This window comes from Apteryx rowi, unplaced genomic scaffold (genome assembly GCF_003343035.1).
Source record: "Apteryx rowi isolate R43461 unplaced genomic scaffold, aptRow1 scaffold_84, whole genome shotgun sequence".
NCBI classification, from domain to species: domain Eukaryota; kingdom Metazoa; phylum Chordata; class Aves; order Apterygiformes; family Apterygidae; genus Apteryx; species Apteryx rowi.
Genome location: NW_020451138.1, coordinates 2686371 through 2830549, shown reverse-complemented (window position 1 = coordinate 2830549; position 144179 = coordinate 2686371). Strand labels below are relative to the sequence as shown.

At 38.8% G+C, this 144179-nt stretch overlaps 1 protein-coding gene across 1 annotated transcript; it reads right to left on the bottom strand.

Moving 5' to 3' along the window:
• Positions 1-48950: 48950 nt before the first annotated feature.
• Positions 48951-136981, bottom strand: CD109 (CD109 molecule). Its single transcript, XM_026089998.1, has 32 exons — positions 136822-136981; positions 116858-116886; positions 112113-112343; positions 111840-111965; positions 100770-100809; positions 99746-99830; positions 97239-97335; positions 96082-96217; positions 95086-95195; positions 93200-93439; positions 92712-92813; positions 92552-92614; positions 90297-90470; positions 87310-87462; positions 86472-86546; positions 85970-86030; positions 85341-85476; positions 84449-84566; positions 81609-81722; positions 80272-80490; positions 77872-78016; positions 76287-76463; positions 72080-72161; positions 70633-70861; positions 69927-70092; positions 68616-68806; positions 64775-64930; positions 64631-64696; positions 56864-57000; positions 52359-52515; positions 51835-51937; positions 48951-49141 (listed from the first exon to the last, which is right to left on the bottom strand). The coding sequence occupies exons 1-32, from the start codon at positions 136964-136966 to the stop codon at positions 48951-48953; spliced, it is 4254 nt and encodes a 1417-aa protein (XP_025945783.1). The 5' UTR covers positions 136967-136981.
• Between the last annotated feature and the right edge of the window lie 7198 nt (positions 136982-144179).

Sequence of the window (144179 nt, the reverse complement as noted above, 5' to 3'; positions counted from 1 at the left end):
AGCAAATTTAACAACCACTTAAAACTTAAATGATAATGGCTTTTAAAGGTATTTTTAAATCATTTTATAGCAGTCACTTTACAGTTCTTCTGTGGGAATGCAACATGAACTTGAAATTTGAATTCTGTGTTCATCAGACACAAGATACCAGCTTCTTTTTGAAATTGCAGTTTCAGACTGTCTGGATGATTATTAACTGTTGATTCTCCCATAAATGCCATTTAGAATCCAATGTTCTCTAGTTTATGATAATCAAAGTATTTGCATTGACTCATTTTTTTATATTTGGCCATATATCTGCATGGTAAATCCACCAGTTTATCAAAGAAATTAAGTAGGGAAAGGCTAATAAATGTTAAGATTCTTTTATGTTTTGCAAAATATGGTGTACTTACTCCTAAATCAAGTCTTGGGAGTATTGCCATTCTTCACAGTGGTAACATGATCAGGTCAACACTGAATATTCTTGAATATCCTATCTTCATGTAGAATATGTAAATTCCAGTACTGATCAAGTTTTTTGTTCTGCAGTTAATAACTTACTAAGATACTGCCAGGCACTGTCTGGATATCAGTTTGAACAAGAATATCAACTAAGCAACGTAACACTAGTAGTCAGCATGAAAAGTCATTGTCCTATAAGGCATGACTTTGGCCATGTGCATAAGACAGTCCAACTGGCTTATCTGTCAATGAAGAGAGAAGGATCTTTTCAGCAGAAATCAAGGTAAGCCAAGTTTCTGAGCCAAATGTCACTGACTTGGCATGACGTGGCAGGTCAGGAGAGTTCCACTTGACAAGGTTTTGTGAATTTCCTTTCAGAGCACCATGCATATCTGAGAAGTGTTTGTGGTGAAATGACAGTTTTGCCATTGACTTCAATATAAGACCACAGCTTATTTCTCAAATGGAGCCCCCATTCATAACCTCATGGATTTGATTGTATGATAGGTGTTATAATGAGCAAATAGTCCTTCTCCAAAGATAGAGGCGTAAAAGCTAGCTGTGTGCATAGCTCCAGTGAAACCAAGCACCAGTGACATAATGTATGTCAGGCACATGTTTCCTTAGAGCAAATCTTGACTTATGTACATTGCTGTCTTACGTACATTACCTACTTCACAGTGATGAGCAGAATGCTTAGTAGCAGTTTCTTCTCTTTAGCAACAGCAGATTTTTTTTATTCCTAATGCTAACAAGCCTCACTCTGCTTTTTGAAAGAGCTCCAAACTTCCATTTAGTAGAATGTGGCAGATATTAAAAGCTGTTTAAACCAAGACTAAGTCAGAAAAACAGCCCACAATTGCTGAAAATTTTTAACTTTCTTCAGTCCATCTATGCATCTTGACATCAGTTGAAAACCTAAAACAGGATTACTAGTCTGTAACTAATGCCAAGTTAGATCAAGTAACTAATCAATTAGCAGACAGGTTTCTAACTGTTGAACCAGGAATACAGAGATATCTAATGTGAATGCATATCATAGTGTAAAGAGCCTCTACACTGAACTTTCTTCAAATTCTTCATACAGCATTGTCCCACTACTAACAAAAGGATTGCCTTCACTTTCTATGCTTTTAAGTCATTCCAACCAAATTCTGCTCAAACAGAAGAGGGAACAGTGAACTGTCTGGTGCAGCTCTGTGATGACATCTGTAGGGCTCCAGCACAAGCAAGGGCTACTACTTTCCATTTTCACAAGTAGCAAAAGAGTTGGCATTGGACATTAGATATGTCATTCTGCAGTCTTTCTGATAGCTAAGTTCCCCTGCACAGGGAGAAATGTTTACCCATAATTCAATTAAAAGATACTTTTTTTGCTGCTTGCTTGTACAAATTACCTTGGGTGGATTTGAGAATTTGGCCTCAATCCTTTAAAGAGCAAGTGACTGGCAGAACTGTGTGGTTATGGTCTTTCCCTTACAAGAGGATCCATTTTCATGTCTTTTGTGTGATGAGGAATAGACCAGCGTTATTTCCTGATAATTTTGTTATCAAGCTTGAAAAAAACAAGACCAGTTTGCTAACGTATCTGAAAGCATTTATGTGCCATCCAAAGGTTTTATGCAACTGGACTGGAAAGTACTTAGCCTTCTCTGTCATACAATTATTCCGTATTTCTGTCCTTATTTGTCAGAATCTTTTTTGGAACTTTGTGGATGGCCAGAGAGCTGAGAATATAGAACTGCCAATGAATTTTTGAATATACTTTTGAAGGAGCTATTTTGGTCATAAAAAGGCTAAAGAATATGTGTCTTTCCATGCAAAGAAAACAATGATATCCTTTTCAAGAATAGGTGTTGAACAAGTTTTTATTGAAGATAGCATTCTGTATTTACTTTCATTCACTTATGTTAATCACAGGTTTGACTGATATGTGGGAGCCCAAGTGCTATATTCAGCAAATCATGAATTTACAAAAGTCAAAAAGTAAGGTAATAGGTAAGAGTGTATGTTTTTAATGGTTGGAGGGAATAGGAAAGGTGTAGAAGATATAAGATACATAATAAATAAAAATTGATGGCCCTAACAATATTCCTTGATCTTCACAGAAATGCTTTTGTTTAAACATGATATCATTTGCAATTGTTACATCTACAAGGATTTCTAATGTATAATATTCCCAGTTCAAGGTCTCATTTCCTGCACCACAGTGGAATTCAGCTCCAGATTCGAACACCTAAATTCAGATGTCAGCATGTATGTATACACATGTGAGCCAGGTGTCTAAGCTTCCCACAGACAACAGCACTCTGGTCAACACAGTCCATTGAGCCTGGTGAGCTGTTCATCTCACCCCAAGCTAAATATCAAGGGCTTGATTCATTTGCCTAAGCTTAGGTATCTACTGCCATTTGGATAGTATCAAGTAGGGTATCCTGCTTCACCTTAATCTGCCACTCCAGAAGAACCCAGGTCTTCCACAGGTCCGTTGTCCTGTGGATGTCCTGTGTGGGTGTCTCATGTACCCTGAGGCACCTCAGAGGACAACAGACACCCTATGTTTAGGCAGTCAAACTGAGCTGGTCTCTCGGCTCCATTGACTTGTTGCCAATGACCATAACAGGAACTCCTAGTACACATGGAGACACCTATATTTACGTAGCTAAATTTAGGTGTGTAAATCTCAAATGAATCCTACCTTGAGGACTTGATCGGTCTTTTATGTACTGCTGGCCAACCTTTTGCTAACATCTTTTCCCTTTTTTACCACATGCTAATAATGGAAGTCAGTAAATTATTAAACACTCTACTGGCAGAATAGATACATCAGTATCATAACAGTATCTTTTATGTATTCAAAGACTAGAAGGAACTGCTGTATTTTGCTAGGAAATGTGATAGTTATTTTGTAATAATGGTATTATAACTCTATCTGAAATATGCTATTTCAGAATATCAGGTCAGAACACTTACAGATAGTCAGACTATAATTATGTTGCAGTTCTACATATGAGAGCAGATGATGAATACATCATGTCTGAGCAGGCAGGCTGTGACTGCATCAGAGAGAAACTTTTGTAATGATTCTACCAGTAACCRTATTATTAAGAATGCTCATAACTAGAGTCCATGTGAAAACAAAAGGTTTTAATCATAAGGAAATTGATAGTGAAGAGATTATAGTGGCTTTTCTACTTCCATTAAGACTCACAAGCACACTCACWTTCCTGCCAGAAATAAACATGAAATACATGGAATTTCTAAATCCATGCAAGACTAATTAATATATCTAATCCAAGAAAAAAAAATCATATTAGTTAAGTTATAAACTCTGAAAAGTTAATGCACTTAGGCAATTGGGTAGGGATCAGCATGCAATACCCACTGGAACTGATATAATGGAACCGTAATCACTGAATCTCCTGACTGTCCAAAACACTGCAGTAAAGGCCTTGAAAGAGCAGCTTTATTACATCAAAGCTCTTGGTCCAAGCACTTAGCCAACATTCCCTCTGCCAATTCCATTACCAAATTAGTCACTCATATCATTCCCCAAAAAAGAAAGTTTGGATAACACTCTCTCAAATTATTCAGCACAGGTTTTAACAAATGATTAAGTGATCTTCTATATGCTTTGCCATGTGTGCCTGTATAAGCCATTCCTTCCCATCTAAGTTAAACAGTCTAACTACTGCTAAAGGCAAAAAAGAATCACTGTGGCCTGTAAACAAAACAGTCTTTAAGCTTTTGACACAACTCATTCCCACGTTTTCTCTAATGCCTCTCACAAATGTATTTAACAACTAACAAAATGCAGATTTTCTCCTGGGATCATAGGCCTGTGAATGCCTTCCTGTCCTACTCCTCAACAGAATATTTTAATGTATTATAAACTGTGTCTCCTTTTGAGGTAATATCTGAAGACCTTTCAAGGAATGGTCCCCTGCTGAGTGGGAGGAAAAAGCTTATGACAACATTAAGAAGTTCACAGAAGCTAACATTATTACTGCTAGTGAGAAGACAGGAAGAATCCAGTCTAGAACAGGGAAATAACAGATTAAAGAGCAGGGATAAAAGTTAAGCATTTCCAGATCACCTTGATTTGATGAAATTCACTCTGATGCCATTTCAAAGCCATCACCTTGGTGGGCTCGTGGAGGACAGGTGAGGTGCAGGAAGGCTGCTAGAGGGCAAACAAACTAGGGGCCTGCCTGTAGAAAGTGAGGGGAACAGGACTCAGAGGATTACAGCTCAGTCAGCCTAATCTCAGTTCAGCACTAGAATAAAAATTCATGCTATTTGTAAACATTTAGAAAATATCAAGGAGATGAGTAACTTTCAATACCGTTCTGTCAAAGCCATCTAATTTCCTCTTACAAAAGGATTTTAGGCCATAGAGACAGGTGTAATGGAGTCAGTGTTGTGTATCTTATCATTCATATGTTTTCTGACACTGTTCTACATCACATTTTTATAAATAACATAGAAATGAATAACTCAAAAATTGTCATAAATAAATACTGCAACTACTATGCTAAACCTATACCCAGACTACACAAATCTACAAGTGAATTAACCTATGCTTAGATCAATTTTGTGACCTTGAAGCCAGCTGGCGCAGAACATCCTATGTCAATGTTGTTTAACTTCCTTCCCCTCCACAACAAGGTGGCCACATCTAAGGTGCCTATTGATTGTCCTGGGTGATCCCTGGTCCATGTCAACCCACTCAGTGCCCAAGCATTGACTGAGAAAGTGTTAACTGGCTTGGACAAAAACCACAACTGTAACTGTTCTAACAGTTTATAAATACCACAAATGATGGAGTCCCAGATCCCAGGCCCATTCCCTGGAACTACTTAATTTATTGACAAATATGTGCTCTGAAAATAATTACCAGTTGTTAATTGCCAAACTGGAAATCTCAAGAGGCATTTCAGAGGAATGTCTTCTGGATCTAGAGCTAGTTCCCTTATGATGTGGATGTCGATGTAGAGAGCACTCCCACCAAAACGGAAGATGACACTGGAGTGGGGAAGAGTTGGGAAGGCATCAGAATGCTCGCAAAGGGGTTGTAATGGGTAGGATGGGAATTCTGAATAATATGCACAAAATGAAGAAACAACCTTAAAAAATAGGATGTAACTCAGTAAGAACACTATTCTGCACTTATCTAAGCATAATCAACTGCACAGAAACTAGGTTAGGCAGCATTTCTACAGAAAAGAAACTGAGGGCTGAAATGACCCACTAATTGTGCATTTTTGTACTCCATGTCATCCCCCCCACCAACTGCAAAAGACTGGGTGAGTCTCACGGAAATTTTACTGAGCCCTGAGCACTCCAACCAGGGCACAGTGCCCCAACATGCCAATGTGGGGGGCCTTGGGGCCAGGTGTCCCRGTGCAAATTGGAGCTCCACAGCCAAGCTGGCTGGGGCACTCACACCAACCTCCCTCTGCTGGGTAAAAATACACAGGGCCACCTTTGTTCTTGACATAGTTCCCTTTTCAGGGCACTTGCCTGCCCACTGCTCTTTTATCCCTGCAATGCCTTTTAGGTGCTTCTGAACCAGTATCTCATGCCCCTTTCCAAGGCCATTCCCATTGTGTAGCAGCTTTGTGGTTCCAGTGGACCCAGCTGGCTCTGAGACATCACAGCATATGAAAGAAAGAGATGGAAACTGGAGCACAGGTACATACAAACTACAGCTGGCCTCCTTTTCTGCAGCATTAACTTCTGGCAGAAGCACCGTTAGCTTCTGGCTTTCCTTCGAATTACATATTTTAGTGACTATACAATATACTCCAACCTGTTTAAGAGGTCTGTCATTAACAACTATTAAATAGCAGCTCAAACAAGAACACAGCTTTATTGATTGATTGGAGCAATGAATTGGGTAGTCTGGGTCCCAATCCTTGTTTATTTAGCCTGCCTCAGTGTCTCACAATCCTGGCCCCCAATCATCCATAGGTCCCTACCAAGCCACCAGTTTACATTTCCTTCCCGTGAAAAGCAAGGCAAAGGAGTGATAGCATTCATGCAGATCTTGTCCTAACACAGTGTTGGAATGGGGGTGGTTTCCTACTGCTGGGAGCTAGGAAGCACCCCGAATGCCACAGTTTAGCCATAACCCCCATGACCCTCATCCAGAAACTGCATATTACTTCCTCCATTTTTGCACATAGGGAATAGGCACATGTCTTGACTCGCTAAGCAGCTTAGGAATGAAATCCAGAGTGTTCAATTCCCAAATCTAGAAAACTCCTTGAATCAGGTGTGAGAGTACCCAGACTCATTCACATACTCCTCAGATCATTAAGTATTAATCAATGCTGGGTTTTTGTGCTATACGACTCTCCAGAAGACGGCAGTGATAACCCAGAAGTTGTTAAAATTATTCTACCAAATAAGTTTTTTACAGTAGAAATTTGCAGAAACTTCCCTGTTATTCATTGGTAGCCACTCAAATTTAGCAAAACCCAACCTAAAAAATGTCATTCGACCATTTTTCAGCAAGCTGCACCCCACCTGGATGCATTGGTTAAATTATATTGAGACATCTCATAGATTCATGCTGTATTTATAATGCAGCAAAAAGATGCCATTTAGCCTAGAAAAAACATAAGATCTATGAATAACCTTATATTCTGAAGTTACTAAAATCATTCATTTCATTATGACATTTGCTGCATGAGCCATATTTAAGAGTTAGGATGGAGAATCCTGTGAATAAAAGGAGTAACTATTGCAAGAATAACCATCTAAATTTTAATGATACCCATTCTACCTGAAATGGCTAACACCCTGACTGTATACTCAAACATGTTAGCTGAAAAACTCCACTTACGTTCCGTTACCTATCCAGTCTTATAAAATTCCCTTTCTTGCAAAGTGTGGTTTTCTATGGAAAGAACTAGCAGGTGGAGGAGGGCATGGAAAATATCTTCAGTGATTGGCATAGACTGTGGCAATATCCTTTGAATCTCTTCTGTATTAAAATCATTTCTGTTTTATGGAATTCAATGTTTGCTGTCTCTTTGTCAGATGGGACTGTATTTTATGTCAAATCAGAAACATATGTTCTTCCTTGTTTTATAAAAAGAATATTTTTCTTATGACTAATAATAATTCATATTCATATAATTCATATAATTTCCAGTAAACATTTTCCTTCAACCCTTGGTCATTCAGAAAAAGTAGCAGAACATTTTACAGATATCTGGGAGATGCCTACTAGGAATGTTTCTCCTCCTTGGAAAATAAATAGCAAGAAAAAAACAGACGAAATAGGAATCAGCATTTGTTCAACTCTTCGATGCAGATGTCTCATTCAGAGTATCAGATGCTTTTATAGTGCTTGAGAAATCTGCTGGAGAGGAATTCACTGATTCAGCAGTTAATTATTTCTTTCCATAGATGGAGCACAAAAACCAAGGGCTCTGACCCGTGTACATTTTGTTTTTGAAAGCCCAGGAACATTTCTAGCTAGATCCATCATTTTGCTTTTTGTTCCTAGAAAAAGGGATAAAACTGCCACAGCCCTTTTGTAGCAGCGGCAGGACAGTCTGTTCTGAGCAAGCCAGGGGGGCCTCCAGGCACTGAGAATGGAAAATACCTCAGTGGCAAATCTGCCAGCAATATTGATCAATGCACTGTGGACTGCAAAAAACTAAGTCTGAGTTCAGGTCAGCCTCACTGGCAGTTCGGTGGCAGGAGCAGCTCAGCTGTGGAGCCCCTGAGCCACAAGAGATTGCATTTGGCTTGAAAGCTGCCCTCTGATCACTTTTGCCTGTAAGATCAAAATTCAACAATTCAAGGTGTCGACAATTCATCAATAGGGTTTTCAATTTTGTTGCTGCATCCTGTTTCCATGACATCCCCATAGAGCTCAGCAGGTCTGAGCATCCTTCAGGATATGAAGGTTTTTCAACAGTTTGAAAATCACATTTGACATTAATTGACTTTCCTTCTTGATATTTCCGCTGCCCACAGCAGATAATAAAACCTTCCAATGACATCTACTTGAGAATCTCACAGCAATATGAATGCAGTGTTCAGTACAGACAGGATCTGCTGCATCACATTCAAATTGCTGTTGAACAAAGTCTGAAAAATCATGCCTAGACAAATGAAACATGAACATACCCAGAATTTAAAGAAAACTGGTGCTGATTCAACTTCCGCAAATTCTAAGGCTGTCTCATTAGTCAGATGACTAGACATAAGAAACAAGTAACATTTAAATCATGACTTTTAAGTATACATTTTACAAAGACAGTGTAGTAGGACACTACCAATAAAAAGACCTCCATACTTAAGTCTGTTTAAAAGTTACCAGCTTCTCACTGTGTTTCCATTAAATACAAAATCATCAGTTGTATAATTTGCTCCTATTTTCTTATAAATACCATTTATTTAGGGCATTTTTTCTGGTATCACAAAGATAGCTTCCTTCGTGACACACCATTAAAACATAAAACATAAAGCGTAAGTATATATCCTTTACAAATATATGTTTAATCCATGGAGCCAACATACCAAAGATAATACCCATCTGAGGAAAAAGGTGCTACAGAAAAATATATATGCTGAAAAATAAAATATGACAGGATTTTCCAGCCTTGCATGCAAGTCTTGACTGTAAGCATTGACTAGATCATTTAATCACTGTAATAATTATTTTAAGTGGTTCAAATCAGCAACACCATGTGGGGATAGTCACAGAGTCAGATCTTCAGCAGCTATAATTTCAGAGGACTGGCTGCCTGGTACCTCCACGGGAGACTGGTGCAAATAGAAGTTTTAGAAACATTGGGGCAGAGTCGACAGCCATTTTTAGCTTTGTTTCAAAATGTGGTTTAGCCCCTTAGATTCCTGTTACAGTTGTGATATACTGCAGAAATCTCTGTACATGGACCTGGCTTACTGTCGGCTCAGATGAAGTACCCTCTGGAAGGGTCTCTCTCTCCAGCAACAATAAAAAGAGTCTGAGCAATTAATTTTGAGTGGATACTTTTTAGATGGCTGGAAGTAGTGAGATGAATCCCACCTCTTGAGTGGATCATTTCTGGCACAGAAGAACTCACAGTAAGGCTAATCTTACTCATTGAATCTATGCAGGAGAGGTCTAGCAGAAATTGCTCAGGAGTGTCAATGGGACCCTGTCCCAAATTCAGGATTCAGCTGAAAGTGATGTGGAAAGGGCAATGGCATACATGAAAGAGAGGGGTGAAACTGGAAGAACAATTAAAAAATATATTCCCTTCTGCCAATTATTTGTTCCAAAGCTGAAATACAACTCAAGAGCATCACCAAGTGACTKCAGATTAAAAGAATATTTTAAACATAACTGCAGTGTATACTCAAAGATTTGCCTTTCTATATTTTCAGACATATCCACCCATTCTCACTCTCTTTCTTATGCTTTGTATTCATACCATTAGTCACTGGTTTCCAAAATGATCTTGCATTGGTTTCATTCCTCAAGCAATATTTTCGGTCTAGATTTAAGACAAAAAATAGAAAATCAGAAGAGTTCTACTGCACATCACAAAATATTTCTCCCTAATAGTGCAAGATATTTTGCATACAACACTAGAGCAGGTGTCAGTTTATCTTGTGTTTAGCTGGGAAAGTGGAAAAAAATCAAGGAGAAACTCATGAATTTGAAGGAAACGCCCAGAGTATTCTCTCATCTTTTAAGTAATTCTTCTTTTCTGTGACATTAAGTTTGGCTGCTTAAAACAAGTAAATGAAAACTTCAGCAAATTCACAGAACATTTAATGGAAAATCTGTGGAAAAACTGCCTTGTACATGTGGGCAGTTCAGTTTCCTCTCTGTTAATGCTACCTGCAGGATTTAGCTAGCTGCTTACTATACTTTGACCTCACTGAATTCTCATGTAGTCATGTGGTAAGAGCCTAAAAATTTAACATTGCTTTTCTTAATAGGAGTGGCTTGTACTATGTTTGTTAATGAATATGCAAAAACTAATGAGATCAGAGAACTATATAACTTAATTACATATCTAACAGCAAAACCAACAAATTTCAGTTTTGCAAAACGTACATTTTACTATCTCAGATAATGCAGTCTAATGCATTCTTCATACCTTCCTCATTTCATTTCTGATACAATAAGATTCACTAAATAATGTCACTGTGAAAATGTTGGCACCTGACAAGGAGAAGACTAATTCTGGTTGTGTTTCCAGTCTGTTACAATACACATATTTTCAAAAAGCCAGAGCAAATTTAAGTTTTTTAGATTCAAACCCTGTTATCCTGGTACAAAGCAAACAGCTCAGCCTTTCTTGGTTTTGTTAATAGCCTGTTAATAGCCTGATCACCTTTCATCAGTTCCTAGAGGGAAAAACGTCCTTGCTACAAAAAACATTAGCACAGTTATTTTCAGACTTAACTGGAAGCAGAAAAGAGGACTGCATGGAGGTGAAAACTGGGTTATCCTCCTCTCTGTGCAAAAGAAAAACCTTTGAAACGTCCTGATGAGGAAACTAGAGCTATTTTGTCTTGAGTCATATTTCATAACCATTTCACAGCTCTATCATATGTATATAGCCCTGTTGCAAACTCCCATTGTCTTTGTATTGTAACTCTCCCAGCAAAGTAAGTGTAAAATATAGCTCTTAATTTTGGATGTTGCAGCTCTCTTAGCCTGCAATGAAAGAGGTTTAAACTATATCGCAGTAAGGTAATGTTTGCCACATGCTCAAAGCGCACACACAGAGTTACGGTGGCTCAGCTGACATGTAATAACTTGTTATGCTCCACCAATTTGGTTATTTGTCTGAACCCTAAGGCTGCTTTGCTCTGACTTACCAAGTCAGGCACAAAGCCTGTAGGGAGCCGCCACACGTCTCCTGATAAAGATGGCACAGCTGGAAGGGCATTACTCATCATGCAGGCAAAAAGGAGAGAAAAAACAAAAACATTTTCACTTTTTCTCTATGTTCCAAACAGAGCATACTGAGAAAATCCACTGCTTAAAAAACACACTTGACATGCTCTATGAAATCACTTGATAAGCTGCTCACTTCYGATTTAATTAACTCAGTGGACTTTGCCATCTAAATATGAAAAACATTGGCTTTAATGTGTTGGAAAGTGAGAAGGGAATAGCACCGATGAAAATTCAGCAAATTGCAAGCAGACATTGTCCAAACTTCCCTCCACTGTCCCAGTAACCCTGACTTGTAGCAATTTGCCCTGAGGCTACCAATAATGATGAATTTTGGCAATCCTCTGTTATTTTTGTATGGGCAAAGCAATCCCATTCATTTCTTTTTGTGACCTTCTTAGAGCTTGTGTCACAATTTCCCATTATGAAAAATCCCAGAGGGAATAATTATTTCCTGGAGTATCATTTGTAAAAGATAAAAGCGCAAAACATTGCTCTGAAAGTGGAGAATTCGTTCTCAAGCTCTTTATTGCCCTGGCTACTGCCTATTGAATGATAATATATTCTTATTCGATATAATTAATATGGAGAATCATAAGATTATACATCACATTCCATGCCATATCTCTGATCTGAATATTAACTCAAATTTATACCTTGAAGTGTAATCATTTAGTCCGTCAGCCATTGCTTAGGGCAAGAACAAGGTTTGAAAAATCTCTCTACTTTGAGTCAACTCTTACAWGTCTTTGATATTCAGACCCATAAGTTTTCCCTCTCATCTTGACTTCAGTAGAAGTATTCTCCTAGTCAGTCCCTTTCATGTTTCTCTGCAACTGTCTAAAGGCAGATTGTCATGGTAGATAAACTCGTTTGATTCCTAAACATCCATCCGGATATTTCTACCTCCTTTCCTCAGTAAATTGATTTAAAGATCTTTCTAATTAATATCTTAGCAGTATATTAAAGCTTTTGCATAAAATGTTTCATTCCACTCCCCCGCCTCTCTCATTTCTGTATTCACAATCTGCATTAGCATAGTGTCTGCTTGCAGGTGTGGAATTTCTCTAACCTCAGACAGGAGCTGTTTGTAGTATTAGTCTGTCCAGCACCTCCAGAGAGTGCTTGGCCCATCGCATTTGCCAGTCTTCCTCGTTTTCCAGCTCCTCCTTCTTTTATCAGGAACAAACTGAGCAGTGCAAGCACGGCACTTAAAGCCTACTTAAGCCGATGAAGTGTTTTACTGATATCTCTTTCAGCAGCTGCCTCAGCTCTTCAGTGATACCACCCTGGTATTTCCACCTGTCTCTCACCTTTTGGCTCTCTGTCACTGTCTTACATTTTACATTTTATGCAGACTCCTTACTGCTTCTTTTTCTGGAGTTGATTTGAGGAACTACTACCTGTTGTGGCTTCTTTCTTCTCTTTCACAGGGCTATGTATAACGTTGCTTATTCAGACTTCATATTTGCTTGTCTGAGCGCTAACAGCGTTTAGATTACACCCCTTAGGGGTCTGGCCATTTTACTGTCTCCAGATGGCCCTCATTATGTTTCAGACAGCCCTGTGAGATGAGGTCCTGACACCAGGGAAAGATCTTCTAGAGCGCCCAAAAAAGTGTTAGTGTTCCCCCCAAAAATGTAATACAACAAAGTGAAGATTATGTGTCCCAGTTCAGGATGGGACAGAGTCTTCTGCATGTGCTTCAGGGATAGCTCTGCCTCAGGCTTACCTTGCCTCAAAAAGAGGATCTGACTGTTTCTCCTCTGGGAGCCCTCCCTTCTTCAGTCCTCCTTGTCCCCTGTTTTAATTTCCTCCATCAGCTTACTGCACTGATTCGAGATGGAGCAGTGAAGGGTAGTGGAGTTCCTCCCCACCTTCCCTTAGGAGGCAGATACCGTTCCTGGGATTCTGTAAATCAGCACTTTAAGTGCTGATCTAGTGTCTTTATTCATATTGCCTGACTGGCATTTTTAAGTGCTGTTTGATAATCTAGAGAGAGACAATTCACTGTTAATTGGCTTTTGCTGTAGAAGTGATATTTCTCTTTCAGAAGACATAATTAATGTTCCTCTTTATGAATGCTTCCCTAGATTGATTGAAACTTTCTGTCATTGCAGGCATTATACTAGCATTTTGGAGATCTATTCATATCATTTGCAACAGTTTGCTTTATCTTAGACTTCTTGGTCTTTTCTCTGCCTCCCAGTGACTGTCCCAGAGATTCCTTCGAGAATAGAGTCCCTTTAAATAAATTGCTACCTGGGGAGACTGCGTCCTTGGGCTGGAAAACGTGCTGGGTTTTTGTACAAGAATAGGATGCTGGTCCATCTTTCTATTTGCAGTTTGAAGGACCACAGGCTGCTTTTCATCTGTTCCTTGTTATTTCAACCTGCCCATGTTGGGATGACCTAAGCATGAGGCAAACCCACACCACATTATTTCTAGGGCTGAGGGAACATGTAAGCCTTCCCACCTTTTCAAAGACACTCCTCAAGGTAAGGGGCATCAGAATAAATCATAAAGATGGCTTATATAGAGGGATTATTAACAACACATTTGCTAGCAGATTCTTTCCATGTGAATCATCAAGGAAAAAAAAGCCTCTGTTTCTTTTTGTTATTATTGTTGTTGCTATTAAGGGGCATTTTCAGAGCCAAGTAAACTTTTTAGTACTTCCTAGACCCAGCACCAAATCTAAGAGAAAATTATTTAGAACTAGCAACACAGTTTTGGCCAAAGGAATAGCCCAGAGTACTTGTGCTGAGCAAGCCCGTTCCCAGATGATTTTACATGCCTTGTCAAGTAGCTAAAGAGGAAACATGGCTTTATAGTTTGTTGTACAAACTTTGAAGCCAAAAGCACTATAATTTCCCATGCACTAGAGGGGTCTGAACTGTAACATAGGAGAAAAAGCTTTCTGGTGACCCTTTAAGTTATTGCTCTTGCAATAACATAAGGGTGCAGGGGTAGAGCAGGGTTGGGTTGTCTCCCCTGCTGTTTTAACTGCTTGATTATTGTGTGTTCCCAAAGAACAGGGAAACATAAGTGTCCCTAAGTGTCAGCCAGTCAAATGATCCTAGACCAGCTGAAAAACAAAGCAGCCCTACCTGAGAGGTTACAGCTCATATAAACTGCTGCAGTTACAGGAAAAATGCCCTAATGGTGTGAAGGAACGTGTTAGGCTAGAATAAATTAAACAATGGTTTTCCAGTGAACCTCTTTAAATACATGTTCCAACTTATGAATAGCTAGAGAGGACCAAAGATGTTGTATCATATCTTCCAGTATACATCATGTGTTAAGTCTCGATAGGCAGCTTTATCCAATTTTGTTTGATCTCTGCTGTCTGGAACACACTACACCTGTGAGACAGACCCCATGTGCAAAGCAAGGCTCATAAATGAAAGCCAAATGTGGCTGGAAATAGCGCTTGCAAGTTAGAACATGTGTTTAGCTAGAGCTTTCTCCCAAGCTTTTGCTGTTGATTTCTTTAAGCTCACTCTCAGTGAGCTTTGTGTGTACAGCTTCTTAGGTCTCGTTACTGACAATTTTCTTGGCACCAAACTCCAGTCAACACCAAGAGACTCAATTTATTAACTACCTATTTACACCTCTCCGTTATGCAAGCCACTTCTCTGGCCAATAAGAAAGAAGTTTAAATTGTACAGCTCAGTCGCAGCAAGGTGTTGGGGAAAGATGAGGCTTCAAAATTTGCAAACAAATGTGTTCCTCTCATTACCTGAATAAGGCCGGTGGTCACAGGAAACAGTGCCTTGATCTCAACAGAGGCCATTCATATGAAGCAAGGCAATCTCAGCTGACTGTCAGGAAAAGACTTGACCCAGGATGTCCAAGCAGATTTTGTAATTAAAATATTACCCTGTTTCCTCTGTGTACTACTCTGGAAAGCTGGGCTGTCATACATAAAATCCTGAAAATGTGAGCTGCCCGTGCTGTTATTGTCATATGTGTATGTGGAAGGGAGTCTTGGCATTCTGAAATTACAATTTTAATTCACTAAGGGAAGCATGTGGAAACAGCCTCCTGCCTCCAATTATCATTTTGCTGTTAGGAAAGTAAAAAAGTACCATTCTGAACTGCGATCTAAATAATTTCTTCTGTTGCATTCAGCACCAGAGGTAAATATTACATATTTTTCTTTGAACACAAGCAATATCGAAGGAGACGCAAATAATGCTGAAGCAGACACAAGCAGCAGAATATACTGAAACAACCTACCACCCAGACCACAACATTTAGAAATTGATGGCCACATTTTCTCATGATATAAATGCCAGAAATTCCATGGACATCAACTCAGGAATGAAAGTCAATGCAAGTAATTTAGAGCATCAGAGCTTTTGTCAAAAATGTGGTGGGAAGAATATCATTTTCTGTGGGCATTATCTCCAATGRTTTTTTGGGGCATTTGCTTGGAACACCTGCAAATCAAAAATTAGTCCTGAGAGCAAGAGAATCACAGTTGTTTTTTTTTAATGTCACGTTTCATGAAGTACACCCCATTTGTCTTCATCTGCTGTTTTCATGGAGAAATACATTTAATTCAGCTGTGTAAAGTATTGCAGAAATAATTTTTTTGCTGCGTACGCTTACCTCAACTAAATAAGATCCTTGTGTCTCTCTCATTAGAAAAACAGTAATATGTTGAACTGAAGGGTATGGGGGTCTTTTAAACTCTTCTTGTCTGCTTTTCAGACATTGTTTTAAAGTTTTTAAAGATCTGGTGAACCAAAGGTCAGTTGAGGGTTAGATAYGGTGGTGGAAAAATATCTGGCTGGCATATTCCATGGAATGTATTGCAAACACTTTGAAAAACGCTGAAAATCTAAAGCTGAGGAATTTTATAGAAATCAAGGAGTTATTGGCAATACTCTTGACAGAAGACAGCTCAGTGGAAATATCCTCATCCTGAAAAAACTCCTGATGACATTTCTGGCTCATTTATCGTGTGGCAATAGACTGACACCTAGTGGTTATGGTCCTCTCAGGAATATTAGGTCCAAGCAGGTCTGGTTAGAAATTATCTGATCTAATCTTTTTTTTATTTTCTAATGGAAAGTACATTTTTGACTAGGCGAAAAAATTATTGGAAATTTTTCTCTTTTTTTTCCAGAAGAAACCACAACTTTTTATTCATTTTCAACTTTCAACATTTCTGGCTGCCGTTTTCTTTTTGGGGGGGATAAAATTTTAATTTTTTTTTTTCAGTTTCGCGCTGAGATTTTCCAAGCAGCTGCATCCCTGATGTCCATCCCTGTGAGCCATCTGTGAGCGCTCTGCTGGGCCAACGCTCCCCCTTACCCTGCGAGGCTGGGAAATCATTGCAGAGGTGCCCCGACRGAGCCCCAGCCCTGAGCGCAGCTCGCCCAGTTACTGCCCCCTCCCCATCTCCCCATCTCCCTATCCGCCCTCCCCGGGATTCGGTTTCCCTGAGGAGAGAGGGGCTGAAGCCTCTTCTTTGCTCTTCAGTGGCCCTGTGTGATCCTTGGGTTTTTGGCCCCAGAAAAGCACATGAAAATTAAAATCTCTGTTGCTCTGCTTCTCACAGCTGCGTTTTCCTCTCCCAGGTGCCAGGTTTCCCTCCGAGCGCTGACGTTATGAAGCCTTTTGCGGTCAAAGCCACCTCTTTTCGCTCCACTCTGTGCTGCTGGTCTGCCGTGCTCACCCTAGGTGTGATGGATACGGCGCCTCCCAGAGGGGGTTTTGTGTCCTCTTGCAGCCTCCTCCCGGCCGCGCTCCTCTCCTGGGGGGGCCGCGCGGCAGCGCTGCCGTTTCCTGCCGGAGCCGGGGGAAGCTGAGGCCTCCTTGCAGCGCGTGGCTGGGGGCGAGGGCCACCCACACAGGGGGATCAGGAGCCCTCTGCAAGCAGCAGACGCGTTAACACGCTATCACTGCTCGCTGGATCCTGGCCCGGTTTCCCCAACATCTGTGAGCGGGAATGGTTTGGGGGGCAGCTGCTTCCTTGCAAACATCTTGCTGTGCAAAGAGAGAGCAGGCGAGGGGAAGGCAGAGGCGCTCCCGGGGCCGCAGGGCGTGAGGCCGGCGGACCTGCTGCCCGCAGGGTGTTTGCTGCCCCCGTGACAGCAGGAGCATCACCTGCTCCCATGCCTGGGGGTTCTCAGCTCTGAAATGGGAACAGCTATATAAAATACATACACACATATGTACATATATTTCAGCAGGATCTGTTGTGCTGGTGCAGTGTCTTGGGGCCAACAGAAGAACAGGTTAACAATAGTCATTTCTGAACACTTAAGAAGACAGCAAGTCCCTCTCTGTCTTGGAGAAATGGCTAGCAGAGGAATGACGCCAGCAATGATATCTGACCGCGGCTGTGGCTCAGCGACCAAGGCACCGACCATGCACCAGGGACCAAGCACCTGGATAGATATGCAACCACAGCTGTTGCTGGGGTTGTGCTGCTCATTGGGAACCAAAACTTGTAAGATGGCTCTGATTTGCCGCTTTATTTCCACCCCCCCTCATTGCATACTTCAATAATCTGGTATTCGATTGCCTTTACTTCATTAGAATCTCTGCTTTGAAGAAATAATATAATTAATGATGGGATTGTAAAATATGTTTGCTGTGGGCTCACCTGTTCACAGAGTCAGAGCAATGTGCTTTCTTCAGACAGGAGGCTGTGAAATATTGGTGAGACATTTCYTTGGGTTTTCTTCATTCTTCAGATTTATTAAAGCAATATTTTTATTCAGCAGACTGATTTGACTGTTTGATTTATTGTTTAAGAACAGCTGGGGCAATAAATCACRCCATGTATCAGAGTCACTGTTCCCTGGTTTAGTAGAGAGTACAAACAAAATTTGTTTTAGAAAAAAACACGTAAGCATTACCCCATTACTAGCTGGTACTTCAGCTGTTACAGAAAAGTGAAGCTGAAAGAAATACATACACTGCCAATCAACTTTGATTTGATTTGAGTACATATTCCCAGAAATTGTTGTGGTTTGTGAGACTGTTGTCTCCTGCTTTCTGCACTACAGCAAATATTTTTCCAGGCTTGTTTTGATGCCTTTGTTACATTTGTTATTTTATTCCTGGACCTAGGGGAAAAATGAACGAGGAACAAATCTCCAGCGCTGTTGCAGCTAGACAGTCAAAGGCTGTGAGAGCAATGCTTGGACTGAGGCAGGCAGGAGGTCATAAACTGAATCTGTCCTGAATGCATTTCAAAGCATAAGCAAATGTGACAATACTGGAACATTGYCATTTTCCTGCTACTCACTGCTTCTGATAATTCAAGGTAAACTATTCTATCCATTAGCATTTGCTGTGATTGCTATTGTTAGTAGTAGTAGCCACTAAAACGATTTGGGTCTCTTTTGAAACATCAGAAAACGAAAACCCCTCGGTGACATTGTTAAAACGTCCCGGCCCCTGCACTTGCCAGGGCAGGGGCTGCGGTGGCAGAGGGGCCAGCGCAGACCTGGTGGCCAGTGCAGGGCCACGCACAGTGCTGGGCATCCCCCATGCTCAGCCCGTCCTCCCGGCCTGGCCCCAGACCACAGAGCGACCCTGGCTCTCTCCTTTGCCGGCATCCAGCCCAGCTTGTCTTTGCTGCTTGGCTCCAGGCCCCACAGCAGCAGCATATTCTAATTATTTTTGCAGGCTCGGAGCAGCACTGTTTTGCCATTGCTCTAGGCCTGGTTTTAGGCTGCCTGATGGGCAGTGCATAGATGAAGTGAGGCTACTGTGTTTGCACTGTTTTCCTTCCTCATCCAGGGGGAACAGCGAAGTTTTGTGGGCTCATCCTCTCTGAAAGCTCGGTGGCCCTTTCACTGGTAGCAAATTCCTCACCACCAGAACAGCATCAACATGAACATCATCAGAAGCAAGCAGAAACAGAGTTTTCTGGGTTCAGGAAAAAGTAAAGACCAACACTCCCCCCCMCACACACACACAGGTGTTGTAGTTAGTACAGTTTCTCCCTAAATCTTCATGGGGAAGGGATGGAAAATCAAGGAAACATAATGGCAGTTTTTGCACGGTTAYTCCATCCTCCATAATCCTAAAATGCTACAAACAGTTGCCCTGTTTACAGAGATACATAAGAAGCAAAAAGCAGGAAAAGCAAATTTGCTTTTCTTTGTTAAAGTGAGAGTCCCTAAACAGGATTTGCCTTACATTTTTTATGCAAATGGGTTTAATTATTGATTTAAGCATTCTGTCTAAGCTGGGTTCAAATCAGACACCTATTTCCAGCAACCCAAAGTCTGACGTCTCCTTTGCCAATGGACATCAGTCCTCACCACTGAAAATAATCCCCTGCTGATGAAAAATCCAGGCCAAGCAGATGTGTCTCATCAGCTGCAAAGCAGTTTCTTGGGCCACCATTTCAGCAGGATCAAGCCCCAAAGAGTAGTGCCACCAGCCAGGAAGAGCACCAGCCGCTGGTGCTCAACTGATCTATCTCCCCTCACCAGATATGGACTGGATACGCATTAAGATCAGGTCCAGAAAAGATCTTGGGTGCTCTGAGCCTTACGAAATCTGGGTTTTACACATCTGGCTTCGGTTTTCCCAGAGGGAAACCACCTCATCTCACCAGTGCTTTCAGGACAGGGTTCACTTCCTTTCCCTCCTTTTTTTCTGGTACTGCACCTTGGTTTTTAGGATTCTCCTCCAGCCACTCAGGAGTCACAGCCCAGATCCCTCTGCTGAAGACAGGGGCCTAAATACTGCCTTTGAAAAAGGAACTAGGGATTGCTCGCTTCTTTTCCCTCTGCTTCTTGCCCCTACCCCTTTCCAGTGGTGGGATCAAGAAAGGTGCAGGTGCCTCCTGCACGCCCCTCACTGCACTGCGCTCTCGCCAAAGGTAGGATGCTTGTGGAAGAGGGACCCAGATGTTGCCCTTTTGGCCTTATTTTCACGTATGTGGAGCATCCACAGCTCTGAATGCCTCCTGACAGCATGAGTGATCAATTATAGGATGACCTGAGGCCAATATGCTAGCAACAAACTGCATTATAATCTCGATCTCTGCTGTCCCAGAGCTGTCAACCGCATTACGTAGCATTTTGGGACACCATGAAGCTGGCTCTGGGTAGGTGATATTGGCTGGTTGTGTCTCACAATCAGAAGAGAGGGCAGCTGCTGCTCATTTCATGACAGGTGTGTTCCTGCCTTTTGTTGTTTTCTTCTGTAATCTGGGTGTCTGGTTTGCATCCCAGCTGCCAGAATAGGATTAGCAACCACTAAAGCAAAGTTTGCTTTTTTCCATTTACCAGATGGCTAAAGGATTATGCCCATTTCTTTTGGATATGAACTTTGCAACTGCCTTTTGAGCCTGTGTCAGCTGGAGATCCGATGACTGCGCTATGCTCTGCACAGGGCAATGTTTCAAGTCTGTTTGGAGGCTGCAGCTAATGCTCAGTTCAGCCTCCCACTTCTTATGAGGCATTTCCCTTCATGAACATATCAAATGTAGGCTCTCCACAGGCTGTCTGCCAGAACAGATTTTTAGAATCAGTCTTAGGAAGCCAGACCCTTCCTAAAAGATGTCCTTTTCTTCCCTGTGGCAGGCAGGCAGAGCTCCCTTAGCAATATGCTATTGCTGAGCCCCACCAGTATAAGAGCAGGSGCACAGCAGGAAATTCTTTATTAGGGCTCAATGTCTTGGAAATTATTTTTCCTCCAAGCCCCATGTAGTCATCAGTCTCTGAGAGAGAATCGTATTCCTCGCCTGTGAGGAGGTGAGTGTGGAAAAGCAGGACATAAAACTCAGAGGATGGCAGAGGGGTGAACTCATTTCCTCCCTTCTGCTCTAGCTGTGTATTGGGGCTGAACTCAAGGAAATACAAAGTGATTGCTTTAATATATTTAAGTCTACCAAAGGTGCCAGAGCATTAGAAGGGCTTTCTTTTATGAGCACCTATATAAATCAAAAATCATACCTGAAAAGAAAGGAGAAGGGGATTCTCAAGACTTTTGAAAAATAGGTTTCTACTCTTGCTGCTACTGGAATAGGTAAAAATAATGTGATCCCCATGATTCTTAATGCCCAGGAAAGAATGTGCAGCTCCTGTTTTTGCCAATAGGATTTCCGGAACGTAACTTTAAGGAGACATTCTTACCAGGAACAGTACAATATACACTTAATTTGAACTTTCATCCCTCCACTGATTTCAACGGGGCCATGGGATATGAATTCTTAGGAATAAGAATTATGGTTAGGGAACATTAGTGGTAGGGGTTGGTTATTTATGTGCAGTGTTGGTTTAGCTGTCACACTAAAGAAGCACGATGGCTGATGTGAAACTTTTAAGAACAGATTAGACAAATATCTGTCAGACTTGGCAAGTGGTGTTTCCATATGACAAAGCAATGAAATAATGATCAGTTAAAGTCCCTTTCCAGCCTATTATCTGTGGTTTCTGAGGTTCCCTGTGACTCTCAAGAGTGAATTTTTTTAATTATTACTGTGACAAATATAGGCTTAACAAATAAAATTATTAGGATTACAATACTAGAGCTGTTCGTGCAGTGATTAGCTAGAATAGTGCAGTGAAGATATGTGTATAAGGGAAATATGTGATATGCTGGGTGGTCTTCTCTCATCCTCCAAAAATGCCTTATGTTCCTAATTTGCTGACTATCTGTATTAATTATTATATTTATCTAAAATGGTTTTAAAAGCATAAAGCATTATGCCAATGGAAAAAGCTACCAGAGGTCTGTTGGAATCTCCCCATTTTTGTCTCATCTGTAAAAATTACATCAGATTGAGGAAAAGGAAAATGAGTCAAACTGAAAGGCATGAACAACAGGTGAAGAACAAACAGAGAAGCACAATACAGACACCGTTTCTGGGTCACAGGACACTGCAGTGTGCCCTGCAATTCAGTCCCTGCTCATCTTGGACCACAGAGGGGAACGGCCCTGCCAAAGGGTCCTGGTGGAAAATGCCCTTCCTTTTTATCTCCACAGGGCTCCTATCCACATGTCTTCATTGCTTGCGCCTCCAACAGTATGGCAACAGTGGGGCAATGGTCTTTCAGGTAGGATCATTTCAAGCTACCTGAGATATTCTGGAGCTCATTTATCAACTCACTGTTATCTCTGAACCTTAAAGGCAATTGATGGAGCGTCTCTGAGAGCGTGTCTCTGGCTCTGAGGCACTTTAACTAGCAGACACGCTCCCATGTCCCCAAAGGCTGCTCTCCCACAGAAAATGCGTTGCAGTGCTTTCATCATGTGATGGCACTGAGCTGACAATACAAGACAGAGTAGCATCTTTACAGAAGACCTACTTCTGACTGGAAATCAAGGGGGGGGGGGGAAGCAATCATGACAGAGAGCATTGTTTAATTGTTCTGAAAAAGCTAAGCACCCAAGACCCAGAAATGAAGCCAGTGAAACAGGTAGTTGGTCATCACCTCTTCCTGGAGATGTCCTTCTGGCACCAGCACACACGCGTAAGTGATGCATTTAGGATGGATGTTGAGAATGGTTTTCTAATGAGCAGAGCAGGGTGGGTGCAGATGAGATTCCCAACACAGGGAGTAAATGGGGAAGGGGGAGGGTGAACAAAGCGGATGTTCTCTCAGTCTTGGCACAGTCTCGGGGAGGCATCCTGCTCTCCTCAGCCTCCACATACCCCTTCCCAAGTGGACCTGGTGTGCCCAGGACCAGCCCATCACCTCCTCCTGCCCACAACGAAGGCAATGGGAGCTACAGGGGTCCAGCACTGATAGGAACCAGGCCTTGAAATCACCATGGTGATTTCAACAGCTCCTGAAAGCCAGCAGGGCCTGTGGCTTTCACCTTCTTCAGTCTGAGAAATTAATTTTCTGATTATTTCCTTCTTAAAAATGGGCTAACACTTAACAGCCTCATGGGATCTCCAGGCTGATAAGTGTTGCCAAAAAAGCACTGCATAATTGACATGGTATGAACAGTAGAACAGGGTGTGCTGGGAAAGAGAAGCATCCAAGAGCCTTTTCAAGTTGGCAGTTATGCAGCTCAGCAGAGGATGCTGGTGAAAGCACAATAGCCAGCTGGTCCTCTCCACAAAAAAAATAAAAATAAAAAATCACCTGGGAGAAGAGAAGGAACAGAGATTTATACTGTCTATACTTTTGAAAACCTTAAAACCTAAACAGGGTAGACCGACTTCAATTGCTGTAGATAAAAGAAGGGAAGGAAACTGGAGAATAATTACAGAGGTCTCCTGCAAAATGCTAAGGTTTGCACCGTCCTCATCACAGATGACAAAAATGAAGAAGGCAAAAATTGTATCTGAAAGGACCTAGAGAAAATAAGAAGAATGGTCATCAAAGCACTGGTTACCTTTGTTCAGAGTCCTTAATATTTCCAGAACAGCAAGATGATTTACAGAGGAAAAGTGCAGTGAAAGAGATAAACAAAGCTGTGCTTTCCAATTATGTTTTAACAAGAGTAGAAAATCTGCACAATGGAACTGAAAGGGAAGAGGGAGACGAGGAGAATATGAACCCCTGGGAGAATGCCAGAGTATTAGTCATCCTTGAGTCTACCATGAAAGGTTAGTGATATTTTTAAAAACACATTCCTTTAGGGAAAAGAATAATTTCCTCACAGTGGTAATTTCAGGATGGTCGTAAACTCTCTCAAGGGAAGTGGAAGCCCCAGCACTGAAGTCAACAAAAGCTAGACAGAGGAAGAGGAGGAGGAAAGCTGCCAAGGACTCCTCAGGGCAACCCCCAAGAACAGCTGCAACTGAAAGGGAAGTGATAAGGGAAAATCTGATAGAGAACAGCTGTCATGTAGGTAAAGATTTGGGTGGAAAAAAACTATAAGGAAAGGTTGTAGAAAATATGTGCTTCCTGGAGATTACTCCAGGTTAGATGGCAATAGTGTCTTCATTGTGATGACAAATTGAGAAGGCCAACTTACTGTCATTTAGTGTAGGTTTGCTTAAATTGAACAGTATGAGATTTTTTTATGGGGATGAAGGAGGCAGGCCAATATGCTGTCACCTGCCCTGTAGCCTACAATATGAAATTCCTGAATTTTCAGTTTTGAAAAATTTTTGGGATTTCTACTCACTCTGTTCCTTTAAGTGTTTTTTTATTAGCCCACTGATGGAAGGAACAATATTAAAAGTAGTCCAGTAGCCTCAGGGAACAGAAACAATGTTTCACAATCTTGCTTCTTCATACATATAGTAGCTAATAAATTTATCAAAACAAATGAAATAAAGCCCATAGAATCCAATGCACCAAAATTTCACCTTCTGCCTATCCTCTTTCTTCATGCTTGTAAGCATTTTTCCCTTATGTGTGTCTTACAAAATCTTACCCCTTTCTTGACCTGAAGGTGATTTTACTGCATTTACTATTTTAACTTCTCCCTGCAGGAAAATTCAATATAAACTTTAAAGGCACTAAGCGTGCAGAAAGGAAGGGAAAAAAGTCACATTTCCAAAAGCTAGAGGTACCTGCCATCATTGCTGTAATAGATGGCTTTGTAATTTTTTTACACAACCAACAGTTTAAAGGTTGGTCCAGCAGCACTGAATAAATTAAGGGCAGTTATGGAGACAAAAGCATCATCATCTTTGGTCCCATACCAGACTACCAACCCAGTATTTCTTCCAGGTGGCTCCAAGTTGCTCTGGAACCTGACCAATTCAGTGGAGAAAGCATCATTGACTTTGCAAGCTGAAAACCTTAAGTTTCTTTTATTTTAATTTATTAAAAGATTATGTGTTTTATCATTCTGGAATTGTATGTGGCAGTGTGTTGTCATGGAGACAAAGGAAAGTCATGGCTCATGCACTAGATGGCAGGTCTTCTCTGCCTCAGAGAGGAAATGAGTCCATGAATGGGGCTCATCAGTCCAAACAAGCCTGATGATGCCAGATCCTCACCTAGAAGCATTCAAAGTTACTGGGTTCTGCATGCTCCCAAACCCCAATGACATACTTGGGAGTTCAGGCTGCCCAGCATCACTCTGGATGAATCTCCAAGTACCACAGCAATCTGATCCACTGTCATGTGGAGAAAACATCACTATTCTCACTGAATGGCAAAGGCAGAAGATCTGATACTTGGTTCACTGGGACCACTTAATATTTTAAGCAAGTGTTATTGCTAGGCATTCTTTAAAATTGGAAAAAATTAAGAGGCTTGGTCATCTGATATGTTCTGAGGTAAARACACTGTTTTTCAAGGTAAGTGTTGACATATCAGACGTGTTCAGGAAGGATGGAAGGAAGAAAATCTGTAACATTAATCTGTAAATTCAGTATATTGATTCAAAGTGATAAATCCTGGTTGTAACCAATAGATACAGAGACTCCTTAAAACAGTGTAGCTGTCTTTCACTGCAAGACTTTCTGTTACTTTTTTAATGTGTTTGATTTTCTTTTGCTGGCTGCCTTCTCTGGGTCAGTCCATCAGTCTATAGGCAGCTGAAGGGAGGGACTATTTTATAGGACAGCGTGTAGAGTGCCAAGCACATTTTCAGCACATTTTAACTATATTCATGCTATGGGAACTGGTGAGGGAATCTTCCTCGCCCAAGGAAATACAGTTTGTTCCTCTGTTTCCTTAGCTTAATCCATAGGATCTGTGCTGAAATGTAATCTACAGAATTCCTAGCATGGGTGGAAACATTTTGTTGCGCAGGGACTGACAACTAGCATGGGCTAGAAGCTTTAATTTAACACTACCTCACACATGCTCTTGGGAAAGCTGATCACGACGTTATATGATGTTGATACAACAAAGGGATTGAAACCTATTTCTAACATACAGTTCATCAATAGTCTTACTGGAGTTGCCTGTAGATAGCAATATATTCATTTGCTAATATTAAAGATGTTCTTCATTTTTTCATGAGTTCAGAACCATGAAATTGTAATTTTAAGACCTGATAAACCCATATTATTTAGGTCAAAACCAGCTGTTCTTCCTTGGGGAGTTCTGGTTTGGGGATTTTTCTAGTATCTGTTTCTTCTGAAGCAACTATCTCAATATTGCCTCTCACCAGAATCCAAAACTTTGTCTGAATTTGAATACCTCTTCTTCCAACCATCTTACAACATTTGTGCAGACTTGAACTTGATTTCTTTGAGGTTTTTAAGGACAAAAGCAAAAAAAATCTGTTGATAACCACATGACATGACGTCTGCCTTAGTTTTGTATCCAGAGCTCAGAAATTCAAAGAACTTTTCAGGGGAGGAATTTCTTTAATCCTCAGTTGGAATTTCTGGTCCAAAGACAATTAGTCCATGAGATGACAGCAACAGCCCAACATTTAGGTATTTATTTGGAGATCCAGGTTGCACATGATGTAGGTTGTGAAATTCAGCCTTTCTCCTAACAGGTGTGGTTAGGGCTCCATCATATTAGACATTGTATAAYCCAAAACAAGAGCAACAGATCCTACCATAACTGGAGTCTTCTAGACAATACTGTGACAAAAATATCAAATACTATCTTTTTCAATATTATTGGAAGGGTTCAAAAACATACAAATGCCCCTCACCCCCAGTCTCTGAAACAATGTTTCAAAACCTAAACCAGTCTTGGATTTAAGATAATTTTATTAACTCAAGTCAGGAAGATCATTTAGGAATAATTATCACAGCTCAGTGAATCTGGAATGTTCGAATCAAATCTGAATCTGAACTTACTGAAATGTCCAAGCTCCTGCTAGGTGAGTTAGACTTAGCAATTGTTCTACAATTCCAGCAATGTTTTACGATATTTTCCCTAAATTTATTGTGAATTACAACTTTTACAGAATTAAATCATTGCTATAAAGTCCTGCATGATAACACTGCCAAGATATGTAATGCACTCATCATGAAGCATTCTCAAAATAGAAATCTCTCAAGAATATCTTGGTTTGAAAGTTCACATTCAGCATCAAAATTGAAAAGAAGCAAAAGAGAGAGAAAAACAGGAAATTTTCAGAAATTTCTGCAGAAATCTTCTGGAATTGTACCAACATGTTAAATTCTCCTTCCCTTGTTCTAACGCACTGGCAACAATAAAAGAGGATCAGCTGAGCCATGCATGAAGCCTCAAGATCAGAGACTCAGAGTGCCCCTGCTCTTGTGCCTCAATTCTGCAGGTGAAACACTTTCTGAACTTGCATGACAAGGTAACTGCATCCAATCTTCCTGTTGCTTCAAAATTCAACCCTTGCAAACAAATGTTCGGCTTTTATAAAATCTTCTATAAGACCTCTTGGCTTGTGGAAAAAATGATAAATGATAAAAAATAATCTAAGCACTAAATGTTTATCAAAAATAGTATCTGCTATTTCCAGATGTTCATGCACAGTACATAGCAGATACAGAACAGTACATACAGTATTTTGAAGTACAGCCAGATTCACTTATGTCTTTTTTACCTATACAAGAATGTACATTAGCCTTCACTCAGACCCAAACATTTCCCAGTATAGTTGGCTGACATAAAGATTTTCCCAGTCCTAAAATACTTTGCTTCCTAAGCCGCTGCAATGAGGTCAAGCTCTTAGAGGCATAAAACTTTTGGCTTTCTTACAGTACTCAGCAGCATGTGCACCTACGATGCAGGAGCTCTTTGGAGCCAACTCTGAATTGAGCTGTTCTATCATCTCTCCCCAAGCTGCAGAAAATCAAGTATTAAACCACTGGAGAAACTGTTCAACACTGATATTTCCAAATTTCAGGACAGAAACTCGGAAAATTTAATGAAGTTCAGGTTTGATTCAAATTTTCCAGTGTTATTAAATCTGGAATTCTCTCCCTCTCCTCACGACCCCCATCGTTCTTCTGGCCCTCCTCTGTTTCTGAACTACCCTCTGCCTGGCAAGGCAGTGCCAGAATCCAGCGGTAATCCATTCTATTTATGAACACAATATTTGCTGAACAGGAAATGGAGCCAGCAGTTTTAGGGTGTTTCTAATTTCTTTCATTTCTTGGTTTCTTACGTGATTTTTCCACTCACCAGTTCTGCACACAGAGGTGGAGCAGCAGTCATCCAAAAGGGAGAAGGGCTAATCAGGGGAGTGYCACTTCTATTTAGGTTTTTTTTTCTGAGGCACAACAATTACATCTGCAGAGTTTTGTCATTCAATTACATTAAAAACCTACTATTTTCCACAGAGAAAATTAAATGCAATGATGAAACTTCTCTTATGGGTAACTTTTCTTTTTAACACATTTTAATGATATTTCCAGAACAATAATTTAATTACATGGGGGAGTAATAAAAACAAATGAAGGCAAGCTTTTAATATTTAAACCAAGAGGCTATCTGTCGTCTCCAAAGTTGCCTTCACTTCAGAAGTTTAACGCTGACTGAAATGCAAGCATGGTTCTTCCTCTGATCCTTAAAATTGATCATGACACCACTAAAGGTTGTATTTGAAGCAATCTGAATGATCTTTTTATGCCTTTAATGTACAAATCAGACTCACTGTAGTTGTTTTCCCTACTTTAGCCAGGCAAAGCAGCATAAGCCAAATTTAATTACACAGTTAAAGCAAGGTTATGGCTGCTGCTGCTTTGTAGCTTTAAAGGGATTTGAAGAGAAGATGAGAGGATCTGGTCCAGTGTTACATACACCTAACTATAGGAGACACATACTACAAATCAAAATTTGTGTACCTGCTGCTTTGCAGTTGTCTCACTATTTCCTCATGCTCCTTCATCTGTCTGCATCCATCTGTGTCCTCCCTATTTCAGGCAAGTTTTCAGAAGCAGGCATTATGTTTTTTCTCTGTGTTTGTATGATGACTGGCCAGGGGAGGTCTTGACCATTGAGCAGGACTCCTTAGCTGTCCCAATTAACTATAATTAATAAATAATGATACAGTCAGTGTCACAACAGCACGTGCGCCAAGCTCTAACAGCCCTCAGCGTGCTGAAATGACAAGCGCTCCTCCACCACGTCTCTTAAAATGGGATACTGTGCATGGGTTCCTGAAGTTTTACATACCCAAGAAAATGAACATGAAGCATTTGTTTAATGAACTTACGAGAACATTTTCTGTTGACAAGTTTTCAGTTACGCTGAAAACACTCAGCTGAGTCTGGACATCATATTCAATTAGCTTCAACTCCAGAAAGTGTGTTACAAAGCAAAAAGGTCTGACCACATGAAAGGCCATCCAGAAGATTGATTTGGAGTGGAATCTGGTTTCAGAAAATCTGTTTAGAAAATCAGTATATCAGTTATAAACAGCTACAGAAAAATTTTCAAAATGGAAATTTGCTGCTTGTGACAGCTAGGGACTAAACTGCTCTTGAACCTTTGAAAATCTGTTTTTTGTTTGCAAAATCTTTTAGTGAATATATCTGAAATACTTTACCCGATATCCTTCTATAAAACCAGCTACAAAGTCTTTCTATGATTACATTTTAAAAAAAAATCCAGTTAAAAAGATATTTGGGTACTGAACTTCATGTTTTTTTCTTTAATTCAGGGATCTAACTTTATATGAGGAGTCTATGCCAGACTTACTAAAATACTTGTGAATAGTCTGGTATCTTGAAGAGAAAGTTCGTAAGTTCCTGTGGCTTTGGGACTCTGTAATAGGATGGTTTGGTTTTAGGATCCAATGAAAATGCATTGTGAATGAATATGCATTTCCCATGAAAGCTAAAGAAGTGGCATATTCACTCATGAATTATATGTGAACCCCTTCCATTTGAGTATCTGCCTTCTTCATAAAACATGATAGTTCGTAAGGTTTGTATACTCTGCTGTAAGTAATAAAACAAAAAAAATCTAACAGCATGGTCATTTATAACTTAATCTTTCTACCTGCTTTATCTTCTCTGCTTAATTTCATGTATGGTAAGACTCGTATGAAAACTGACCACTCGAATAAAACCAGATGAAATGCAGTACAGCATGCTGAGGAGTAGAACTAGAACTATATTGTGCTGTTTTTTGGTATCAGGAGAAAGATGATTAAAAAAAAATTTTTGGTCTGGTTCTCAGATGGTGACTGTCTCACTAAAGGTTAGCCAAGTTAGGCCAATACTGCATGTGCAGGTTTCCAGTTTGAACTGACCAGTAAGCTCTTACATCCATAGTTAGGTGACTGAACAGCAGTGAGTTCATTTTCAAAGGAAGAGATCCCTGGGACCTGGGGATTTTCAAAAATCAAGAACTGAAATTCAGCCCCGTTTCTGATTCTGAAACTTTTAACATAAGTGCTTGAAGATGGCCTAGCAAACCCAAACATGTGCAGCTGGTGGCTGAGCTTCGGCAAGGTGCCTCAGCCGAAAGCTGTTGGTGGCCCCCCAAAGAAAATTCTGCACTGGGGTCTGTCTGTGCTTTAAGTATGCAAGGCATGTGCCAGTTTGTGCTAATGTTTAAATTACTGTTTTCACCAAGAAAATGAAACAAAATTTAATAACACAGCACCTGATTTTTCAAATGGATTCAATCGTTTCCCAGACGTTAACAGCTAAAATGGCTCAAGGGCAGCAGTTCTAGTATTTACCCTGGCCCAACCTTGTAGCTTCTTTCAGAGGCATCTGCACCCCAGAAAACTGGAAGCACACAAAGTAACTGATGAGTCTGCGTACCTCGTCAACACTCATTGGGAGATGCTGAGCTGAACAGCAGCCAGGATACATGACCTACATCATTGGGGATTTCGTGTCACCCGCACAGATTTGGGACAATTTCAAATTTTAAGTGTTTATACATGCAGCTGCAAGCAGTAGAACACAAAATAACAAACTGCTCTGCTTCTAGTCAAGCCATGCAGACTTGGATATGCAAAACTAATAACCTGCAGAGGTCAAAAATCTTTCCCTACAGTTATCACTGTTCCCATGTAATCTTGCTGGTGTGATTTGCTTGGTTTCTGCTTGACATGTATGTAGAGCATCAGATACATTCTCTGTCATTTATGAAGCTTTAAAATGGCAACTAGCAGCCTTAGCAAACAGTGTTGCTGAACATCCAGAATAGACTTCCTTCTGTAGATGTTAATGGGATATTTGAAGAGACACAGAGCAGTGTCAAAGAATTTTCAAGAGCTAAAAGGTTAAAGATGTCAGAACATCTCTAAATCCTTGCTCTTTCTCTGTCTGGAATTGCCTTTATGGAGGTAGTGAGTATTCTCACTAAGAACACAGCAATTCCCCTATTTGTTTTATTACCCATGTCATCRATCTGCTTCTTTCAATTGTCTCAGCCTCCCGAGGAAAAGGAGACTTTTTTTTTTAATGATTAGCCCAATGGTTGTTAGCTGTCATTTGTAGCAGTCAAGTCAGGCAATGAACCTCTCTTACCTAGATTATAGAATGAGCAATCCCTTGACCACTTGTTTTGGAGTTATTTTGTTAGGATGTCCTCAAGTAGTCTGATGCATGGTTGACCCATTCAAGGCTTAATCTTCTAATACAGCCTTTACTGAAGAGGCAGTTTGTTGATGTATATGAAACAACCATCCATTCTACTGTACTTTCTGGCACACCAAAGTTTATTACACATGATAGATATTCAGTCACTTAAATACTTACCTTGGGGTCCTGTGTAACCTCTTAGTCCTGGACTCCCAATCTAATTGCACAGCCAGCCACAGCAGTCAAAACATGGCAAAACTGTAAGTATAACAAAAAGTCTGATAATGGGAAGCACTGTGACCATGTCAGCCCCATCTATAAATATAAGTGTAAATATAAATAAAAATAGCTATCTAATTTAGAGATACTAGGTGTAGATCTCCACTTCTGCCTAACAGTCTGCCTTCTGCACACAATTAATTCAGTGATAAATAATCCATTTGTACCACATCTGTTTGGACAAGCAAAAATGTGCTCTGTTTTCCTGGAAAAATGTAACTAAAAATCAAAAGTGTTCTGGTTATCTTGGTTATAAAATCTTGCTTTCTATTTGTATTGTTATGTGTGCAGTGTATTCAGTACCATCTTTCCGGTTTTATATCCTCTAGTATTCTGACTTTATCCATGGTGAAGAAAATGGTGAAAAAGTAGGAAAGTTCAGCAGCAATATGATATGGAGGACAAAGCTTGGCACAGAGCTATAGCCACTAAGGAAAACACTCCCTGTGTAGTTTACTCATACCCTGAATCTGCACACTGTCATCTAGCAATACAGTTATAACGAGCACAGTCACAAAGAAATCATTTAAACCTGTCTACAAACATATGATGAGGAACTGGGCTTTGAAACCTATAAAGCCTGTGAAAAGATTTGGCCTCACCTTAGGACTAGCCTGGGAAAATGGCACCCAGTATGTATTTATGCAACTCAGACCTGTAGTTAGGTTGCCTGCTCACGTTTACTAGGGATAAGCAAGCCTTGAAAGACTCAGAAGTTCAGATCATTGTTTTTTATACCCTTTCTTACAGGATGTCAGATGCTATACTGTCCAATGAGGCATTTTCAAGTACAATTATATCATTCTCCAGACACTGTGAAGCCTTTTATAAGTCAGAAATCTGTTGTCCACATGGTCCCACTGTGCTTTTAAGAACTAGCTCTGACTCATGGTGGGAATTATGGGCTAGAGTCTCATTTATACCACATAAGCCTAGTGTAACTCCAGTGGTTTCAAAGGAGTTACTCAGCACTTACCTTAACATCAGCAGAAAAAAAGTTATGCCTTGTGCATCTCAGTATGGCTCTTATCAAAGCTGTCTCACACTGTGTCGTTGCCACAGAGCCTACAGACATCAGCTCCTAACAAAACAGCACTGGAAAGGACATCAAGAGCTTACTTAGTCCATCCACACCGCTGAGACAGGTTCGTACAGACCCCTGGATCATTTGTAGCAGATGTTTATCTAACTTGCTCTTCAGGAGTGTCTTGCTGAAGAGGCAGGCTGTCGCCCTCAACAGCCAAGCCCATAGTTTGTCTATTGTATTAGGAAGGTCCTCCCTAATATTTAAGCCAAAACTTTCTGTTTGCAATTTAACCACCTACTTCTAATCTTACCAGTCATAGTAACAGCAGACAAATTGTTCCCTCATCTTTTCAAAAGTTTTTTATATAGTTAGATATGGTTGATACAGAAACTTCTCCTACAACCCTACAGCCTTTGCCTTTGGGGTTGAAGCAACCGTAGTTCACTTAACCTTCCCTTGCCAGCTCTACTTTCTAGACCTCTGACCATCCTTGTTGCTGGCCTCTGGGAGCTCTACAGTCAGGCCACAGATTTCCTCTTCCAGACCTAAACAAAATAAGGCTGTGGGCATTCCCAGTACCTAAGGCATGGAAGGACATCATGACTCTTCCAAGTTGTACTCTTGTTTATACATCTGAGTCTGTTGTTTGCCTTTTTCCACTGCAGCTTGATATTGTTGACTCTTGCTCAGCTTGTTTATGCTGGAATGTCCTGTTCCTTGACATCCTTCACAACATGGTCTATGTCACATRTACACTGCATGTGATGTAAAGTAATAGGTTCTTGTTCAGACCAATAAAATGCATCTTGAATATGTGTAGGAATGTTTTGTAACCTGCAAAACAGTTCATATAATCTCAGCCTCAAGAGTCATTTTTGCTGCAGCTAGCATAGCATAAATATTGATTTACACACTGATCTAGCACTGATAGTCCAATATGGACTATTGTATACAAGTTTTGCTCTGTCACCTTTCCTTTCCTTCCTCCACACGAGCAGCTTTCCATACTTCTCCTTCCCTCACTGCCAGATTCATGTCTAACTGCCAAAGAGATTTAGTGGCCAGCAGGTGGGAGCAGAGGCTGGCTGCTGCCCCAGGCAGGTGCTGGGGCTGGACGGTGCAAGACCATGAGCACTGCCTGCCAGGCCACTGTCACTCTGAGCAGCCACTCTGGCCCTCTTCCACTCTCCAGGTCACCCCGTGCCAGAGGCTGGAGCAGCCACCCAGCAGCTGGAGCTGGACGAGACCCAGGGATGTTTGCCTTTGCTTGCTGTTCCCACAACTTGTTCTCTGTTGCCTCCGGGGAAAAGGGAGCAGGCCAGGTACAACCTTCCTGCAAGCTAGATCTGCCCCAGAAGTTGCCAGGTCTATCTACTAATCTAGAGAGATTAGGGTTTAGTTTCATTTTTGAGAACGTTCCTATATTTGATCTTGTGCAAGTCATTTAACTTCTTCATGCTTCACTTTCATCCAGACTTGTATTCCCTGTTCCTATACATGGTACAATGTGGTTCATATGATGTAGGAGCAACTTAAAACTCTGCTCTCCCTTACCTACATCTAATCACTATTGCATGCAATCCTGCTTCCATCATCTTTACATGGAGGAGATGGATATGGTACAAGCTATTGTAAAGCCCTCCTAGACTTGCTCTTCCAAGGATATATGAAATGGTACCCATCTTAGAACTGGAACTGATCGACTGTGTGAGACTTCAGTCACCAACAGCTATGCTCTCTGTCATATTGCTATTTATAAGATGAACTTACCCCATATCAAGGCCCAAATAAAGTATCAAGCTGTTGCAGAAAATAAATTTTATTTAAGAAGTTATCACCATGAGGGAAGTAGACAATAGCGAGTTTTACTTCCATAAGTAGAAAASTAGGAAACAGGCAGAGTGAAGTGATTTGCACCAGGGAAGGAGAGCAATTCTGAAATGGCTGCAAGAGGAAGAGATTTCTTCCAGGAAGATAAGCATACTATCAAGCTGATCATTTACATTCACAGATTTCTTGACTTCAGATCTTCAACAGATATATATTAAAAATTATCCATAGAAAATAATGTATGAACTCTCTTAAGACTGAATCTTGTCCATCAGTGTTCCTGGGAAATGAGACCTCGCTGACTCTGCTGAATTCAAAAAGAGAATTGAAACAGGCTGGGAAAGAGGGACAAGAGATGAAGCATAGAGGTAGAGTACCATTATCCCAATCCTACTTGCAAAGGTACAGGATTAAAGTCATTATGAAGAAATGAAGAAAAAAATGAAACTAGAGAAACTGCTGAGGCACAGCTAGATAGGTAACATTAGTATTTGTTTCTATATACTGGACAGTCAAATGTCTCCCACTCCTTTAGTAAGACGTACCATTTTGAAACCACACACTGTGCTTTCTCCTGAAAAATTCACACTGGATTTTTCCTTTTGGTTCCCCTATACCCTATAATAAAAATATCCTAGAGTGTGGTTGGTCTCTGTGTATTGGAAACATGGCAGATGAATGGCAGCAGAAATCATGAAAAATGTAGCATCCCATTTTTAAATGGAGCAAGCAGAACATGTAACAATGGCAAACTCACTCCTTACAAGCATCTTCAAAAATTCATTGGCATGTTCAGTCTACTTTTAATGTCAAGTTAAAGATAAATAATGTTCACTTTTTTTTTTTTTTTCCTGAAATTCAACTAAAACCAAGCAGGAAGAAGCAACAGTCCTAAGCTGGATGTGAACAACTGACCAAGGGAAAGAATCAAGTACAGGAACAAGACACTTAATCATTCTGACTGTCATCTAATACTGAATCAACCCATTCATCTTTAAATAATCACTATGGTGATGATATGTAAGTCATACCTGAAATGAAAATCTATAAAGGAAACCTCAGATGGCACCTCACTGATACATGCTCTTGTACTGAACTTAGAATACAATGTACAGAGAAGTCTGTGATTTAACTGCTTGCTCACTGAGCTAGAATTGGCTATCTTTCTTCTCCATATGAAACCACAGAGCTTTGTCAGTATATTTTTTCCACATGTGCATGTATTACTATGACTGCCCCTTGATCCAGCATTTTAATAAGCGTTCACCTGAAAAAATTCTATCCACTTGCCTAAAATGTCATTCAACCCAGTCCTCCCTTTCCATCAATGTGAGCCAGAAGAATCCACAGGGAAATCCACAGAGTCTCCCTGGTAAGCAGCTGCTGCGAATTAGATCAAGAGTCTCTTTTTATATAATTTTGTTCCTCTTTACTAGGGATATAATTTCCCATTCCTTGCTCCAGCCATGTTAATATCCTTTCATGCCTAAATTTGCAGTGCCTAAGGCCTGGGCTGGCTTCAAGGTATGAACACCCTGCTAGTGTCAGACGTATGCGTGTTTCCACAGTCGATGAACCGGATGCTCATGTCTGATGGCGAGCATTACCAAGTGGTGTTTCCTCTCCATATGGCAATAGATATTTTAAAAAGAGTCCATGGGTCAGAAAAAAAAAAAAAAAGGAGCCAACACTTCTCTACCACTTACACATGCATCTGCCTGACACTTCCAGGGCTCCTTATGTAGGAAAACAGATTATATTTACACCAATATTTACATTTAAACACAAGTTTCTCCAGAGTTAGRCCAGTCTGCTCTGGTTGCTTCTACGTTTTATCTTGTAGCCTGCACCAAAGCTGCATGTCTAGGAAAGGTCCATGGTCTACTTGTCTCCTCTTCCCTACTTGTCTTTACTTAGGAGTGATGTCAATATTGAAACCAAAAATTTTAAATAAAATGCTTTAATTGACAGCCAAAGATGATTTAAGAGGTATTTTCATGTTAAATATATACAGTCTATGTCTTTGTTCACATTTAATACAAAAATATCTTGAAATGAAACAATTTTTGATGTAATCTAAACTCAAATTCCCATACATGTCACTCAGTATGGAGATCACATTACCAGGTACCTCTAATCAGGCTGTAAAATTAACTTACTGTTATCTACCACCCTACAAATTTTAAACCATCTGAAAATTTAACTGTATATGAATTTCTTCCTAATTAATAATGAAATATATTGAATGACATTGCGATAATGTCAGTGGCTGCCCCTATTCTTCCATGCTTTCATGAACAGTGAACCAGTTTTATTGCATTCCTAATGACAATAATAAAAGTGTTGGCCTAGAAGACACATTTTAATATACTAGGTGTATTAATGTTCACATATCAGCTGAGAGCTTAAGGTAGATAATATAGCATAAAACTATATAAGATATATTATATTCTAAATTATATATTTGTCATACACTTATACCTCTCTCCTGAGCACYTGCCATGTATTTTCCCTGACATTCATTCTCTTCTAATGCACTCTCACACCCAAGGAAAGGTGACATTTGTCATAGGGAAAAAGGTGTACGGTTCATAATTTTTCAGCCACAGAAATCATGCATTAGGGCTTCAGAATACACAGTTTGTACCTTCAGATCACTTCTGCCTAAGACTGCCAGTTGCTTTTTAGCTTTTTATGTTTTAGCTGTCCATCGGCTACGTAGTCACACTTGTTACACAATGATGCACTGACACTGCCAGTCTCTGAGAGATGAGAGGGACATAGCAATCTCCTGAAGAGGTAGCACAGAACTTCCCAATTACTTTGTAAGATGTAAATTTACAGCACTCCTAACAATAACTTACAGTATGGAAAACACATTCCCTTTAAAAAAAATAGAACAACAAACTCCAGTACAGGAAAACACCTAAGGACATGGTTAACTTTAACAGAGAAGGACCAAAGAAATGCAGCTGGTGCATACAGAAAAGTGAAGAAACATCCTTCCTCCACAAAATGTGCCCTTTCAACTCTGACAGAAATCCCATCCCTTTGCTACTTTTCTGGTTTGGAAAGTACATTAAGAGAGGAGGAAACAAAAAGCACTGAGATGGATTTAAAACTGAAAACCCACTGCTGAATTTAAGCTAAAACTATGAAGCAATGCTTGTAGTCAGTTTGGAAGGAATCGGTGGTATGGATTTCATAAAAGACTTAAACTGAAGGCAAATGAAGAAAATAAAATGGGATTCCAACTGCAACAAATAGTACATAAAACACAAGACAAAAACACTAAACATAAATTGCCAGCAGGAACATAAACACAAAGCAAGTTTTGTATCTAAATAAGCCCATTCTGCTCTGCAACTGTTTATTCAAGTGCTTGCTATGGCCTTGCAGAACCAGAGCCAGTGATAGGTTTCTAGAACCACATAAATAAGCATGACAGGGACACCCAGAAATCATCTCCACACCCCAGGCAGGACTTTCAACAGCTCCTCCATAAACTCCCACAGCGTCTCATAAGGGCCTTTGTTAGTCACCTGGTGCAGTATAGGCATTTTCTATCTCATTTGTATATAACTGCTTAAAAGTCACATTATCAGGCTTCGCATTCTTTCAGTTGTAAAGCTACAACAGTTAGATTTCATATTTCAGGCTTCCATGATATTATTTTAACCTACAAGCTATTTTCAAAAACCTCAATATTCAACTCATTTTTGCTGGCTTTTCCATTTGGAGCCCCTTTTTATTGAAGTGCTGTGCCTAAATATGAGCTACTCTGGTTTGGATTATAGCAGTGATGGCTGGAGAAAGCATTGCTTTACATATAGCACTCTTGTTCATACAACCCAGTATGTTTGCTTTTTTTGCAATAGCTTGACAAATGTCAAATGCAATAGCTTGGCATACATTCAGTGAGTGACCCACTTGCATCCCAGCTTTTCATCTTCAGAATTTCCACCTTGTTAGTCATTCCCCAATTTGTATTTGTGCAGCTGAGTACTCTTTCCTGAGCACGCAGCTTTGCTCTTGTCTCTGTTAAAGTGGAACCAATTTTTTTAGAGCATTTCTGCATTTTGTCAAGGTCAGYTTGAATTCTACCCTCTGGAGTGCTGAAAGTCACTCTTAATTTATTGCTGCCTGCAAATTTAGTAAGTCTCCATTGTAGCTTACTGAGTAGGATCCCAACATACCCCATGGAATTTGACTCAATGTAGCCTTACCTTCCCTTCAAAAGATCCACCAGGCCTGTGTAATCCTTCCTCCACTGCACCTGTCCATTATTTCAAGGATTACAAAGTCCAGGAGAGCAAGCTGAGCAGGTATCAATTCCACCCAGAGATCTTTGAATCAGAAGGATGTAGGGATTGCTTTATGATGGAAAACAGCAGAAGTATATCCAGTCCTATAGCTTCCTTCCAATAGTGGAAACAGCAGCAGATGCTTCCAAAAAAGGTATGAAAATCTATCTGTAAAATAATCTATCCCACATCAGATTTCTTCCTAATCTCTCATAGTTCAAGTTTAGCTCAAACTCTGACACCTCCCCAACCAGTTAACTACAGCTGTAATTAGTCCCAGCAGATTCAGTGGTAACATCAACCCTACAAGTCATGGCCGTGTTTGAGTGCAACTTTTCACAAGTTAAAAATCTTATCACATCTTACCGCAAAGGTGGTTGCTGTTTCAAGCAGTTTCATGTCTCATGGGTCACTCAGAGGCCAGTCTGCCTCTGACAGATTTCCAGGCACTTTTAAATCATGCCCGGGGCTTTGGTAACTCCCAAGAGAAGCCAAAGGGTGCAGTGGTGGTTTGTACATAACCCTTTCTTTCCCTTACAGGTATATCTCATCTCTCTCCCTAATTTATTGAGTTTCATGGAGATTAAGGTACCTTCTCTACCTTCTCTAGGATGCCAGTCTCCTTAGGGTCCCTCTATAGCAGAAGCAAATATAAATAAATAAATAAATAAATAAATAAGTTTCACAGGGCATGATTCAAACAGGAGACTAATTTAGGTGCTCTGACTCGCCCTTTCAAGAAGCCCATCCTCATCAACTATTTCTCCTAAGGTTACAGTTCTGACCCCCTCCACAACTACCTTGTGTTTGCTGGAACAGTTGCAGTGTGCTATAAACAAGGAGCAAACTAAAAATTAAGGAACAAAAGGGAAAGCAGGAAAAAGATGATTTGCAGAGCATACAAAGCCTACAAACAGCATCCACCCTTTCATATTATTAGAAAATGCACATTCCCCATGTTCTACAGCCACTGTCTGCTGCAGTTCTCATTGCCACCAAAGACTACCACTCCTCAGTCCCTAATGTGCTAATAATGAGAAGAAAGGAGCAGAAAGGGAGCAAGAGCAAACAGCAGACATTTGGCATTGCAGTTCTAGAAAAATACTGTAAGGACAAATGTTCTTTGAGTGTAAGTGAATATATTTTTAGAAACCAGAAAAACCATGAAACCATCTTCCACTCTGGGAAATGTTTTTCTTTTCTGTTAGAAGAAATATAAGCATAAGTTATGTGTTAAGGATAAGAACACACAACTAAAACATATGGCAATAAGATTAAGTAGAGTATTTTTATTGCTTTATTATCTTCTCATACTGAGCAAAAACCATAAACCCACAAACCTGAAGCTCTTAGAATAGTAATACATATGGAGGAAAAAAGCAAGAAACAAGACAGAAACACTCTGTCTCTTTTATCATCTGCTGCCATCTGGAAATAGGTGTATTTTCTGCAAGGTCTGGGGATTCCGGGAAGTGCTCTAGGTGAACAAACAAATGACAGAACTGGATTTTTTTCAGAGCTAACAAATATCATAATTTTATTTCAGTGGATTCTTGATCTGTACAATGGAGATATTTTAAATTCTATCAAAATAAAACACTATTTCCGAATGTATATTCCTAGGCTGTATTACATTTCCCCACAAAAGGATATTATTTGAACCATAAGATATTGTACAGACACAAGCAAAGTCAGGCTTTACCAAGATCACAAGACACTTGCAATCTTACCAGAAGGCAAGAAACAATGGTAGATACACACAGGCAGAGGAACATAAGGAAACAGTGAGGAAATAATGGTCATCACAGTAGCTCTCAGTTTCTGGGGACCATAAGGCTTGTCAATGCTCACACACTTCACTGTGTGAAAATCACAGCAAAGCAGAGCTTTCAGAGGGGTTTGCAGGAGAGCAGTGATACAGCTTTATGGGTGTGTATGAGAGCATGCAAAGCATCATGCAGAAAACATAAGGATGCTTGTTTGAAAAAGTAGAAGGAATCAAAGGCCAGTCAAAAGCATGAGTCATCATACGCATAGGGCTTGACTGACAGAGTGGAGATAAGTCATAATCTTATTCTTGGGTGAGAATAAGAGATACTGAGCAACATATATATGATAAAATGCAGGGAGAGAAACAGGATGTCAAAAGAGGGATGATGTTCAAAGTGAACAGGAAGGAAAATGATGTGTGGCAGCATTTTAGAAGAATATGAAATGCACATGCTCTATTTGTCAAGGCCAGAGAAACAGATGTCCCTTCAGTGAGAGAAGGAAAGAAAGATGTAGCTGTGCAGACTGGTAGGAAACAAGTGTCCTGGGAATGTTACATAGTAAAATTACAGAACTTTAGAATAACGAGGTGTGGGAACCTGGGAAGCTCAGACAGAGACAATGCACAGATTAGAGACCTGAATGACACCTAGGATTGCGATATGGTCCTCAGTCATCCAGAAAAGACACAGTGGAGTGCTTTAGGAGATTAATGCCTTTTCACACAATCACAGAATGGTTGAGGTTGGAAGGGACCTCTGGAGATCATCCAGTCTAACACCCTGTTCAAGCAGGGTCACCTAAAGTAGGCTGCCCAGGACCGTGCCCAGCCAGGTTTTGACTGTCTCCAAGGATGGAGACACTACAATCTCTCTGAGCAACCTGTTCCAGTGTTCAGACACCCTCACAGTAAAAAAGTCTTTTCTTAGGTTTAAATGGAATTTTCCTTGTTTCAATTCGTGCCCATTGCCTCTTGTCCTTTCACTGGATACCACGGAGAAGAGTCTGCCTCCATCTTCTCTGCATGCTCCCATCAGGTGTCTATGCAGCCTGATAGGATCCCCTCTGAGACTTCTCTTCTCCAGGCTAAACAGTCCCAGCKCTCTCAGCCTCTCCTCATGAGAGAGAGATGCTCCAGTCCCTTCATCATCTTTGTGGCCTTTCTCTGGTCTCCCTCCAGTATGTCCACGTCCCTTTTTCACTGGGGAGCCCGGCATTGGACACAGCACTCCCGATGTGATTCCACCAGTGTTGAGCAGAAGGGAAGGGTCTCCTCCCTTGGCCTGGTGGGAATGCTCTGCCTAATGCAGCCCAGGATGCTGTTGGCCTTCTTTGCCACAAGGGCACATTGCTGGCTCGTGGTCAACTTGTTGTCTCCCAGGAAGGACCCCCAGGTCCTTCTTTGCAAAGCTGCTCTCCAGTTGGTTGGGTTATTCCTCYCCTAGAGCAGTACTCTGCACTTCCATTCGTTGAACTTCATGAGGTTCCTGTTTGCCCATTTCCCCAGTCTGACAAGGTCCCTTTGAATAGCAGCGCAACTCTCTGGTGTATCAGCCACTCCCTCCAGGTTTGTATCATCTSCAAACTTGTTSAGGGTGCACTCTGTCCCATCATCCAGATCATTAATGAAGATGTTAAACAGTATTGGCCCCAGTATCAACCCCTTGGGGACACATCTAGTGACAGGCCTTCAGCTGGACTCCATGTCACTGATGACAACCCTTTGAGCACAGCAGTTCAGCCACTTTTCAATCCATCTCACTTACCTGATCAGTATTTCATCAGTTTGTCTGTTAATGATGTTACTGGAGGTAGTATTGAAAACCTTGCTAAAGTTAAGATAAACAAAATCCGCTGCTCTCCCCTCATCCACTCATTTCACCATAGAAGGCTAATAGGTTGGTTAGGCATGACTTCTCCTTCATAAATCCATGCTGACTACTCCCAATAGTATCTTTTATCCACACTAAGTTTGAGTTGATAGCTATTCATCCATAAGTGAGACTGAAAAAGATTTTAGTCTTGACAGGCAACAAAAGCTCTAAAGGAAAGAGGCTGATCTGTGAGTCATCAGCATAGGGATGGTTGCTGAGTTCATGCACAAGACTGCTGAGAGATCAGGTGTTCAGCATAAAAGAGGTGAGCAAGGCTGAGCGGAACCTGAACTAAAAGCTGAAATGGGCCAGGAAACTCTTCCAAGGGTAAGAAGAAGGAAAGGCGAGAGAATTACAAAGAGAATGAGGGAATGGTAGAGTCATGGAGGCCAAACTTCTAAAGCATGAAAAATTACAGTTAATATAACAGTTTGCCTGCAGAAAATTATCTGAACATTAACTCAATTAGCTTTTTGTAAAATATTTTGGCGTAAAGTTTTCTCAGAGCGCTTTTACTGCCACTTCAGGCCCCAAATTGCAATAAACTCCACATCTGAAAGGTTTACCCCTGTTAACAGAAACTATACAGTTCCTGAGGCGCTCCATGATCACAAGGGCCTGCCTGAATGAAGTTTATCACATAATCTTCTGTATACCATTTCTAGCAAAGCTCCCACTGACTTCATGCTGAATAAAATAATACGCTTTTAAAATGTGGTGATCCAAGTTGGAAGAGTCCCAAACAATGATCTGTAAGGCCTTGGTCAGTGGTCAGCAGTCTGACCATGGAAAATACGATTGCTGCATTTCAAATTGAGAGTTTTAAAATACAGATGAGACAGCCTGTAAGAAGGGCTGCGGATGGACAGTGGTCCACAGACTACAGAAACTGGGGTCTACTGCATGTGACCATATCATTAAACAAGCAAACACCTGACAAATATTATTATTAAAAGACATCTTTAATAGATTTTTGAAATAGCTATTGCAAACTTTATTTGAAAAAAAAAATCAATAACAATTTTTCAAAATCCTGTGAAACAGTCTAGTTCCTTAATTTTTTTGTATCATTTGAAAAGACAGAAGCAATTTGCACAGCTGATATGTTAATTCATCTCCATTTGCTCAAAACAGCTCATAAAAACATTCTTTCTTTATCATTCCTGATTTGATTAAAAGTGAAAATATATTTCATGATCCTAATCTAGATCAAAGTGGATATCTGACCACATCTCAAGGCAACCAAGAATTTTAGTTCAAATTGCTGAAGGCCTGGGATGGAAAAAGAAGAGATGCAATAGACAACTAATGTATGGCACATTGCATCTGTTTATATGGATCTTCCCTTGAGCGAGCGTTTTTATATTTTCTTCCTCAAATTAATATCTTACCCAAGCTACCAATACTAAAAAAAACCCAAAATCAATTAATAATACAACATTTTAAGATCTGAGCAAGGTTGACGAAGCTTTTGAATAACCACTAAGAAATACAGAAATAAAATGCATGATACGAAATTAAAGAGAAATCTTAACACTGGAGCTCTGGTGACTCAAATGTAGTACCATACAACACATACACAATTAACATTCGTACACACCTGAAAAGAAAAGGTACCATTTAGGAAAAATAATCACTGGATTGATCTACAGCACACTGTCAGACTTTATTGCATAGAAAAGCATCAGTGCAATGATATTTCCAAGTGGCACACAAAAATGCAATAAAACTGACCAAGAAACAATACTGAAGTCAAATATTTTGACACAGGGCGAAGGAAAACCTAATAACTCAAAAACCTGATCACATAACTGCTGTTATATTTTTAACTGTAAATTACTAGTGATACAATTTAATTTCAAATTTCAAAATCTCCTATGTATTTAAAGCAGAGTTCACAGCATGAAGATTTATGGTAGAAGAAAAAGGTTATAATAGAAAAATGTTGGCCATTACAAATGAAATGTGGTTATTTTGCCCTCTTTGCTCAGTGTTTGAGAAAGAAAAATTATGTAATTAGGCACCAGTTGCCTTCCAACTATAATCTTTCATAAAAACCTGACTCACATTTTGCAAAACAGAGCATGATGTATCGTTGTTGGTTTGGGTCCTTTTTGAAGATCTTTTATGCTTTTAATAGCACATACATTGCACATTGTAATACACAAGAGCTTTGGTAATGGACATGCATGTACCCACGCTTTCTACAGGAATCTAGTTAAACCAAATATTGTCAAGATTCATACCAACTTGAACAACACATTTGAAGAAATACTGCTAGGATAATATTTTGAAAACTGACTAAAAAGAATGTCAGAATCTTAGGTCCTATTTTCAAAAGGGACTTTAGAGCCAGAAGGGAGACAAGTAAAGTCGGACCCTGGCTCTTCCAATTCCCACATACCATTTGGACACATCTCTTTTACCATGTATCATTGATGTGCAACTCAGCAAACTCCTCTTGCTTGTGTAGTAAATGGGGGTTTTTTGTTTGTTCATTTGTTTTTTTTGCCACGTTGGGAACCAAACAAGCTGTTGAACTGGCCCAGTCTGCAAACTCTGCAGTGCTGTAAGCCTGTTACACAGCACTCTCACCACAGGGAGAAGCATTCCCTGTTACGTACAACAGTGTTCAGCACAGAAGGCTTCTAAATGACAAACTAAGAGAAATCTGTAGAGGGGCCCAATTTCCACCCTTGGCTACAATCATCCAAACACAGCACTTTCTGACAGATTGCATGGATGACAGTGCAGGTAGAATTTTGGAGGAGCACCTCCAAAATGCATTGTATTTTTGTTTTTAAACTCGGTCTTAAATAAATGATTCTTACTGGCCCTGCATAGACTACGCATTGATAGCATGTGGCTGAAAAGGGCACTAGAAGTACCAGAGAATACTGAGTCTTCAAACAAACAGCAATCACACAAAAATGTTCAGGCAATGCACAGGAAGTCTCCATCAGAACCGCCCCCCCCCCAAAACCCCCCAACTTTTCTTGATTGCTTTTAGTACCACTCTTTAAAGCTTCTTGAAGACCTCGATCCTACTCCAGCTGAAAGATTTCCTATTGACTTCAGTGGGAGCATGCCCCCTCTAACCTCAAGAACAGACTTTACAGAGCAATGGAAAAATATATATGCTGAGCATTTGTGCACAGGTTCCTAAATAACACACACAAGGAAACAAAATAGGAAAACAAAACGGTCACTAGGCCACATTATATTCCCTTTTCTCCATTCTGTTCACTGCCAATACACAATGCAAAATTTATCCTCTGTAACTCATTAAAAGCAAAGTGACTGAAGGCATCTTTTAAGGCAATTGTGTAGTGAAGTTAAAGGCCACTTGGTGTCAACATTTGTTTCAAGTTATACATTGTACACGGTTCCTTCAAAATAGCTTAGTAAGGAGGCAGATTTGGATATTGGTAATGATATTCCTGCTGCATAGAAAAAATAAAATAAAAAGGGATGTTTGTTCGCTGACTGTGGCAATTTCCGTGACATGGTGCCTTGTGCTTGATGCTTCTTAGTAGGGTGTGCAAGGCAGCCAAGAGTCATTTAAAAACATGTGTTGTTTGTCTCTGAAAAATAAAAGTAAGGGAACACTAATAAAAGCTGCACTGCCTGAAATTAGGCTGAGCAGTTTGAATCCATGTTTCTGGAGGGTATTTGGAAAGCTGGGATAGCCTGCAAAATAAAACTAAAAATTTATTCCTACTACCTACTGCAAAGAAGTACTTTACCTCTAGTACATTTCCAYCGGAAAATAAGCCCCTTTATCATAATATTAATCAGATATCAATGTCCCTCTTAGAAGCTCTACATACAGTTCAAACTGAAAGTGTGAACTTTGAGCTCTTGAAAGTTAAAGTAAATGGAGGCTAATGGGACATCATGGCTGCTGTCCCCAAAGGCAAAAGAAGACCTGCTTTCATAGTTCACCAAGAAATCAAACCCACAGCAAAACACATCCCAGCACAGAGTGTGAATGTCTTCCACATCTTACATCTGGCACAATTCAGTGTATGCTCCCACACAGGAATAAAGGATTTGAGACACAAAGATATATTTCTTTTTTGTATCTTGGTTTCTGTTAGCTTTGGAACCATGTAACGAAGRGCATGACTGACAATGGGTCAGATTCTGCATCCTATTGATGAACTAGTGCTTTGGACTTCAATACAAAAGGTATTACTTCACATGGGTCAGAGTGGCAGAGGAACTCATGTTAAGGCACCAATCAACTAGTCAAGAGGCTAGATCCAATGTATATCAAAGACAAGTGAAAAGCATGAACTGACAACAGAGAGTCAGGCCTAAGCTCTGCCAAAGAGGCAGAACAGGATGCCAAGTTTGTGAAAAAAACTCTAAATTTTAAATACAGGTAAAGTAAAACAAATAACCCAACCTAAACTAGTTTTGTAGATAAAAACCCCATATCTTACTATTATTTAAATTATTATTAKTAGTAGTTTTTAAAAATACCCAGTTCAGGAAGTTCTTGCCTCTTTCCAAGTGCCATGAGCTAATTTCCTTTCTGAACAAAAATATAGGTAAGCATAAAATACAAAAATATACATTTTAAGCAGTAGCAAAATTTGAATAAAAATTTTAAATTGCTCAAGGAAATAATTACATGTGCACATGCACACACTCTGTCTCAAAATGGTATGAATGAAAAAGGAAACAGTAGCCTTAAAACTTCTAACAGCGTTAGCAGGCATGACTGCAATTAACTTCATTTTAGCAACTAGGAGTGTTATCAGTTTGGCTTCCTTATCAAAAAGAAGTAAATGTTACATATCGCAGGCAGTCTTCAAGAAGTATAAATTGTCTGCCAGACAGTAAACATGTTCATATGTTCACAAAAGAGGGAAGAGTTCCTAAGCTTACATACTTCCATATTCATAGAGGTCTTTAATTCTCCCCATGAACAAAGAGCAGTTTGGTTCCAAATGCCTGCAAGTCCAGGAAGGCCTCACCATCCCTCTTCTCCATCCCAGCCCAGTCCTCCATCCAACAAAGCACTTAAGCCTACAAGGATACGCTTTAAATTTGAGCAAACATTTTAGCTGTTTTGCTGGACTGAATGCACGTGCAGCCCACACCTCCTAAAAGCCTCTCTTGCCAATCAATAACCAGAGCTACATGTACAAACGCATTCAGGGCCAGACCAGTTGACACAGCAGCAGAGAGCATGTAAATAGCTGTTGAGGGATTATGCCACTTACTTAAATCATTAACAAGAGGATACTGCAAACACAAGACATAAGTGATCCCCCAGAATGACATTTCTAGAAGACTTCCAGAAAACAGAGAAGGATCAAGGCAATCCTCCTGGCCCTAAATATGCCAGTGGACACCTGTATTCTCACATGGAAAGAAATTAGGTTCATTTCTGAACAACTCTGTAAGAATGAAGTCTGAGATACAGACTCCAAGGTTGATACATTTACAGTAAAAGCCTTTCATAGTAAAACACATGAAAACATCCTGAGGCCTTATTTTCAAACATGATTAACTTAAGAACTAGAGAAAAATCCATGTGGCTTCTATGCAATTATTAAGAAAGACTGCCAATTTTCTGAAGTGTTCAGTAGTTTGTGAATGCAGTACTTTTTGGCCCTTGGATCTGCTCTGAAGCCAGCTCCTTTTATTTTTCATATTATTTCCCATGAGAGCATACAGTGAAACTCAAAATTAATGTGAAGTGTCATGTTTGCAGAACAGAACAAAGTGAGTTCTGATACCAAGCTCCCAGTATTCTGCTTACTAACATCCCAATAAAGGAGCAGATAGTTTATAAAACGATTCTGAAAAATTAACATACACCCCTAAAAATAAGCAAAAAAGCTAAGGTAAAAAAAGGGGTCGGAATGTGGAGCTAGGCTTATATTTTCTCAAATTGTTTTCTCCGTAACTCTTACTCTGTGCTTCTTCAGAAAATAATTTCAGTATGCAGCCAACACTCAGAAAGTTTTTCCAGCAGACACTTAAGAAGTTTTCTGGCACAGCCAGAAACCTACCATATGGGCCAGTCCTGCTCTCCCTGAGCACAGCAGGAGTTTGGTCACTGTAATCACTGAAGACAAGCTGGTATCTGAACATAAAATTTTCTTTGGGTAATTTATGGAAACTTTAGATGTGAAACATAAGCAGTTTCCTCCTATAGCACCCAACCACACAGCAAGCTTACGTGAACAACAAATAGCACAGAGAACAAGGAAGTCAACGAAGAGTGTTGAAGCAAGGCTGGAGAACTATCCCTGTTGCAAAGACTGCAGTCACTTTTACAGAAATCACAAGTGGTTACACTTTGCATTACTTCTGAATTGTAGCTTCTCACCGCTCTTCTCCCTGTTCAGAAAGGTTAGCTAACATTAGTTAATGAACTTCTGAGAATTGTCCAAAATTTAGAAACTCATAATGTACTTTAAAAGGAGTTTGATACAGACTGTTCATCTTTCCTTCTAGAAATATATACTTGTAATGAACCAAACTTCTGAAATGTTACATGATTTCCAGTGGAATCCAACCTGCAGAAAGAGAACTATGCCTTTAATTCAAGTTCAATACCCACAGCTTGGACAATGTTAAAAAACCACAGCAACTTATAGCTGTACATCTTGGGAAGAGAAAGATCTTAAACAGATTAGCTTCACAAAGAAAGCATTTTTTAAGGATGCACTAAACTCTAATGCAGACCAAGTCATACACTGCAAAACATTTCCTCAACTGTGTGTTTAAACTTAGAGATTAAGGTTTGTTCTTTTCACAAAGCACCAAAATGTTCTCAATACAGTCATTCAAAGGCTTGGAGAAAGGTGCACATTCATAGACTCCAACTCAATTGTTAGACCTGATCTGTTCAGAAATCTTGGTCAAACACTTAATGCGGAACTTTTCTGCTACCTACTGAGGCTCCTCCACGATACAAGAACTCTGATCTTTTACCTGGCAGGTTACTGACTATGACTTTTAAGAGATGGGTCTTTCATAGCTGAGGCTTTTTCTCACTAGTTCGTCTGGGAGCATCAGCTTCCTGAATCTGGGGCTGCCCACCTCACCTAGCTCCGTCTTCTGTATTTTGCTCACAAGCTTTCCGAAGGGTTGCTACAGAGCCAAACAGACTAAGAGCCTGGAAAGCCATGCATGTTTCAGAAAGATCAATACATGCTAACTGTTTACACAACAAGCTTTTGCAAAGTTTCATTTCCCTTGTGGGTTTTGTGGTTTGAAGATTTTGATTCCAACTAAGGCACTGCAAATATTTTAAGTGAAATGAAATTCAGTCACCTTTCAAGCCTTAGATTAAAAAAAAAAGTTTGATRTATCTTTACAGGGCATAACACTTCCAGACAGTGACACCCAGCTAGCTCTGAACAGTCAGATAACAGAAGCAGCACAGTCATTTGAACATGCTGGGTAGCTGTGTATATTAACCCTGGCAGAGCTCCTTGCTAGCACTGCTATCTTAGCATTCAAGCCAGTTCTTATGCCTAGGTCAGTTGTAATATCTACTAACTTGAAACACCTTTTTTGATAAATGCCAGAGCATAAGGGCTCTCTAGACACCTCCTAGCTTGAATATGAAGCAATTTATCAGGCCTGAATCTGACTGTAACTATCATAAAATACACACATACAACTTGGGTCACCAGCTATGGTAGCAATGGAAAATAACGGTATAAAATAAGAGCACATTTTTGTATTATACAGAATGGAGTTCTCTCAGGAGAACTCAGAATCATGGCATACATACATATATTGACTGATAATATGTCTATGCTATGTAATAATAGAAGTGGTCACTTGTAAAATAATATCGGAAGCAATCTTTTTCTTTATTTAATGTTAAAGCCTTCTATTTCAGCTAAATTCACAGCATTATTTTGTAAAAACTTTACTCCATAAGGTTATTCATTCATATCCCTAAACGAATATTTATTTATTGAAAATTCACAGATATTAAGTTAATTTAAACAAATTAACTGTATTTATACATACTCATTTGTATGTGGGTTTTTATACATACATTAGCTTATCTAATAGCTTTCTTATAAAAGGCTAGGTCCTGAATTCTTCTCCCAGACATTGAAGCATGTAGAAATTAATTTTAGCCACTGATTCGGTATGTTATGAGTCTATCTCAAATAAAAATTGCTCCAACTGTCCAACCGCTAGGACTTAAAACATGTTTTAGGTTAATGGACAGCTTAGTTACATCCACTAATTTACTATTTTAGTTTTATTTCTATGATTCAATAAACATTTCAGCCTACAAAAAATAAAAGTGATCTTCATCTAGCTAAAGTAGTACACATCATAGTGTATTTGGCTGTCTTCTGTCTTACACTAAAACAAAGCAACATGAAGAAAAACACCTATACAACGTTTTTATGCTTCATCTCAAAACAAGCCCTAATTCTTATTAATGTTTCAGCTGGCTGGTGTAAAGAAAATATCTCTACTTCTTCTTCAGCAGCTTGTAATCCTTTGTTTCTCACTTTGCCCAGGAGCTTTGTACACTGCTGCCTTTCTCTAAAACACACTCCACACCAAAAAAAGAACTTTGAAATTGTTTTTGCTATGTACATCTTTTTTACATAACTGTTGAAATAAAAACATTGGCATTCTCTCCAGTGAAGGACTCTTAAATTAAACAAGAAACAGATGGAAAAGCTAMTTGAAAGATAATCATCATCTTGGTAAGTGAACCACAGTGAAGTTCCTGCTTCATTTTGGTAGTTTTGGGAACACTTTGGGCCGGATTGAAGCCAATTTATACCAGCTGACATTAAGTTATGACAATTCATCCCAGCTGAGGAACCAACCCATTAGGACTACAAAAATGTATAAGAGGGAAAACTACTATTTGTTAGAACTCTTGGCACATCAAAGTCCAAAAAGGTTGCTGTGACCTCAAAAAAAGTAAATTTCAGTGCAATGCGGCTTTCTCTTTGCTAAAATCTGTCCTGTTAACATTCATGGGAAGAAACTTTTTTCAATTTCAGAATCACCAAGATCCATTTGGAATGACTAACACTTACTAGGTTCATAGTAATCCACTATAGTCACTGAGGCACCTTGGGTATTTGCCACTTTGAAGTCTCTCACAGCCGGAATATCCACGCAAACCTGTGTTTCATTTAGCTAGAAAAATAGAAGAGAAACATCCTGAGAACCCTAGTGATGGTGGTTTTGTGGAAGGAAGAACTTGTTACTTGATGGGAGACCCAACCTCATTTCTAAAGGCTTAGAGTCTGGATACAGATAAATATGCTTATCTCATTTGTAGTCATTTTGGCCAAAATACAGACTTCTTAAAAAGTTTGCTTACTTGTACATGATTTTACAAGAGGTATAATCTAAAAACCTCTTACAAATATAAGTGAGTTGTACCTATGCAACCAGCCTCATTAATAAAAGTGGAACTATTCACTCAATGTGAATAGCAGATGGTGAATTCCCCAAAGAATATAATCATGATGTCTTTCTGAAATTAATTCAGACAATGACTGAGTCAGGATTAGCATCACTGCAGATGCATTTTTTTTCATTATTTTCAACTTACAGAGTCTAAGTATAGGTTGACTTTTCCATTGTCCTTTTCCATCTTCTTAACTGTATTGTCTAATGCAATGAAATCTGGTGACACAGAGAAACCACTGAGTAAACCAACCTCCATAAGAGCCATGCCACTACTGGAAGCTGCACCAGAAGCCAGGTACCTTTTCAAAACATAAAGACAAGGAAATTTTAGTGGAAATACAACAGTTCTCTACCCAAATAAACTGTTTCATCATTAAATCTCAACAATGGAAGAGATAATACTTAAGAATACTTAAAAACAAATGGAAAAAAATGCCATCAAGAAAATTGCTAACGATAAAGAGATAGTAATTTATTTCTCTATTATTCTGCCTGACAATTTCAACCACATGGGCAAAAGTAAGTTTAGCACTGAGAAAACTACAGTATAGCAATCACATGAGAGCATAATTCTGACCACACTGACACCAATAGGACCCTTTCCATGGGCATCTATAAGTGCAGGTTTACATCACAAATATGCAACAAATATCAAAATTTAATGCATGTTTCAAAAAAGGCAATTCAGAAACCATTGTAGGAACTCTTGAACTGCAACATTCATATGGAGGCATTCTTTGTTTTTGCTTTTATTCATTTTTGGAGGGTGGGATAAAGGTATAAACCAAAAAATCTCCCAAACTTTTTCATATATCTYTTTCTCTGGAGATATTCAAAACCTGCCTGGACGTGATCCTGTACAATGCGCTCTAGGTGACCCTGCTTGAGTGGGGGGGGTTGGACTAGACGATCTCCAGAGGTCCCTTCCAACCATTCTGTGATCCTGTGATTCTGTGATTCTTAGATATAGACTGATGGTTCTCTTAACAGAGTCATCATTACATTATTTCTCCAAGCTCCAGTCCTAAAATGCATAGCCATGTTATTCATCCAGTTTTGGAAAAAGAAAATTTAGTAAGTTGAGTTCCTTCGGTTCTCCCAAATAATGCTTATTATCACATCTCTTCCCAATTTGAGAATCAGATGCTGGACTAAAAGGCTTTGCTCTATTAAGCAAGCTTAACATATCATGGTACACAACAGAACTATCAAAATATATTTATGGTTTTCTGTGCTACATGTAACACTTATAGGTCTTGCAAAAGATTGTATTGTTTTAAATAAAGTAGGTGGCAGAAGAGTTTTTTCGCCACTTGGCATCGAAGGTAAATGACTATTGTTATACTATAATAGCAGTGACTCCAAACTGCATTTTGAATGCCTGACAGTAGTTGAAAGTGATTGAATAAAACTATTTCTTTGTAGAGTTGGATGGTTTAAAAAAAGGGACGACTTGCTTTCAAAGCAATGCTATTAAGCCTGGCAGCATGGCTGATTGAACACAGATATGACTTTGAAAGAAATACAGCACAACTTCTGACTTCAGTTGGCTCATGAGATTAGAAACAAATGAAACCATCTGTTGGATGATGTGCTATGCCAGAGTAGCTGCTATTGAAAACAAATAACTGAATTGGAACKGGATGTAATTATATCTGTATAATTACCAATGAGAGGGGAGAAAAATACCAAAGCTGTCTAGTGAGCCTGGGGTACCACCAAAATACCAGTAGGTAACCCAGCCAGCATGGTATTTCCAAGAAGTGAATAAGATATATCCCTAGAAGTTACAAGGATCTGGCTAAATAAACAAGAGAGACTGCTTAGAGGGAAGGTCCTGATATTGTCTCTTCAACTCCAGGGTCTCTTAAAAGAAAATAAATCATGCAAAAAAGGAGAATGGCTAGTAAGAGAAAGAAGAAGCAAGACTTGAAACTTTTATCTTAACAGAACTGAGAATATTCTGAGTTGCATTTTATGTTTCAGCACATCAGCAGTATGAGGTCTGTATGAGACCCTCCCATAGATGGTGCAAAGATGAGAGAAAAGTCCAATATTAAGCTAATGAATGCAGGAAGCACAAAGAAGAGAGTGAGTAGAAGCACCAGCAATCAGTTTCCCATTCCTGGAAATGGCATGTGGGTGACAAAACCAACCAGAGAAGAAAATGACACTCCTGGGTATGTGCTTTACAGACAGTGAGGCCACTCTTCTGACCAAGAGTCTGTTCAAATTCAATGAGACATCATATGATCCAGTGTCAGAAAWGATACCCAGTTAAGATGACCATGGCCAATCACTAACTATCAAGCTGGCTGAAACAAAGTGGAATATTCTGTGGATTAGAGATAGAAAAAAACTGCAAAGCTGCAGTATCCATTACCTGACTGTGCATACCCACAGGTAGCTAAACTGGTTGAGATTTCAGCGGTGTTTCTGGATTTACCTGCTTTGGCTTCTGTACCAAAAAGTCACATATGTTGTACAGATTAAAAGACCAACTTTAAACTAATTCAGTAATTTAATAATGTGCGTATTATATAGGATATATTGAGGAGAAAAAAAAATGGTGACCAGTCTGTCAGGTCAAGCAACCTGAGACCAAGTCTCAGCCTACAGAATAGAAACACAGAATTACTAGAATTTATACTGGCCCACTTTCCATGCTACAGTTGATGGATCTTGATATTCCAAATATTCTCCTGGGGAGGTTTTATAACACTGTTAGTTCTTCCTCTATTCTTTAAACACTTTCCAGTAAAACATCAGTCTAGAGCCTTCCAAAAGAGCAGAGAGATGGGTTCCTTCTTGTCTTTATTCCTGAATCAAAGTTCTTAGACAGAAAAAGAAGATCAGGATGCTCAGCCAAACTTATCCCAGGCCAGTCATGTAAGCCCTTTACATGTCAGGAGTTAGTGGTAGACTTTAAAAAACTGTTGACACTTCATAGAAAACTTTAAAAGAGAGAAAAAAATTCTATTTCTATTCTAACAGCTCTCATGTATTCTAGTGTCCCTGCCCACCATCTGTATCACTGAATTGGTTACCAGAAACACATGCATGAAAACAGGACTCTGGCTTTGTTCCTGCTGGTTATTTCCCAAATTAAATCAATCCTCTCTGTACTGACATCATATTCACTATGGTTGATTATTTGCACGACGGTGTCACCTAGAGGCCCCAACTCTAGTCACAGCTTCCTTGTGTTAGGCAGAGCATAATACATAGTCCTAGCCATAAGGATTTTAAACTTTAAATAAATAACAAAAAAAGGATGTGGAGGAAAGGAATGCAAGAGTAAACATGGTAGATCAGGTGGTACTTTGCAAATCTTGTGTTTACAGGGAACCCATTATAATGTCACAAGAAGAAAAAAGTTTTTCAAGAGGCAGTATTTGGGAAATACAGATGAGATCACAAAATACAAAGAGTGTATCCACCTCAACATCCTTGTAGATAATAGAAGATAAAAGATATAAAAAATGTAAATAGACATATATATACATAGATACAACATCCTACAGGGTTTTCTGTGAAATATGCATGCTTTTTAACCACAACAAAATGTGCCAACTGAGAAAACTGAAATAGAAAAGACATCTACTTGCATGGCAAGTTAAAAGGTGGCAGAAAAGCAGTTAAAGAAACAACTTTGTTTAATGGCTAGCTGACTTAAGAATATGAGATAGAACTGTTCAGTGTCACCTGTTCATAGGTGATCCAATTTCTATTTACGTTAACGTCTGATGGCTGTTCTGTGGTCTCTGAAATGATGCTTCTACAATCTCAGATCACTACTTACTAGGTGTTTACTGAACAAGACAAATCTTCCCAGATGCACCCCCCCATCCCTTATTCAGCAGAAAGAATAGAATTAGATTGACCTGAAAACTCATCACCTCTTTCAACTCTAGAATGGTACTTACATTTTATTACTGACATCATAAATATAAGATATAAAGGTAAATGAAAGACTACAAAGATAACTGCGGAGTAAGACAAATCTCAGCTGAATATGTCATTATGTAGACATGGATTTTGACCCAGAGGCGTAAGTGTTCCAAGTAAAGTTTATTAACAGAGATGACCAAAGAATGATTACTTCTATTTCATGATAATTTCAGAACTTCAGAATTTGCTTCTGTTGTTACAAAAAGAAAATATCTACTTCTAGATCAAAAGCAAAGCATGAAAGGTAAGTAATGGGCAGTATTCACACTGTGGAAGCCACTGGTTGAATCTTCTAGTTTGCCCACAGTTCTCCATATAGCTAAGAAGCACTTGCACCAAAAAGGTCTCTGAGCTTTGTATTTCACACAAATTTTTCCATATACTTCTAACATCTAGGGAACCACCATCCTTAACGCATGCCAATACAAAAATATGACTGACCAGTGACAACTTTGCACAAGAGATCTATTCAGAGCTATCAAACTATAACTATAGTATTTATTGACCTATGAATTGCTTCTTAGTTTAATTATTGCTGGTTTTTAAGAAGTAATTATTTTGCTCTGTTTAGTTATACATTTATATACAGTGCTTTAGTAAATCTGTACAAACAAATGGAAAATTTAACTCATCTTTATATATATAAATGCTTCATAGACAAAGAGATGCATGAGATGCCCCAGTTGAATTACCTACCTTGTGCATACGTTCACAGTCAAATGGTTTATATCATCTTTGTTATCCTTTACATCAACATTCAAGTCAAAGGCTTCTTGGTTTTGGACAGATTTTAGCCTCTGATCAGTGTGTTTTGTGTTGTAAATAATATTGAGCTGTAGATTACAAATAGAGACATTAGATGATGTAAGTGAAGCAAAACTATGTGGTCAAAAACATTAAGTTTGTAACAGTAGAACTCCAGAGAAATGACCACATGAGAAGGGTACAATGCCCTTGTTTCTGACAGCTGGACACATGAGACTCACAGGAAGTCTCAGAAAAAAATATACTTTCTGAGCATTTTGTAATGCAGCAGTACCAACGCAATTAGCAGGACACAGCTGAGCCAAACATGAAGGAGTTCTAGGACATCCAGTAATTTTCTTCCTAGTTGCTTTCTGCTGGTTTACAATATGTGCAGCTACTTCCTGTCAGCATGAAACAGGATGAAGGAAGGAAGCCTTCAGAGAGTGATACCCATCRGGTTAAAAAGAAAGACTGAATATGAAAGCAGTGCAAGAGCAAATACATAGCGTATGTACTGAATTGTCTTCAACCATCATGTCACAGCATTCATACATTCCAAACTGATGAGGAATAGCACATTACTCCAAGCTCAAAACAATACAGTTGTTATGCACTAAGTAAGTAGCTTCATCCTATGGTTCATTTGTGCAAAGACAAAGCTACAGTCCTTAGACTGCCTCAAGGACAGAGCTCTCGCCTGTTCTGTTCAAGAAATGCCAAGCTCTGCTAAGTGAGGATATATGACAAGTAAGGATGTATGTCCTCTACTGGATGCTGTCCAGTAGAGGACAATAACATTGATATAAAATAGGCTCATCTGTTATGCACAGTTTAAAGGGTTTCCTATTCTTTTAGTGTAGATGTGCAGAAGATGTTTGAAATACATCTTATTTCAGAAGAGTGGTAAAACCAGAAGCCCTTAAAGGTGGTCTGAATAATTAGGAGATAACTTGATTATCTTGACATCCTATGAAACTACCAATGTTGACAGCCAAAGCAGAAATGCTGGATTTGGAATTGAGCAACCGATGAGTACTCTCATATCATCACCCGTAACAGGAAATCAGAGAGTAACAAAAAAAGACTACCCTGCCTACAGAACTTAACCTGTTGGGATAAAGAAATAGCTGAATTATTACCTGCAGTGCTTCATTAAAAAATACCTTGGTATCAGACCAGAAGATGGCAAATTTGACATCAAATTTTAAATGAATTCAGGGGGTCTAGAGAACTGCGGATATCAAGTAAACTCAGTATCTGTACCAGAAAACATGGTGGAAACTCAACAAAAAGTCAAAATAGTGGACATATGAGTACATATGATATATTGGAGAATAGCCTGTTGTTGTAAATCTACCAAAGTTAACTGAATTAAGTAAACGAACATGTGGACAAGGGAGCTCTACCTAATATAAGCTCTCTGCATGTTCAACAGGCATGAAGCTGGTTGGCAAGATTGCTAAGCAAAGGTTCTGGAAGAAAATAAGCTGTCAAGGAATAAAGGAATGTTAAAAGTCAGGAACAGAGGGTAGGAATAAATGTTCATACATGAAAGGACTGGAGTCCTAAAAGAATCCGTGCTAGGTGACACTTGATAAACATATCCATAAAAGTTAAACACATCCACTGTTAAACATATCCATAAATGATGTAGAAAACAGGGTGAATACTCACATGATAAGGTTTGCTGATTATACTAATTTATTTGAGGTAGCAAAGATGAGGATTACTGCAAAGAGTTGCAGAATAACGGGGTTTGAACTCACTACTACAATTCAAGAATGAGATCTTGGAGCTGTTGCCCTACGAAAATATCAGTTCCATGTTCAGCAGTGATCATAAAATCAAATAAAATGCTGAGAGCTATTAAGAAAGGAACAGACAAAAAAGCTAGAAACATCACATTAAGCCAAGGTGCAGTTTCTATCCTCCATTTCAAAAAAGATATGGTAGAATCAGAATGGGCACAGATAAAGTTGACTGAGATGATCAAAGGCAGAGAATAGTTTCCATTTAAAGAATGGTAAAATAGATGAAAATTTTTCAGACATGAAAAGGTAAGTTGAAAGAAAGATTCAGTAATGGCAAGAATGATACAGTAGTGATACAGTAAGTAAAACAGTAGAATAATGACCTGCATGGAAAAGATAAACAGGAAACAGTTTTTCATGCAATGCAAGATTACACTATAGAATTGCTTCCCACAGGAGGCTGGAGATGCTAAAAGTGTACACGAATTCAAGGGCAAAATAGATAACTTCATGGAAATCAACCGAGATTTGCTAAGTACACAGAAACAATCCCCAGCTGAAGATCTTCGATAATAAATGATAGGAGGTGGAAAGGACAGTCAGGGAGTATGTTATCTACATTTATCTTGTTCTTACACTCTCCTCTGAGCATCCACTTCTGGCTATTGCTGGAAACAGAACACTGGACTAGACTGAGCTTTGCTCCGACCCAACACAGTCTCTCTTAGGCCTTCTCTCCAAATACATGAACTAGGAGACCAGATTCAAGATGAACAAGAGGTAGTGCTTCTCCATGCAATGCACCATTAGCTGTAGAACTACTCGCCACAAGAAGCTGTCATTGTTAAAAGCTTAGAAAAATTCAAAAAGTGACATATTTGTGGAAGAAAATTTTACCAAGGAAAAGGTCTATTAAGCCAGAGATGACACAATGAGATGACCTGTGGTTTGGGAAGGCCCTGTGTCACAGACTGGTGAAGGGCAGGAGGGTACTTCAGTGAGGTATCACTTCCTGCTTGTCCTGTTCTTGTAGCCTTCCTTGGACATCCTTTCTCTATTGGCCACTACAGGATACAGGATAATAAATTATATCAGTTGTCCCAGTATGTCTGTTCATGTGATATTGGTGGTAAATGCAACATCCCTTTGCTAAAATGTGGTGCAAAGATACCAGGACAACACCTCCGACAGAGGACAAGAGAATGAGTTACTGACTCAGCACATCAGTGAGACTTATCAGAAAGCTCAACTTTCAAAACTTTAGAATGACAAAAACAAATACAATAAATTAAGAAAATATTTACTGTCAAAGATTAGTTGACATTTGTTTGGCAGAATTGTGATTTTCACCAACAATGGAATAGTAAGTTTTCATACCGTTTTCATAAACAAACTCAATCATTATCTGTTCCCTTAGTCATCAAGATAGAACACTGAGAGGGAAAAAAACCTTCTTTGGCTCTGGTAGGAAAATAATCAGAGAGTGGCTCAACTAATTCCCCCAGCAAAACCCCAGTGTGTACTTTGCTTGGCTAATGAAAAGGGAATGAAGGAGGTTTCTAGAAAATCACAGTCCCTTTAGAACAGTGCCTGGCAGCAAAAGGAAAACTGTCAGTTCAAATTTAAAGGTACAGCAGGGGGTGGCCCAAGTTACATGCTAGCAAGTCAGTGCAAACAGTCTTTTGATTTCTGACTCTGCTTTTGCTGCCACATCTCTGCCTCCTTGATATGAAAGTTATGCCCTGTCTTTTAGTCTACAGATATATAACTCCCATCACCCTGCCCAGCATTCCTGAATTTAGCATGCTGTATGTGAGTATAGAGCCAACTTTGTACAGACACTCAGAACAATAGTGGTGTGGTAGTGAGGACATACCCCATATGACTGTTCTGCAGAAGGTAGTACCAAGCAAATCTAGAAGTCTGCCAATTAAAGGCTTGTAGAAAGTTTGGTAAAGGCAAGCTGGCAGTGCCTCCACAATTTGCAATCACAAAAACAAATCTGTTTTAACTTTTGCCAGAAAAGCAAATAAATGAGCATTTACTGCCAATGCACGACATCTGAAACTACATATCGAACATGTCAATCAGGTAGTACTTTCATGGAATATGTTACCGTTGTTAAGTTCAGGCTTTCCTTTCCTGATTTCTCATGACAATAAAGAAGAAATCTTTTTTCACAATGCAAAGATTTTAATTAAAACTTCCTTCTTTGATACATAGTTAACTTGGGGACAGGAAGGCTGTTATATGGAACTAGCATTAAATTAACAAAACAAGCAATTGCATTTCTTCTTAATCTTTTTAAGATGCAGTTGCCAAAACTGAAGGCAAAACTGGTCCAGTCTTGTCATACTGCAATCAGTTCTGGTAAGAAGCCCAAGAAGAAGAACTTAAAAGTTAATCTTCTGCATGTAAGAGATGCTTGTAACAGTACCGGATCCAATCAATGGCAGTAGGTGGAAAAGTGAACTTATACTCCCCTAATCCATGTCTCTTTCCTCTCCTTTTTGTTCTTCAACTAGCAATGTAAATGTACTTAACTGAGGGCATGAGTTCAGTGAAATATTTTCAGCAGATTCTCGCTCTCCATTTTCCTATCCCTTTTTGATTAGTTAGTATCCACTCAGAAACTGCAATGGAGAAATATGTATCCATTTCACAGTATATCTTTTTCAGTACCGTCACACTGACTAACACTCAATCCTTTATCTAATTCTAGTGAAAAAAGCTGAGTGGAAAAAAAGATCAGTGATTTTCACTAACAAGCAACAGGTGATTCTCAGTTTTTTTCTCACTCCCTTTGCCTACCAAAGATATAGCCTATGCCCACTCTTTTCCTCTGTCATTTGAGAACTACTGGTTTAGCTGTCACTCAACATATGAACTGAGTTTATTCTGAAAGGGGATGGCAGAGAGGAAAGTGATGTCAGCCAACAACTGTCCTGACACAGAGAAGGTGAGAGATAGAGCTCTCTCCAGAGAGCCCTCCATACACAACCAGGAGATCCAAGAGATCTTGCTCATCAGTCCACTTTGCCCATAACCATCCTCCTTGATCCTGTCAGCCCTCCCCTCACTGCTAGCCCTGGATTTCAGTAGCACCCTCCTTTGTCCCAGAAGGCATGGGCCATGCCAAATGGTTGAGGCACTTGCCAAGCCCAGCCCACAGTGGTTCATCCAGTTAAGAGATGTTTCTTCCAAGACTTTCAGCAGGCCACCTAGAGAAGATGACTTCTTCCACTCCTTTGTCTAGAGGGTCCCTTTCATATACCCTCTCCCTATAACCATGCTCTCCTTCCCCTTGCAGAATTAGAGCCTTAAGACATCCATAGTATTTGCCCACATAATGAAGGGATGAGCTAGGAGACTTTTTTGACAGCAGGACCACAAAACTACAAATAAATGTCTGCTCTTGCAGTTATATTGTCCAAAATAAATATATTTTATGAGATCCTGCAGGGTTGTGAGTGAACACACAGCCAACTTGCACACAACAGAGAGTGAGGTTTCACAAAAAAACAATTTTTTTAAGAATCCATTCTGTTTTGAAAGGCTTTTCCATTAATGGACTGAATCTTGTGCTTTGTGATATTTAAATGAATTACTGTTTTGACACGCTACATTTGGCCAGAAAGTCAAATCGCAGAACAGTGAATTTCACCACTGTACTTTGGCGGGTCTAAGACAATGAAACCCAGCTGAAGAAATGTGCTTGCAATGTCATATGCTATCTGATTTATTAAATGAGACCCAGATCTAACTTGTGTCTGTGAAAAAGAAAAATCTCATTCAAATAGCATCAGTGTTCTTTTTTAAGAATAGCAGACCTGTCAAAGGAAGCAGAAGGAAAGAGCTGGCCCTGTCTAAGAAAAGTTTTTGGAGAAACTACTCCAGTGTGTTAAGTACAATATTTGGAAACAAGTCACAGCATCTCTGCCTCAAAGCTGCAGGAGAAAACACAACAGCACAGTGACTTAAATGAAGTAGATAACCTGGCATTGGTTTCTGAACACCAGTTATCTGGTAGCATGTTAGAACTGTATAACAAACCAGGAACTTAAACCATGCTGCTATACATCCCTGAGGAGCCCTCTAACCCCTGAGTTAAGTACTGGCTAGTCTGTGTGCAAGAGCTCTGCTTGGTCTTCACCAGACATGCTGATTTGAATGTGAAATTCCCCTATTGGCAAAAGTTTAATTGAAATCTTCCACAGAAGGCAATCATTTCAATAAATCAGCATCTTCCAGCATGAAACAATTTGCTGAAAAGTTTCTGATCTGCTCTCCTGACAATTAGTTGACCGAATATCAGGGAGTATTTTTCAACAATGATTAAGTTTAAGCAGTCTTAACTGTTCTGGAACCCCACTCTGCTACATTACACACACACACGCACACACTTTGAAATGACAGATGTGTAAATGCAGTCTTGCTGACGTGTTCATTCCTATCTTGGCCAACAGGTCTGAACCTAAAATATACTCTGAAACATTTGAGCTTTGCTGTAAACATCATTTGCACTTCTGGGAATGAATAAACAATGGTAATGATTTACATCACTGTGGGTTTTGCAGACTGGTGCTGAATGAATGAGGTATATCTGTAGCTGCTGTTCATTGCTAATAGGCAGTTGTGAAAGTTTCTTTGTAAAAGTTCTTATCCAAGAGAGTATTTATTAAACTATCAGTGTGCTTTTTTGTTCCCCAGATGCGCAAGAACACTGAAGCAAAGGTCAGATTAGAAGGAATTTGAGATTGAATCTGATCTGGCTTAAAACTTTGGGTCCATTAAGGTGGCTTAAGTTCAGTTTTCCCAAGTATGACTAGTAGGCATCTACTCGGAACTCTGCCCAGTTTTGTGATAGACTCACCAACTATCAGTTTATCTATATACTTGTAGGAAAACAAAAATTAGTCTCTCATGCTTAGCAGAGACTAGTATTTCCGTATTATCTATTGCTCTAGCTTTTCAGATGTCTTTTCTTTCATCCATTTGGTTCTAAACCACTATTATCAACAGGACAGAAGGTAAGAGAGACCCACTAGTGGTCATATCAAATCAAATCCAATATTGTCTTCTTCTCATACAATATTTCTCAAAGTGTTACTGAAAATCTTGAAGGGAGGCTTTCTTCAGGACATAATCTCTGTTACTGGGGAGAGCTAGAAGTTGAAAAGCATAAAAGCACTGCTTGCTAATTCCAAAGACAACATGTACTGATCGCAGCTTAATTTGTTTAAACTTAAATAAAGATGTTGGAATTTTTACCACTGACACACAGGACTGGCAGAGAGGGGATCACTATACCCTTTCAGTCTTCCCATCCCCACTCTTTGGCTGATCCTAAGCATCTGCTTTTGGCAAGTTTCAGTAACTTTTTATTGTCTTTTATACTTTTTCAGAGCAGCATAAAAACTGCTGGAGAACCTGGTCCTAATACTCATCTTCATTTTTAACTTTTGCACTATTGTTGTATTCTACTTCATTAAAAGGGAAATAACTCTAAATAACTAACAATGTAATTATGTTCTGTACTGATCTGTGCTCTACCAGAGTTGACCGCAGGGGCCTGATGAGACATTTCTGCCTGGTCCACATGCACTTTTGACCATCGCACCTCCTAATGTACTACTGCAGTATTTGCCTTGCACCTGCCACGACATTTCTGCAGGAGAATGGGCTTGTTTTGATATGACTGACCCATGGAAGTGCCCCAAAACTGTCAACTAGCCAACAGTACTTAAAAGGTTGGACCATTTGAGATACACAATCATGTGAATGTGAAATCTGTACATTTACACAAAAATTGGTTCATATCTTTTTTCAATTAGTGAAGTACTTTGTTATTGATTTAAGACATTACAGAGGATTGTTCTTATTAATATGTTTTATAAAGCTTCCTATTAAAATATACCTTCTTTACAGAGAATGTATCTTTAGAAAGAATAACTCCACTGCATACCTGAAAGACAGCAAATCCAATTCCCTCCACTGAAACTGTTACTGTCATTGGCTGCACAGGGGCAATCTAAAAGAAAAACAGATGAGTTAAACAGTAATTTCAAAATACTTTCAGGCAGCAGACTTTACTCACTTTCTACAGTACCTCCTTGGTCTGAAGTAGAAAACGGTTTTGAGTATCAATTGAAAATGTTTCTGGAATTTTCAAAGTAGGTGCTGTTACAGTAACATCAATTTCGGTCTTGCTGGCAGTAGTAAGAGATGCAAATAGACTCAAGGCTTGCAGAGCCACTACAGTGTCCTGTTGAGAGAAATAAGTGCTTCTGTATTAAATGCAACTCTGCACACCAGATGACAGGCAATCCTTGCTAGGGTTTGTCTAAACACTCATGCTGAATTTGTTTAAATAAGCTAGGTTTGAACAAATGTGATCAAGTCAGTGCAATTGCTCAGCTTAGACACTTAATCTGGTCTAAGAATATCCATGCAACGAAACATATTAGATCAATTTAATCAGATCAGGTTACCACCAGTGTGTTTTAGTGAACTATGTGTGTATAAAGCCATGCCTTTGACAGCTCATAGTCCCTGTATTGTCCCATCTATTGATTGTGTTGGGGTTTTCATGTAGCAGCACCCACATATCCATTGGGATTTCACTAGCATGAAGGATTTCAGAGCAGAAGAGGAACAGTACAGTACAGCAATTAAGATAGATACTGAAACATGTAATGGCAAATGAGATGGGAGCCAGCTAAGGAAGTCATCCACTTGTGTGAGATGTGGAAGACCTGACAGGCAACGGTCTAGATGCAACAGTCTGAATCACATACCACCCACACAAAGAGGAGAAAGCCAGTGAAGAAAGTAATGATTCTGCTACTTTCTACATTTACACAGGGACTAAGCATAAGTAAGCACTATGTATCCAGCATTTCATAGTAATTTTTGAGGGTACCTTGATCACTGGAGCAAAAGTCAAAGGTCTGAAAAAACAGTAATGTTTATAAAAATGTCTGAAATCATTTCTTATCAGTCCTATGGCAAAAATTTCGAAGGGGATTCCGCCCAGTTTTGATGCTTTACACTTGATCCAAAGATTTTGTACAATCATACCACTGCAGAATATGTTTATAAACACAGTATCATACCTATTCACAAATTCTCTTTTGTTTATCTTTGTGTACAACTGCAGGCTTAGATCTCCAGTGTTTGAACATTAGAGGCAGTTTTTGAACATTTGGTCCAGCACAGTTCAATGGATGAGAATTTTAACATCTAGTATTTTCTGAAAAAAATGCAGTAATTCTACGTCTGTAATGCTTCCCGGGAATTTTTGTTGTTTGTGTATTTCATTTTCCACTTATTCTTAACCCATGATAGTGAAGGAATGAGCCTTGCAGGCTTGGCATATAGGGGTGATTTACTCATTCTTAGGTCATTTCTAGTAACAAGATTCTAAGGTGACAGTAAATGTTCATTAACTGTGACGTGGTGACTATGCCATACCTTAGTGTAGCAGCATGTGCTGCCTATTCACTCTAAATGAGTAGAAACCAATCTCTGAATGATTATAAACCACTCTTTCTTGTGCCATGTCCTGTTCCAAGATGACCTGCTTCATTGATTTCTTAAAATCCACAAACAGCAGATGATCAGCAACAATGCCAAAGTTCCTGGAACACTGAACCACTATGGCTGGGATCATCCCAACTCCAATGCTTAACATGATATGACAGAATAGATGCAGCAAATGGACCACAGGAAGATGTAATAATTTGGAGAAACTGACAGACTTTTCAGTAGGAGGCCAATTATCGGCTCTTACAAGCATGTCTTTCTCTCATACATACTTTCTCTCAGATGCTGACTCCTTTACAGAAGTCAATGACAAAACAAACGACTCTGCCTTACTCAGGCAGTTCATTTGTCAGTTCCTGCTGAAGATCTGTGGCTTGGAAGCCCAAACTTTCAAAACTTCTTTCATACTGGAGTGAAAGAAACTACAGTGATCTATCAGATCTATAGATCTGATCTATCTTATAAAGAGCTATAAGATCTTGTCAGAGAATCCAATTTTAATCATCTGCAAATAGAAATATGCCTGCACTTACCTAAGCTGTGGAGTCCAAGGAATACCTTGAAGTGCCTTTTCCAAATCCTTATAATCACACTTCTCATAGATTTATCTCCCTAAATCCAGTCAGAGTTCAAAATGTCTAGAAATCCTATTATCCTATAAATCCTAGAAATCCTATTTGCCCTTGCTGAAGGTGACTTTGGGGCTTTTCCCCATCTTAGGCTCATATGACTCTGCCAGGAATACAGGCAAAAAACAAGAAGGCCACGAACCACCTACAGAGAAGATAAATGTGCCTTTTGGCATGCTCTGCAACAGAAGGCGCACCCAAGGTTTTTCCACCAGGAAACATTAATTGCTGAAGCACAAGGAACACAACTGGCCATGACAGTGCTACATCAAATATGCAACCTGAAAAGTTAGGGAATATGGTCTCAAGCCACACCTATAAGCCCCTCTATAAGCAGCTCTTCCCTACTATTTAAATCTGCATTCATATATATGTTATTTTTCTGTATGCGTGTATACCTGTATATATGAAATATGTATATTTTATGCATAAACATGAAAAGCATTATAAAGCAAAATACTCTGACTGCAAATTCATGGTAAGCTATACTAGATATACAAATTACAATGAGTTACGGTACCCTAGCTTAGAAAATATCACACATACCACTGATTACTTTTCTCTTTACTGTTTAACAACATATAAAGTTTCTAATATAATGAACTCCTGCAAGAAAACACTCCAAATATTTTCTTAAAGCAATCTTAGAAGGTAACAAAAAGTATGTGGTCATTTCCACAAATTTAAAAAAAAGGCATCCACAGAGACATTTGGAGTAATATTTAAATCAAAATAGTTTAGGCTATAGATGAATAAAAGGATTACATTCATTTATTAACTTCACCCTTGGGGTAAATGGTGCACTGGTAGATTTTCAGACTTTCAAGTAAGAATATTTTCTGGAGAATAAAGAGAAAGTCTTTTTCAACCCATTTAGTGCTTCAATCAGGCCTTTCAAATAATAAGCAAGAATTAACACATTAGGAAAATACTGGAATCTCAGGGAAACTATGCTGGTTCCTAAATTGCACTTTATTTCATACAACTAATCTCTCTTAGATTAATGTCAACATTTGAAAATAATGAAGAATAGCCTGCATAGCTTGGTACCAAGCAGTATGATGAGATGTGACATTTTACTGTGACCAGCATTTGTGGTTAATTTAAAAGCTAGCTTAAACTAATGCAATCCAAAGCACTATATAAATTTTTTGGATGCCAGCACAGCTTACATGATGTGGTTTCAATAATATGGAAACCTCCCGAAGATAATGAAGATCTTCCAAATTTCATGGCCCATCAAAAGTTTACATAATAACGAGGACATAGCACATATTTAGTTAAGATCAACTGCCAACAGAGACACTAGGGTAGGCTGTTCCTCTAAAACCTACTCCACTTTCTTATCTCAGCTAATAGCATTTTAGGAGTTCAGGGACTCACATATGGAAAGAATAGAARGAAGTTCCTCTCCTTGAAAGGAAAGTAAGCACAGATATTTATCGCACTTGCTTGGAAAATCTGATTAACTGTTTTTCCACAGGGATCTCTTCTTCTTACTTTTAGATCTTCTTTTCTTTATAATATTTTAAATAACCAAGGTAACTCTAGTTCTTTCTTTCTTATATACTTGTCAACTTACTAAAATTTTAGTCCACATTTAAGATGCCAATCCTGCAAGAATGCAAGCACGTGCTTAACCAAAGCTGTTATAGAAAAACAAAACTCAATACTTCTTATTTAAAAACAAATGCTCTTTCTCTTTTCTTTTTTTTTTTAATAAGATCTAGTGCTCATTTGGAAAGTATAACAAAGCCTCTTCAGACATAACATTACCTGAGTAGATGAAAATCCTCCAAGGTGATTTCTTTGTTGACTTAACCATTTCATAATAGGGATCCCCTCTGCTAATCTGTGTTGATGAAAGTGCGAGAGCAGAGCATATGCTGCAAGTTCAATATCAATGGACCGTGGCTGCCATGAATCAGAAATTTCAGAAGCAGGTGTAACCCAGAAACGAAATTCTCCTGAAAAAGGAACCAATAATAACATCAGATCCACAGACTGAAGCCTTTGGACTTCCAGGAAAAACTCAAGCGAAACCTCTTAATTTATGCTTAACTATGGGATCTAGCAAGTTTCTTTAAAGTTAATATTTAGGCACCCCGCCAGTAAAGGACTAACTTAAACCCTTCCTCAGAAGTGGCTGAATCTAGATAAAGAGAAAGCTGGAATCCAAATAGTGACTCCCTTTGATTTCAATGAACCTTGTATTGACCCTTTTGTTGTCAACCTGAAGTGCTCATATAAATGAGTTCTTGTGAAAAAGCTAACTCATTGCTAGGGTACTCCTTTCTCTCCAGAACTAAAGAAGGAACTCCAGTCAACAAGACTGCATCCTAGGCTCATTCTTTAGTGAGGTATGAATCCTACCCTTCCCAAAAGTGACTGCCCAAAAAGCCCAACTCACTAAACACAGAGGGACATTGGAAAAGCTTGGTTTCTAGGCTAGAAAATAAATTGCTTCAGATTTTTCAAGAGGATGGTTATATAGTAACCAAAAATTTGAACTTCTTATATTCCATGTCATCTGTTTTTTCTTCCTAAATCAGGGAGCAAAACTTAGTTGTGCTGAACTCAAAAGAGGTTAAACATCACAGTATGGGTCACTAAAGAAAATTTAACAGACCTTTGTATTAGCTTACATAAAGTCCAGTCCTTCATTTCTCTATTCTGATACTGATTTCCACTCATCACCCCCACCACTTTCCTGACCTATCAGAACCCTTTGGAACAGTTGACCTCATCTGACTCTGTTTAACTGGTCTGATCTTACAAGCACACATAATAATAGGGGAAAACAGAGAAGCAATGTTTTCCAGTACCATCATGGTACTCATATCAGGAACACTGTAAGATTGAAAACCCTGGCTTTTGCTGTGAATTGTCATTCATTTATGGACACTTTTTGTTAAGGTTTTCTTAGAAGTTCCTAGCCTATTCGATGTACCATGCTCAAAACACATTTGAATTCAGAAGTAAGATTCTCTTTGTCTCTACTTCTATATATAGGTATGATATATGATATCTATTTTTAAAATTGAAGAAAATCCATCTATACAGCTGTATAAGATTGTTGTGCAATACCTTGGTGTTCTGCTCTCTGGTTTAATATATTCAGGGCTTCCTTCGCTTTTGTACTTTTTGCCCAGGACAATGCATATGTCACAAGTGCCAAAGTATAATTATCCAGAATGCCTTCTTCTAATTTATCTTCTAAAAAGTTTGTAGCACGCTTGATCACATCACTATGCTGGAAATGAAAATCATATTGAAGAACATACAGTGAATAAAATATATATTGTAATATTATAATTTAAAGAAAACAGAACAGAAATATTACTGTCTTCTAGCAACAACCAAGAAATACTGAAAATCTCTTTCAGAGTCACAGACAGGACCTCAAAGGCAAACATTTTGATATGGCACTGTCTCATAAGAATGGGAGTAATCTGACTGAAATCGATTGGAATGACTTGGCATTTCTAAGGATAGTTCCCCCCATAAATTGCTTTCCAAATTCTTGGACTGAAGCTATGACAATACTTTTGCTAAAAACAACTGCTTTTAGCTTTTGCAAAAGTACATAGAAGTGGAGGGCCTCCAAGCACAACTCTTCTTTGTTGTCTCAAGTAGATAGGCCAAAGTATAGGGAAGTTTAACCAAATCAGGTTAAATTTTGGCTCTATTCAGAAGTTCCTCTATTTCCTTAAACTATAAAGTGTTTGCCAGGTAGTATGATAACTTATGAAGTATTCCAGTAACTATAAATGCTACTCATGAATTCCAATACCTGTTTATCCGGGAACCCTAGGAGGGATGACATGATGTAAGCTGTCAGAGTGACTGGATTATTGTTGCCTCCTCGAAGGTCACTCTGTATCACTTTGCCAGGCTCCTGAAATTCTCCATTTAATTTCTGATGCTGGACAATCCAATTAGCTGTATCCACGAGTACATTTGGGTCAATATCTATGAATGGACGAGCTTGAAGGAAACATCTTAATACAAAAGCTGTTAACCTTGGGGAAAAGGTTAATTGAATACAAAAAATTAACAACATATTGCAGCTTCCTCTGTTTAACATGATTTAAGACTGTAGTGATGCCGTAAGTGTTCTACACACATCTTCCAAGCACAGAGGAAAATACATGCCTCACCCAGAAAAGAAAGTAGACTAATCCTAATCTGCAAAAAAATGAAGTTATTTCCTTGTTCCTAAAGATCATCCCTTTTCAGCTGTAATATTTCAAAAATAAGTACAGACTGTAGGCTCCAAGTCTGCCTGTAAATGTTTATCTTTATTCAAATGTTGTTCTCATGCCTTCTGCTGCAAGACTAAAGYGGCATAATCATAATTTACAAAGTAATACAGTTATGAGTTTGATGTTAACTAGCACCATTCTCCCTATAATCACATCACCAAAACAACCCTTGTTGCTTTATTCATTGACAATCTCAAGTTCTGCTTTGACTCCCTTCTTTGCCAAATGCATATTAATGTAACCTGTCACTGCACTATTTAAGTACCAGGGTTGATAGTACAGATAAATTATCTTCGTTTCTCCAGTCTATTAATACTGAGTCCAAGGCAAATCCCACTGAAGTCAATGAAAGATGCTCACTGAAGTAGTGACTGGATCAGTGACAGTAATTGGAATGGTTCTATTTAAAGCCAGTAATGTATATTGAAATATGTAAATACATTTAAACTCCTGGGCACTGTTTTAATCCACATAGGTAGCACCAGAGAATAAACTGATGTGTGTTTCAACCACTCATCAGCTGTGGATTACCAAGAGACTGCAATGGTGATTTAAATACTCAATCGCARTTCTGCTTTGTGCAGTTAACAGCAAGTTTTCACCCTTTTCATTGTAGCAAGCAGCCAAATCCCAACTAGTCTTAACTCATTTTTTTTCCAAGAGAGTTCTAGGTACTCTCTGTACTGGTGAGCTATCCTCTCCAACGGGACAATATCTCAAAGCATTTCACTCAACGATTCCCATGGCTAAAATAACTCATTATTCATCCTTTGCAAAATTAAAAAGCCTCATCCTAATAATGGATTTGACAGCATGTTATCCAGCAGAATGACCTTAGTTGGCCTAAAGACCTAATGAAAACCAGTCGGAAGGCTAATATGGCTGGAAATTTTTACCAGCTTCACAAAGATTTTAGTGGCAGGGAAAATACCTAAAATGCTCAAATTCCAAAGTAAATCTGGCCGAACTACTTACCATGTGCTCCCAGAGGAATCTTCATTTCCAAAGGCACTAAAAGAGCCATCATCCCTCTGGAAAAGAAGCTCTCTTTGGTAGCCTAAAGTGAAAAAGCAGAGACAGGTATTGAACACATTCCTCTTACATGGGTTCCAGTTCAAACTTTCTGATGACATGAAGCAAGGCACTTTCTAATTCTGAGAACAGCAGAACTTAAGCTCAAATTTCATAAAATATCTTCCAAATGTGTAGGAACACACAAAACCATGCAAAAGACTACAAAAAAGTGAGTAGTGGTAACATGAAGGATCTATCTACAAAAATCCAGATATGACAGTGTAGCATACAGACACACATGCCCACATAGCTCAGTGGCTTCAGTAGCACAGCAGTGAGTGCAAACCAGAGTAACAGCCTATAGTTCAGTACTTTGCTGCTTTCAAGACCTGAAGTTGCACGCTTGCAGAAATGTTCTATCTTGCCAACAGAAGGAGAGAGAAGCAAAAAATGAAATATTTTCCAACTGAAAAGGCAAGGCTGCAGCAAACCTACAATTGCTGCTGAAAAATAGCCCCTTTCAGCAACCTGCCAAATCAAAGGACTAGCCATCAGAGAAACCATGCTGGGAGAAGCTGTTCTGAAAGGAGTTACCAGAAAGTCCTCAAAAGAGCCTCCTGAAAGGGACCTGGTTAAAAGGCATCCAAAGATTTTTCAGTATCTAGAACAGCTGTAGTGTTTTACTGAGTGCTGAACATCTATAATAAAAGGACTACAAGGGCTTACTAGCTGCTCATGACCACTAATAGCATCCTTACTCCTTTACTTCAGTGAAGAACTGATATTCAGTAACGTTAAAAATGAAGAGATACCTAAGATACGCTTCTCACTGTAGTCTTTGATGTCTAAAACCTTCCTTCCCCTACATTTTGCTTGATTTTGCTTGCCAGTTGTGCACCCAGAATAATAACAATATCTATTTCTAGCATTTAACGAGACATTTATTCTTTCCTTTTCCCCTTGTTTTTTTTTTTGGCTTTGCTATTTTGGTTATTATAATTAAGAAAGCATATTCACTAGTCTAACACCTGACACAGATACAGAGTACTGAACCAGTTAGGCAGAAGGAAAAGCCTTAGGCAAGGTTTTTTTAAAGATATTTACATCACTAAGTCATACAGAAATGAATGATAGCAATGTCAGAATATCTTTAGAAATAGGGCCCCTGAGGCCCATCTAATTCTTATAACAGTTCACCTGCAATGTTTTCCTCGCATTCACTGATACGTGATTTATCATGTGTTTTCATACTACCCTCAGTATAGATACTTAGTGTGTGAATCACAGCCTTACTTACTGAGGAACAAATGACCTTACCATGTAAGATGAACTTTTGGTCATGGTCTCTCTATAATAGAAAGTTATGTAGGTATAAAGATGTGAATTTACTGCTACATTATACCAGTGCAGCTACCCATACGAACTCTTATCCCAGCAGTATCCAGTTTAATTTTTGTCTCTTTAGAAGGGTTTGAAATTACAACTTCCACATGCACATAGTTGTTTTTTAATGTATTAGCATAACTACAGTGGTTAATTACATCATTAAAACTGGTCAGTCTTTCCCATATGCAGAAGTCTCTAATCTCAGTTAATAAGCTTGAAAAGTGAAGCACTGTTAAGTGGGAGGAAAAAAGAAGAAATTAGGTAAGTGGCATTTCTCAACAAAGAAAGCAAAAGCCACTGTCAAAGTTTTAGCCTCAAAATAATGTTCTGTGATCAACACAAATATACGTAAATGTACAAATAGATTACTTCCTCTTCAAAAGTACCTGACTGCAAAAAGCCTGAAAGCTGAGGTCTTCTGCTTCTTAAGGAACAGGCAATATACAGAAATAAGGATTATTATCACCACCCCATTGGTAATGTAGAAGCACTGAACTAAGCCCAACAGCCTACTAAACAAATATTGCTGAGCAGCCATTACACAGAGATAAATATATCTTAGAATTTACTAAGTTTGGGAAAGATCTGAAGATGAGTGGAACCAGAGGGAAAACTGAATGATCACTCAGTTATTTCCTACAGTCTGCTTTCTTTTTAATGCCAACTCTATTGCTGTCACACAAAAATCTTCAAACATGAGTGGATCTAACACAGGATAGTCTGCAGAAATCCTGAAAGAACAGACCTGAGGGGTGTGAACCACCATATTCATTCCAATGGGCACTCAATCAAAAGTGAAAAATGATACTTCAAATGTCAACACATACAACTAGAAAGGCAAGGAAAAGAAGGATCCTATTATCAATATGTACACCACCATTCCCAGAGGACTGGCTGAAACCCAAAAGATGTCTATATAGATGACGAGCTGAGCAGGGGTAAAAGAAGAGTGTATCAGGATGGAAAGGACTTCAGTAACATGTGAAAGACTAATGGGGCTCACATTTCAAATAGCTTGAAAATACTGTTCACCTCATTGCTTGCCTGGGTCTAGGCACCAAAGTTTTCACATCAACCAGGATTTTTTTATTTCTAAAGAAGCAGTTTCACGATGGTACTTAGTATCTTCCCAATTGCAGGAATCTTTTAAAAAGCAACTTTTGTTTAGTTTTGCCTTTGTTCTAGGTAAATAAAATCTGGTAAATGAAAAACAACCTCTGCCAGCTATATGTTTTCTTCTCATAAGCATTTAGTCTTAAAGTTCATTATATTTACTTCAGAACTGTATTAATTAAGATTATGGGGTCACTTTTTTCAAATGCATATTTTTAGTGGATTCTGATATCTGAAATAGTCTGTTTTAAATTAAACTTCACAACAATCCTCTTGAAAACTGAGCTTGTAAGAGTTATAACCCAAACTAAATATGAATCTCAACTTTAAAATTACATTTAAAAAAAATAGGTGTAACAACTGAAATCATTGGAAGAATAAAGCAAATATCCTCAATGTTTTTTAGATGGTGGTTCTTTTCCATCTTATGGTTACAAATACTTTGTTATATTTACTGTTTTGGCTATTACAGTGTTAAAAACATGTGTCTAAATTCAAAATCCCAGGAATAAGTTAAATAACACAATGCTTTATATTTAAGTGACATTTAACCCTACAATTCTGATTCACTTTAAAATAACTGTAATAAATTTCTTACTGGAAAACTTCTGGTAGCACTACTCAGTTTTCAAAGAAGGGCAGATTGCTTACAAACTTTAGAGTAGCTGTTCACATAATAAATGTCTCCTTTTTTCCCCCTCTTACTTTTCAAATAAAATGTGTAGTAGGAATGGTTTAAAAAAATTCATTTAACTGCTTTTGACAGAAAATTGGGTGCTTGACGAAAGGGAAATTTATTTTAAATAGTGTCTTTTCCAAGAAAAATGTTGACATCTTTTCAAAAAAAAATCATATGTCAAAAAAATCAAAGTCTTACAGAGAGTAAACAAAATTTGAAAATGTCATCACGGTCCCTTAGTAGGGGTGTGGCTCAGATGAGGATGGTCTCATTCCTGTCTAAGAATCAGACTCAGCATGCAGACTACCATGTGGCAACTGTGGTACATTGCAGTCAGATACCATCTGACCCAAAGGCACAAGGAAGGATAGTGCAGGACATAGATTCTGCATGCTTTGTGATGCCCTGGAATATTTCTAGGTTAAAAATACAACAATTTCCACTCAAAATTTTCCATTTTTCAATTTCCAGCACAGAGTTCACTTCTGACCAAGTCTAAACCTTGGGTGGGCAAACACCAGTCACAAGAGCAAAGACACTTCCGTACGTTCTACAAGGATATGGCAGGATGGTGTCATTGAAGACAGATATAAACACGGAATTAATATGGTTCACTCTGTCCACTGACTAACTTTTAACCTCTGTGCCTCATGTAGCGGTCAGAAATGTTCGTTCATGCAGCTTAATCAAAGAAGAGGGAACAATCTCCAAGGAATATCATAAGAATTACCTTCTAAAATGCAGTTTTCCTCTGAAAAGTAACCATATAAAAATTATTTGTTTTTACTGAACAAACTTGCCTTTAGAAACAAAATCATTTGCTCTTTAATTCTGTCAGCCCAGATGAAAGAGCTACAGGAAAATGGGCTTTTCTTCCAATTCTCAGGACAAGAACAAAACAGTATTTCAAATACCAAATGCAAAGTCACAAATATCTTTTACTAACATGAGTTCTTAAAAATCTAACATCTTTCTTTTAAGCATACAGACCTTTTCTCATAAATGATACAGCTTTCGATTTAATATCTTCTCTCAGCTGCCTGGTTTTAGTCAGGTATTGCAAAACATAAATATTAGGAGCAAAATTGATCATATTCTGTTCACCACAGCCATAAGGCATCTTAATCAATGATTCCAAACCATTGATAGAAGGCCCAAGTATATCACCTGRAAGATAAAATTAAAGCTTAGTGCAAATAAATGCATGCCTAATACATCAAAGGTGATGTCATCTAAACTGGGAGAAAATACACTGGGAATGCTTGTACTAAACGCCACTAATTATGCAGAAAACTGCATTAAGCATGCAAACTTAATCTTATCAGCTATTTGCCCACTGACCTGTCTCCCCACAGACTTTCTCTGACCTTTACAACTACAGGATAATTTCAAACAGCCAGCATTTTAAAAAGCCAAAAAATATTCTCTCCAGGAAAATATTTCAGTAATTGTACGTATCAAAAGCTTCCTRCATTTCTTGTCTCACCCATATTTATTAAAGTCTGGGAGTCACAAAGCAACAATCAGTCCTAAGACAGGTTTTAGGTTTTATTCTGCAAACAAGAAGAATTAAACCAGGACACTAGGAAACTTTGCAGGACTTTCCTTATTAAAATATAACACACTCTAACTCTGAAAAAGGATAGTCAATACCAGAATATTCAAGAGATCCTTGATTCTGAAACAAAGGAATAACACACATCCACAAAGTCTTCCTATGTTTAGTTCAATGCATGATGGTAATGATTTTGAATTAATGAGTGATTCACCCCATTAATATAACAAGAAAATCAAAATTAATGCAGTTCTCTAAGAAGTATAAACAAACAGCTATATGCAGCAAAATCTTGTAAAGGTCCTTCTGCATGGGCTCTGAGAGAAGCTCTGGCAAATCCTATTATGGTAGTTCAGGGTTTTACATACCAGCCTGCCTGCTCTGCTTGTCAGAAGTTACTACTTTCTATGAAATGATAGCAGAACGTGCAGAACACCCAGACCTTAACAGTCTAGTACAGGGTCTGATATACCAGTTTAAGCTGCTGAAGGAGGTGACTTTGAATCAACATCAGTTGTGAAATTCAACAGCTGAGCAATTTGAGGTGCAAGGGCATATGACCTGCCATCTTCACTCTGGAGGAGGAGCATCCCCTCTGGAACAAGGTGATAACAAACAGCAGGGCAGCAGGAGCAAATGACACTGGGACAGCTGGTGAGCTGGTAGCTGCTCCATCCTTTAAAACCCACTTATGACTGCGATGCAGAAGCTGCCAGCAGCTGAATTATGAACAGATGTTAAATTTGGGGAAAATGCAGTTATTTAAATAGAATAACAAGTATGCCACACACTGCCAGTGGAGACCAATCCTTCCACATCTGTGTGGAATAAAGATATCTTAGACTCTCAAAAGCAGCTGTAGTGGCATACTGTACCTTCACGCCATATCTCAGATGCTATCTGAGTTCAATAGAAGCCTAGCAGGCAGCAAACTTTATTAAAAAAAATAGACAATAATAGACAATGTAGCTTCCCAGCAAATAATAAAGATAGATAGAAACAGGATAAAACAATCCTTACCAACAACAGTGACCTGTACTCTCTCACTGCCACTTACTACATCAGAAGGAAAAGTGAAATCCAAAGTTTTTGACAATGTTTGTAGTTTATTTCCAGTCAAATCCAAAAGAAGTGTCTGAGAATAAGTCTGTTCCAATCCTTCAGCCTATCAAAATAAACAGAGAGGATTATTGTAATCTCCAACAGTTGCTTCTTTTAGGGCAGGGACTGTGAGCTTGCTGTGCTGAGGCATCTAAAGCACTGTTGAATGTTTTGTGCTAGCTGCTAACATAGAAGAAACTGAGTTATTGGCCCATCTGAACTGACAGATACATGTTTTACGACAAAGATCTATGTCCACTATTTGCTTCTCAAGACAATGTGTTAGTTATAAAAATACATCCACAAAGTCAATGAGAGCGTCTCTGATTCCAGGATGTTCCATGTCAAGTGCATGCCATAGGGGTGCAGGAGGCTGAAGGTGCTGTCTTTCATGCCGTCTGCTATCCTACAGCTTGTCGCACAAGGAGGACTTAAGTCAGGTACATCACTGTAAAGGTTTAATTTCTTCTTGCATGCAAAATCCCTTTGGAAAAAAAAATTGTCCTTGAAGCAGAGCAAATAAATGGGTTTGTTCCCTCAGCCTAGACCTTACTCCAAGAGATTTTAACTATCTTCTGCACAATGACACAACAGAAAGGGTGATGAGTGGCTCCACCCAAAACCAGCTCCCAATCTTGCAGGATAGTGGTTTTGAGTCAGTGGTTTTGAGTTTCACAATAGGGCCATGATATAAAAGGCCAGCTTTCCAGTGGGCCCAGAAATGCCTCAAAATTCTCCTGGAACACAGACAGAAAAACACCTACTTTGCAGAATCCAACTGGACTGAGCTATGAAGATGAAAGCCAGTTGCTCAGGCTGGAAAAGGCCTAGGCTGCTGTGCCTTCACCTAATTAGGTGGAGAGTGAAATTTTATGAGACTGTTTCATAAGGGAGAGAAATCAACTCCTCAAGAGCATGATTCATTTTTCCTATCTTCCTGGAGAAATGGTCAAACAGGAACCTCATGAAGTTCACAAAGGGAAATGCCTGCCCCTGGGCAGGAATAACCGCATGTACCAATATGGGAATAGGGGGGGACAACGAGCTGGAGAGCAGCTTTGCAGAGAAGGACCTGGGGGTCCTTCCTGGGAGACAACAAGTTGACCACGAGCCAGCAATGTGCCCTTGTGGCAAAGAAGGCCAACAGCATCCTGGGCTGCATTAGGCAGAGCATTCCCACCAGGCCAAGGGAGGAGACCCTTCCCTTCTGCTCAACACTGGTGGAATCACATCGGGAGTGCTGTGTCCAATGCCGGGCTCCCCAGTGAAAAAGGGACGTGGACATACTGGAGGGAGACCAGAGAAAGGCCACAAAGATGATGAAGGGACTGGAGCATCTCTCTCTCATGAGGAGAGGCTGAGAGCGCTGGGACTGTTTAGCCTGGAGAAGAGAAGTCTCAGAGGGGATCCTATCAGGCTGCATAGACACCTGATGGGAGCATGCAGAGAAGATGGAGGCAGACTCTTCTCCATGGTATCCAGTGAAAGGACAAGAGGCAATGGGCACAAATTGAAACAAGGAAAATTCCATTTAAACCTAAGAAAAAACTTTTTTACTGTGAGGGTGTCTGAACACTGGAACAGGTTGCTCAGAGAGATTGTAGTGTCTCCATCCTTGGAGACAGTCAAAACCTGGCTGGGCACGGTCCTGGGCAGCCTACTTTAGGTGACCCTGCTTGAACAGGGTGTTAGACTGGATGATCTCCAGAGGTCCCTTCCAACCTCAACCATTCTGTGATTTTATGATCTTAAGCATCTATTTTAGGATAAACTGTGAAAGTGTCTATCGCTTTTCACTGAAAGGGAGCCTAACGTGGCTCAGACCTTTAGGTGGCAAAAGTTGGGCAAGTTTCATCCATAAGCTTCTGGTTTATCAGAAAGTTTGGGGGCTAAATTCCTACCACTAGCAAAATACAGAAATGTTCACATAAAATAGTCATTGAACTAAAGCCAGGTGTACAGCTAAACTGATTACACTTATCCAAAATACAATTATTTGGTCCACCCTACGCAGATTAGTAAGCTAGCTGTAGCACCAGGGATTCACTGATATGACAGGTTTCACCTTGCTTTCAGGAGCATTTGACACATGATCAGTTCCAGAATGGATYTCTGTTTTCATTCTTGAAAGGGGATCTACACAATTTAAAAGGAGGAATTATTTTTAAAAGGTCATTTCTATTTGAATCCACCTGATCTGAAACCAACCTTACAGAACAAGAGGCAGACAAGTAAATATCCTATTGGTTTGACTTTTTGGTACACTTTTTTTTAAGGAGCAATTGATCTCTGCAATAAGGCAAGTTGTTGACTATTTACCTTTACTAAAACTTTCTGAATGATAGCATCAGAAGCAGCAGATGATATTGCTGTCACTTTGATGGGAATCTCTCCCAGCTCTTTTGGCTTGATTGGGAATTGAACAGTTTTCCCATCTTCACTTGGTACAAATACAGACTGCTGATTTGCTGTAGAATTTATGACATTCGATATTGGAGTAATTTCAAAAGCATCATTCACATCCAAGTTCACAGTAACCTGTAAAATACAGTAATGTTTGTAATACTGTTACAAGGTGTTAAAATTGAAGAACTGTTTTCATAAGCTGACGCTTTTTGTGTGTATAGAGAAATAGCTCACTGAAGAAAACATGAATGCTCTCAAGAGAAACCTGTGATCTGCACTGTCTGTGTAAACTCTGCTGTGTCTGAAAATATTCAAGTATAGAGAAATACAATGGGGACAAAGAGGGAAAAAGAAATGGGAGGGAAGTGGCAGATGGGAGGACTACAGAAAAGAATGATGTAGAGCTAACTGAAAAAAAAGAAAAAATAGTTGGAGGAGCAAAAAGTAGACCCAGAAATACAACAGAGTAAAGCAAAAGAAAATAAATATGTTTTGTTATGAACTGTTTTTTTTTTATCTCAAGAAGTGATGAAAAACCTCACTTCCATCTACTACAGTCTAAAATTGTTGGAGGTCTCAACAGTTGAGAGGAACTACCATTTACTGAATGGAAGAGTTCAAAAAAGTTGTGTATGYCAGATCAAATCTAAGCATTGATTCATCTAATGCAGGAATTGACTCAGATGGAGGTTAAGGTACCTTAACTTAGGTGTCTCCTAAACATCTCCTAAATGTCTAGATATGAGTTGAATGTCTAAACTTCCATTATGGTCAGTGGAGATACAGGGTCCAATTCAGGTCCCCACACATAGCTTCTAGTGTCATTTGAGCTGACTTGAGGTATCCAGGGCACCTTCACAGGGCTCACAGATGCACAGAACCAGTGAGAGACCAGTGCTTTCCAAGGTGGCAGGTAGAATGTTGGCAGAATATCCTAGGACATTTCAATCAGTGCCAGACACCTAAGTTCAGACACTCGGGTGTTTTAATTCTGAAGTGAATCTATCTCATAAGTGTCCTAATCCTAGGAAATCTAATTCAGAGGATTCCAGGATCTGGCATTCAATCAATCACTGCAATGATTTAAACTTCAGAAGCAGGTATTTCCAACCATTAAAATTAGTTGCTTATTCAACCAAGATTGATAAAGGAGCATGCACATGAACTGACTCCAGAATTGCTGGCAAACTTCATCCTATAACAGAATTGTAGTGAAAAATACTCATCAGAAAGGCTTAGTAATTCTTTACTTCAGCTTCTTCTTTCAAATAGTTAAAGATGTTCACTTCCAAAATGAACTGCTCTCCTCTGGTGACAGCATATGGGATGTTCAGGAAAATGAAGAAAGGTTGAAAAGCTTCTAGCTGCAAAACAAAATCAGTACACAACAGTGAACTCAAGCAATCAGACACTAGCTATGAAAATGACCATATAACGTGTTTTCTGATTATACTGTCTCACCTTTAAACTTAGATGAGACAGTATGTTTACTTGGACTCTACAATTAATAAAATGTAATACTATAGGGCTGAAGCAGACACCAAAAAAGCTATTGATTACTAGCATCTTTGTAAGAACTCTGTTGCCCCATTCAGATGAGAGCTGCTGGACTCCTGAGAGCTATGACAGGAGGGCATTTCCTGATAGAGGCACCTAAATTTGGACTTAAGAGTCTATCAGCTGGCAGGTTTGAAAGCTGTGATCTGTCCTGCTGATCCATCTGAGATCCCAGGAAGGCAACTGTCAACTGTTTTGAATGCATAAATATTGGATAATTATGAATGTATCTGTCCATTGACCTATCACCATGTCAATAGAGAAACGCATGTTAGAATACAAAATAACTAACTTTCCTAAATTCTGTAATTCACTAACAACTACATATGCAGTAGTTTGATGTTATTTTGTAAGAATAACTTTGTTGTAAGTTCTTCATTATATTTCTAAAATACATCTTTTCTTAATTAAAAGAAAAACTGAAGAAATCCACCAGCAAGCAGTTACTTTTATCTGCAAACAGAGGCATCTGGATGAAGTCTTGGTTCTAAGAAATCAGTGGTAAGCTCTCATCAATCTGAATGGAATCAAAATTACACTGCTTATGAATATCTACAATAAGGATGGTTGAGGCATGATATCTTTTATTAGTGAAACGTCAACTAAAAATGGTTTTAATTTTGTTTTCATTAAAAAAAATTCTTCTGTGTTCTGAGTTTTAGATCCAAAAACCCTCAGATTTCTTTCTAGCTATCAAATATTCCAAATTTTTCTTTTTAAAACTCTAGTTCAACTTTGGGTTGAGTTTTCTCAAGCTTTCAGTTAGTCAAAAAAGTCTTTTCTCATTAAAGAAGTTTTGATGGAGTTTTTTGGTTAGTTCTTAGGCAACATTTTCTCTACGTACYTATTTTCTGCATTTCTTTGTTTTGCTTCTCTCTAAACTACTTGTGATACTAAAGTTTTATATTCAGGAATATCCTAGTATATTAGAATAAAATACAACAGGGTAAAAATAACTGACACTCCCTATAGTAGAAATCATATAAAAACAAGATACAAAGAAGTAAATGACAATAAACATGCAGATGTCACAGTTATTTCTCCATTAAGATTTTCATGCATTTCTTTTATTTGCTTTTCTGTATGGTACTGATTAGCATGTTTCAGCCATATGGAACTCTGAGCACAATCTAAACAGACCAGTGGGTGATGTACTGAACAGTGCATGTGGGTGATTATAGTTAAGGAATAATTTCAACATCTGTTCTACTTGCAGCCTACTCAAATTTGAGTATGAGGGGCCAAGWATATATTTTCATACAGTTTGAATCAGAAAACTATTCCTCTTTTTGTCCTATCTCTGCCAAACTATGAGAAAGAAACAAAAATCATGATTCCAGTCTCAAAGGAGCCTTACCACAAAAAACAGATCAGGTTCCAAATTTTGTGGTGGAGTCATGATCATGATTTTCAAAGCACATGTTCTGTGTCTGGTGTAGCAGCCAACTATGAAATTTGGGTCTAAATCTGGGGTTGGATTCCAAAAGTTGCTCCTCCCCAAGAATCTGAGGGCATGAGAACTTCAACAGGTAAAGGACTGTCTCTAAGCTATGTTTTGATTAGTCCTGGCATCAAGTTGGTAATCTGTGACCCAGTACCGTACAGTTTCACCCCATCTAACTTTAGCCACTTAAGCGGAGTTGTCTCAGTTAGGAATGTAGTTTCTGTAGAATCTTTACATAATGAATGAAAGGAGATAGCTACCTTCACAGGATTATTCAACATATCTAAAATACAAATTAAATGAGCCTTGAGAAAGTGCTTCCTATTTTAAACAGGTTGAATAACTCTCTGAAGGTAGCTTTCCCCAGGAACAAAGAGACAGTTTACAAATTGCTATATTCTCTTTGCATTCTTGGAAGCATAAAGAAGCTACAGGAGGCAGGCACTTGGCAGCTAGAGGCACCTCATCCCACTGCTGGATCTCAGTGTCCACTCTGCTACTCAGACTGTTATTCAAAAAGTGAATATGTTTAGTCTAAGATTGTTTTTGATAAACAAATGAACACAAGGCCAGAATTCAGTCTTTAAGCAATTCTCCCATCCTCCCTCCTAGGGTAAGTTTCAGAATAGCAACACAGTGGCACGATCTTTCCAGCAGACAACATGCTTCTATCCCAGCCACCTCTTCCCAGCTAGTCTGTGCACGCTCCCTGCATGCACTATCCAACTCATGGAAAATCTTCTTGGCAGAAACAAACGAGGGAAATACACTGTCCTCAGACAGTCATTCCCCCTTTCCACATAAGAAGACTCTGATGTGGCCACATCCTGAAAGTACAACCACTGTAACTAAACTAGGCACTCAAATATCTGTGTAACGTCCGAGTTATTTATAAGTCCATGAAGGGGAAGCACATACAGTATCACAGATGACTTCAGTGCTGTGTTTTCTTCACGGTTTGAATGAAATTGGCCTCTCAATCACTTTATTAGTATAAGGAGGCAGTCACTGTTAGAACTAAAATACAGCTTCAAGTATTAGTCAACAGTGTTACCAGAAGTTTAAAGTAACTGTCTACTCCTATGTTACCTCAGCTGGAGCAGTTGTCATTCCAAGCCCACTGATTTCAGAAATCACAAAAGCACTGGCTACCCAGGATGTGATGGTATCAGGTACAGTAACTTCCATTGTAGTATCCATGTCAGATCTGATGGCAGAAGGACACAACAGACTTTCAAAAGCATTCATTTACAGACATCAGTAAGTGAACAAAAATGTTTAAAATACATCAAAAAATAAAGTACAAACTTTTGGCAAGAAAAGTTGCTGATTATCTGTTTTTCTTTTCCTGATGACTTAAAAATAATGGTGATGGGATCAAAATGATTAAAATAAAGTTAAATTAGTTTAAATTAAATAAATTGAAAGTAATTACATTTAACTACTTTGCATTACATTTAATAAACTTTTACAGATCCTGTAAAACAATCCCAGATGACGGTTGTTTCCCTAACTCCTCAGCCATGGATGAATACAACATTTTGCTTCACAACACAGGTCCGATTTCACCATCCAGTTGACAGTTTGAACTGCTCCCTGAATTAGGCACGGACAAGAATAGATCTCACTTTCCAGACTAATCACAATCTTCTCATGTACTCTAGAGAAAGAAGACTGAGTCTCCCTATGAGATTGTTCCCTATTTGTAAAAGGAAAATGGTTTCTTTTGTCTCCAGCATTTTTATCTAGTGTCTACTGAAACTGCAAGGCCTTCAGTCAAGCACTGTCCCTTTTTGTGCAGTTTTAAAATGCCCAGTTTGGTGGGCCTCCAATCTCATTTGTGGCCTCTAGGTGGTAGTGTAATATAAATAATACTACATTTTCAAGCAGAGTTCTTCATCAGTGCAGCACAGWACTACTAAAATCTACAAAAAAATAAAGGCAAGTGTAAATCAGTTTCCATTTGCTTCTAATCTTATACCTAGTATTGGTGTCAATCCAAAGCCAAGTCTCTGGAAAATGTGTTCTCACATAAGGAGTGCTGAAATCAGGAGATCCTTCTCTAGTTACCACCACATCATCACCAAAATCATCCTCTATGGGTATCATTCCACCATCTACAAAATAAAAATTATTGTCCTTCCTACAAAAAAACTAGATTTAAAAAAATCAGAGTAATACAATGTTTGGAGCATAATCTATAGCTTTACAATACACGTGGTAACAGTACTCTGTGACAATATGAACTAAGAAGCTTCACAAGAACCTAAAGTTTCTACATAGCCTCTCTGGAGTACTCATGAAACTGCTACAGTATGGCTACTTACATCCAAATGACAAACCACTGCCCCATATATCAAATGGAACTGAACAGAAACTCATTCACCCTCAGACCCTTAATGGGTACTGACACTCAGGACAGCAGCAAAAAGGAAGTTTTTAAAATACTATGAGTTTTGCATGTTTTGAATCTTGAAAATGACAATGGTTTGCAAGGCTGAATGCAGCCTGTCTATACTACAGTTAGAACTGCTAGTAGGGAGCCTAACCCATAGAAAGCCTTCCCCACACAGTAAATTAGACTTGGCTATATTTATTTTTATTACTTACAAAGAAAATGTTCTTTATCCTCCTCAAGAATTGCATCAGTTGATACCCAAAGGCTGCATTTCTGGATAAAATTTATACAATACATCTCAATACAGGACATTCAGGACATCAACAGAGCTTATCTATTTTCTTTTTCTTTTCTTTCTTTTTAAGGAAATAAAGTCTCCATAATAAAGCAATTAYAGACCTTAAGGAAGTAGTACACAGGAACCAACAAAACGGAGAATCTGAATCTGAGTATTTCCTTAATGTTAGAAAACTTTTAAAAGAGAATACGCTATCAAGAACAAAGCAATTCACATTTATAAAAATACAGACATATTTCTCTGCATTTGGAATATTTACATGATGATAAATTTCATAATTCAAAACCAATATAAACCATGAAAACAGTACATTGTCTACAGTCCCAAGCTTTAAAGGACAGCCTTGTCTTCTAGGACATGATTGTCACCAAGCAGTAAAAAACTCAACTTGTAATTAAAAAAAGAAAAAAAAATACCTGAAAGACACCAAAAGAACCTCTGACCAGGGGAAAGTACTGTGCTGTGTTGTATAAATGGAGTTCATGGAATACCTAAGACAAGAGAAAAAAAATCATTCAAAGAGTGAATGCATACTCACATTTTTCAGAACTTTTACTATTACAGATGCTAATTTTATAGAGCTGTACCTCAGGAAGCAGATCTATGAGCTCTGATGTAATAGAGAAAATAAAATCTGTGACAGGATGAATGGGATTAGGCTATAACGGTTTCATGATTAATGGAAGCGTGACTAAGACTATAAAAGACTAAAATAGAAGCCTACAGTCCACTGATGTTCTATGGCACTTAAGCTAATATGTCGTCTGGGCACTTTAGGAATGATGTGTATTGTCAAATTTTTTTACTTGTTGGTGCATTAGAGCTCCTGCAAGCAAAGGGAATACAAAAAGATGAATTATTTTATTCTCATAAATATACAGTTCTTTGTATTATTTTATATTATTGACTTTAAAGAGCATAAAGCACAAATCATTAGGGAGTTTTCCTGACTTTTTTTCTTTCTTGAAAGAAGAAACTGCCAACAGAAAACTGAGCAGTCTGCTGAATAAATGAATGGAAAAACAATAAAGTATTAATTGGAATTAAAAATACTGGGCCTATTACCTTGAAAGCCTTACAGTCTTTTCCACTCATTCTGATAAACCACTGGCAGAAGAAAAAAATGTTTGCATAATTAAGGACTACAAATCATCTCCAAAGAATATCACTCATTCAGCATCTGAATGGTAGTATTTTCATAAACATACATCTTTCATACACACAATATTGAAAACTTTTTTCTCATTTTCTTACAGAATCCTCTGTTATGTCACTACTTTCTCCTAGAAGCTTTGTACTTTTATCAACAACTGCAAGTCCAATTACTGATCTTGGTTCCGTTGTACTGATTTTAAGGGAGACTTTCTCAGATGGTTTGACCTTATCTTTGCTCCAAGAGATTTTTATCTAGAAAAAAACAGAAAATGGTATTGGTTTAAACTAAACTGTGATATTTACAGTCAGCTAACAACTCTGAGGAAGCATTTTTAACTTAATCAGCTATAATTAAGACTCTGGATTTGCAAGCAAGCCCGGCATTTCTTAGGAACTCTGCCCAGGACCTCTGGGAAAACACCGTGACATTCCTTTTGCTGTCTTGTTCAATTCCTTAGATTGGTGGGAAGTTAGTATCAGCATCCATAGTCATTTCAACCAACACTTAGAATAGAACCAGCAACCTCTTCAGTCACAAGTATATACCACTTTCTATAGCTAAGGGCAGTAGAAGAAATGCTTTCTCTGTTGATCAGTGCAGAAGACAGCATGTAACATATTTTGAGAAAGGCATTTTGGGGAAAAACTCCAGCCCTCAAAGATTCCAACTAATGCTTTTCCTCCCTACTGTGTCAGATAACTATACAGAATTTCAGTTTAAGATGAACAATTTTATTCTTTTCTTCATCAAAAAAAATGCTACTATAAAGTCTTGATATGGAATCCAGCTCCATACTAAAGACACCTACATTTAGCCACCTACACTTCAGTTCAGTGTTAAAGCTCTCATCACACACAACAGATTCAAAAGAGAGAATGGAGACTAGACAGCAGTTCAGCTCACCATGAAGCAGAAATCCAAATGGTGGTGAAGAAAATAGTTCCACAGGTTGTACTGACTGTACTGGCTGCGGGTAGGATTCAGTTACATAAACACTGGCACTTATTACCATTTGAGATCTTCAAAGGTATACAAGAGATCTACAGTGGAATCCAGACAAAATATCCTTAAAACCATACTAGACTCCTCTGTTTGGGCCCCTGAATCTCCATAAAGGGAGTTTAGACACATAGCTCGTACACAGACATCAGGGATGAGACTCAGCCACCTAAAAGCACCTGGAACCACTTGAGATGCCCCACGGTATGCTATCTGACCCTCAGCTCCCTCTCCAGTAGTCCATACATCTCCCACAGGACCTGTGAAACACCTACTGGCCCCACGACAACATTTTGAATACCCTGTGGCATTTCAGAGGACATTAGATGCCTATGCTTCAGCAACTGAATGTTTAGGTCCTTACATGTAAACATACATATTTAGGTGTCTCAATCTACAGCTCAGTCTTATTCTTCCTCCGATAAATCCATGTAAGGACTTTATTTTTCTTCCGAACACATTCAGTATGAAAATTCTAGAGCAACAGCAAACACACTAATTATTGGCACCATAAATGGGATTAGCGCCATGTGCTTCACTGTAAATGGGACATCAAACAGGCAGTGAAAAGGTTTGGTTCTGGGTACATTGGGACACTGCAGCTCTGTATTTTTCATTTTACCAACTCATTTACAAAAATGAAATTACAGAAATTAAGTTATCACAGTACTAAATTAATTTCAGTGGCTAACCTTCAAATGGAGAAATGGAAATATCTTGAAATTTTGAAGACTTTGAGAACAGTTCTTGCCTTATCTCACATTTTTTTCATTATGTAATCTTCATAGCAAATACAGTAAGGCTGATATTTAATTTCTCTAATTTATCCTCTTCATTTTCCATGAAAATTATGATGGTGTTTTTCATCCATAAATTACATTTAATCAAACTCATATTTTCAAGATCAGACCTTAYCACTTTGCTATATAATATACTGTAATCTTAATTTTGAACAATGCAATCAGTGGAAAGATTTCTACTTGTTTCCAGAAGGCTGAATCAAACTGTTATGCTTGGTTGTTACAAATATCCTCCTGTCTCTGCCCTAAAACTCCCATGTTTAAACTAAATTATCTTATTTGTTTCCTGTTTATTTAGATTCTTCAGACACTGGTAAATAACCACCAAATGTGTCACTGCAGCTCTCTAACCCTACTGCCTCTCCACTTCTTTATTCTGTGATAACAACACTCATATCCTGAGAATGGATAAGTTATGAAAAGAATGGAGAACAGATAACCATTTTGCACACATGAATAAGACAAACAGCCTCCCCACTGAACGTCTGGTTCTAAAATAAATCTGTTAAGCTTCCACAGAAGAAGAAGAATTTGAACCCATCATGAGTCTTTGGGTGGTCTCACCTGTAAAAAGTCAAAGTTAGTCTTTTATTTGCATAAAGGACAAAATCTCATCCTGATAAGTAAACTAGGGAATCAAATAACTGCTGCAATAGTAATTTTCCCACTCCTTTTCAAGCTTTTTTGAGTTAAAGTACTCATGGTCACATGAAATACTGGTCACGTTCACTGACCACAAAGCCAAAAAAGCTGCCTCTGTGCTTCCATAAGGAAAATTAGGATAACTCATGGCTTACAAAAAGAAGGCCATTTTGCAAAGTCTCCTCAGAAAGACTGAGCAAAAAATGCCAGTTCTGTTCTGTTTTGGGCTCTCTTTGGCCATATGTCATACCACATGACCACTCTCTGATTAGAGTAAGGTCTTCTTAAACTTTACAGTTCGATATGTACAGCACTTGTGAATATCTTTCCACTGTATTAGCTAGAGCAATCTTTGGCTTAGTAATTGACCAAACCAATAAGAACATGAGGGGACATTGTTTATCTGTTTATGTAGAGCTTCTAGGTCTAGTAGAAATTTCTTTCAGATATGAAATAGCCCTACATTTATAGCTGAACCCTAACTGTACTGGTATTATTAAAAGTCTTTCCATGGACTTACACAAATCTCAGATTAGAGCCACAATGAGAAAGATTTGTATTTACAATCCTATGACTCAAACTACAGCTTAGCATGCAAGAAACACACAAAAACATGATTTCAGACTCGAGTTCAATATAATTACCTTGTCCAAAACAGGCTGAACAGGGATAGTGAGAGCGTCATTTACAACTACTCCAAGCTCATCAACATAGAATACAAGTATGCATGCCAAGGGAGCCCAGGAATTTTCTGCTGTTAAAGTGAACRCTGTGGAAACCTTTGTGCCAGAAGCCATAATTTGTTCCTTAGATACCACCTGAAAGGGAAAAATGAATCACAGAACCTATTGGTAACTCAATATGTGATAAGCACTGCAACTCCTTCTACAAACAAGTGTTAAAAGAAGAGCCATATAGCTGTAACTTTTTTGAAAATCTGGTGGGTTAGATCTATGAGACTGAGTATCAAACAAGGGGAAAATGTAACATTTAAATACCAGAAATAGATGTTTTCCATGTTTTAATTCCTATATCACTATGGACAAGTGAAGAACTACAAGGATGAGTGCATGGTACAATATGGGCTATGAGAATATAGAAATGCAAGAACAAAATAGCTGGGTCATATGGGTCATCTACAGTAGCATTTGAGTTTGTAACAGGAATACAATTTTGAAGCAAATCTCCAAACCATCCATACTTACCACACTTCAGTTCACATCATGGAGAGTGTGAACTGGGGAACACTAATACGCTCCAGCTAATAACAGGCATTTGGTTTACCAGATCAGATCAGAGTCTGAAGCTCCCTCAAAATACCTGCAGTGCAGACTTCAGGCCCACAGCATCAGCTTTTTCATTCTCAATCTGTTCCAGTTGGACCATATCACTTACCAATGAAGAGAGCCATGGAGGGCAGTTCTTTACCTTTGATTGCAGGCACATAATTGTTTCTCTTAATTTTCCAAATTGACTTTTTCACCAACCACCTTGATTGTAACCTCTTTCCTTCAATGGCTAAAAACTACAAGGCCAGCTTATGCCTACATRTTCTGCCAGAATTTCTTTAGCTTAAAAACTCTTTATTACCTACATGTTTAGCTCCATATATTTATATGGAGAGAGTAAATAACTAAAACCTAATTAACTGAGAAAGGAATTATTTGAATCAAACAATAAAAAATATGGAAAGGGCACTGTTTATTTATAACATCTAGGTTAATAGAATTGTGTATAGTAACATGGCAGAAATTATAAATTCACAGATATATACATATACAGACATATAAAAACATAAACACAGTGGTATATGGGAGAGGGTTGTAACTTTCCATATTTTTGACTAGCATTTTCAAAAAAAACTATTTAATATAAACCATTTAATTACTTAACTTGGTAGGAAAAACTGTTTTGTGGATGCCTCAAAATCATCTTCATTTAAAGGCTAAGAAAACTGCAAATCTCTCACCTCAGACAACCAAAGAAGAATAGACCAGATATTCATGTCATTTCTAAAATAAAAGATATGCCTCCAAACTTCATTTCTTTAAATCTTCTAGAGAGTTTTTCTACTTTAGAAAATACACATGAATGCCCTTATTTTATATTGTTCTAAGGTTTTGCTTACTCAGCTTACTATTAGATAAAGAATAATTGCAATTATCATGATCATTATGATTTAGACTGTCCACAAGACATGCATGTGTTAAGGATGGGATGGGAAACTGGCAAAGGTATAATAAACCCTTCAATCCAGATGCTATAAGATACAGTTCAGCAGAACTAATGATAAAATCACAGTCATGACCTAAGTCATTTATTAAAAAATGCTTCCTACTGCATATAAAATGCAGTTCCCTTTACATTGCAATCCTGCCCACTGGATCATTTGTTTTCTCAGCATGCAGGTCTTCTCGTCCTGTGTTCACAGCACAGACTCATCCCTGTCAGTCCCTGAATCTGCAGAGGGGTTCCACCAACCCTCTGCTTCCATCTGCACCCCCAGAACATGCCAGCAAATAGCAGCTTGGGCTGCTCCCAGTCACTTCTGTCCCTTTTCCCATCCCATCAGGCTCTCTGTACAGTAAGAGACAATGACAGGACCACTGTCATAGTTCCACCTTGCTTCACACATCCATAATCAAAGATAACCCAATAACCAAAACAGAGACACACTTCTCTTAGAAAGCATTGCTAGAGGTGTATTTGCTAGGTAGTCGATGGCCACTCTTTTGAATAAAGACCATCCTAGCGGAAAAGTAGAGCATAGGCCATATATCAAGGCATAGTAGAAATGCTGAATTTCTCTAATTTTCAATCATATTCCATTCAGTTCAATATTTATGAGGTTAGTAAAAGTCATCTTGAATTGTACACATATGTAAAATCAATAACTTACCAGATAATGAAACTCTTTTACTGGCTTGTTGCTTGCAATACTCAGCTCAAAAGGTTTTCCAGCCTAGGCAAACAGTATGATTGAGATATGGATGAGTATGGGAACGTGATGAGTAACTTGAACTGTTCTCATCTTGGCAAGTTCCATCTCAGACTGTTACCTTTACATCCTGGCTCTTTGTTTTAATCTGGAGATAAGTCTGGCTGGGTGAGCTGAACACGTCATAAACACCTATGTCGGTCTTACTATTGAGGAACTCTGCCTGCAAGATAATGTAAAACAAAGCTCTTAACCAAACAGTAAAATCTGAGATGTTCACATATATGTTACTGTTTGAAGGAAGCATGGTACTGTAACCTTAATGGCAGTACAGAAACACTTTACTGCTCTGAGTATCTGTTTCTTTCCCCCATCTGCTATCTTGGTGCAATTGTTTAGATGACATTTAGATTTTAAAAGCATTGTGTCACACAAGATCTGTCACCTTGTTTCCTGCTCTGCTTATAACACAAATAGGAAGCAAGGTAAATAATAATAGGTGATTGTATCAGCTGTTGCAGATAGCAGGAACAGTGTATCATTGATCACAGCCACAGCCTGCTCAATCTGGTGTATCATTGTTCCAAAGCAACATATTACAGACAATACCTGAACTCTCAGATTTTTTGTATTAGCCAGAATTGGAAACTCAATATCAATAATTCCATTTTCTGGGACAGTGTAATTCAGGACATGGACTGTCTTATTGCTCTCCTCTGTTGCCTCGTTTTCAAGGTAAGAAAGTGAAGAGTGGTCAAAAAACAGGTCTGACTGTCGTGCAGTGATTGTGACAAGATTCTGTCTCTCTTCAGTTGTCAGCTGGTTGCTATCAGAACATGTCACCTTTAGCTAAAAACAAAAAGAAAATATCCATCAAACAGGATAAAACTAAAATCCACAATGAATAATATGCAACAATGTATTTGCACTTACGACATTATGTCAAGAAAACAAGGGCATCCTCAGATTTCTCACACATCAATATCTTTATTTTTAATCCTTTGAGAGCACTATAAGTAGACAAGTCATCCAAGAATAAAACTTCCCATAATAACTCCATGGAGCAAAAAGAAGAAAAAACAAAGCAGATGGAATAGAAAAGGTGACCTGCCTTTCAGCTCTCCCAGTTACAACTCTTCCGATAAAAATGCTTGTCTCTCAGGCAAAATATGCATATACTACCTACAGCTTGAATATTTAATTTTATCTCTTGTTCTCTCTAGCCCTGACAACCTTACGTTAGCCTAACATTACATCATGTGTAGGATAATGTGTTAGACAAGCAGAGATGATACTGAGTCAGATGTCTTTATAGATTCATCAAAAGGACTGCAAAAGACAAGACTGAAAGCAGGCCCAAAATGGACACAATACATGACTTTTTCACTCCAAAATCTATCAATCAGCACTATAAATTACATCAACCTTTATCCCCACATTCAAGCAGATTCTTCTCCATAGTATAATCATTCTCCTTTTGCATTACACAGTCCAAAAATTCAACTGCTACATTTGTAAATATCGAATAAATACTTCCCTTTTCTTTCTCCATCCAAAGGTCTGTCACCCCATTACCTCTCTTACTCTACCATTATTTTTCTATCCTCTTCCTGTACAGCATATACAGACCTCCAGTTATTAGTAACAGCATAAGCTGTCCTTCGTGCTCCTCTGGGAGCATAACTGACATTCCTTTCTTCCATGTCAGATACAGCATTGCTAAATGCCTCAGCTCCCTGTGGGCTCATCTTTGGAAGACAAGGAAGAAGTAGATCAAAGCCGAAGTCAAACTGAGATGCTGGAAAGAAAAAGGAAAAGGTCCAAAACCAAAGACCCAAACGATCAGGCCAACAGAAAGGTATGGCTTGAGCCAATCTACTCTGAATTGCCTATTCAGTCTATCAATTTGATATTTAGGTCTGATTTCTATGCAGCAAAGACTCTGGTTGTCTTCAAGAACTGTGAAGTCTATTCCCCTTTTCAAATGAACAAAATGTAGTGATGCAATATGAAACCTCTGTTAAATGTAGAAATATTGAATGTAGACCAGGACAGCACAAAGACCATGTAATACTTCTGTGACAGGACTACAGCTGGTACAAGAAAGACAGAATAGAATGCATAAAAGAGACACTTTCAGTTGAGGGCAATGTGGTTTAAGGAATTTTATTCAATTTTGCAACAATGYTTAGTAACATAACTCTAAAGCAGTAGCTAGAAATTGAAAAGATTTCTCTTCCTTGAGAATGTTGACAATCTATATTCAGATATATCCTGCCAAGGCTACAGCATTTCCTGACATTTTATTCTTTTCCAGTGCAAGTGCCGCTAAGTTTAGTATTTCCCAAAATGCATCATGAAAAAGAGATGATTTGAAAACAAATCTGTAAATTACATTTAAAAATCTGAGGCAAATTTTGGTATCTAAGCAAAAGCACAGGAAAAAAAAGTACCATTTGTATACACACAAATTATAATGAAATAAAAGAACTTACAGTAGCTATGAAGTTCAGAGAAGGTTTTATTACTCTAGAGTAGTCCAGAAATTCAATAAAATAGTCACTTTGCTTTGGAAATATGATGATACTTGAATTTTGGGAGATTCCTGTTGGATAATTGAATGTATTTAGATAATATGGTTTTACACATATATTTCTTTAGCAGCAATGTTCTTTACTGCCTATGTTCTTCAGACAATTCTATCATATTTTGCATTGTTTCCATTCCTATTGCTCTCCACCAGTCCAGCTAAGGATCAGTACAGAGGTGGTATACATACTGTCTCCACCCTATGCTAAATAAATCATACCACACAATGCTCTATTCCACACAGACTGTGTCAGAATATCATACATCTGACAAAAGAAAGGAACTTAAGAATCCCAAGTCAGACAGCTTCACCTTAACGGGGTGTCTACAGAAAGTCTGTTTAAATCCAGTTTCTGGGACTGGTAGAAATTTGTACAAATGATTTTTTTTCTAATATGGAAGTTGAAATGTTATATGAACCCACAGAAAGGTTCAGTTTGCAAATCCACCTGTCCAAAAGAGAGTGAAAAAGACAATGAATGACATGTGGTCAGAGAACTCTTCTATTAATGTGGTTTACAAACAAGTAACACAAGTTTATGATCAGACTCAAGTTTGTAAGACTCATATTAATGCTAGTAATTCTTTATGCCTGCTCTTCTCATCAAAAGTGATCAGTCATTGGCTATTAGCCCCCATCTGAACAAACCTCTTGGTTATTTAATAAATCATTTAGCATAGAACTTTATTCAGCTGAATTAACAGCTGGTTAAACTCTTTAATATCTAGATAAGTAACAGTTGAGATAATATATTTGTATACAAAAGGTTAATATTTCCTTCAGCACAAGATACTTTTCCTAGTACTTCTAAGCCTTTCTGCATATTGTAAGAGCCAACTAAGCTCTTACAATATGGCCTGCTCTTCAGATTTCTCAAGGAAGACATCACACAGCAACATACCTGTAAGCGACTCGGTAACTACAGCTATAATTTCTATTGGCTCTGAGTAATCAGTGTCGTGGTGGTGCCATGATTGATCAGCATTCAAGTCTTGCAACATAAGTTTGCTACATGTAACATTCACAGATCCGTTAATCTGCAATGCAGAAAAAAAAGTGTTTATCAAACCACCAAAATCAAGGACACCTTTTTATTTACAACAAGTTATTTCTAGTTAAGTTCTGCAGTTCTCCCCATGTAAATTCTGGAGTGTCAACACCAGAAAATTGTGAATGCTGAACTTTAATTTTTGCTTTTAGCAATCATTCTTATTAAATCCAGTAGACATTCATTACTGTTTAGAAAGTTATCTGCTGTTTTTATATAATTATTCAGTTCTATACTGCCAGAGCTCTGGTGCCTATGTTGCACAGAAAACCAACAGGTTCCTAGGAGCTAACCTCTATCTAACTTCTCAAAGCTCATACTTTCTGTAGCCTAAGTGCTGCTGAAGGCCTGAATCAGCCAAAAGGAAACAACAGACACTGTTTAACAGAAACTGAAGTTTTTTTAAATGTAGCCCACAATTTAAAACCAAAAGACCTGATTTTGCAAAAGGATGCCATAAATCTATCACCACTTTAAGTTTTTAAATCAAAACTGCATGCCTTTTTAAATGTCATGCTCTAGCTCATGCCTAGCCCAATAATTATTAAACAATTACTATTTAATTAGTAGGCAAAACACTTTGGTCTCTACTAAGTTAGTGTTCTACCTGGACAATTTTAATGGTCTCTTCTGGCCTTATAATGTAAGGCTATGCTTATAGTGGTATATACAGAGACAGGGAACATTCCTGGGCTCCGGAACACTATCACCTATACTGTTAGGATTGTTCCTGGAATGTTTTTTTACTTGGGCCAACTAGTACTCTCCAAAACAATTTCCAGGCACAGTTCAATAGATAACAAAGGCCAAGTATCATTCCCAACAGCCAGTTTGAATGCAGCCACTTTGCTCTGGAAAATAAGAGAGTTTAATACTATGCATGCAAGTCCCTCCATATAACAATGCCAGCTGAACTCAGCACTTGAGAACAGTCCCAGGCATATTTAACCTACAAAAGCAGACATAGCCTTAGGCTCTACAACACTATGAGCTGTTAAAAAAAGACTCACCTCCATTGTTTTTGTTATGTTTTTCTTGTTTGCCCAGTAAGAGACAGAAAGGCAAGTGACTGTTACAGTTCCCTTCACTGGCTTTCCATATGTGTACCTGAAACGTCAACCACAGTCAAACAATCCACTACCTCAAGGGCCTGGGTTCCTTAAGATTTTCCAAGGCAAAAGATTCTACTAAAATGTTTTTTCCCTGGTCTCAAACATGACTAGAATACATGTGCACTTTGAAACATGAAGCCTTCAGCAGAGACCAGCTTATTGACACTAAAGACAGCAGCCCCAAAAATGGAGAATATATACAGAAGTAGAAAGTGCTGCCCTTTCCTTAACATGAATTATAGAAATCTATTACTATTATTATGGGCTGCGCAATGTAGGCAAATTAACTAGATTAAACTAAGCTGGAACACAATATTCTTGTGTCAGAATAAGTTATTTTGGTACAATTATTCTGGAATAGCTTTCACTTTCTGAAAAGAGATACAGAAAAAGAACATCAGATATTTCATTTTGTTATTTCACTGTAATTAAGGACATCATATTCACAATAAGAGAAAAAATGTCAGCTGGAAGCAAGTTATTGAATAGAACATCAATGTAGCATAATAATCAATATGCAGCAGAGTTAAAATGGGATGTAAGAAGTGAAAGTGTTATGCTTCTCAAATGCTGCTAATACAAAATGAGAGATCCTGAGAGACTTATCTTCAAATTACTTAACAATCATAGTGCAAAACAAATTATAGTATTCTTATGTGGCAAACAAAACTTGTAACTCTGGTAAACCCGAAAACTCTGACATATTCAGTTCTCAGAATGCCATTAGCAAGCTCCATTCAATCAGTGCAGTAATAAAATAAAAATTTTGCACAAATGTCTCCAGACTGTATGTAAGAGAAACTATTAAATTATCAGATTCAGACCTTTTAGAAGAGACAGAGAAAGGGAAAAAAGAAAATGATTCTAGTCCGACAATATCAATAAATTCAGATGTGATAACTTCAAGTACTTTTAATCAATACAGAATCAGTTGGCAGCCACTTAAATATCAAAGCTGAAAATCTAAGGAAAAGAACTGTCAAATAGCATAGATTCAGGAAGAATTCTGGTAACATTGTCTTGCATCCAGACTGCAGTCTTTCTGAGCAGACCTACTTACAATAATAAGCCACCATTAACCTTGAAATGAAGCTGTCACTGAGTAGCATCCCTATATTTATCTTACCTCAATCTAATAATACACCAGACACGAGAAAGGGAAAGGTTTTATGACCTCTACAGCCTAAAGGCCATGTAAACTCTTTGTGCACAGAGATATTAAGTCTGTAAAAACAGTCACTGGGAATGAAATCACTCCTTATAAAAAATTATGGCATATCAGTAAAACTTTGGCACTGCTGGTATTCAGTCTCAGAGAATTCACTGCCATCCAAGTCTGGATTTATTGGAGCAGATAGGTACACTTTCAAATATCTTATTAGAGCTCAACAGAGGTGCTAAGCATCCTACAGAAGACCAAAACAGCCTAGATAACAATAGAAACCAAATGCACACTGACATATACTAGACTCCAAATGCAAAGCAGAACATGAAGAAAAAATTAGGAAAACAGTACCCTTTTTTAAAAACTGTACAAATCTAGACTGTTTATAGTGTCAGGTCAAATTGCCCATTGGAGGGGACAGGAAGCTTTTTCATGAAAGTCCGAACACATCATTTAACTAGCTTCTAAATCAAACATTTCTGCTTTTCACTTACAAAAGGAGTGTTTAGAAAACTACGTATTTTTACAGAATTAAGTTACCACAAAAAGACCTTTTTTTTCAGGTCATCTTGGATGGATTTTTCAAGTTGCTTTGTTCGGCTCTCATCTTTCCGAAACAAAATTAATTTCCATTTGAGATTAATGCATACTGAGCTTTTTGTCTAGGTATTTGTTCAGCTGAAAAATAAACTTTTATTCATATAGCAGTCTACAGTAAAGTCTCTTCTGATTTTCTCAAGATTTCTCAGGTATAGGGTTTTTGTTAGGCAAAAGCCTATACTTCTTTCTTAAACCCTATTAGGATAGGAAGAATGTGGCTAAATTGGAACAAGAAGCACACGCCTAGAAGCTTCCATAATTTTCCAGTGGTCTAATAAAATATAGTTACTCTACCTACAAACCTTGACCTGATAGACTGGAGAACATTAAAGAGTAAGAAGAAAAAAATGCTTGAAAACATTCAATATAAGCAAAAAAATCATGAAATTCTATGAATAAGGCAACAAAAATAACTTGATCATAGTCTAGAAATACCTCTACCCAAGCAAAAAATTGTAATTAAAAGTCTGAAGATCAAACAATGTTATAACAAGATCCAATAACTAGAAATGGAAGTTAGCTAATTTAGATTAGAAAGCACTTTTTAGCATCCTAATTCCAATTTTTTATTTTGACACTTACTGAGATACAATAATTATCTTAAGAGTGAGGGTGACATTGGTATCAATGATTTACTTACTTTGCAGTGACAACACCAGTTATGTGTTCCTCTCTCAAAGAGTAGTATAATGAAGTTGTTATCATGACATCAAATTTCGGTAAAACTAAAAAAATTATGAAAAATATTAAATTCACACAAGAAAGAATATCTAAATTTTTGTAAGTAATATGGGTAGTTCACTGTGATATGGTGAAGACTAGCAGTTTCCTAAAGAATATAAGGTAAAATATGCTTTTAACCCAACCCAGTGCATATCTAACACTAAGACCTCTTGTTGAAAGGAAATACCAAGCAACACAAGAGCTGCCTGTATAAAAAAGCCTGTATCATTGAAGCATAAAAAGACCATTTCTCCTTTCTCGAGCCAAGCTGGCAAGGGGAGAAGAAAATTTCGGCCTATTCAGCCTTTAYAGAATCATTGGTAAGCTTCAGGATCAGACATTATACAGACATTCTGGAATGAATACATTGCCTGCATGATCCTGGGAAAACAGGGACAATAACTGTATCTCATATGCTTAAGATAAGTATTTTAAAGATTGCATGACACTCAGACACTACAGTAGTAGGTCATTATAACTATCAAAGATAAACAGGATTACTGATAAAATGATGATTTTTTCCCCAGGACAGAGAGTCAGTCTCAGAGAAGAAGAYGAGAAAGCTAAGACTTTCTGGGAGTATTCAAAAGGTTCATGTTAGCCAAGGGAAACTAGTCACTCTAAACTCTAAATTAATGGAAATGACAAATTCTTCAAACATGTATTTCAGATCACCTATGTTAGGCTCTTGCACCTGATTTTCTAGAGGAGCCTTTCTTTCTCCATTGAGACTACAGAAGCAGACCAGGGAGAACAGTTTTGCTTAGCTAGGATGAAACACAAGGAATAACCCCGGTTCAATATCATGTTACACTAGAGTCACTTAGTTATCTTTATTTAAATGAACATGTCAATGAATACAGTACCTGATATTAATGTTTTTGTCACACCTAAAATTCTACCAATTTGGTTACTACTAAATGCACTCAGGCAACACTTACCATATTCCATCACTTTAAATCTCTGATAATGAACTTGACCCTATTGAAAAAAAACATATAAGAAGGTACATAAAATTGTGGTTAGATCAGCAAGTTTAACATATCTTTTAGGCCCAGTTGCATGCATATTCAAGCTAAATTACAATGCTGAAATGATGTGTAAATGTAAATCATGACTCAGCCATTATCATTACAGGTAGCTCCTATGAGAGCCAGTAGTACGCATTTGCACCATGGGAGGACATAGGATCCAGAACCTGATATACAGCAGATTCTAAGTATACATAATGAAGGCCTCAGAGAGTTTCTGCCCACAATCTGCAAAACAATCTGTAGAAGGCTGATTTCTATATAAAAAGCAAATATCCAAGCTAGCTTAAAGCTAACTAGCCTAAGTATTCACAATAATCATGATGAACCATGGCTGAACTACCAGCAATATCTTTGCAAGATCATTTAAAATTAACTCAGGTGTCCCTATACAAAAGTGAAGTCCCTACCTACAGTGCCTTTTGTAGAAGACAAGACCCATTGCAAAACACATATAATCTTAAGTCTCTTCATTTACTCAAAAAAAGGGTAAGATTTTAGTATAATCTACAGTGTACACTAACTTCAGCAGAGATATCCTAAGGTTGTAGCTGCCCGTTTTTTCTATTTGTTAGTTAAAAATCAATGTAAGAATAAGCAACTATACAATATACTAAGCTGGCCATGGTCTCTTTTTCCTATTTTCTTATTTTTCTAATTTTTTCATTCACTTTCTAATTCTCTTCAAGAGAATATCTAATATCATATTTGCATATTCTGGCATATTTTTGAGATGTGGCACATTAGGATAACAACAGCACATTGTTGAGAAATTAATTTTAAAGTTTCTTCACTCTCTTACCATTTAAAATTCAGCAGGTATTTTTGTTCTTAGGTACAATGACAGTTGACCCAAGTAGTCATACTACTCACCCACATAACCTTTGCTTTTTGTTCTCTTATTCTATTGTTCTTCTTTGCTAAAGTGAGAGTAATTCTGACCAAATACGTAAGGCATTTGTCTGAGGACATATAACCCTTGACGGTTCAATGATCTTCTACCACATCAGGCCAAAAGCTCCCATCAGTAGGGCAATGGCATGAGGTGATTCACCAGTAGCGCCTGGAACTGGAGCTCTGAATTCGAGCTGACCCACTTGACCTACACTGCAATTGTATTTGGAACAATTTTGAACAACGATCAAATAATCTTTCATAAAGATTTGTTAATCACTAATAGCTCAGATTGCTCCTCACTTAATCATATCCGACACATTAACATATTCTTTTGTGATAAACAATGTATCAGCTAAACAAATAAAGGCTAAAACATAGTTGCTGGCATAATACATCTTGTACCCTGGATCTTGCTGATCATTTAATATTCCCAGTGCCAATAAACAGATGATGTTGTTGAAGGAAAGTTAAATTACTATATGTGAATAGAATTACTTCTAATTAGTCCTATCTGGGGAAAAAGAATTTCAGGATGTTAATTATGAAATTTTCATGCCAGCATCCATCCAAAAATGTAAAGTAATATAAGGATGTGGTATAAATTTTTAAGGTTTGGCTTTAAAATAATAAAAAATAGCATTTTCTGATAAAACTGTATTGCCTTGTCCAAAATCTCATGAGTCAGTCTGAAACAGTTTGGTGCCTAGCTCAGATGCAGCCAACTTGAATGGAATCCCCAGCCCTCCCATTTGGTGAATTTGAGGAAGAAAAGTAGGCCTAGACTGGATGGAGCAATGGTCCAGGCAATCGTGGGAGTTTATGTGCTGAGACTGGATGTTCCAATACAAAGAGCACTTCCCTGCTGTGCAGGACTTCAGGCCACAGAGGAGAGGCAGTCARAAAGAATCTCAAATCTCAGGCAGGACAGGAACAGAAAGAGAACGAAAGGGATCATTCCCCATTACTTACTAGCTCCAAGGGGAAAATCTGAGCTCAAGTGGGCTGGAAGAATGGTTTAAGAAACCAAAGGAGTCTACAATTCCCAAGGACAGGAAGGGAGCAGCTAATTTTGAAAGCCTATTTTGACTCTTTGCTTAAGACTCTTCTGGGAAATAGGGGAAAGATCAAGATGGACAACAATCTGTCACTGGGAGCTGTCTATTTAAAAGGTTAATATCACTGGCTGCTGTTCAACTGCATGATGAGGTTATGCTGATGTGGAGCTCAAAAATCTGATTTTCCTGTGATTATACCAAAGAACAACGCCACCCCTACAAGTTATCAAACATGCTGGGGTTCCTCAGTGAACAGGGTTTGAAGTACGGGGCAAAAAAGACTGAACATGGTATACCAAAGAGTACCAGGCAGTGTGTGAGAAAACTGCTTTACGTTCATAGGGTCTGAAACTACATAGTCCTCCAAGGACCTCCTCTGAGAATCACCTTGCAGAAGTTAATGACAATACAGTTATTTGGATATTGTAAAAGATAATCCATACTAGTTTGAAATATATCACTTTATAAGTAGGAGTTAGTCCTTCTCTGAAAGAGGTAAATGAATTCTGTAGTCTCACTTATCAGCAGACTTTATCCCATCAAGATTTGGGAGTGAGTGTGGCAAGAGAGGTTTAGAGTATGAACTGAGAATTCCTGTGGGAGAAACTTTTGGACCTGGATTCAAGATGGAAACTAATTGTTACTGATCTCTCTTACCTGACTTTGCTAAATAAGATCATAAAATGAAGTTTCTTATACATGCATGTCTATACTTTCCTAGCAGAAGATTTCTATCAAAGTAAAAATCAGATTGCCTCAATTATCAGCTAACAATTTCATGATTAACTCACAGGTCACCAAAATAGCTACCATATTTATATTCCCAGGTTTGAAAATATACATGCATATTCTGCTGTTTTCACAACATTAGTGCAGATCATAGTCCTTACAATGCAAAATGCTACACTACTGACATGCAGTTCACAATCAGATTCTTAGGAAAATGACATGTGGGGAATTGATCTCCTGTCTGGTTCTTTACATTTCCTACTTCCAACACTAAATATATATACATATATGTATAAATATATATACATATGTGTGTGTATATATATGTATGTATGTACGTATGTATGTATGTCACCCTTGCTGCTAGGCTCATGAGCAGAGCATTACCCCAGGAGGTAGGATGAAAAAGCATCTCCCGTGAAAATGAGTTTTTCTTTCACACTAGCATAGAAGTCAAAAAAGCTAATTAAAAGTTAAGAGAACTGTAAGCAGTAGAAAAAAAGAGATTAAAGTGACATTAGAGCTCTTAACTCCAACCTCTCTAAAAAGACAGCTTTTATGACAGAAGCAAAGTCATGGATTCACAGTACAGGGAAAGGAAAAGACCCCACTAGGTCATCTAAATGATCTGCTGCCAAGCCAGATTTCTCACTAATGCACACTTTTCAGCCAAACTGGTTTGAAATAGGCCAGGTAATAGCACTTCAACCACTTCACATCATTTTACTTCTTCAGGACAAGGCTGTCTCTCTAGCAAATATTGTTCAAATATTTTGGAATGTAAGTTGTTAAACCAGTTTCCAGGAGTGGTGGCTTTTGAGACAAGTGGTTAGTTAAAAGCACAATCCAAGAGAGATGACTTTTTTGGCCTCATACAGGAAAGCAGCACAACGCCTATTCCATTTGTTTCCAATGCTGCTTTATTCTATTATATTTTATTCTTCCATGCCTTCTTCTGCTTCTTAAACATATTCATCCTTCCAGACTACTGTCACTTTTCTCTAAATCAGCATTTCTTAAACCACAAAATGTCTATCACATTCTGTGCATGTTGCCCAGAGTAAATCCATCAATTAAAAAAATCATGCCAAAAAGAGATCCATATAAATACTCTGAGATCATGAGGATGATAGAGTCTTTCTTCATTTGAGTCTTAGATGCTGTAGACCCTGACATATAAGAAACACTAACAACTGAGGCCCAGACTTTGCTTTCCTGTGATGAACTTGTTCCATTTGAAGTTATTTGGATTTAGGTAACAAGCAAGGTAAAGCAATTTTTCGCAAAATTTTTACTTCCTCTTGGCAATCGAAAGTCTCTGAAAATAATGTGGCATTTCTTTTTTTTTGTTTGTTTGTTTGTTCTTATTTTTTTATTTGTTTTTGACATGTGAGTCACCAGCTACATCAGGAAAGCCTACGGGTGTGTTCTTACTGACTTTGCCCTGAAAAACTGAAATGCTGGCACACGCTTTTTTTTTTTTCCTCCCATGATTATACTGCCATCTCATGGTCAATGTTAGAAATTTTTGCTTTGCAGCTGACTAAATAGATTTTTATCTAAACAGAATAAAAATAATAGAAACATCTCATGATCACTTGATTTTCGTGCTTTATTGTCATATGCATTAAATAACCTCCAAAATAAAATTCTGCATGAATTCCCAAACTTCTGTTCAAATCTATCAGCATGGTCTCCAAAAACTAAGTAGAGTCCTACTAATGTCATCAGCATTCACACTATCAGCTCCTGGTTAAATATCAGTGTTCATTTAAAAACTACTGAATACACAGAAAATCATAGAAATTTTATTTATAGACTGATTTTGAAAGAGGGTGACACTTTTTAAAGTAATGATATAACCTCAAAATCATTCGATCAAATGTGAAATCTGTAGTTGATCCAACAGTAAAACATCACAGCTCACTGCAAATGCAATAAAATATATATAAAACCTCAGAAGTTAAAAAATTAGAAGTGTAAAGGATATAATCAATCCGAGTTGATTTTAAAAGTTGTTTTATAACTGAAGCTTTTAAAAAATATTTTAGAGAACTTTCATTCCAGCTGAAACTTCATTATTCTCCAATATTTCATCATAATTTTCCAAATAACGACTTCCATCAAATAGGTTACAAAATGTCTTATAAGTAAGAACAACTTTTGAAGAAAAATTCCCACTAATAAAGTTCAGCAACTAAAAGCCTTTCAGCAGCAGGGTCCATAGCAGGAAATGTAAGTTATCCAACTAAAATACAAGATGGAGACTTGGGAACCAGACTGTAATGACTCTGTCTTGAATTTTCTTGGAACAGCTGTACTAACACCTGGACCCTTATAAAAAAGGTACTACAAGATGTTTAACAGCAGCAAGCAGTCAGAACCTGGTTTAAAATGATATTCAGCAGCACTGCTTCCAGGAATTCAAATTCTGCACACTAGGGAACTAATCTGTAATGAGTGGGAGGCAAGTGTTATTTACTGACTTCCTAATGACACTTTAAAGACAAGAGTGAAACCTCAGGTGGAAAGGTTGGACATAAGACACTTTAAACTAGAAAGCTCAGGTACTGACATCAGGATAGCTAAATCATGTGGAGATCAGGCTCGGTTTGCCATCTGAAGGTGCTCCTAAAGTCCTAAGTAGATCCAAAAGCTGCGCTGGGTCTTATGGATACGGTGGACCCAGGGCTAGCAACATTAGCTGAGGTTACATAGGTGTATCTACAAAAGTACCAAGCCCCACTGAACTGCAGCACAGACAAATTCGCTGCACTCCTTAGCACTAAATGCAAGTTCTCGATGACCTTTRTTACCAGGAAGGGACTGGTGAATCTATACAACTTTATATATGATACAGGAAAACCTGTAGCTCCCTTGGATGGCAGGTTCAGAATAACTAAGAATATCCAGGCAATAGCTAGGAATATCCACTCAGAGTGATCTCAGTTACTCATTAGCTTACAGTGGCCACTGACTAGATTTCCATCAACCACAGTGGAAACATAAACACCTAGTGTAACCTACATATAAGACATCTACACGTCGTAAATTTCAAACTAAATCCCACCTGATATGACTCCTCCTATTTCAGGGCAGAAGCTCACTTCTAATTAACAGAACCAAAAAGAATTTCCCATCAGCTAAGTTGTTCTTTTCCTTTTTTTGCAAGGTTTACTATATTTTTCACTAATCCAATAGTTTAACATGCTACCAGAAAAAGAATAGTGTGTGAGATAACCCATTAGACAGATTTAGTATAATAACATGGTATCTCTAAAGTTATTTAATGTACTGTGTGCACACGACAGCCTAACCTGATAGCCTTCCATGATGGAATGACTGGCTGGGTGGATGAGGGGAGAGCGGTGGATGTTGTCTACCTTGACTTCAGCAAGGCTTTTGACACTGTCTCCCATAACATCCTCATAGGGAAGCTCAGGAAGTGTGGGTTAGATGAGTGGACAGTGAGGTGGATTGAGAACTGGCTGAATGGCAGAGCTCAGAGGGCTGTGATCAGTGGCGCAGAGTCTAGTTGGAGGCCTGTAGCTAGCGGTGTCCCCCAGGGGTCAGTACTGGGTTCAATCTTGTTCAACTTCTTCATCAATGACCTGGATGAAGGCACAGAGTGCACCCTCAGCGAGTTTGCCGACGATACAAAACTGGGAGGAGTGGCTGATACACCAGAGGGCTGTGCTGCCCTTCAGAGAGACCTGGACAGGCTGGAGAGGTGGGCGGAGAGGAACCTCCTGAAGTTCAACAAAGGCAAGTGCAGGGTCCTGCACCTGCGGAGGGATAACCCCGTGCACCAGTACAGGTTGGGGGTTGACCTGCTGGAAAGCAGCTCTGCAGAGAAGGACCTGGGGGTCCTGGTGGACAAGAAGTTAACTATGAGGCAGCAATGTGCCCTTGTGGCCAAGAAGGCCAATGGGATCCTGGGGTGCATCAGGAAGAGTGTTGCCAGCAGGTCAGGGGAGGTGATCCTCTCCATCTACTCAGCCCTGGTGAGGCCACATCTGGAGTACTGCGTCCAGTTCTGGGCTCCCCAAAACAAGAGAGACATGGCACTACTGGAGCAAGTCCAACAGAGGGCTACGAGGATGATTAGGGGACTGGAGCATCTCTCTTATGAGGAAAGGCTGAGAGAGCTGGGCCTGTTTAGCYTGGAGAAGAGAAGGCTGAGAGGAGATCTTATCAACGTGTACAAGTATCTGAAGGGAGGGTGTCRAGAGGATGGGACCAGACTCTTTTCAGTGGTGCCCAGCAACAGGACAAGAGGCAACGGGCACAAACTGAAACACAGACAGTTCCATCTGAACATGAGGAAAAACTTTTTCACTGTGAGGGTGACAGAGCACTGGAACAGGTTGCCCAGAGAGGTGGTGGAGTCTCCTTCTCTGGAGTTATTCAAAACCCACCTGGACATAATCCTGTACAATGTGCTCTAGGTGACCCTGCTTGAGCAGGGGGGTTGGACTTAGATGATCTCCAGAGGTCCCTTCCAACCTCAACCATTCTGTAGTTCTGTGATAGCCTTACCCAATGTAAGAGAGTTTTGCAGTGTGTAGGTTCAGGCTATCTCACAGAGAAATACTGCAAATCACTGTGTCATTATATTCTTCTAATATAGAATTTGAAAATTGAAGCAGAGCAAATGTGAATGTTGGAGGAAAAAGAATCTGAAAGAAAACAATGTAAGCTTCTAAGTGTGGAGCTTTGGGTTGCTGTTTTATTCCCGCAGGATACGCACAGTGAGAAAAGCCATTGGGGGGGGGGGCTCAAAGCCTACACAGATTTTTTTTTTTTATATATATATAATATACTGCTCCTTCTCTCCTCTATTTCAATTTTCAGTTGATAGAGTTTAATGACAGAAGGGACCATGAGTGCATTTAAACTGATCCCCTTTTATCACAGGTTTGGTTACTATAGTATTCAGTTACATCTACCAGAAAGGTAACCATTCTTGATGCTAAAACATCAGGTAATAGAGAAGCCCTCACTCCCATTTGTAGCTGGTTCCACAGACTAAGAGCCTCACTGATGAAAGACATGCATATGCCAAAGTAAATTTGTTTGACTTCATTTTCTAATAACTGGTTCATATTAGGTCTTCCTCCACTAGTTTAAAAAGCCTTTCAAAACCTGTAATGGCATTCACACACTGTAATCAAGTAATTTTTTGATTCATCTGATCCCTAGTCAACAGATGAAACTTCTACAGTCTCCCATCATGAAGCTTTCTTCCCAGACTCTCTAAATTCTGTCATCAGTTTATATTAGAAGCACCCTGAGTGATGATTGTCCAATAATAAAACTGTATCTTCTCTGACAGACTTTACAAATCTTACATCAATATTTTTCATTAAAATTTAGTACAATCAAAATCCCTTACAAAAATCTGTTACATCAATGAAGCTACCTTATTAATCAAATCCATAACAGCCTTAAAGAATTTAATTCTTTAGCACTGAAATCCCAAATCATCTTTATCATTATTTTTCTCAGGATTCATGCCAGATGACACATCTATAGTTTCCCAGGTTACCTCACTTACTCTTTTCTGTTAAGGACATATTCCTCTTCTGCTTGTCTTCTAAAATCTCACCCACATTCTGAACACCACATAATTGCTGTTCCTCATGTTACTGGGCTCTGCCACTGCTGGAATTTCTTTTGTTACCAGCAAATTTTAAAAATTCATTCATACTTTTATTAACCATCAAGTTTTCCCTGGGATCCTTACATTTTCTAAAAATATTCAAGACTTTAGACTTTCTTGTTTACAATGATTTCTATTTATTTACTTCAATTTTTTCCATTTATTAAACGCTGTATTTCCTAAATATTAACTGCTCCCTTTGTCAATAGAATAAAAAAGAAACCTTCTATCCAAGTTTACATTGTCCCAAGAGAGTGTTCTTGTTAAATGTACCAAAAATGTTTTACAGCACCTGTCTCCTGAAATTGTTTCCTGTAACAATGGTGAATAGAGGAAGATATCCTACTTTGATAGCATTATGCTGTTTGTCCCCAGATATTCTTCATGCTGCTGAAGCATTTGTAGCTCTATTAAGGACCCCAAATATTGCATTCAAGGCCACGCTGAACACTATAGCAAATTCCTAAGCTTTAAAAATTAATAGTAGGGAAGACATTTTTAATTAAAAGTATAATAAAGACAGTCTAGGAATGGCTGGACCACAGTAGATTTAACATGAACCTATCCAGTCTTTGGCAACGGCCAAGATTGAACACCTAGCAAACTGTATCAAACAGGGCTAGTAAGTAGTGATACTGTGCTCTCCATGATATTCTCCCAGTCTCTGCCCACCTGTGACACAGGGGCCTCCAGAACCAGTGCTTTCTATTTAACAGTTTTTAATGGATTTTATTTCTATGAATTTGTCCAGTCACTTTTTGATCCCTTCTGAATGTTTAGTATTCGCAGTACCCTCTGGCTACGTGCTGTGTAGTTTATTTATGCTGTTTTAATTGTTTTGAAATTGCCCTTTACCTGCTTCACCAGGTGCCCTTCTAGGCTTTGCATTGGGAGAGAGAGCGAACTAAATGTTCCCTACTTACCTTCCCCTAGTTACTCATGACTTGAAAGACATTCTCACCCTGACATCCCTTTTCTGGGCTCACTGACATTCACTAACCTTTCATAGTACACACTGGATAGCTAAAATTTAGAACACCACCTCCTATGATCTACTAAGATTTCAATTCACACTTCACTTGTCTCTTTTCTCACATTTGTTTCATTAGCCCAGATGAAATCTAACACACTTTTTAATTTTACATTTTTTCCCCCAATTTTTTGTTTGTTTTCTTCCAAGAGGTAATGACGCTCATAAAGGCAAATCCTGAAAACAACTGCTGCAGTTCCTTGAGTGGTGTCTACCTGACTTCAGGATTATTCGTGACTTAGCAGGAAATCCACACAGACTTTCACAAACTATTTTTCCTCTGTCAAGAAAGCTGCTGAAGAAGCCCACTTCTGTCACCAGCCTTTCTGAGTCACGCTTCACTGCTCCCTGAAATGTGCGTATGCAGCTGTGAATGGCGCTGTCCTGTGAACTCGATCAGTAAACTGGTCTGGGTTAGCCAAAGAAAACAGCGATGCTTTTCAATCTGGGTCATTTCCCTGATGCAGTTTGCATCTTTGCCTCACTACAGCTGCCTCAGCAGAACTGGGAAGCTGTTGAACAGCAGCACAGGGACAGGAGGGAGTGGCTGAACACTGGGACAAGGGCAGAAATAAATCATTTTTCCCATAAAAGACAGTACTAATGAAACCACACCCACATGAGAACATATTTGCAAAATCCAATCCTGACATTCATTTGAACACCAGCCCCATCTACTCTGTCTATATAAATCCATAAAGCACGTAAGTGTTACATTTGTTCCCCAAGTTCAAACCAGCTTTTCTTCTTCTGCCCCAACAGCTGCCCATCTTGTTAGGACATAAATCAGTCCTGCCTGTACTTGCTAAATGCCTCTGAATGGCCACTGCAAGCCAATTCAGAAATGCAGTTCTCAAATTATAGGCACTTACAGCAACACAGACAGCCTTGCACTACTAAAACCCCAACTATTTTTACAACATATTATACCATGAATGTGTGTGTTAAATGATTAGGACTGATAAAACTCAACAGTATCAATAGCAACATGCAAAATAAATCACATCAATTTTGTTATGCAATACCTCTGGTATATTATTCATCTCATTTTGCATAATTCATTTGCTCTCAGTAACACTTCAGTCATTGTGAATTGCTGAAACACCTCTAAAACTAGACAAACATTCGTAAATGGCAGTGTTTGGTTCCACATCCCTTGAGACACTGACTGACTGCATACCAGGGCACAAAGAATTTCTAAATACTCACTTAGCAAAAATAAACCTAATGGTGTCTTACTTAAAAAGGAATTAAAAAAAAACCCTATTTCTAATATTCCATAAGATCTTTCTTTTATATTAATATTTAAAACTCTCACTTTTTAAATAACATTCACATTTTAGAATCAAAACCCAGATCTCAGGACAAAATATGTATGCTTTTAATTTTTTTCTTATAAAACCATATGCTACTGAAAACCTTGTGAGGTTTACTTAGTTTCCTTGGGTTTGGGGTGAAGGAAGGATTTTCTAATCTCTCGGCCCATAATACCTTCTGTTTTTGCTTCACCAAAGCACACCTGAACTCAGTTTTATTCACAATTGTAGAGAACGTCTATCAGGAGGAAAAAAAAAAAAACTCTATAAATTGGCAATGTTAATACTCACGTCCACCTCCACTTCTATGGACCAGTCTCCTAGTGGAGGGTTCACTGACAACTGAAATTTTTTGGAAACCACGCCCAAATCACCCTCCTCCAGCAACCACTGCTGAATCAAATTCTTCCGAGGGTCCTAGAAGAGAGAAGTCAGACTGCACGTTAAACGTGAATGGCCTTAGCAGCAAGATTTAGATAGCAATTCAAATGATCTTTATTAGGCATGTAAAGCTGGAACATATAGCAAATTCCAATGTAATACTAGGTTCCTGCGGATACTTACTCGGATAAATATATTCACAGATGCTTTGTAAGGTCTGAGATCAGGATACACTGTGACAATCCGAAACATCACATCTTGTCCTGGTTTATATGTAGATTTATCAGTCTGGATGAATACAGAGATGCTCTTTGATGAGTATGTCAAGCTGGTACGGTTAGAGAAGATGCGCTGGCCCTCAGCATGGCCTTCCACCAGTAATTCATAATTCCCAGAAGCACTGTTCAAAGGCAGCTAAAAAGACAATAGTGACTCGCTGTTACTGTCTAAAGTATTATTGAAGAGGTTATTATTCCAAAAACATTTGTCATAAAGATCTCTGACACATTCCTAAACTTGTCAAATTATGTAAATTCTCAAAAACAGAAAGAAGATTTCAGTGTGAGGGAAAGACTTTCAGTGTGAACTTCTTCAGAGAAAAATCCTGTACTTAGATTGTGCTTTGGTTGCTGTATTTTCACACAGCTAGCTCTGCCTTTAAGGTGCCATTTTGTAATTAATGACCCACTCCATCAGAAATCAAAGTCCTCAACTGTATCTGTATAAACAGTTCTGCAGCTTTACTGGGCTGACTCTGAAGTGTCATTTCAACAATTACCTATACAACAATTACCAATACAACAACAATTACCCAACAATCACTTGCAATAATGTAAGTAGCTATGTATTCATATACTATTCATATACACATACACACTATGTTCCCTCTCTTCTTTCTTAAGTTATTTAGAAACTTCCTGGTTTTGATTTTGGGGGCTAATCTTTTTCAGACTTTGTCATTTTCTAATAATGAATTTTCTGGGAAAGAAAAGAGCTGAAGAAGCTATATGTGTTCAAGATAAGCCAGACAGCAGCAAGACAGGTGCAACCTTGCACCTCTTTTTAGTAGCTTTAGCATCCTGTCCTTTGGGGTAAAAAAACTAAATTCAGAGGAAAATATCCTCAGAAGGTAGACAGTGCTTTTCAATAGAAACTGATTTTTTCTCATTTCAGTGGTTTCATGATTCATAATTACAGCACATACTGCAACTCATCTAGTAAGAAAAAAGATTATTTTTCCCAAAATGCTAAGGAATAAAAAGATAGACATTGTATATGGTTAACTGAGATGCTTTATTTAGGATGCACATTAGATGCTCCTACTAAAGTTCGTGAACAGACAGACATTCCTGTCTCTGAGACAGGATCATGCAAGATCAGAATGACCATGTACATGTACCTCCCTCGCTCCAGGGAGTAAAGGAGATCTAGAGCTCATAATTCAGATGCATCAGTTCATTTCCCAAAGTTAGGTGAGAAGCAGCCCAGTCACAGTGGATCTAAAGGGTCTAAGCAGAGATGTTGCAGTACACAGGGAAAGTTCACCTTGACAGACAACGTCACACAGACAGTGAATAACCCCAGAAACATTCCAGCCCAAATTCTGGCTTCTGTAATGCCATCAGCTTAGGGATATCTCTTTGAAGAAGGCAAGAGTTTAATAGAATATACAGCTGGTTCCAACAAGTAGCACTACTAAAAAGCTTGAGTCACATGTTTCTGTTTGTAGTTAGAACAGTGTAAATCTGGAATAAAACTGCTCAATGTCAAGACAAGTAAAACAGACAGAGGCTTACATTTTTCAGCATAACGTATGGAGATTAAGCGCTCCTTTTGCACTGGTAATGAAAATTRCATCTGGTAACTCACAAGGCACAGCATTTCAAAAGTATCCTCCCAAGTTCTGTACTGAAATTCTGTTTTGCTTTTAAAATTCATTTTAAGATCATACAATGAGTTAATGGAATTTCCCAATCAGGGAAGAGTGTCATACAACGACAAATAAGATAAATACAAATGTCTATACCAAACGTTTCCTTCTGTGTATAGAGAGGAATCGAAAACAACTTAATTCCCCTTTGTTGTTTTTCTGTTTTTAAAAACAAGTCAGAAAGAAAATCAAGAGCAAAAATAAACATTCTCTCTTTTTCAGCCATGAACAGGCATACAATGACACAGAAAGAAAAGGTCTCCTTTAAAAATCTGGACTTACACAAGTAACTTCTATGTGTAAAACACCACACTGAATTTGATTTTGCATCTTCTTCAACTGTAGATTTTTGTATACACATTGCCAAGAACGTATGATTCACATATTTCAACACTCTCATACTTTGAGGCCAAGTATTCTGGAATATATTAAATAGGAGGAACAGCCTTAGTTACAGCATCTGTCAAAAATTAGCTCAAAAATAATTCATTTAAGAATATTATCATTTACCAAACAGGTTGTATTCCCCTAAAAAGGGAGGCAAGATTGTGAATAAAATGGGAGGGGAAAAAGCTTGTTTTGTATGATCGTAGCAGTAAATACTGTTCTTAAAGCATAATTTTAACATACTTGCAAAGATTGTCTTTGATTTCTTCCTTAAAAGACTGTAATTGCCATTTACAGATCTCTCATATTTTTCTATTAGCTTTTTCCTATCATGAATAATGGCAGATAACAGGGGTTGCTCCTTTGATTTTTGATTTGTTGATACTTTAATATTAAAGATTTTCGCTTCCTGTAATTCGGTAACAAAACTGCCTGTTTTATCTTTCTTGATGTAAATGCCAGAAGCAATCAAGTTTGCATTGTCATGGCAGTGTATTAGGACCGCTAAAGTGTAAAGTAACCAAATCTCGGTTCACATTTCTATGCTAACAGAGACTCACAATGCTTCTAGAAGGTCAGTGCTAACTAACTATTTACCTCAATCCCATCAACTCCTTCTCTAAAAAGAACATTTCTCAACCCCMAAATGAGCAACAGTAGCTACCAAGAAATTATTGTGAACATATTTATTCTGAAAATTTATTTATTAGTGAATGATATTATTATCCTCATTTTGGTACTCCTAACATAACAGAGAAAAAGGCCATCTCAAGCACCTCTGCTAACATCAGTTACTGCCGTGAATGCCTCAGACAAGGAAGCTACTGTTTCCTTTGGAAAATATGACAGCCAAAACTGGTAACTCATTACCCACATTACATTACCAGCCAATTGCACTTTGGGCAGTACATAAGTCTACCATAGCTACACTAACGAAAAAAAAACCCACCTTCCCATTAAAAGAAGAGTCATTCTTCATAGGTTCAGACAGTAGTGAGAGAGGGAAGAATTCACCTCACCTAATTCCAGTTGCTGAACACTATGGTATCTAGTTTTCACTAGTTGTCTGGGTTTCCTCTGCAGCCAGAAGAAAGAATTAGAGAAATCCAGAAAGTGATTCACTCTCACCTGGGGTGAAAACTCATCTCCTCTCTCTTCTCTCTGTTGTTTATGGAGGGAGTCTAGACCAATAACTCTTGACTAGACACCTAACTTCTAGATACTAAAAGTTACATGAGATGAATCACTCCAGAACATATATTTCCAACTTTTAGAGATTTTACAAGGGCCCAGAAATGTTTTTAAATCTCCCAGCTCCTGAAGCTGCCAAATATATAAATTCAATCCCTGGAACATGCACAAGCGTACCTTAAGTTATACCAAATTGTAATGGTTTCCCACAAACTGACAGGCTGGCTGGAGACCATGAGGTCCAAATAATGTTTGACCACTCCTGTGTAATCCCCAGAACACACCCTTAGCATTCAATAAACTTGAAAAGAGTCCCCAAGATATTTACTGGGAAAATCTTCAATTGCTTTATTAGGGCAGCTGTAAGGCAGGTTGGCAAATTAGGATCTGAGTTTGGTATTAGTTTCCCAATTTTATTTATTGTATGTTAGAAGTCTTGTAAAATATAAAGTTTTTCAGTTTGGTAATCACAGTGACTGTCTCTTTTTTATAACTAATTTTATAATTAGGAGTGGTAATGGGATTTAATTTTGTAGAAAGCTGGTGAGACATAATGACACTTTAAGACCTGGCCAAATTATAGTAAGATACTTTCTATTTAACTTTTTTAAACAGAAATTTCAGTGTTTGCTAATTGACAATTTGGACAGGTATGTTTCAAGCTAAGAATCTGCATAACGTTGAACTGCTCAGTGTGATTAACTATCCACCTATCAAATATTTCCAGATGATTTCATCARATATGCAGATTATTTGAGATCAGAATTTAAATTCGCTGGAGTTAACAGATACTCAGGCTTACAGTTGTTTAAAAAATAAAGAATTTGGTAAAACATTTTTCCCTGACAGGAATACATAATTCTTTAAATCAGGTTTCTAGAATGAACATCCTGGATTATATAATTTCAGGATTCAGCCTAAATGATTCATAATAATGACATATAATTCTGTATTACATATTTCTATTGACTGATTAGTATATTATGCATTTTTACTGAATGTGTATTTCCAAATCCTAAAGAAGGCTGTGTACAAATACAAATAATATTTTTATTTTGATCTAAAATGTGGATTATTATTTTGCACTACTCTTTCAGCCCTAATTAGCTTGCATAGTGCATTTAAAATAGAGATGTAGGTATCAGCCAGTTGAAAATAACAGAAAACAAAGTTCTATTTTTGAGTTTTATGACAGTTTGTGCTGATGCTGGAAGTCAGCTCCTAAGTCCTGTAATTATTYGTAACAAGCTGCAGAGCACTTGATCTGAAAACTCCTTGGCTTATTGGTCAGCAAATACATTCATCTACGAAAGTGAAAATAACTAGTATCACATACAAAATACATGTCATCAGCATGAGCTGATGAAAAGCTACAGTCAGCATCTTCTGAGAAGTAGAAAAGGAAAAAAAAAATACTTACTACTGGAAGAACAAGAGTCCCAAAGGAATCTAAATATAAGAAAAGAAGAAATAGCATACTGTTACAGACCTTATAAAARTTTATCAGAAGTTTCAACATTAACAGGATAATTAAAAAAGCAGCTCTGCTCTTCCATTCCCATGGTGCTTATCATACCCACTGGATAACTAAAATCACTCGCTGTGGCTACCATGGAGCTCAATGCATGCTGATAGTCCAGCCAATATACGTGACTTGCATGACGGTCCGGCCAGCAAGCACATGCTTGTCAGCCAGCTGACTGTAGCCAGGCAGAGTCTGGAAATTAAATTGAAAAACAGATAGATTTGAAAAGCCTGGAGCAACTGTTGTATCAGTCAATAACGAAATGCTATATTTGTATTTCATTCAACATCTCATTCTCTTAATTCATACCTCCAAAATCCTGTCAAGACCACTGTCAGTCACTGTTAGGTTATGTGATTAAACACTCATCTGCACACACAAAGGAGGGCAGAGGAGCAATGGCAGGTGGGGGAACACGAATAATGCCCTGCACRGCTCCTTGCAGGCCATCACAGAGGAGCCACCAGCCCAGAAATGCTCATCTCCATGCACGCCAAGGAGCCCAGAGGAACAGTGACAGGAGCCTAGGGGCACAACGGCAGCAGCGGGGGGGGGGCTCCAGTAACCCAGGCAGAGACACGAGCCCCAACCTGGCCCCCAGGGCTGTCCCAGGGGAGCGTCAGCCCCAGGGTCGGGGGCACCGTCACTGCGAGTCAAGGGCAGAGGCTCTCCGGCCACCTCACAGACTGAGGGGGTCACTGCTTTGAGGCATGGGGCTCGTTAAGGGATGCAGGGAAGAGGACTTATTATGGGATGTTTAGGGAAGGAATCAAAGGCAGGAAGAGAGAGGGATCAAGGAGGTTTGAGGAGGACCAAACATGGGGAAATATGGGCAGAGGGGATAAAAGGGGCCGGTGGTGTGTAAAGAGGGGCTGGTCAGTTCGCCTGTCTGGCCATGCCCTGCACCTGATCACCACAGCCTGTCCTGTCTTCTTATTAAACTCCATTTCTAACTATTTTCCTGCATGAGGGGCTCTCTATTCTGYGTGCATGTGTGTGTCTGGAGGTCCAAGTGTCAGCAACTGGAGTGGGACTACGGGTCACAGGGCCCAGGTGTCTGGGGGCTGCAACTGGAGAGACTAGAGCATGTGCACAAGGTGTGGGTGCATGTGCCAGTGTGTGATCACTAGCAAACATCAAGCCCGACTAACCGGTGAGCAGGTGAAGTGGCCAAGGAGCAAGTTATATGCATCTCTGAGAGTGAAGCACCTGGAGGAGTCGGATATTGGAGGGACCAGGGGGTCCAGACCAACTCCAAGAGAGACCATGGGGTCTGGGGGTCAACCAAGAGACCTGTTTGAGAGTGTGTGTGTGTGCGTGTATGTGTGTGTGTGTGATTACGCATGTGTTGGTGTGTGTAAGGGGGTCTATACCCACAGCTGTATATATATATATGAGTGTATATATATATGAGTGGGGCTGTGGGCCTCGGGGGCTCGCATGCCCAGGTGCCAGCAGCTGGGGAGACAAGGGATCCAAGGCCATTTACCGGACAGACCGAGCTAATGGAGGGATCCATATTGTATATATGGATATATTCCCATTAACAGACCTTCATCCTGATCAGCCAGAGAGGGGAACAGGATGAGGCCACTGGTGCTGTTTGTGAGAGTAGTGTTTCTGTTTGCGTTGACCTGTGTGGCCAGTGTGCATATGTGTATCGTACACATGTGTTTGTTTATGCGCCTACTGGGAATGCATGCTCCGCCTTGCTACTTGTTGGACCTGTATGCATGGAGCTGCAGCAGCCTCACCTCTACTGGGCTACCAGATTTGGCAATTCCCTAACAATCACTACAATCCCAAGTCTGCTAAAGGGCAGTATAGCCCAGAAAACCTGAAATGCAATGCTTCACTTAAATAATGGTTTCCAGGTGTCAGTGGAGTCCCAGCTGGGATCTAACCGAACAAGGAGGATAAGATTTGGCACTGCTCTCCCAGAGAGTGAATCACCTCTCTGATACAGCTGCCCCAAAGTCAAAGGATTCCCTTATTTCTGCAGAGAAGTTGATCCTGCAATTCCTTTATGTGCAAGAGAAACACAGGATATTTTCTATTAACCTTTTCTTCAGTTTAGTAGGTGACTACTTTTTGTAGTCATTTTTATCAAGCTAACAATTTTCCAGAAGGAATAAAAAATGAAAGGGCTTTAAACCACCTGCTATTAAAGAAAGACAAATGGACAAAAAAGTTCCTTAATCCTGTTCATTCCCTCTAGAGGTAACCTCCTGTCTGGTGCTTCCACTGCTATGGGGACAAACACAAAATAAATCCTGCAACATGATCAATAGATCTATGTTGAGCTATTAACTCTATGACAGCTTAAAGCTGTTTCTTCCTTATATGGTCAATGGCAGATGTGTGTCAACTTTTGCAGGGCTGCAAAAGTATGAACTCCAGGTAGGGCTGTAGTAGTATTACTTCTTCGTTTGCTGGGAGCAGATATCCATGTCTTCCACTTGAAGGTTCTTTTCCCAATGGCAGAAAACCCAATGATGTGGTCTGGGTATTTTCTTAATGCAATATATTGTATTAATACATTATAAATTAGTTCTTGAAATCTCAAATCATAGGCAACTGCCCTCTTTCATAATTCCTAAGACATATATTAATTCTCCCAAAGTAACCATCACACATCTCCAAAATTACCACATCACAGTACAAACGGCAACATGGCATAAAGATGATGATTTAAGACTAAATACCAGTCTCAGATTAAGAAAAAGGCTAATAAAAGTAAATATAGCTACAGCACCCAAAACACTGTTCCCTAATAGAACGTTTTCTTTTACACTCACATGCACTGAAACATCTTGACAGTCCATTCAATCTTCTATCTCGCTTGACTTGCGATTCCCTATTGAGTCTGCAACTCAGATAAAGGTCTAAATTTTCAAAACCATGCACAGATTTACCACCCCAAGCAATGGAATTAACTATTCTCACAGCATTACATCATCATGGGAGCAAGTATATAACATATTACTGCATGTGGGTTAATATAAATTATTATTTWAACTATTATAGATAATATGGCCATATATATTTTCATAATCTGCAGTTGAACTCCTGGATTCCATTACATCTTGAAGTCATAAGTGCCATAGCTTTATCTGAATTATGTATTTTCTTTTGCTGATTTTAATGGTGACACCTCTCAGTATCATAACCTCTCATATCTCAGTTCTACCAACTGATCTTTTTGTTTTCTATGGGCTTTTTTGCTGACGTTGGAATAAAGTGGCATCTACTTGCTCATAAAATCTATGGCTCATGAGTATTCACATATAATTGATAGTTTTAGTGACAAAAATACATTTAAATAATTTCCTAATTACCACTGTAAAATTTACACCAGTAGTACAGAGACAGCAAGATTCATTTTTCATGTGCATCTACAGAATTGTTTTGCAATTTCCTTTCAGTTACACCTTTTTATATTTCCTAAAAATGATGGGTTTATAGCAGTGTCCCTAAACACATATATTCTAAACAGAAGTGCTGTCCTCGCAGAGCTGCCTTATACAGGCAGCTGAATTTTATCACTGTGACGATTAAAAAAGAAAAAACTCAGTTTGACTATTCTGTTATCTTTTCCTGTCTCTTAAAACACATGGTTTTATTCTGAAAATTTTACTGTGACTAATCTGCTATTGACTTGGAGGGATCTTTTCTTTCCTGGAAGAATGTCAAGACTGGCCTCCTTGTACCTGAAAAAAAGTAATGTTCTGTTTCTTGATCCTGGACATAAACACTTTCAATGATGAAGCAAATAACTGACCTGTGAACAAAATAAAAGGAAGTACCCATGAATTGAAATCAGTATGTCTTGCCTGCCTTTAGAGAGTTAAAGTCCCATCCAGCATGCTCCATCCATTCAAATTATAACCTGGGTTAAACCAAATGACTCACATCCTGAAAATGAGGTTGTGGGTAGCACACTTCAATACTTCATTCTGGTCTTCAGAAGCTTAAGTAGCATGGGTAGAATCTGGTACTAAGCAACACAGTTCTTTCCATAACATGTTTATGCTACCGTTAGAGCCACATTTTTTTCCTATCATCCCTCTGTATTTGTTCTTTTCACTTGACAAGTGGCTCATGCAGTTGTAGACCATGAACAGCCCCACAGGCCTTTGAGGTTCACCAGCCAGAAGTCTCAGACAAAATACACACTTCTTTTCTCACTAGCAAGCACAGAGGACGTTCTGGCCTAGCGCACAATGGCAGGGAGCCCCAAGCTCTGCTAAGGTTGCTTGGCACATGAGACAATTGGAGAACTGCCACCTACAGAAGAGGGATTTTAGAGACTCTTGCAGAATACCCATTTTTTGGTAATGTAAACCCCTTTCTTGACTTACTGACATATTTATTCCCAACATCTACAAAAAAGAACTCTGTGCCCAAATAATCCTATTGAAAGAGACATGATTTTATCTATAGGAAATCTATTTCTTCCTAACTGAGGAGAAACAGATTTATTGTTAACTAGGAAGAATTTCTTTAAGGGACTATGATATTTCACTGATAAAAGAGGCTGGATGTAGGACAACTAGCAACAATAGAAACAGGATAAAATTGCCTCCTGAAATTTTGCCCAGTTGTATACTGAGAGTACAACTCTTCTCTAGTTCGTGTCCCTCTGTATGATAAAGTGTGTGAACAAGGCTGTGGTGAAGCTGAATTTTGTATGGCCACAGCCGACAAAACAGCATCACCAGAAAAAAAAAACTTTATCACTGCTAATAACCATTTATTAACAAAAGAGAAACTTAGCTGTATTTACTACATGTGTCTGAGTCTATATCCACATGAATAAATATTGCTACACTAGCTTTAATCTACCTAGCACAGATAATTATAGCAATGGTTATAGCAGAAGAACAGGCTTCAGTATGTTGGGAGACCCCATACACAAATCTGGTATTCACGCCAAAGCCCACACCACTGAGTTTCTATTTCCATCATTACCCACACTAATGCAAATGCTCTAGCACACTCCCAGTGCAAGGGCAGAGCACTGAATGGAACTGCGGCCCAGCATTCTGCACAGCATGTAATAACTTTCAAAGCAACCTTACACAGCACAGGAGCAGGCACCTTCCAACTTTCTGATCAGAAGAATGATTTTCCAGCACCTTCCTAAATCCACCTATTTTGATAACTAACATGCAGAACAAAAAAATCTCAGAGCTTTTCAAACTTTAAATAAGCCTTATTATTATGCCCACGTTCCATACGCTGTACCCCAAACACAAAGTGAGGCACAGCATGATGTTACTATCAGAGTTAGAATTTGAAAGCTCAGGAGAGCCTTGCTTACACCAAAAAATAAAGCTAAAGCATGTAAAGTTATAGGTAGCACCATTTTAGCAGCACTGATGCTAACAAGAATGAGAGTCTAGTTACAGATTGTGACTGGTTCCAGGAGCTATTTTCAGCACAAAATTAATGACATGATCCCTGAGCAAATGGGGCTCTGGCAACCACTTGCACGTAGGTCGTGCACTGCTAGCAGTGGTGAAGATAGGATGATACTAGAAACAGTGAGTTTCTTCCATGTACCTAAGAGACCTATCGTCAGGTCTGAGCCAGATATAGCCATGATGCAGATGGGGAAGCAGTCAGGGAGGAGAGACATATAAATCACAGCCACTTCCCCTTTGTGTAACTCAAAAAGCATTTACCTCATGAAATAGTGCTAGCAAGAGAGGTACAGTCTCCTTAGCTCCCTCGATAAAGCCAGAAGGCCTGCCTCATTCCCAGACAGTGAAAATCATAAACCAGACTCTGAGGCACTATGAATTTCCATTCATATCACTACATAATTATTTTGTTAGGAGTTAAGCAGTGTGGGCAGATCCAAAACTCAGGTGTTGTGAGTTTTCTTGTCATGCAAGTTTTTCCCATGTTCTCCCAGACTTCTGAGCTGCAATCCCCTTGAGCTCCACTCAGTTACATCTAGGGATGGCTAAGGACGTTCTCAAATGAGATCGGTAGGCAAAAGATTGTCTTTACCCCAATGTTGAATTGCTGAAATCGCCTACATTCTTTCAGCCGTTTGGTGAACTAAAGTTATATTTAATAGTATAGTAATGTCACATTTATGAGGAATTAACCTCATTCCAACAGCTAACGTGACATTGCTCTCCTGGAACCTCTGTTACAATGTCGCTGGACTCTTACCTCAGTACGATGTGCAACACTTGTGCACACAAGACATCAATCAAGTGCACTGTCTTCACAAAGAACAAAAGTTGCCTCCCTCCTACAGCACATAAGACTTGCAAGGGATCACTTCAGTTATTAAACACAACTCCCAACAGTTACAGGAAATCAGTTCCAGGCTACAGAAGTCAGGTTTAGAAAGGAGCCCAGAAAAAACACTCCACATGCACCAAGCACCACAGATGACAAAACACTTGTCCTGACTCATTACATGTCAGTTCTCTGTAAGAGAGGACTAATGGGCACAACATGCAACAGGCCACAGAGGGGAAAGACCAGGTGAGGGAGAGGGTCTCTGCTACTGCAAAGAATTTATTAAAGACGACTCCCAGATGGGAGCCATGCCCTAGTTGTAGGAGGAGGCAGGAAAAAATCAGTGGTCTATTCCAGACTGACCTTGAGGAAGGTAAGAAAACAATCCAGAAATCACATGACATGTCAAGAAAGAACATCCCTTGTCACCACTCAGACACTTCACTCAGCAGAATTCCTGAAGCTTGTACTGTATTTATTGAATAACTACTGCACTGAATTAATACAGTACAAAGGAAATAAAACCCACATTCTCCTGCTTCCTCTTCCTCAGAGTCCTTGGCATTCATGATATTCCTGTAGAAGAAGGATGAAAGCCAGTATGGTAGTGAGATATCACCAGCACAGATGGCAGTGGGAAATTAAATGATCTTTTTAAGGTACTTTGCCACTCTACTATTTTTTGGAGGACTAACAGTCTTATTATTATTAGAGGAAATAGGAAAAAAAAAATCTACAAAGACAAAATCATGAATCTTTCTCATACTTATAAAAGTAGGGCTTTACAAAGGACAGCATCTTACGTTCTTTCCATTTTATTGGCCCTACCAAAATCCAGGAACTTCTGTCGCTTATTCTTAAGCTGCAAATACCAGCAGCAGGCATAGCTGCAAATGCTCCTTCAGAGTGATTTTCCAAAAAGAGATGATCAATCTATGTTTTCAGTGTTTCATTTCAAATAATCTCAACACAAAACTGTTTCCCTGGTATGGCTTCACAGAACTTGTGGTCTGAATCTCTATGCCCTACAGCCTGCCAGGGATCTCCAAATACATGTCTTTTCTCTGAATGGCACGGTCCACTGTAGGGGCCACATAGTGAGCRTCATCAGGAGAAATGTGGTCAAGGCAGAGGGCCAAGCAGTTATACTTAATCAGGGATTAAAATAAATGTAGAAAAAATTAGTATTTCTACAGAACTGGAATTCCCCTAGATTTGGTATCTTGTAAATTAATTAATTATATCTAAACAAATATAAGCACACCAGTTTCAGCTTCCACTCCCTTAAAAGGATAGAAATATGGATTTGTGACCTGGCACAGTAAACCAGAACTTGTGCCAATATAAATCGGTACAACAGCATTTAAGCCAGTAACTAATTTAAACAAACTTAATCTTAACTCTATATTGAAGCTTATCTGGCAGATGTCTCTACAAACAGACTTTCTCACTTAACCTTTTCTACCTATGTCCTCATTTGTTCTTAATCCTGTTAGAGAAAGGAAAAATTGGAAATAACTGGAACCACTTCAGACTGATTTACTGAAATGATGTCATGTCTTCCTTCTGGCAGCTGTGTTCACATATCCATGTTTAAAAAGTGTTYACAGGAAAGTATTTTCTTTACAGTGGTAAATGGAATTTTTTCTAATGAGGAGCCTATTTCAAAAGACTTTAATATTAAGGAAGTGAAAAAAAACATTGTTCTTCAGTGTCCTTCCAGATTTTTTTTCATCTGAAACATATACTATTTCTGCATTTTCCAAAAAAAATAGAAGTCCTTGTTAATTACTGTGACATAGCCAAATACAACATTTGTAAGGTTTTCACAGCCTAAATAAATATAAAGGGTTAAACTGTCCCAGGAGAGAAAAATAACTTTTCTTCATAAAATGAAGCCTACAAAAATATTTGATCTGTTGAGTTTGCAGTTTTCTTTACATGTCTTATACTATTATTCTAAATTAGCACCCAAATCATCACCAATTACTTATGCAAATAACCCAAAAGATACAATATGAGCCACTGCTATTAAGTTATGGATAAATTTGGACCAGTTGTTACCAGGAGATGCAATAGAGCAATCAAACACATGTAATACAGATTGCTAGTGGACATCAGAATACAGGCTGTCATCCAAAGCCAAATGAAGCCAACAGGCCTGGAGTAAAGGAGTATATACTTGCTCCACAAAGCCTCCTAAACCTCTCCTGTCCACCAGAGCACTATGACCCCTTCCTTCCACAGCCACTCATTACTACCTACTCCCCATTCCCACTGCCACTTTATCCTTTTCAGTCTTTTTTGCAATTTGGGAGACTAAAACCACTCAGTAATTATAAAGGGAGAGAGACACAGTAGCAGCTCTGTTTATGAAGAAAGGGGTAAAGGGACAAAAGGAACAATCCAAACTGGACTAGACTTAATAATCTGAAGGTCCAGTCAAGAGGTCTGGCACTGTATCTCTGGAGAATAGAAGAAAGGCTACATCTGTAGATGTTTCAGTGATTTGAGCCAAGTTTTACCAAATTTTGCAGTAGCTAGCAAGTTTTAGCTTCCATTTTCTATGCAGAGTAGATGGATATTTTTCTGGCAACCAGGACAAGCATGACAAAAATTCTTCTCCAGCCAAGTCCAAATAAGCTCTTTTTCTCCCCTCTTACACTTTTACTCCGCTATCATAATAGTGGTGTGAATCCAACTTTAGAAAGCACAACAAGAAACATTCACAGTCAGAAAAGAATGGGCACAGATTTACCAGAAGGTATGGATAAAATAACAGAAAAGGGGTACTGCCCCGCCTTTTCTCAGCCCCAACTCACAATGGCATTCCCTATGCCTTTCATATGCTACTTCATGTGGCAAAGGAGTTGTGGTACTGCACTGCTCATCATCTCTCTGCTTGTCCCATTTACCAGTTTAGCCCTTCTCCTCTCACCATCATGGCTGGATCCACCCCTGAGGAATACCACAATGTCCCATTTCCCTCAAACATGCAAACATTGTAGATATTGGGCAACTCTTCACTTGTACTCCTCCCTTCCTCCAGAATCCCATTTCACAGGCAAACACTGTTTTTTCTGCTCTTCTGGCCACAATATTCATTGTTTTTTAGGGGTTGATGAGTGCTTTAGTTTTGTTTTTTTTTAAGGCTTAGGTCATAATTCAGACATTTAACTCTCAGCTCGGTTTTCTAAAGTAAAACAACTAAGTCTACAGACCACATGATTACCATTTTCAGCTGAGCGGTCAGAGAGCGGTCAGCTGCAAGAACACCATACTTAAAATCCTCTCCAGTTTATGTGAGACAATGCATGCTGGGTAGGAAAATGGAACAGCTTCATACTTCTAGAGCTAAACTGTCAGAGAACTTCTTACAGCTACGCCCACAGCTACCATCCCAGGCACTAAAAAACAAGCGGAAGCTCTTTCCAACTTACTCCTGAGATAAGCCTCTAAGAGCTGTCCATGGACTTTTTGTTATGCACATTGCCTGTCAGAGCCTAACACTACTTACTATATCCAGCTAACACAACTATATTCCTATGAAATATAAATTACAACTGTTAGGAAGACAAGTTTTGAATACAACAGAGAAAACTTTCTTGATTTTCAATCCAGTCTATGAAACTATGCAGGCAATTTAGAATAATCTCAGACCTAAGCCTTTACACAATTAAATTGGAAATTCATTTCATTCATTTACTTTTCACTCAGTGACTATATATGAACATGCAAACTCACAAGCATCCGTCTGTAAACCTTGCTTTCAAGGTACTGTTGGCCGTCATTATTTTACAGACAACCGAATGGATAACATACACAGACAAAACCACTGTAACCACACTTTGCAGCAGCTGCAGTTATTTATAATAGAGGGGAATATATAATAGAGGGGAATGATACTTGGACAAAATGTGGATAGACTTGTTTATGTCAGAGATTTGGTGGTATTAATACCATGAGGATGTCTACAATTGGAGCAAAATTCCAAAATCAAGTCACCTTATAAATTCATTCACTGGGAAGAAGACATTCAGGCACTATTTAAGTTTCCTCTTAGAGCCAGTGAAAGAAGAAGGTTTGTTTTTGTATCGGTTTTCTTCCATTTTCTGGAAGACATTCAAAGTCCATGGATGACAAGGCCACATATTTTTTGAGACCTCAAAATTATTTAGTTATATAAAAATATTACCAAACACTTCCTTCATCAGTAAATAAAGGCAATGTAATTCCCTAACCATATAAAACAAGCACCTGGGCCTCACAGCTGCACCTCCAGCAAACTGGAGAAGGAGGGGACAAGGAGCCAGTCACTTTAGTCCATATTTTTCTGTGCAAATACTTGTCTAGACTGGAGCAAATCTAAATGAACCGGCATTCTCTCTTGCCATGTGCTATTCAATCTCTGCAGATGGGATCTTGTATCTGCCTTCACAAATAGCCAAAAAAAGCAGAGCATGGGAACCAGCAATGCCAATGCAGATAGTCATAAGATTCTCACAAAAACAAGTCACCTGTGTACGACTGGAGAACCATTAATTTTCCAATTGTTTCCTCCCTCTGATGGCAATTCTATAATCCTCAGCACCAGTTAGGATTTCTTGTAAAGTAGATGTCATTAAGTACATCGCCCTACACCCATTTTGAGATCCACTCTCAGCTCCTACCCCTTTCTCTTTAAAGCTACCTTTTGCATACCTGAAGAGTGATACCAAACGTATAGCATTCTTCTGCAGAGACTTGACCCCAGGTCCTCCAATCTTTCCTCAAAGGTTTCCAGACTGTAAAAAGAGACTCTCAAGGTCAAATCAAAAGCCCACTTAGCCCACAGTTCTATCTCCAATAGTAGTCAAGGAGAGACATCTGAAGAGTGTCTCCTGAGAGATCTCTGATCTTTTTCTCTGCTCTTCCCTAGAATTTCTCCAGTTGGTTCACATCCTCCTTGAGAACTGACCAAAATCAGACACAGTATTCCAAAAATCAGACACAGTATTCCACAGGAGGCCTAATTAGAGTTGTGAAGACTACTAAATACTTCCTTATATTTTACAGAAAATATTTCTGTTTATACATTCCAGTACAGCATTTGTTTTCTTTCTGAGCACCATACCACTTGCAACACCCTTTAACACCCCAAGATCCTCTCTGCAGTACTTCTGCCTAGTTATGTTTCTCATCCAGTAATTGTACACTCTTTTATTTCTCCCAAAGTGCAGCACTGTGCATTTTGCCCTACAGAGTCACCCTAGGGTCACCCTGAATCACCCAAATCATTTCTCTAATCCTGTTTCTCAGCATCCTTGCAACCCCTTCACTAATTTTATAAACATACCATTTTTTCATCCATGTCAGTAATACTGAACAGTACAGTTCCAGGGCAAACCACTTTCAGTTTGAGAGTGAACCATTTAGACCTACTTTGTGAATAGTATTTTTGAACAAGTTACAAATTTATTTAATGACAATTTCATGTTGTTCATATTTCCCTCGCTGTTTTATGAAAATGTCATGCCATACAGTATCAAAAGTCTTACTAAAATCAAGATATAACCATAACCTACTTCCTCTCTGTCTATAAATCCTGTCAGCCCATCATTAAATCCTTTTTATCTGCATTTTCCCAATCTTCCAGCATCTCTCTCCTCATCCAAGCTCTCAAAAATTCACTAGCAGTTTTAAAAAAAATTTCAGCCAATTTCCTAGATATTCTATAGGCAATTTCATCAGGTCGAGCACCAGATTACTCTTTTGTCACCTTAGTTCTTACCTCTTTTCACAGCAGTTAATTGTGTTAATGGTCGTATCACAATTGATTCTTTTAGTGAAGATTCAACACTTACTGCCTCTCAGCGTCATTGACCAATGCCTTTCTCAGTGATTGGTGAATCACGTCCTTTGCTAGTCTTCCTGTTACTAATGTTGTATTTAAAAAATTTGCCTCATTATCCTTTACATTCTTTCTTATGCATGCTTTGGCCATTCCAATTTAGTCTCTTCATATCCATGCTATTCTTTTATGCTCAACCTTTGTAATCTGATCTCATTTTTAGTTTCTGTTCTTTTCTTTCCTTTTTTTGTTGTTTCCTGAGCAGTGATAAGATCCCTTCTGTTATGTTAGGGATATGTGCACTTATCCTTTTAATACAGATTCCTTAAGGAATTTCTCCCCTTGCTTCCTGTCTTTCTGGTTTCTGATAGAATCTTACCTCACAATTCCCTCTCTTTGCAACACTTTTTTTCCAAATTCACAGCCTTTACTTTGCTTTTCTCTCTCTTCCCTAAGATCTGTAATGCCCTCTCAGTTCACAGAAGCAATGGGAAGCTCCACACACAGGTTTGCGCAATATTCATTTCTCTGTAAGAATTGCCCCTCTGCCATGATTTCTGCTATGACACAGTTACTCCATCCTGTTCGCTTTCTAAGGCTCTGTGAAATAGTCTGTAACACTTGTTCTTCAGCTGGATACTAGTGAAGAAGGTGGAGACCAGAACGACCTCATGTAGAGAGGCATGTGTAAATGTGCCAGTCATAAGCTGGAGAAGGACTCTTCCCCTGAAGTCTCAAACACCATCCAATCAGTAACATATAGCTGCAGTATAGGACAGGTATGTTACTTCCATTTTTCTGCAATCTACTTAATGGCCTGTTACCGATAAACTAGTATGGACTCAACAACAGCCACAGAAACCTGTATTTCTTTTTTTATCTATTCCAGCAATATGAAAGTCTGTAACAGAGAGCCCTTTTCTCTAGTAGTTCCCTTGTCTCCAAATCCAGTCCCAATACGTCTTTCCCCAAAACTTTTCCCGTGCTCTGATTTTGTGTAGGTTATCTGTTGACTATGTGATAAATTATTTTTCATGAGGAATAGTTATGCATATGTTTGAAGGTGGAGGTTATAGACATGAAGACATGGTACTCCTGCTCTCCTGCGGTTTCGCTTTTTAGTCATTCACACAGAAGTAGGGGAAAAGGAGCTGCTCTACTGAGCTGTCAGCAAAATCCTTCACTTCACTCAAAGTTTCAGGATAAATTTTGTATCCAGCAATGGGTCAGTCACTTTATTCAGAAATAACAAACAGAGGCAAATTAAGGTTAACAAAAGCGACATGCATATTTGCACTATTCATTCTAATTTAGCTGTTATCTTRCAACTTACTATTCCTTGTGTTTTTCATCATTTCACATACTGATGTGGGCAGAACCATACTATTAAGTATGCAAAACACACCTTCTGCTTAAAGCAAATTTTCCCTTYTGGCAAAAGCAGACTTTCCAGTGTCTATATGGATGATCACTACATGTCTGAGCTTGACAGACATTCTCTCAAACTCTGTCATGTTTCATAAATCTTAGCTGAGTATTTTACCACACTCTAGCTCAGAGTTACCTCTGTTAACAAATAAGTTTATTCTACTCTAGAAGATATACAGAAGAGCAGTGCTAATCAGTTAAAACTTACAGATCATTTACAGGGAACCCAAACTATGGAAGCCTATTTTAAACTAGATTCTTCAGTTCACAAAGTAGGTCTAACTTCACTGTGCCTTAAATACATTAAATTGTGCCTTAAGTACAAGAAACTTTAACTAAATCTTACTCTGAGAATCCACTTGTGCAATCAGGTAAATGATGACACCTTGTTACAGGTTAAAGCATTTTTTAAATTTAATTTGCTTTTCATCATATATGCTACATGCTGTTTCCATGTTATTTAAGTGTCAGTAAGGAAAACAGATCGGTCAGAATTTCTCTGGATTAAAGTATAAGGCTCACTTATATACTAACACGTATGGCACTGTTTGTGTAGCAAACCCTGGGAGACAACAGTCCTTTTTGATTTTTCTTTCCAACTGCTGTGTTGTAATTTATGGAAGCATTATTTGCAAATATTATGTGCTATATAGCTGAATCCATGTGGCTGTTGGCATCTTTTTTCCTAAAAACTGCATTTGTGGGCAACTTTATTATAAACTTTGGCCTGGCTGAAGAGGCAAACATGTTTACTGCAAAGGTGGCTGACCTACAGTAATTTTGAAATTGCCCTCAGTTCTGATTGGGGCTGGCAGGGGGGAAGTGGTATTTTTCTAGCACATTATCATCACAGTGATTGCTGGCTCCATGCAGCAGCAGTACTCCTATCTTCACAAGACACTTCACATTTGTGATCTGACTTTGGATCTGATGGCACTGTGTGAACTCATGCTTTCCTTGTGACACTTAAATTAGCAGCCCAGGTTAACAGCTAGTTTTTACACATGTATTTCACATACTCTCTTTGTCCCTTAGAGGCAGAGGAGGGTCTCTAATACTTTAGTTCATGCTAGTTTTATTTGTTCCCTTCGTGTGTTCTTCTTGCCAATTCATATCAGATTTTTATTGATCCACCACTGGACTAATACACATAATGAGAGTCACCCTACACAGTAATCACTGAAAATCAAACCATTCATCCATAAAATTTAACTTGCCTTTCTGTTATTCCCAGCATTTTTACTTGTTGACCAGAAAAACCAACAGCTCAATTGTGTCTAAGCCATTATGATCTTCTGCAGTCATTTTTAACTGGGGTGAGGATTTTTCTGATATTGCAGCCTCACAGAAAATGTGTCACGGTTTGATATGGTGTATGGATACAGCTTCAGTTATTGCTTTTGTTTTTCCTTGGGTCTGATGCAGATAATGGAAACTATTCTCTCCTGGTGACACACTGACATTTTCTTTGTTGTGTTTGCTCACACAAAGTTTACCTGTAGCATGGATATCTTGCTTACAGAAGTTCAGTGGGTCTGTTTGCACTACAATTAATCTAATTAACTTAATTTCTGTACCAAAACATTGATTTTAGACAGTCTCCTTTGCTACAGTACATTTGGACTCTGATATGTTAATCCAAGGTCAGAATATCAGCRCTTGTTTAAATGTGCGCGCACGCGCACACACACACACACCTTTTTCCTCACTTGTTCCAGAGAATACAGACTAGCAACTTCTAAATAAATATATTTTTGTTCCCTCTGTCATATGAAAAGCAAGAGAAAGATGTAGACCATGCTACGCTGCTACAGTCTTTTCCTCATAGTCTTCCCAAGAATCACTCAGAACTCCAAATTCCATGTATAGCTATTTTTAAATGGTGAACATTTTATCAACCATTAGAAGGCAAATGTTTCTTGTAGAAAGCAAGAGTTATGTTATATAAAGAAAAACTAACTGTGCTTCTAATTCAACAAGATCCTTTTATGGAGCTAACTCACAAATTTAAAGACATGCACATGTACCATGCTGAGCTGCTGCCAAAGAAACAGAGCACACACTAAACGTTAAGCAATTGCAGATGCACGTTGTTCAACAGGTATGCAATAATTCTCATGCTGAGGTACACTTCTGAACTGAGCCTGCAAGATTAAACAGCATTAATAAATAAGGTGTATTCAGCCTGTCATCCACCCTCAGCATCCAATTCCCAACTCTGCATCGTCTCAGTTGTACCATAACAAATGTTTGCACACCAAGTCAGGAAACCTGGCTGCCTAAAAAAATATTTAACAAAATAAAAACATGATTTTTCAGTCAGATCAGTTCCACAAAGCAGTTAATCACCTGCATGCTTCTGCTGTCACAATGCAAGGAAAAACACAGAGCACAAATGAGACAGCTTAAGCAACACAGCCAATGAACGTTGCACCCTAACGAAGGCAGGCAATCAGTTCCAGCTCTCTGGGTACTTAGCATGGCCAGTAACTTCAGTTACACTCTGCCTCCTGCAATACTCGCTTTGCACAGACTTGTGGCAATTAAACGTACCAAATTTATGTGCACCACAGGAACATCAATACCAGTGTATCAGCCACTCTGTGTAACCTGATGGGCCCAAATGAGAGATAAAACAACACTTCTGGGCACTACTCCATGCACTGGTGACATAATTCAAAGGCGAGTTTGTGTGCCTAAAGAAGTGTTTGTTTTTATTCCTTCAACTGAAACAGCTGGCCTACTAAAACCTTCCTAAACCTTGTTTCATTTAAATCTTTAGACTATCATAGCTACAACAATGTTGCTATGTATTTTACCATAAAGTTGTTGTTTTTCTTTATAAAACAGTTAAAAGGCTTTAGAGTCTTAGTCTAACAAATTGTTTTCTCCCTAAGTAATTCTTCATAATTGATCCATTCATGTAGCTTCTTAGGACATATTCCTTCACTCTACATCCTCAGTTACAGAGCAGTTTCCTTGCTCCTGGCCCTTACCACTTTTGCCTATGTATTTGCTCACAAGAAGTAAATGACTAACAGATTACTTGCCTTTAAAAAACAGATGGCCACATACTAAATTTTAAGATTTTTATAAGAGGAAATACACTGCATACTCAGTACCAATTTCTTTTTTGCTGTTTCATTTATCAAGTAAAAAAGCATGGAAAATTCATGTTTATATAAAAGGTAAATTGAAGATTCAAGATTAAGATTGAATACACACAATTTAAGCAATGCATTACAGCATTTCCCCTTCTTTTACGTCCATCTGATACAATGTCTATGCCTGTTCCTGATCACCCATGAGTCTCTCTGACTTTAGCAACTCCTAGTGTCAAGCATCGTTCTATAAGTTGTACAGGCATCTGTGTCTGCATATTTTCACATGCTTGAAATTACCAGTTGCCTATCTGCTTTTTAATGTTGAAAAGGGCAACAACAGACAGGTTGAAGCTCATGCAAGGCTCACTGGACTTGATGTTAAGCAAAACAGAAGCAGGAAATAAAAGCCAGAATAGTTAGAGAAAGAAAAGAAGCTAGCTTTTTCTTTTTTAAACAATAATGAGTTATTTTCTTTTTCTAAACAAAGTCAGAGAAGTTCTGAAGAGGAATTGTGAACTTAAAAGGATTCAGCCTCTGGCAAACTGTGTAAAGCAGTTGATAAACAATATAATATACCTATCTCAAGCTTTTTTCTGCATGCTCAGACTGTTATGTCAATACTTTCTGTGTAATTATTGAAAAGGCATAATTTGCTACGTCACATCTACACCATTACTATCCAAATATTTGTACCCTTAAATGACCAATAAATCTCAGATAACAGACTTGTTTACGCTACCAATAACTTACAGTTAATCAAGGTCACAGCTGAAGGCAGAAAAAAAAAATCACAAATTAAGCTGCAACCACATAAATCTTTACTTCCATATTTAAACTTTTCCCTGGCTGATTTTTCAAATGAAACTATACTTTTCCTAGATTTATTTTTCAAATGAAATTAAGTGTCCTTATCCAAACAAGTATCCCACCGTAAATCATTACTGTATGATTCAAATGATTCTGGTACTAATCATTTTTTCAGCATGGACTGCCTCTTTATTGGGTTGACATTCACAAAGAATTTTTTTTAAAAAATAAGGGATTCAGTTAATATAACTGAAGGGAACAAGAGTTATATTCTAAAATAAAATGATGCTGAAAAATCAACTGCCCTGGCTTGGAAATTTCATGAGCAGGTGGTAACAAGCCCTTTGGCATCTGCACAATCAGATGGAGTTGGATGGGCTCAAATCCTTTTTATTGGCTAAGAGTCCTGCACTTCATTGTCAAGAAACTGAGATAAAGACAATTAAAATCAACAGGGGTCTTTTTTCCTTACATCTAATGACCAAGAGATCTAGAACCAATGGTGGACAATAACACAATTTTGGAGCAGGTTCAATTTCTGGCCGAAGAGTATGGAGATGATGCTGCACACAGGGAGAAGCCATGTGAAGAACCTTCAATCTGTTTCTGTCACCTAGACAGAGGGTTGCACCCTTCTTCAACAGGACTGCAGCATGAGCACAGCTTTGATCAGCTTGACTTAGAAGTAGTGTTTGACTTAGTATTGACACCGAAGGTGATGAAAAGTATGTATGTAATAGCTCATCTTAGAGACAAGTTCAGTACTAACTGCATAATGCATGTGAGTTATTTTCTCCACAAAAGAAAAATGTTCCTTCTCCACTACTGAATCTATCACTATGTCTAGCCCAGTAGGCTTGGCCTGCACTTTTCAATAAGCAAAATGGAAATGTGGGATGTAGTATGTCATGAAAACAGACAATCAAGGACCTTAGGCCTGACAACCAGTCTATTTTACTTGCATGCAGATTTTTGGTGCTAGCAAATCAGTCCTCCTAAAACCTTAGGCTTAGATCACCACAATCATTGGTATCAGATTTGGACACTATAAGATGAGCAGTATAAATTTGATTTGAAACTGAAATGAGCACTTAGACATTTTTGTTTAAATTAGCCAGAGCACAACAAGAACTCTATCTCAGCTTTATGCTTTGACATTGGCTACAGGAGAACACATACCTGATCCAATATAGAATTAGGGTGGACGAATAATACCCAACTGGAAGTAAAATCTGCCAGTGCACGGTTTTGGAAAACTTCTTCAGAAAATTTGAAATGGCAAGAAGAGTTTAGATCAGATATGCATTTTTGCATCATGGGGCCCTGACATTTCTGATATGGTCAAATGTACTCCATCACACTCAAAGCCTCAGTCTCCTATGCAGATAGAGGAGAAAGGTGGGCTTTCCTGAAGACTTTGAAACAAAGGTGTGATCCTTCCAAATAATGCATTTATATTAACTATAGTTCATTAATAGAAATATCAGGCAACAGCAATGAAGAAGAAATTCAATACAGTAAGGTAGATTTTTCTAAGACCTCACACCGCTTCCAGACAAATAAAATACTAGAGTTTGGGTCTCGTTTATATTGCTTCATACCCGCCTGGTAGCCAAATGCAGTCTGAAAGTTGGATTATTCATACAAAAGATTTTCTTTCCCACATGGGGAATTCTCAGGTGGGACAGAGACAGTACAGCATGTCTACACTTCTGCTCTCCGCTGGCCTTTATGAAAAGGAGCAGTGATCAGGATATCTCAGTTCTCTACCTACGCAGAATTGCCACAATGTTCTCTACCCGTGTTCAATGGGCATAAATTAATCAGGCTGCTCTTTCATCTACAGTTTCAATCCCCAAGCTGTCTCAGGATTCAGTTCTTGATCCTTAAAACTTTCTGCTTCCTCACATGCACAGAACTTGCAAGTAACAGCGTCTCATGTGGTGAGCTCCGCTTTCTTCTGGCCCTCAGGTACTGCCTTTCTTAGGGCATAAGAAGCAGCTGGGACCAAATGCTTTATCAACTTGTTGCTTTCACCATTTTCTCACTTGCTTGGACCCTGAATCTTAACAGTAAGCCTACAAGAGTGACAATCTGCTTCTTTCTCAGTGGCCCCATTCAATCGTCCAGAGTACTTGTAGGCTCCTCAGAATTCCCATATCACATCACACCTCACTAATGGTGGATTATTTTCAGAGTTTGCAATGAGTTATCAACACCCACAGGCAAACCACTCACTATCCAGCCCAATAGTCCACCTGCACACAGAACAAGCAGAGTTCAAGATTATTCTTCCATTCCTGACTCTCACTTGGTAAAACAAAGTTCATATCTTAACACGGTTTAGTAGCAATGATATTTTGGGAGCAAGGAAACTTTTGTGGGAGGAGGCAAACCTAAATCTTTCCAGGGCAATGCAGTTATCTTACCTTTCTCAAAGACCATTTCCCTGCTCAAAAGGGTCTTGTTATCTTTGATCACTTCTCCCCTTATGGTGACCTGTGCTGGGCTGTCTGGCATCAGAGCTATCCCAATAGTCACATTTGTCCCGGGCCTGATGTTCCAGGGAACCATCACCAGAAACGTAGGTCTAGAAAATCCAAACAGGCAGAAGGAAAAGGGCCAGGGAGAGAAATGTGATCGAAAAAGTGGCAGCGTACAAGTAATAACGTACAACACATATACCAAAACTCGTTTGCACTCCCCTTACTGCATTTTGAAGGCTGGAGGTGATGCTCATCAAGCACTACTGAGAGCACCCAGGAAAACTGGAGGGAAGCAGCGCTCAGCACACCTTCCTGACGGGGAAGCGGATGCCTACGCACAGCCTAACTAAACGCCGGCAGGCAGAAATCACGGGCGGGCACGGACACACGAAAGCCTCCAGGGAAGCGCTGAGCCGCCGAGAGGCCGCCCGCTGCCCCGCGCAGGCTCCGCGGCGCCCCGCGCACCCGCCGCCCGCACCCCGACCCCGGCGCCCCATACCCGGCGGCCGCGGAGCTGCAGAGCAGGAGGAGGACGACGAGGAGGCGGCTGAGGAGGACGAGGAGGCGGCCGGGGGCGCCGCGGCCCCGCGCCATGGCGCTCAGTGCGCGCTGCTCCGCGCCCGCGGGGCTCCGCCGCCCGCCGTGCCCTGCCGTGCCCTGCCCGCAGCCGGCACCCGCGGCGCCGCCGTGCCCGCTCAGCGGCGGCGAGGACGAGGACGGGGACGGGGACGGGAACGGGGACGGCCCAGCGGCTGGGCGGCGGCAGCGCTGGAAGGCGCCTTCCCGAGCGGGGGAGGGAAGGCAGAGGCAGCGGCTGGCCCCGAGCGTGACTCACGCCCCGGCGGCCGCAGGAGCATCCCGCAGGGGCGTTCCCGAGGCCGGCCCGGGAGGGAGAGGCGTGGGGCAGCTCAGCGCATGTATAGTTATACACAGATATAAATATATATATATTATATATATCTCCATATCCACGGGCGCGTTTCTGCTCTCCACACCCCGCTGCGCCACCGCCCCTGAACCCGATGTAACTGGAGAGCGGATGGGATTCTCAGATGTATGCGAATTCATAAACAACCGAGAGTAATGTTTTGTGCCTCTAGTGTTGAGCAGAGTGGCAAGTTCATGTCTGTTTTTGGAAACTGCCGGTTTATAGTACAGCTTTGCGTTGCAGAGACTTGGAGAGGCTTGTTGAGCCTGAGATGTGCTGGCACGGGGCTCACTCAGGGCTGGAGGCAAGTGGCAAATGGGGACAACAGCGCTGGCAGAAACTCCAGGAGCCTCATAGCTACTTCAGCGTGAACCAGTCGGTAATGTAACTCTGGCTGGAATGGCCTTTATGCCCAATATAAGGTTATGTATGCATATGTGTTCTAAGCCACTCTCAGACTCCAAAAGTGCATTAAAGTAGCTTGYGTGAGATTCCTCTCACTTAGCATGTACAGTGTAGCTCTGGAGACTAGACACATCTAACGGCATTTTGATTAATCTGAATCCTTCCAACCCTGCGCAAGTCTAATACATTTAGAAATTCCACCCAGTACTTGAATCAGTCTCTTTAGAAATGCTGAGCTAGCATATTCTACATTGTGTTACGTAAACATAAAAAATTGTCACAGAAGCATTTCTTGATCATGTTTTGTTCTTATGGAAGTCAGTCATGAACAGCAAGTGTACATAAAAATACCATGTTCTACCCGTATCCTAAGTACTCGTGCAGTCTTTTAATTTCCTTTAAATTTGCTTTTATAAGTTTTCATACCTCTGCTGATTCTTTTTAGTGTGCCAGTCTTTGTAGTGACAGGAGGGAGGGTAGATTGAGGGAAGAGGTGAGATTACAGCAACCACAGATGGTGCCTGGAAAGTCAGTCTTGGCAGCTCCTCACCTGGAAAAGATGTATGCTGAGGCAAATGGAAGTTGGGGAGATGTTTTGCTGTTGCTATTCCTAAGCCCTTAACTCGCTGCCTGTAAGAAACTAGTGCCCCATCTCAAACACCCCAGGCTTGGATAGCTGCTTGGGTACTGGAACACATTTTTCCAGTCTCTGGCACGGAGGCCAGCTGACGCTGTACCGTGCCTGTCAATACCAGTCAGCTCTCTCAGCCTCCAAAACGGGGTGGCCACATACAAACTTCCTRCTGGGTAGGACCATGGACCATGGACCACGCTAACTCCCAAACCGCACCAGGAATTGTTCAAGAGAGCTGGCCAGGCCAAAACTGTGCCAAGGAGAAGTAGCTTGATAGCAGAGACAACCAACGCCCAGTCCCAAGAACACAGGAAACTGTGGAGAGACAGAGGATATGAGGGTAACAGGAAATTTTAAGACAACTTCAGCCCTATAGCCAGTGTATGCTATAACTACACCGTGTAGCTCAAGATTCCTCTGCACATGCTCTGTGACTGGCAAGCACAGAGAATAAAAATGACTCAGGCGTAACCAGAACCTCAGCACATTTATAGAGAGCTGGGCTAAACCAGTATCATATTCATGCTCACTAGGTATTAAACCATTTGTTCTGTTGCACTTGTCTTTTGCTTCAAGTAGGCACAATTTACCATGCAACATTACTGATTACAGGACTGCTACATTCCCCTACACTCTGTTAATCTGCTCATTTCCATTTACAGCTGTCTACACTAGAATTTCATTATGCAGTTAGATGTYATTATTCAGTTTGATCTAGGTTAGACTGGTAACTCAAAGCAAAACAAGTAGTACTTCGGTTTGTGCTAAACTGATCAAACACTCTATGGGAAGCCTAGACTTGAAAAGTTTTTGCATACCCACCAACTTCTGTTACACTGTACAAAACATCTTCAGCTGAAAAAAAGCTGTCCTTACAGAACAAGCAGATTAAACCAATTACATTATTAAACTGCTGGGAGATCTGTGTTCCRCTAAACAAAATATCTTAGCTGGGATACACATCATTTTCAAGGCTGTTGAAATGACCATTTAACAATGTCTCAGGCCTAAGTAGGTTTTAAATGCCTGGCTCTGACAAACACCTGAGAGATTAATTTGTTCATGGAACTGGAAGCAGGGAGCCACACAGCAACTTATTGAGATCACCATGTGAGAAAAATTTGTTTTGGACCAGATTTCTGCATATTAGGAATAATTTGAAAGTGTATAACCTAGCATGAAAGGATTTAATAATCTTCAACTGCTGCAAGCCAGTGAAGTGGATACTCTGGAGACACAATCTGGGAGGTAACACAGGTTGTCATTGTGTTCAGCATGCCAACCAGGAAAGCTAGCTGAAAAATCCCTCTCTGTTCATTTTCACATTTTGGAGTTAAGCAAGCATTGCCAGGCTCTGGTTTTACACCATTCTGTGATATGTCACCATAACAAAAATTCCACTTTTAACACCTTTACTGCTCCCTAGGAACCTAATTTTGCTAATTCTTCGCGTTGCCTTAAAAACGTAACTTGTAAAGGCTGAAAAACTCATCTACAGCACTGGCTAAGTTCTCTGGCAGTTAACAACTATACTCTTGTCTGTACCCATGCTACTTAGTTTAAAACTAGCCCTGATATATATATGTGTGTGTGTGTGTGTGTGTGTGTGTGTGTGTGTATGTATGTATATGTATATATGTGTGTGTGTATATATATATTTTATATGTGTGTGTATATATATATAAAAAATAGGAGCTGAAATCACACCTTTGAGTTGCAGCCTGGGTATATTCTAAATAAAAATGTGTTTACATAAATACAGAAAACAGGAATGATTCCTTAATGRGTCTGGAAAGCAACTTTTGCCTTGGTAAATAAGAAGGATCCCAGGACCTAGCAAACACTACTAATTGTGTGAAGACTGGATGGAAATAAATACATGTGCAGCAAGGTTGGCTTTTCTCTAATATCACATGAAGAAAATAGTACGGTGTGGTAAATGTGAAAACCTAATCACTACAGTAGTTAAAATATTGGGGGAAATCTCAACAGCAATTACCTCAGTGAGACCTGCATGGTCAATGCCTTGTCCTGCTTTTAGCGTTAGAAGGTGAATTGGGCTGGTCAGGCATTCAGCTGGATTCAGCAGCGTTCAGCTGGACTCTGGTGCAAGCAAAGCATGTTTCCATGAAATGAGTCAAATTCAGGGATATCTGAAGAGCTATGTTATGCAGATATTTGAACTAGAAGACCACAGTAGTCCCTCCCGGCCAATATTCTGGCTTCTCAAAAGCTTAGCCAGTAGCCTTATGCATCACTGAACTCAAGGCCTGCAATGAAGCTCACTTAGGTGATGGGTAAATCTTTAATAAATCTCAATAGGCTTTGGATAAGATCCTAGAAGAAACTGTGATTCACCAACTCATGGAACTAGGAAGGAAGGAAAAATCTGCTTTATTACTCATAGTGAATGGACAAGAATTATAATGAATACTAAAAATAGGTAGATGGAAGATCAATCTTCCTTGCTTTGATGTAAGGCTGAAGATTTTGCATTTGCTTGAAAGTACTGAAAGGAACATGGGATATAAAGCTCTCACAGAAATGTTCAATAATAACACTTTAGCTGCTGGTTCTGATGATGGAATGCATCGAAACGTTTTATGCTGACAGGGGGAGTGCCACTGAGTGAAACTTGCCCTGAGCTATCAGGGTGGAGTTTTATGAAAAACTGGTCTGCGTTACAATTAAGACATTTTTTCCTAGCACCTGAAGTAATCTCTCTTGATAAATACAGTTATTTGCAAGTTCTCTTCCAACTTTAACTGTTACTCGAGGCATARCGAGTGGGATTCCCCTGGCCAAATGGGGACTCTGCTATTGCCTACAACCAGTTATTTAAATTCACTAGATGATAGACAATGGAGAGAAATAGGCATTTTTCAGATAAGTCACATGACTCATTAAGATACCTACATCTGAATGAGCAGACATTCAGCAGTGGCCCTCTAAATTAATCAAGTGAACTCCATCCTGGAAGTACCAATTTCTATTAGTCTACTAGGTAACTACAAAGGGATTCAAGACAGATAGCTGAAATACATGCTGTTGATCTCCAGAGCATGTGAGATAATGACTTTAATTGTCCTAATTGAGAAACCAATGAATCAAACCCAAAGATAGACATTATTTTGACAAGCTTTGRATCAGGGCCTGTTTGAAGATATCAGATTTTGTTTTTCTGTTCAAAGGTTGGCATGAGAACAAGCAAGTGGTGATAATGTCTGAATAAGAGAGAAGCTTTTTCTTTGTTATTAAAGCATAAAAGATATATTTATATATTCATTTTTTTACTATTAAAATACCTGTATACATTTTAATTTTAACTTATGTCTATGAAAATTTAGTGTGATAAAGGCTGCATCTATTTTTTTTTATTGCACTACCTAAACATCTGCTCTGAAATGCCTAGAGAAAGTAAAGCACTCTCTTCTAGGAAAAGTATCAAATGTGTAAAGACATCATGGTTAAGACTTCATGAGGTTTTGAGAGATTCACTTTTAGAAATGAGGTTCCGAAAGGCAAATTAAAGGAATGATATTATGAGAAGTGTGGAAGTCTTATGAGCAAATCTACAAATTATTATTTACTGTTAGAAGAGAAAGTCACCAAAGTAAAGTAAATGCTACTCTTGAAACAGAAAATCTTAACCTTTCTTCCAGAATTTTCTTCAAAGTTAAATTATTCCAAGTCATATTGCTGAGCACCAAAATACCAAAAGGAATTTGCTACACTGCAACTGTTAAAATTGAACATTTTAAAATCTGCAGGATCGTCCAGCTTCTACTCAATAATATTAGAAGGCACTATCTGAACTATTTATGTTAGGTTTTAATAAATCTTGGAAAATAGAGAAGGTTCTAGCTGCCTGGAAAAGCATTAATATTGTAACAGGACTTGGAACAATATGAGATCTACAGAATTAAAATCATTAAAATAATTGTTGATTTTTAATAAGCATTTTTGGAATATGTTTCCCCTTAAAACAGAAACTTTGAAAATTATGTCAAATGGGACAAAACTCTTCACACATAAAATAATTTATGGTCTGGTTGTCTATTTCCAGTGAGAGCTTTACTGTAAATGACATACTGTATCTTATCTGGTACATATGAGCAGAATATTTTTTAGGAAGCAGATTTACATAATGTCTTTTTATTGCAAAGTGAAGTTGTGTCTTTTTTTTTNTTTTTTTTTTTTTAAGTATTTTGCTCCATAAAATGTTCAGTCATACAGCGGGGATATGTTAAAACCTGTACAACCATGCTGTTTTTATGAAAGTGAGAGAAATTAAAAGCTTTTACAAATGATGTCAGGGTGTCCTCAAAAATCTTTTTTTCTTGAGCAATACTTCTTACAATTGTATGCTATGAAATCCCATTTACCAAACTGCACTAACCTTCTTATTTTAGCCCCCCTCATTCCCTTTGCTCTTTGAGGGTTCTTAAAAGATCAGGCCTACCCCTCCTTCACTGTAAATACTGCTGAATCAGCCAAGAAAAACTCATTTTTATTAAACAATATAGTGTGCGTTAACACTGCTCATTTTAAAGAAGGTGAAAATTCCCTAAGTATTCAATTATGTTAAACTATAGCCTACAATTAAACTGTAAATTTAAATTATACCGTTTAAAAAAGGAATTTCTAAAACTGGTGTTTCCATAATGTCATGAAGCAGTATATTGCTGCTTTCTGAAGTACATGCATTCATATGCATAACTTCACTTTCAATTAAGTACATAAAAACTGCCTTTTTTAAGGCATATGTGCTTCTATAATAGTTATTTACTAAATTCAGCTATCCAGAAAAAGGGATGTTAGTACAGAAGCTTGTTTTGTAAGTCAGTGTATCCACATAGGCAGTGACAGCTTTCCTTTAAAAGTAGACTGACCTGAAAGCAATTCATAGTGTAGAGAGACCTCATTTCCCACATCTTACACAAAAGTAATTCAAGATGTGGAAACAATGCCCTAAACCAACAGACTAGAGAGATCCATATTTTAACTTATCAGAGAGAAGACTGAGAAGGGACTTCATGACAGGTATGAGCACTTTCATAGGAAGAAAATAACATGTACTAATCTAGTGGAGAAAAGTGTAAAAAGAACTAAGGGTCAGAAGTTAAAGCCAAACAAATTCAAGTTAAAAATAAGACACATTATTAACAGTGAGACAGATTAGCCACTGGAACACACTACCAATGGAAGTGGTGGCTTCTTCTTTTTATGTCTTCCCATCAAACCTGAATGCCTTTTTGAAAGTCTAAACAAGTAATTACACTAATTAGAGGTACAACTTGCTGAAATTCTATATTCCATGATATACAGAAGGCC